The 119,134-nt window shown below is 47.7% G+C and overlaps 2 protein-coding genes across 3 annotated transcripts in view; both read left to right on the forward strand.

The window, feature by feature from the left end:
• METTL22 (methyltransferase 22, Kin17 lysine) overlaps positions 1–4,010 on the forward strand; it is a 20,183-nt gene extending 16,173 nt beyond the window's left edge. For both annotated transcript variants that reach the window (XM_080908080.1, XM_080908081.1), the window contains 2 exons: positions 1,977–2,145; positions 3,684–4,010. In XM_080908080.1, the coding sequence (XP_080764206.1) occupies positions 1,977–2,145; positions 3,684–3,719 (205 nt within the window). In that variant the 3' untranslated portion in view covers positions 3,720–4,010. The remainder of the gene's footprint in view (positions 1–1,976; positions 2,146–3,683) is intronic.
• Positions 4,011–23,789: 19,779 nt separating this feature from the next.
• On the forward strand, positions 23,790–112,121 carry ABAT (4-aminobutyrate aminotransferase). Its single transcript, XM_080942064.1, has 16 exons — positions 23,790–23,878; positions 70,461–70,575; positions 76,001–76,098; positions 78,225–78,254; positions 78,785–78,902; positions 84,617–84,666; positions 93,318–93,398; positions 94,570–94,662; positions 95,312–95,374; positions 95,989–96,052; positions 97,531–97,679; positions 100,310–100,447; positions 102,590–102,757; positions 104,863–105,009; positions 106,177–106,288; positions 108,996–112,121. Exons 2-16 carry the CDS (start codon positions 70,506–70,508, stop codon positions 109,115–109,117), a joined length of 1,503 nt encoding a protein of 500 aa, XP_080798190.1. The 5' UTR covers positions 23,790–23,878; positions 70,461–70,505; the 3' UTR covers positions 109,118–112,121.
• The last annotated feature ends 7,013 nt before the right edge of the window (positions 112,122–119,134 follow it).

A 119,134-nucleotide genomic window follows, 5' to 3' on the forward strand; every position in this document is an offset into this window, starting at 1 on the left:
TGCTGTCTCCCACGTGCTAAGGCTGTTGTCATTAAGGCCTGCCATTGTTAGCGTCACTTTTACTGCTTTTCTATGAGAAGGATGTTTTCTGTGTTCATGGGTCTTCAACAAAACTTAAAAATGAAAAATTGAAATGGTTAGTAATAAAAATCGGAAGGAAAGGTTCTCTTGTGAAACCACATATTCCCTCACACTGCCCTCATGCCGTGTTCTAAGCCCCCTCCCCCAGAATATTCCTCATACTGCCCTCCCCCTCCCCCAGAATACCCCTCACACTGCCCTCCCCCTCCCCCCAGAATACCCCTCACACTGCCCTCCCCCTCATAATATTCCTCACACTGCCCTCCCCCTCCTCCCAGAATATCCCTCACACTGCCCTCCCCCCCATAATATCCCTCACACTGCCCTCCCCCTCCCCCCAGAATATCCCTCACACTGCCCTCCCCCCAGAATACCCCTCACACTACCCTCTCCCTCCCCCCAGAATATCCCTCACACTGCCCTCCCCCTCCCCCAGAATACCTCTCACACTGCCCTCCCCTCCCCTCAGAATACCCCTCACACTACCCTCCCCCTCCCCCCAGAATATCCCTCTCACTGCCCTCCCCCTCCCCTTAGAATACCCCTCACACTGCCCTCCCCTTCCCCCAGAATATCCCTCACACTGCCCTCCCCCTTCCCCCAGAATACCCCTCACACTGCCCTTCCCCTCCCCCCAGAATATACCTCACACTGCCCTCCCCCTCCCCCAGAATATCCCTCACACTGCCCTCCCCCTTCCCCCAGAATACCCCTCACACTGCCCTTCCCCTCCCCCCAGAATATACCTCACACTGCCCTTGTGCCATGTGCTAGGACCTACACAGTATCTCTTGGCTTCAGCTTTGCTGTTTCCATACGAAATCTTCAGTGAAAACTAAACAGTCTTGGGCTCTCATCACAGCCTCTTTACCCCAGGCTTCTCCTTCAGACACACTGACCAGGAGAAGCAGAGGCCTTCATCTTGATCCCCACTCTACAGTTTGTAAACAAGAGACTTCGGGCAGACAGAAAAGGCTAAATTCCATAAATGATGTTTAAAGAGTTGTTATTTGGCTGGGCACAGTGTCCCCCAGCCCTTAGGAGTTGGCACCCAGGGGATCAGGAGCTCCAGGCCAGCCTCAGCTACACAGTGAAGCCGGCCATCAAGTCACCAACTATAAGACCCTGTCTCAAAAAACCAGCAACCAAACAAAAAGTTGTTAAGTTCATTTTAAAGGAAGAATCCTTATCTTTTCCAGACACGTGCAAACATTTGCCGGAGAAATGCTGGGGTATCTGACATTTGCTTGTTAATGGGGGAGATGGGAGGGACTCTGGGAAAATGGGGGACAGAGTGGCCCAGAATCAGCAATGGCTGAAGCTGGCCATAGCACCTAATTACACAGTTCTCAGTTACGTGAATGTTTGAGATTTTTCACAGTATAAGACTTGAAGAAGGAAGGAAGGAGGGAGGGAGGAGGGACATGGAGCTGGTTCAGCAGGAGACACATCAGACAGGATGAGCGTCCCATCACCCGTCAGAATGCCAGCAGGTGTGGTGGCCTCCACAAGCCTGGGTGCCAGTGCAGGCGGGCCTTGTGTCAGCATAGAAGACAGAGAATGCCAGCCTAGACAAAACATGAGCACACATAGAAATACACGTGTATGCTACATGTATACACATGTGAAGAGAAAAAGAGACAAATGAAGAGGGTGAATGTAAGGGAAATCATTTTACAGATTCTGGTGTCCAGGGTACAGATGGTGGTGTCAAAGAACTCGGTGCACACGCTCAGGGGGCCAGCTTCCTATAACCACATCTGCGAAGTAGAGCCAGTAGCCGTCTGGAAACGTCCAGGGAGGCTCAGGAAAGAATTTGCTCAAAGGCTGGGAGTAGATACTTAGAGGCCACCCCGAGACGTGCACGGAACATGATGCTGATGGTCAATCCACAGGTTCAACTTCACACTGAGACACTTGGACGTCACATGTGAAGCCTACGATCATTTCCGTGCCTCCCTGGACTCATTGGAGAAGCTGGCCGATGGCAGGCTGCGCTTCGTGGTGGAGCCTGTGGAGGCCTCCTTCCCGCAGCTGCTCGTCTATGAACGCATCCAGCAGCTGGTAGGTGCAACCCCTTGAGACCGGTGGGAAGCAAAGCAATGCGCCAGCCTACCGTTCCATTCCTGGTCTGCCCAGGAGAAGCTGCAGGCCTAACCCTGAGATCCCTGAGGGGCAGGGGTTCGGGTGTTAACCTGTCCTTAGCAGTCACGGGGCCACAGCAGCTCTGGCTACATCTCATGTTCTGTGGACAGTTAAGATGCCAGAGAAGTGGGGGTGGGGGGATCGGGAGAGTAAGGTGGTCTCCTCCTTACCGAAGTGACATGGTTAACCAAAGCAAAGCTCAGGAAGCAGCTTTATTCTGGCTCGGATATCCAGAGAGTGCAGGCATCATGGCAGGGAAGAGTAGGCCACAGGAGTGGGTGGCGGCTGGTTATATCGTGTTCACTCTCGGGAAGCAGGGAGTAGGAAGTGGGACTAGCCTGTGCACAGTGACCCATTTCCTCTCCCTCCTGAAGATCCTACCACCTTCCTAAACCAATGTGTCCAGATGGAAACCAAGGGTTCAGACACAGGAGCTTATGGGAGGCATTCCCAATTCAAGCCACCACAAGGCGGGGAGCAGGAAGTCAGTGGGGAGGATCTGGAAGTGCTGAGGATGGCAGGCAGGGCCTGCTGATGCCTGGTGAGAGCACCATGAGAAAGGGGGCTTTGATCCGGCTCACACTTGAGAACAGCCCCTTCCAGCAGAAAAGGACAGCAGGAGTGAGAAGCGCCGCTCACCTTGCGTCCAGTCAGAGCAGAGATGGGTGGGGGTGCTCAGCTTGTCTTCATTAAATCAAGAGCCAGCCCTCGGAACAGTGCCACCCACATACAGGATGAGCCTTCCCACCTTAATTTACTAACTAATTTACTAGCAACTCCACAGGCACAGAAGTTGTCTCTCGATGATTCTAGATCCTGTCAGACTGACGGTTTTAACCATGGTGCCAGCGGCCATGTTTGCTCTAAGGAACCTTGCCCCTCTGGCCAAACACCAGGCTTATACTAGGCCCTTGACAGTCCTGCTGCTGCTGTAGTCAGCTCGGGTCAGTGCCGCACACCTTTGGCCCACTGTCTTCGCCCACCCAGCCAGGAACTGGTAGATCTGGGACGGACAGCATCTTAGAGCTAAGGCACCTGCTATTACAGCTTCTAAAGCCAGCACTTAGAGTAAACTTGGAAACCCAAAATTACCCTGAAAATTACCAGGAGCTGGATTCACAGAAGTCCATCTGGCATCTTCTGTTCTCTTGCCCTATGGCTGCAGAGATGAAGCCTCGTCCTCAGGAGGGGGAAGACGGTGTCAGGAGGGCCAGCTTTCTCATGCTCCTTCCTGTGTTCCGTCCTCGGAACTGGGGGACTACGGGGTGCGGGGCTCCAGGCTGGCCACCTACTGCCATTCCTTCAGTCCTTTGTGACAGTGTGGCAAACCAGTATCCTATGGCTACTTCTAGACTTGGTCTACCCTGCCCCTGTGCCACCACAAAATAGCCAGAGTCTCGGAGAGAGGAAAGAGTGGCTCTGTTGTAAAATCTCAATCTTTCGTTTGTGTGTTACAGGAGCTGTGGAAGATTGTCGTAGAGCCGGCAGCATGAGTCACCTCTGCACCTCTTGACTACTAATGTATTTAAAATAAAGACTCGCCCTCAGCCATCTTGCCCCTGAGCTGCTGTCATCTTCAATACAGTGAGCGGCCCTTGCGTGACCCTAGCTGGTTTCCTGGGGCCGTCACTGCCGACAGCAATAGCCCAGAAGTGTAACTGCTCAGTGTGGTGGCTTAGCTGTCTACCACTTGTCACACAGCTCCTAAGTGCTCCGGAGCACTTGTTCAAAGTGAGCAAACACCGTCTGTCTACACTGGTTATTTCTGTGGAGCACGTCCCCGAGGTGGCACTGTGGCTCTGCCGTCGCTTTATGCTCCCTCTGCTCATAGGATTCGCCACTCACCCTGAGGTCCTGGGTTCCATTGAGAACCACATAGAAGTGGGCTGAGATGGCGCTCAGCTGGCGGGGTGCTTGTCTCAGATGCACTGCACCCCTGAATAAAACGTGGCAGTGCATAGCTGTGATGCTCGTGTCCTAAGGGGTGTGAGAGAAGACTGTTCACACAGCGTCCTGTCATCCCAGCTCTCAGGAGGCACAGGCAGACGGATCTCTGAATCTGAGGCCATCCAGAGAAACCCTGAGCAGTTGAAAAAGACATCTGATGTCAGCCTCTGCCCCCTACATATACTGAATCACTGGGGAAGACAGTCAGGCAGCCGACTCCGAGCTTCCGGTCCAGAGAAAGACTGTAAAGGCAGATCAACAGAGGAAAGACCCAGCATCAACCTGTGGCCTCCACAGACACTGGCATAGATGCACCCACATCTGTGTGCAGGCTGCATATATCCACACTAACTAGTACATATAACACAGTCTCTCCCTCTAAAATAAAATGCTCTTCAAGATGACCCTCACAAAGGGCCAGGCATGGTGGCACATGCTTTTAATCCCAGTACTTGGGAGACAGGGGCAAGTGGATCTATGTGAATTTGAGACTACCCTTCAGGGCTACATAGAGAAACCCCGTCTCAAAAAAACAAAGCAAAACAAAGGAATCAAGAGGAGGCCCAATGAGTGACAACTCCCTAGCCCCCATGTATGATTGTCCATAAGCAATAGAGTTGTCTCAGCTTCGTCACCTGGCTCATAAGGGCAGGCCACTTTTATCTCTAGGCCACTGTCCCAAGAGCTTCCTCCTGAGCAGCCCAGAGTTCATCTTGGCTGTAATTCATGGCGCTATCAGAACTTCCCATCCTAGGCCAGCCTCTGTTTTGCAGCCTCCGGAGAGCCTCTGCCAGAGCTTACTAGCAGTGATATTTCAAAATCATCAAACCACCGAGAGACATGCTAGGTAATTAACCCAGGTCATCGGACTCAATTTTTTCCTTGACACTTTCTAACGTTTTCTGAGAAATATATGGCCCAAGGAGATGATGTGGCTGTTCAACCATAGCCTGAGCATAAAAGGTTCAAATCAACAGAGCCCGGTGCTGTATCCCTTTGCTCTCCCACCAGCTTCTCAGATGAGAATCAGCAGGGGGCTAGACAGTCTTACTCTGGCAATTAGCTCTGCCCGTGAAGTCTGGTCCACAGCATATGGGTAACACCAAGACTATAGTGTGTCATTCCTAGTTACAGACACACTCAGCGCATGGGATTAGAGTCAGTTGCTAGAATGCTTGCCTATCATGCATAGAGCCTTGAGTTTAGTCTCCAGCACTGCATAAAACTGGGCACATGTCTTTAATCCAAGCACAGGGAGTTTCAGGCCAGTGAGAGACCATTTCAAAAAAACAAGGTTAGAGAGATGGCTCATCAGCTAAGACCACCGGCTGCTCCTGCAGAGGATCTGAATTAGATTCCCAAACATCACACAACCTTCCATAACCCTAGTTCTAGGGCATCTGATGCCCTCTCCCCCTTCTGGCTCCTTCAGGCAGTGTATACGTGTGTGTGTGTGTGTGTGTGTGTGTGTGTGTGTGCAGGCAAAGTGCTTGTATGTATAAAAATAAATATTAAAGTAAACATGGTAGGGACCAATGAGATGACGTAGCAGGTAAAGGTACCTAAGTTTGCTGAGTTTAATCCTCAAGGAACCACATGGTAGAAGGAGAGACCTAACTCCTGCAAGTTGTCCTCTTGACTTACACATACATGCCATGCATGACACATGTGCGCCTACATACATAAATATATACAGAAAGACGGAGAGAGTAAATTGATAATATGTAAAGGAAAAAACCATGCTAGGTACTGTCCTGTGGACTAACACCCAAGGCTGACCTCTGGCGTCAGCATGAACACATACACCACCAGCAACCACCCTAACACACACACATATAACCCTATCTTAATAATAATACATACCAACTCTAATAGGGTAGACTCAGGCCCAAGTCCTGGATCTGCTGCATAATACCCAGGTGGCCTCTGGCAAGTGCCCAGGCCTCTTTTAGCAACAAACTCATTAGTGAAGAAGTAAGAGTACTTTCTTCGCGGCACCATAAAGATCTTCATTGTGTGATGTGAGGTTCTGACACTGGAGACGCTTCAGTGGGTGACAGATACTGTGCTAGTGTAAAGTGTTCTTGGCTTGCACACATTGGCTTGTGTGATCTATGCGTTTCACTGTTCATTATCATGGCCTCCTGTTTGGAAGGCAAGCACTCACTAAATGAAATGGCTCGTGTTTAGTCCCCTGTTCCAAAAGAAACTCCAGAAGCCATGACACATACCTTCAATCCCAGCACTTGGGAGGCAAAGATGGGTGGATCTCTGAGTACTTGCAGGCAGCCTGGTCTACATAGTGAATTTCAGGACAACATAAAGACCCTGTCTAAAAAGGAAAAAAGACAAAAGCTGAAGAATCAAGGAAACTGTAGTACCAATGTCCTCTGTGACTCCTTTAGTTCTGACTGTGAAGTCACTGTGACCAGGGTCTCCCTGTGTATCTTTGGCTGTCCAGAAACTCTCTCTGTGTAGACCAGGATGCCCTTGAACTCATACAGATCTGCCTGCCTCTGCCTCCAGAGTGCTGGGATTGAAGGCATGGGCCACACACATATTTTGTTATAGTGGGTGTAATGTTGTTTCCCAAGTGGCTTGGTTTTAATGTGTCTGAGTGTTTTTCCTGCATCCCTGTCTAAGTACCATGTGCATGCAGTGCCCGCAGAGGCAAACAAGGTGTCCAGCACCTGGAACTGGATTTACAAACAGTTGTGAGACATCCCGTTTTATGCTGGGAACCCAACCTGGGTCCCCTGGAAGAGCAGCTAGCGTTCCTAACCACTGAGCCATCATTCCAGTCCCCCAGGTTGTTTTGCTTTGTTTTTAACTGATTAAAATGATAAAATATTGAGAGGGAGATCTCTGAATTCAAGGCAAAGATCTATATAGTGAGTTCCTAGAAAGCCAGAGCTCCACAGAGAAACCCTGTGCAGGGTGGGAAAGATGGATATAAAGGAACTTACTGTACAAACATCAAAGCAGCCCCCCATGCGACAAGTCTCAAGCACGTGGCTTAAACCAACCATTTTCTTTTGAATGATGACTCTGTTCCAATTTAGAAAAGCAAAAACAATTTTGTCCCATAGATTCTCGAAAGACTTGAAGAAAGGAGTTGGCAGAACAGCTCTCAGGTGCATTTGGGCCAGCAAGATCCTGTTCTCAACAACACTCTGAGTATTGTTGTACAATGAGTATGTACAATGATTCAACACTGAGCCTCCTCCGTTAGGGTATTCAAAGCCAGCCTGAGATAGAGACACACACCCCCAGGTGGCAGCTGGCTTTTGCATTTATCTCCTAGTGCGATGCTGTAATCATTCTACAAATGTCTATCAGAATCTCTGTATGTGCTGGGTATTTAACTAGAAACTGTATAGACATGAGGGAGGGACTTCCACCTCTTCCCAGGGAGCCACACCCAACAAAGTATCTGATGTCTTTGGTCCCAATGGGATTCCACCCCAGCTTCACCATGGGGCTATCGGTATGTAGCTACACTGTTAGGATATTGTGCAAACTGGGTGGTCCTAAGTGCTTTCTGTTGATCTATTTTCAACTTAACAGCAGGTCTGTGGAGACCGGACTTCACAGTTAACTAAGGAGCAGCTAACCATACATAATGTAAAGGAGCTTAAAGAAGGGTAACTCAATGCCCAGAGGTGAGGTGCAAGGTGACCTCAGACCAAGACCTTGATAAGAGTGTTTCTATACATTGTTGATTAGAATGTGTGATTTTACAACACCATAAAACTAAAGCCACAAGATGTTTTCTGCATCGGTTGATAGTTCCCATGGAAACCCTGACTTTGCCCTGTAGGACATTTGCTGGGTTTATGTCTCATAGTGTTTGTGTCTCATCGGTTTGCCCCAAACCCCAGTATCTATACAAACCCCTGGGTTCCCATGTCCCTTGGTGGTCATTTTGCTGTCCAGTCCTTCACTGGGAAAGTAAGTAAGACTTTGAGATGTTGTTACTCATTGTTTTTTTAAGACAGAGCCTCAGGCTGAGAGATGACTCAGTGGTTAGAGCACTGGCTACTCTTCCAGAGGACCTGAGTTCAAATCCCAGCAACCACATGGAGGCTCACAACCATCTGAAATGGAATCAGACGCCCTCTTCTAGTGTGTCTGAAAGCAGCTACAGTGTATTCATATAAATAAAATAAATAAATCTTTAAAAAAAGAAAAGAAAAATAGAGCCTCATGTAGCGTATGCCGGCCTGAAACTCACTAGATATAAGATGACCTTAAAGTTATAATCCCCCTGCCTCGACCTCCTGAGTGCTAGGATTATAGAGCCACCAGCACATCTAGGGATGGAGGTACTAGGAATGGAAGCCAAGGCGTCTTGGATTCTAGGCGATCCTTCGGGGAAACAACTACAAGTCAGGACTTTGTTCTTTAAGTCCACCTCCAAAATCACCTGGAAAAGACTCCTGAAAATGGTCCTGAAAATGACTCCTCCCACTATGGTCCAAGGCCGGAGAACAACTCCCTCATCCAGGATTTCCCCTGATGCCTGAAACAGTTCTTACCACGAGGTGGCATCCTAACTTCATGAATCGACAGTGGGGTGCATGTGAAAAGCATTTGGAGATTTCAACCTTGACAATCACTTCAAAGTGAGTCCCCAAGGACTCTTGAGAGACCTCCAAGGGCCTGATCATATCACACAATTGTTGGACACTAGTTCTGTGAACCTTAGCACTCAGCTACTCCTGTACCCAAATTCAAATCACACCCTCAAGTCTTAAGCATTTACTGACCGAGGGTCTCAGCTATCTGAGTATTATATAACTCATTACCCATTTTATTTCTGCCAGTGCTGGGAATGGCACCCAGGGCTTTATGCAGAGTAAACAACATACCACCTCTAAGCTACATCCTCAGACTCTATACCCATTTAAGACACTCATAAGCCAAGGCCCATACACTTACAGGGTTAACCAAGGTCATGGAGCTCAGAAATAGCAAGTATGTCATCTAAACCTGGGTCTATGGTCTTGAAAGCAAAAGTCCAGTGTTTTCCTCATTCTGGCTGCCTTGGGAGGAGGCAGGAGGTCAGGGGCCAAGCGGGTAGGAGATCAGGCTGTGCTATTGTCCTGGGATAAGTAGAAGGGCTGGTCCTACCAAGAATAAGATGCGGTCCCAGCCTTTTCCTTACTTCCTTGGAATTCAGGAAACAACTATGTGTCGAAAGGTAAGAGCCTTTGTGTGGGTCTCCCCCTTGTGTGGATCATCCACCTCTACAGTCCACAGTCCCTGAAGGCAGTGAAAGCAGAGATGATGAGGGGAAGAGGGGAGTTGGTAGTTCCGTGAGTGCGTACAGTGAACGCCCACACCGGGACCTGCTATCAGGCGGCAGATCAACTTTACTTAGGGCGATTCAAGGCTTATAAGGTTTCAGAGGACTGAGGGCAGGAACATCCAGAAATGGCAAAAGTCACTGGGTGGGGACTTAGGGCACCCAAATGCCTCATTGGCATGGGAAAGCATTTCTGGCAACTCAGGTGCTGGCTGAGCAGGTTCTTAACTGAAGGGACACTGCTCCTGTGATCTCACTGAGGCTCATTCCTCAGGTAGAGGCATATGTGGGGGCTTAGAATTTCCCAGGCATGGTCAGAGAAGGAGAAGCCCCACTAATGAGGAGAGTCCCCTGTTATGCGCCAAGCCCCAAAAGACGATCTAGTCAATGGTAGGCGTCAACATTAATTAGCAGTTTCCTCACACAGTCGTTTAAAGCTGCAGTGTCTCAAGGGAAGTCTCACAAGCAGATGGTAAAGTTTCCAGCTTCGGAGGCAACCTGGACAAGACTCTGCCATTGGCGCCTCGGATACAAGGGTAAAGACAAAGCTAGCTCTCTCCCCATGTCCTTGTCCTCTGGGGTTTCCTCTCGGTAACTAGAACATGGCTTCTACTCTCAAGCTCACCCCAACACACTCCCTCAGCTCTCAGTACCCTGGCCTCCGGGACTTCCTGGTCAAGGTTGCATTTGGTAATGTAGCCACAGTATCGAAGCATGCGAGCTGCAGCAGAAGGACTTAAGACATGGTAGCTTACTTACACCACCACCATCACCATCCTTATCACCACCATGGCCATCACTACTGTCACAACCATCATCAGGGCCATCATCGGTATTACCATAACAACAGTCACCATCACCACCACCCCCACCACCACCACCACCATCACCATCCTTATCACCACCAAGGCCATCACTAATTGTCACCATCACAACCATCATCATGGCCATCATCGGTATTACCATAACAACAGTCACCATTACCACCACCACCACCACCACCACCACCACCACCACCATCATTATGTTGGTTTGAATGAGAATAGAGCCATAGGTTCATAGTTTGAATATTGGTCCCCAGGTGGTGGACTACTTAGGAAGGACTAGGAGATATGGTCTTATTAGAGGAAATGTATCTCTGGGGACAAGCTTTGAGGTTTCACAATCCCACACCAGCATCCGTTCTCCCTTCCTCTCCCTCTCTCCCTGTCTCTCTTCCCCTCAACTCCCCTCTCTGTCTTCTGCTTGAGTGTCAGATGTGAGTTCTCAGCTACTGCCCCAGCACCATTCCTGCCTGCCCACTGCCATTCTCCCCATCATGATGGATGTGGACGCTAACCTCTGGATCCACGACTCCTCCAATTAAATGCTTTATTTTATAAGTCGCCTTGGTCCCGGCGTTTTGTCACACAAAAGAGAGAACCTAAGACACTCGTTGTCCTCACCGTTGCTTCATCTCTATTAGCTGCCTGTTTCCAGATGATGGAAATTCCCCAGGTAGGTGCTCACGCAGAAGTTAATGATGGTAAGACAATCTCGATTATCTAACCACTTTGCCTGAGCGTTACTTGATTGATGATGTGGGTTATTTTGGGGAGGAAAAAAAAAATATCTGCCACGTTCTTAAGAGCATCATCACTGAAAGGTTTCTATGACAACACACACCTAAATGTTCCAGGGGAAGGGCAAGCACTCGGGGAGGAGTTAGAAGAATCACAGGATGGGAATCCTCCCACTCCTCTGTTTCTGGCTGTGTTCTCCCGGCCCCAGGTGTTCCACCGCTGGGTAAGATGCTTCATTCAGAACTCTTTAAAACCTCGATACAGCCCTACGGAGCAATGCAATGATTCTGACTCCCATCCTACAGATGAAAAAAACAAGGCTCCGAGAGGTTAAAGCTTCATCGAAGTGAGTCAGCTTATCATGCACTGGTGTGCTAAGCCTTTGAGATTTTATTTGTCAAACTAGAGGGTGTGGCTGGAGCAGGTTTCTCAGGATCGTGCTGGGCTGCTATGGGGCCTTCCTGTGCACTGACCTATGTTTAGCATTTTCAGCTGTGGGAAGTAGCTCCCTTCCCCCAGCATCATAGTAGTGACATCCAGAGAGTCCCCAGGGCAGAGGCATTGTGTTTCTCAAAATTCATCCAGGGACTGGCAAGATCACTGAGTGGGTAAAGGTGTTTGCTGCCAAGCCTGATGACCTGAGTTCAAATCCTCCAGCACCCGTGCAAAAAGCCCACAGTGATGTTACTATAATGCCAGGCGTAGGAATGGAAACAGACCCATGGGCCTGACGGCCAATCAGAATGGTCAGATCAATAGGCTCCAGGTTCAGTGAAAAGCCCTGTGTCTTAGTTATTTTTCCATTGCTGTGAAAAGACACCATGGCTAAAGCTACTTACAGATGAAAGCTTGCTTACCGGTTAGGATTAGTCCATGACCATCATAGCGGGGAGCTTAGCAGCAGGGAGCCAGAAATGGTGCTGGAAAAGGAGCCGAGAGCTTCATCCTAAACAGCAGGTAGGAGGCAGAGAGAGAGAGAAAGAAACTGTTTCAAAAACTAAGGTAAAAGGTGATTAAGAAAGGCATCTAACATCAGTCTTTGAACTATGCAGGCTTATCTTCACACACACACATATATGCTCACATACATGCTTATCCTTACATACATGTATACCCTCACACATACATACATGTTCACAGATGCATATCCTCACACATGTATATGCTCACACACATGCTTATCCTCACACACATGTATATGCTCACACACATGTATATTATCACATACACACACATATGATCACACACATGTATATCATCACATATACACATATCTTCACATGCGCATATATTCTCACACACATGTATATCCTCACATATATGTATATCCTCACATATGTAGATATCTTCACACAAATATATCTTCATGCACATGTATAATCACACAAATATATATCCTCACATACATGTATATCCTCTCACACATGTATATCCTTATCACATATGTTAAAGTAATTTAAACAGTGGCAGTTTTTATTTATCCTGGCTATCTGCCAAACAAATGAGACAGAGACTATAAGATTTATTTGATAAGCATTACTATCTGGGCAGTTATTAATCTATTCTGATCTTTTAAACTAATCTGGCTACCTCCCAGCCAATACCCCTGAGATAAATGCATTGTTTTGTATTGGTTTAGCTCTCTCTGCTCCAGGTGTTTCCCCAAGGTGTCTCCAGGCCCTCCCCACGAGGCGAATCCTCTTTTCTCTCTCTTTCCCTCCTCTCCTGGCCAGCAGAAGTCCGGCCCTATTCTCTCCTCTACACAGTTATTGGCTGATCAGTTGTATTGACAAATAAGATAATAAATGGGAAGCCATGTTTACACAAACTTGAGACAGGAGAAACTCAGACTAAGCATTACAGGGAACAGAGAAATCAGCATTTGAATAATACAAGGGTAATCTTTACACAGTGCACAAAAACATTATGTCTACACACCTATATCCTCACACACACACGCACACACAGGAACATGTGCATACACCACACACACATATCAGTACTATGGAAAGACTACCCCCATAGGCCCAGGTATATGAACAGGTCTTCAGTTGTGACACGGTTATGTCACTGGGGCTTTAAGAATCAAAGGTCCCCTTACTTCCCTTTGTCCTCTCTGCTCCTTGCTCAGTTGAGGATGTACATCCTCAGCCTCCTGCTCCAGTTGCCATGCCAGCCGCGCACTGCCTTGCTTCCTTGAATGATGGACTCCTAGCCCTCTGAAACCCTAAACTGAAATAAACTCTTTCTTCTATAACTTGCCTTGGGCATGGCATTTTGTTTCAGCAATACAAAGTAACTCTCTCTCTCTCTCTCTCTCTCTCTCTCTCTCTCTCTCTCTCTCTCTCTCTCTCTCTCTCACACACACACACACACACACACACACACACACACCAAAACAAACAAAACCCAAGAAAGAGAGAGAGAGAAAGCCCCTGACTCTCAGCATTCTTTGTCTTGGCACGGCCACCCGTCCTCTGTCCCTGAGACTCAGCCTGGGGGCTCTTTTTGTGGAACCTGCTCAGTCTGAAGGATCAGTGGAAGTGCAGAGAAATGGTCAGCGAGTGGGTAGCCGAAGCCCTCCCTCCAGCTCCCTTCCTCCTTGATGGGCTGACCAGAATGAGTTTTCTGCACTACCCCAGCATTCCCAAGGGAGTGGAATCCCAGTCCCCCTCCAGTCATTAGCTAGGGAATCAAATAGAGCACTCAAGCGCTTGCCTCAAGATCATCGATTTTTGAGGAACACAAATTATAATCTGATGGCCATGGTAAGACTCGCAGTATTGGCTAGCCTCATTCAGAGCTTCCTGCCTGTCAGCCACTCCATTCCGTGCTACAAATTCTAAGGTGTTTCTCCCACATAACATTCACAACATCACACATGCATACATTAAAAACCATAATTCCAACTTTGTAGATGAAAACTCACTGATGGTTGGAGATCTTAGGTGACCAGTGTAAACTCACACAAGTATTTTTTAATTATTTATTTTTATTTTATGTACATTGGTGTTTTGCCTATATGTCTGTGTGAGGGTGTAATATTCTCTGGAACTGGAGTTGCAGACAGTTTTGGGCTGCCATGTGGGTGCTGGGAATTGAATCCAGGTCCTCTAGAAGAGCAGCCAGTGCTCTTAACCAGTGAGCTGTCTCTCTAGCTCTCTCCAACAAGTATTTTTTTAATATTTACTTTTAATTTTATATGCTTGTCTGTATATGGATATGTGCATATATATGGGTTTGGGTAACTGCAAGGACCAGAAGAGGGCATTTTATCTTCTGTAGACAGAATTAAAGGCAATTATGAGCTGCCAGATGTGAATATTAGAAACAGAACTCAGGTTCTTTCCAAGGGCTGGACCACTGAACCATCTCCCGAGCCCTTTATGGAAGTCTTAATACTTGCAGTTAGAATTATGAGCTCAGATGTGTTATGAGCTACAGTTTGAGGGCATATCCTTTGTGTCGTGGTGTTTCTGGGTGGGAGTTTGTTTGTGTTTTGTCTTTCCTTACCTGTTAAAAGGAAAAATGAAGAAGAGGAGAAAAAGGGATATTTGGGTTTTCTGATCCAGTGTAGTGAAAGCTCCAACCTGGTTTGAGTTTAGGGACTGTGAATTTCAGCAGGCGAGGTTTTGGACAGCTCCTTCAGGCAGCCGCTCCCCAGGGGCTGGGGAAGATGAGGCTGCAGACGGATTAGGAAGCATAAATAGACCATTCCGTATAGGACAAATGGCAGCCGAAACAAAGCCCTCCGGGAGCTCGCAGACACAGCAGGTTGTCAGTTCTCTCCAGCAGCGGAGATGGTTTTGCCGTGCTGAAGGTTGACAGATCTTCAAATGTCCAGCAGTGAAGGAGGGAATGGAAATCGCATCCCATCTGACCTCGAGACTCCCAGGGGATGTAAAGATGGCACCAGGTTTACAACGGGGTTTAAAGGACAACTCCCCCTCCCAACCCCCACCATCAGGGCCATGAAACAGGCCCAACGTGGAATCCTGAAGAACAGCCACACTAACAACACAAACCCTGGAACATGGAGACTGCCAAACCAGACAATCTGACTGACCTCCCAAATAGCAGTTTCTGGGCCTATCAAAGCCAGGCCCTCCCTCATCCCCTCTCACAAGAAAGAAAGTTTGCTGTATTTGTTTTAACGGTAAACCGAATATTTTATTTTCTTCCGCAGAGTTATTATTACAGGGTTACCTTGTGATAAACCCATCTTAAGTTGAAAATGTCAGTAAGTCCAAACTAACACATCTCAATCCTACCCAGTCTGAAAGCTAAACCCGGCCTGCCTTAAACATGCTCAGACTCACATCAGACCACAGTTGGGTAGTCATCTAACACAAAGTTTGTTTCATAATCAAGGCCCGCCTATCTCGAATCATCTGTTCAATATTGCACTGAATGTGAAAACCGTGGCTGTGCTGTGCTCGCCAACAGCACAATGGCTGAGGGTGAGCCTGGCCTGCAGGACGTCAAAGACACTAAAGTCATTGGCTGTGACTCAAGGATGCCACAGCTACAGAGCCATCAATTCTGTCTGGGAGCTGCTCAGCATCACCAGACCATGCTACCATGAAGAATAGGTCAACATTCAAGAACTAGGTACCCCTTCTATTGGATGCACATTTCTTTGACCCCATCATAAAGCAAAAAAAAACTACAAACCGAACTGTGGCAAGTTGCAGGCTGACTGCAGTGCAGGAATTTGTGGTAGGTGTGGGAAGCATCCCCAGCACAAGACAAAAGGACCTAGGATGTGTTCAGCATTTTCCATGTTCTTGCAAATCCATCCACATTGATGAATGCATCTTTCGGCAGCTTACTGACATCTCAGGACAGCCATGGCTGCCATGTGCATTGTCTGCCTGAAAGAAGCAGTGGGTGTGTCCCGACTGCGATTATTCCAGTGTGTTCTGTGCTGGCCTGAGGACAACACAGGTCTTCCCCATCCTGCCCTCCTCTCCCTCTTTCTTTTCAAGACAGAAACTCTCAATAGTCCAGAATGATCTTGCACTGATGGAAATCCTCCTGCTCCAGCCTCAGAGTTCTGGCATTATAGGCAGTTGTACCACCACACTCAACTTATAGAAGCTCTGGATGGAGGTCTGGGAGTAGAGAGGAAAAAGAAATTGATCAAGGTGTCATGTAGCTCGGGCTGGTCTCAAACTTAACAGTGACCCTTGCACTTCCTAAACCCACTCCCCAAGTAGCTGAATTGCAAGCATCCACCTGGTTTACAGAGTGCTGAGAATCAAACCCAGGACGTCACACAAGCCAGGCAAGGGCTCTGCCATCTGAATCTCCCCCAGCTCCCGGCCATGGTGTCTCTCTCTCAAGCTTGGAACTCTGAAAAGTCTCAGGCATCACGGGGACAGCAAAAGAAAGTTATGCCAGATTGGTGCCATGACAGATGCCCAGAAGTTCCTAATGTAATTGCTGTCAGGTTCTAATGGATCTCTCAAGTGAGGAAAGGGAGAGCCAGCCCAGGTCTCCTAGTACCGCAGCACAGAGGCAAGATGCATGGGAGTGAAGGGGAGCCCACCAAGGCTTTCTGTTTATGGTTATACCTTAGCTCAAATGTCACACGGCTCCAGTTTGCTGCCCAACCCAGAGTAAGACCTCCAATCATTCTCTCTCTCTCTCTCTCTCTCTCTCTCTCTCTCTCTCTCTCTCTCTAAATTGGGATTTAGTTTTCTCTTCAAGACAGAGTCTTATTCTATAGCCCAGACTGGCCTAGAACATACTACATAGCTCAAACTTGAGATAATCTTCCTGCCTCCTGAGTGCTAAGATTACAAGAACATACCACCATAGTCAGTTGTCCCTTAAAGTCACAAAATCCTAACATTTTATGTACTATATCCCAACTCCTGATGGAAGTTTCTGGGAGCAAGCCCTCAAATCCCCAGATTAGCACTTAGCACAGAATAGTATGAGATAATTATAAGGAAATGATGCTGTTTGAATAAGAATGGCCTCATAGTCTCATACACTTGAATACTTGGTCCCCCTTCCCCATTGGTGGAACTGTTTGGAAAGGATTAGGAGGTGTGGCCTTATAGGAGGAGGTGGGTGGATGGGTTTTGAGGTTTTAAAATCCATGCCATTTCCAGTAAACTTTCTCCCTCTCCCTCTCTTCCCACCCTTTCTCTCTGCTTTATGATTTCGTCTTAAGAGATAAACTCTCAGCTACTGCTCCAGCATCATGCCTGCCTGTCTACCTCCTGCCATGACAGTCATGGACTCTAACCTCCTGAAAGAGGAAGCTCTTCTCTATACATTATCTTCTATAAATTACCTTGGTCAAGGTGTCTTATCACAGCAATAGAAAAGTAATGAAGACAGTTAGTTAATTAATAAACTCTAATCTTCTTTCCTAATCAAAGAGACAATTTAGTAGAACTATGCAAACAAAAGGTGCACAGTGTGAAGCCAGACAGGGTGATCAATCCTTGTAATCCCAACATTCAGGAGGCAGAGGCAGAAGAACAAGCTCAAGGCCATCCTGGGGTACATAGTAGCCTTTAGACCAGCTCGGACTACATAAAGAGATTCTGTCTTTAAAAAAAAAGTTACAATATGTCTGCCCATTAGCCAGGAGATAGTTTTCTTTTATATCAGTGACCCACTGTGTTGGATACTTTTATTGCTACAAGCAACAATATTAACCATTTTAATCATTTTTAAGTATGCAATGGAGCTCTGTAAGCATAATCACAATGTTGTACACTGAGCAATAAATATTCATTTTGAGCTCACTCACACACACTCTAGAAAACAAAAAGGATGGGGAGGGAGGGAAGGAGGGAGGGAGGGAGGGAAGGAGGGAGGGAGGGAAGGAGGGAGGGAGGGAGGGAAGGAGGGAGGGAGGGAGGGAAGGAGGGAGGGAGGGAGGGAGGGAGGGAGGGAGGGAAGGAGGGAGGGAGGGAGGGAGGGAGGGAGAGCACGGTGTGGTCGCACACCTACAGACCCAGTTACTACAGGCAGAGGCAGGATTTTGAGTCCCATACCAACCTGGACTACATACCAAGACTGTTTAAAAAGGGTGCAGTGGTAAGGGTAAAAGGCTTGGCGAGATGGCTCATCAGTTAAGAGCACTGGCTACTCTTCCAGAGGACCTGGATTCAGTTCTCAGCACCTACATGGTGGCTCATAACCTAATCCCAGGGAATGCAACACCCTCTTCTAGCTTCCATGGGCACCAAGTGCACACACGGCACACAGACATACATGCAGAGGGCTTGCTTTGAATGCATGAAGCCCCTTGTCTTATACCCAGCACCACACTGAACCCATGAGCTGGTGCATGTTTGTAGCTCCAGCGCTTGCCAGAGGCATGAGAATCAGAAGTATGGGTTTTTATTTTGTTGTAGTTTTGTTTGACAACTTGACAAAAGCTTGAGTTTGCTGGGAAGAGAACCACGTAGGACCAGAGAAAATCCCTTTGTCACAAACTGATTGATTGGTACACAAGTGCCGGGAGCTGACAGAATGGAGAAATTCCCTTAGCCTGAGGAACGCCATTTTACACAGATCTCAGCCTAAGTTTCTGTTTCCCACAGTAAAGGCCTTTTCCTATAAATTAGGTGATCTCACTTTGGTAAGTTAGCTAGCTGAGTAGAACAGTCACCCAGACAATGGACCCTGCTTGGCAACCTAGGTCATCCTCCCCCCAAAGTAATTCTTCGCAAAGGGTATTGTGAAAATCCTTTAACTGGAAAGCTCCCTTAGTTCCATACCTTACCTTCCCATGCCTTATCTCCTTCTTCTACCTGTATAAAACTAGCATGTGAAAAAATGAAACTTTGTCAGCTTGATGAGACCACTTGACTTGCTGGCCTTCTTCGCGCCTCTTGTTCCCCCATTCTCTCCTTGACTGTGCTGCGGGTCGGGGCACACAAGTATATGGGGGCATTTTCTTGATGAATGGGGGCTGTGGGAGAGCCCTGCAGGGAGGCCCCTCTCTGAACACTCAGTGGTCCTAAGTGTTGTAAGAACGCAGGCTCAGCAAGCCACGGGCAACAAGCCTCTAAGAGTTCCTCCATGGCCTCTGCTTTTAGGTCCTGCCTCCGTTCCAGCTTGACTCTTTGGGATGGGCTACTCTGTAAACCGAAATAACCCCTTGCCTTCCCTGCTTGCTAATCACAGCAGCAGAAACCTAACTAAGACACAATCAAAGGCTTAGTGCTAGAGTGTCTGTCTGGTGCTCTCAGTGGAATGCTGACAGTTTGATTCGCTATCGGGAAGGAGACCAAGAAGTACAGAAAGGGAGGAGAAACCATTGCAGACTCAAATCTCAGTCATGTAGATTTGGCCCTACCTTTTTTGTTTGTTTGTTTCCCTGGTGAGTTTATAGTTTTAGATCCTAAATCAGTTTGCCCTTGCTTTCCCAGTACTGGAATTACAAGTATGCACGGCACGCCCGGGCTTCTGGGCTTCTATCGCTGGTGATTGTTTTGTTTCTGGAGTCATGATCTGACTATGGTGGCCCCCTGCCGTCCTGAACTCACAGTGTAAGACTGGGCTGGCTTTGTATACATAGAGATCTGCCTGCCTCTGCATCCCAAGTGCAAGGATTATGCCTGGATTTTTTTTTTTAACCTGGGTTTTAGGGATTGAACTCGGGGGACCCTTTTGTTTTTGAAGCAGGCACTTTACTGACGGAGTCTTCTCCCTGATCCCTTAGCCTCTGGAGCGAGTGCTGTGAAAAACAGATGTGCATTGTAACTTGACTCCAGACAAGTTGTTCTAGGTCTCTGGGCCTCAGTTTCTTCTTCCTTGGGGTAGAGGGGGCGGTTATCTCCTGATTGGAACCCACGTTCCCTTCACACTCTTCAGGCTCTTCACCTGCATCTCCACAGTGGTACCCCACCCCCACCCTGTCACCCCTACTCTCCATCCCCTACCCCACCCCCACAGCTAGAGTGGCCTTCCAGGAGAGACGCTCTACAGGCTCCGCATCCCCTCGCACCCCCCCAGACATCCACTTCCTGGGCGGTAGGAAACCTGCAGGCTGCAGACATCAGTGTGCAGGGCGGCCTCCGGCAGCTGGCAGCTTCCTTTACAGGAGGCAGAGTGAAGCTATTTGAGAATCAGCTTGCAAAGCGCAGGGCCCTGAACACCTCCTTCCTGCTGCTTATCCAGAGAGAAAGCAGCAGCTTCGCTCCCGAGGGATCCTGAGGTAGGGCCCACAGTGCCTTCCAGACCTGGCTGAGTGAAGGCAGAACGGATGAATGAGACGAGCCAGGAGCCCTTTCTTCTGAAGGCCTTGGCTCGGGATGAAGCAAACTTTTTCAGCCAAGAGCGCATGGCCGCTGCTCAGTTCTGCCATAACAGTGCCGCGGGCCACGCAGAAATGAATCTGGGGGGCCATACCCCAGCAAAGCTTTACTCACTGAAGGTTTTACTCCTGATTGATCTCTCGAGCCTTTTTTCAGATTTTTTTTTCCAGCCACTTAAAATGTAAAGCCTCGATTTCGTTCAGTTTCATTCAAAAAATAAACGGAATCCTGGGCCTTTAATCCCAGCAGTTTGAGGAAAGAGGACCAACTGGAACAACATATGAGACCCTGTGGAAAATAACTCTCAGCCAGGCATAGTGGTGCATGTCTTTAATCCCAGCAATCAAAAGACAGAGTCAGGCAGATCTCTGAGTTTGAGGCCAGCCTGGTCTACAAAGTGAGTCCAGGACACCCAGGACTGTCACACAAAGAAACCCTGTCTCAAAAATCACACACACATACAAAAAGTGTCTCTTGATGCATTTGGACCATGAGCTAGTTTGCCAATCTATGCTTAGATACTTGCTTTGGTGTTTTTGTTTTTTAATTTTAATTATTTTTTCTTAGCAAAGGAAGAAGTACATGTGTGTGCATACGTGTGCATGTGTGTGACTTTATAGCACATGCTCACAATCTTAGCATTCAACAAGTTGAATCAGGCTAGAGAAATGGCTCAGCGGTTAAGTGCAATGACTGCTCTTCCAGAGGTCATGAATTCAAATCCCAGCAACCACATGTTGGTTCACAACCATCTGTAATAGGATCTGATGCCCTCTTCTGGTGTGTCTGAAGACAGCTACAGTGTACTTATAACAAACACATCTTTTTTTTTTTTTTTTTTTTAAGTTGAATCAGCAGGATTTAGTCTGTTGTGGTGACACATACCTTTAATCCTAGGACTCAAGAGACACATGCAAGTGGATCTCTGAGTTCAAGACCAGCTTGGTCTACAGAGTGAATTTCAAGACAGCCAGAGCTCAATGGAGAGACCCTGCCTCAAAATAACATCAAAGAGATTGCCAGAAGCTTCAGGCCAGGTTGGGTTATGTGGCTAACAGTAATAAATAGAAACTTTAAAAAACAAAATAAAATTAGAGTATTTCATGATTTCAATATGCAGAGGCATCTATTTCTACTAATGATATTATTTACCCAACCTGCCTCTTTAGCTGGCTTCTTGTATCATTTCTGTCTAATATGATAGCTACTTGTTTTGTGTTTGTCTGTAGGCAACAGGAGTGATGCTTGAGATAGAAACTCAGGGTCCCGTATTGGGTTCACACTGACCTAGAATTTGATAAATAGCTCCGGCTGGCCTCATGCGCATGACAATCCTCCTGCCTCAGGCTTCGGAGAGCTAGGATTGTAGGCCTTAACTCATGTTACTGAGGGAACACATCTCATGTATTTCAGTCAGGTCTCAAACTCAAGTTTAGCCAGGGATGACCTTGAACTTCTGGTCCTGCTGCCTCTACCTCATGAATACTGAGATTATAGGCATGCACCATAAGATGTGTGTGTGTGTGTGTGTGTGTGTGTGTTTAGAGAAAGAGAGGGCCAGGGACGTGAGGAGAAATAGCAAGTACACAGGCCTAACGACTGAGCGTGACCACCAGAAACCACAGGACAAGAGAAGAGGTCCTCTGACCTCAGCAGGTATGCTTTATCTTCCTGTGTGCCTCTGGGAGGCATATCTCACTATGTAGCCTCAGTTGCTCTGGAACTCACTATGCAGATCATCTGATCTCCAACTCTGCCTCTACCTCCCCAGTGCTGGGATTAAAGGCAGGTGCCCCCACAGCTGTAAGTGTTTTTAAAGATGGAAATAGCCAGTTTCTCTCAAGAACAGCTGAGATGAGGCTGACCCAGCAGTTTCTCGAAAGCTCACAGATAGCAATGAGGCCAGAGCCATCTTGGGGCTGAAAAAAAACCAAATGTCCCCCTCCTCTTGCTTTTCTTTGCAAAGTATTTGTTGGTCATTTGCTCTCTTTGGGCAAGTCCCAAGCAACTAATGAATTATCAGCAGGCTGAAGTTTTAGGGAGAAATCTAGATTTACAACACAGCCTCCAGAAATTTCCTTGGGTTAGGTGACAGGGTTAACATGGTAAAGTCACTGGCAGGACTGTCTGGGTTCCCAAGGGACCGAGGATCTGGGCTTTCACCTGCTCCTTTCAGTTAGTCTAGTCATTGTCTCCTTGGGGTTCAGCTACAGATTACAGTAGGTTGCTTCCTCGGAGATATTTTATTTGTTTGTTTATTTCAGGCCTATCTTGATTATTTCTAGGTTTACAATTCGTAACTAGATATGAGACTGTTTGGATTCCTGGACTCAATAGGGGCCTCCAGGCTCTATAAGAGTTGACCAGACCATGATACAGTTGCCTGGGATAAGCTTAGAGATGGTCAAATGTTTGTGTCTTTGATTTCACCAATGAATGATTACACCTTCTGTCCAGATAACTTTAGAAAGTTGTAAGACCATTAGACATGAGCACGAAACTGAGCAACTATAGTCCCAACACACTTCATCCCATCAAATCAAAACAAATCTTCTATTTAAAAAATAAAAGAAAGAAGGAGAGAAGAGAGAGAGAGAGAGAGAGAGAGAGAGAGAGAGAGAGAGAGAGAGAGAGAGAAAGAAAGAAAGAAAGAAAGAAAGAAAGAAAGAAAGAAAGAAAGAAAGCCAGATATAGTGGTTCCTTTAATCCCAGCACTCCAGAGGTAGGACAGACAGATCTCAGTGACCTAGAGGCCAGAATGGTCTACACAGGATAGACAGGGCTATGCAGACAGACCCTCTCTAATAAACAAACAAACAAATAAAGGAATGAAACAAGAAAGAGGAAAGGAGGAAGGGCTGGGGAAGAGACCTGCCCTGGGTCCCAACTGACTCACAGTTTATCACTCTTACTGCCCTGCTGTGAACCACTGATGGACCAAAAGGTGAAATCGAGGGCCACTGCCCACAGGTGCTAAATTTAGCCTTTGTTTCAGGGCCCCCGGAATCTCAGGTTCCGGAGACCAGATCCGAAGCACAGGGCTCGGGGTTGGGGGTAACACACTCATCAGGTTCTTTAAATACCCAGGATCTTTAAACAGTGATGTGAAGTGGAGGTACAAAGAAGATTCGCGTTAGATTGTAAAGTCTCTCCCGCCTGTAAGGAGACGACTTTTAGCCCCCATCTGACTTGCTGGGGGATCCTCCGGCTGCCTCTCCCCCAGCCCCTAGCTCCGGCCCTCGCGGCCCTCCTCCAAGACCCCCGGGTGCATCCTATCCGCGGAGGTCGGACTCTGCCCCCGCCCCGCCCTCCCCCTCCCCCCGGGGGCGGTGGCCCATGGCGGGTGCTCTCATTGGCTGAGGCGCAAGCAAGGGCCAGAGGCTGTGGTGCTGATTGGCCAGGACAGCTCGGCGAAGCTTAGGAGCCAGGCGAGTCGCTGGGGGAAGCCGAGCAGACGCCAGGCGCAGCCGGGAGCATCGGAGGAAGGTGATCGCGCAAGTCGGACCCGCGGATCACAGCCTGTAGATCGCGGCCCGGGCCTGGAGGTAAGTGCGACGCATCTGGACGCGCGTGGCGGGTCCTTCTGAAGGAAGCGTTGCACCCGGGAAGCCAGAGACAGGCATCTTCCTCTAGAATCCGGGCCCTCCATCTAACCAGGACGCGGGCTCCTGCTCCGAAAGGAAAGGGTCTTCCACTTCCCAGGCCCCAGAAAGCAAAACAGCTTCCTGTAACCTTCAGGAATTGGGCCGTCCGTCCTGGCCGCTGGCTGGAGGGAGAAACCCATCCCTTGTTTAGCCCTTGGAATAGAATGCCACCCCCAACCCCCAAAGTCCTGCCTCCGCAAATTTCTAGACACCCCCCCCCCCCACATCTCATCCCTTTCTTAAAAATCCAAGTTAGGGTCTCTTGCTTCTCTCTCGTTTTTTGTCTCCTTGGAATGTTGAGGTTACAGCTCAGTATATAAGGATCCTATCCCTCCCCGACTGTGGAAGTCCTGGAGAGTAAGACCCTCCCTTCAACAAGGACATCCCAGGCCAAATCACCTGAATGTTCATCCCAGAAACTAGGTTCTGGATTCTGGGGACAGATGGCTTCTCTTCTATCCCTACAAAGACTCTTTCCCACCCAAAGGAAAGGCCATACCCCCGCCCCCCAAAAGGTTTTTAGAAGCCTCTCCTTCCCAGGCCTAGGGCTTCTCTCAGGAGCCTCCAAACTCTAAGAACACAGATGGCCTTGGCACTGCAGGGCCAGCAGGCACTCCCTTCCACCCCCACCCCCAACACAAATATAAAAGGCTGCTATTCGCTGTTACCCTACCGACACAGGTCTCCCTCCTCCTGGACAAAGGGCTACCAACATAGAGAAGAGCTGCTGGCCCACTTCCAAGGGTCCCTGTTTGTTTCTTGGGTCTGCCCTCATCACCTCCTGTGGGTATTGCCTGATGGAATCCCCTGGGCATTAGGCCAAGAGGAGAATGCTGCTGGGCTTGTCCACTGGTCTAGGGACACTGTTGGCTGAGCTGTGTGCCTCCCTCATACTAGCCCAAGGAGGTTTGGTGGGGGCAGATTAGGAGAGAGGGAAGCATTGAATTTTGGCCAGTGAGATGGGGAGAGATGTGTTTCCTGGAGGCCAGAGGACAGCTCTGGGAGAGACAAATGACCGTTTCTGCAATCCTACGATGTAAAAGAGCGTCTACATTAAAACTGACCATTTGTTTGGTACTTGAACAACCTGAAGCACAAAGAGAGAAAGGGACTGGCTCAAGGTCACCCAGCGAGTCACTGACAAAACCAGTGCAGTTCCTATAGGGTCACTGGGTCTCCGCAACACTAGGTCCAGTCTTCATGTGTTCAGTGGACAATTCTGGGCACCAAGTCCACCGATCATGGGACACAGCAACACTAGAAAGTCAGCCCAGAAGGAGCAGAGCTTGTAGAACGTCTTTCGACATGTCAAAGGCTCTGGTGGAAGCCATTCCTGGGGGCTTAAGGGTTTCTTTCTGCCTTGTGTCTGCTGCTGTGCAAAGCTTGCCAAAATCCAGAGCAGCCCAGGAGAGTGTATGCTATCAGTTACAGTCGGCTAGAACCACTGTGAGGAGCTCAGCTGCATGACTGTGTTTGCTCCAGGAAGGGGTGCCTGAGGAAGGAGCACCCCTTTCCTTTCTGCCTGTGCTCATCCTCTCTGGTTCCCATTCTCTGCTGCAATGGCTTGACCCTGTTAGATCCTGCACCCTTTCCTGGCACATGGGTGCTTTTCTGGGACCATTTAGTGATCCTCAAGCAGTAGTGACCAGACCCCCAGAGATGGGAGAATCTGGGGTACCAACTCTCCTCCCCACTTCTTCTGTCCAGCTCTCAGCTGGAGGGGAGCTGTGGTCTGTCAAGGGAGAGCCAAGAGCTGAGTTCAAGGTGAAAACGTAGAGAATAGAGTGATGGTTTCCATCTGCTTCTTGGTGTGTGATCCTGGGAAGATTTTCTTTTCTTTTCTTTCTTTCTTGGCAGTCGCTCGTAGGACAGGGTGGCCTCCACCTCACTGCATAGTAGAAGGTGACCTTGAACTTCTGATCCTTCTGCCTTCACCCCCTGAATGCTGGGATTGTGTGAGTTTACCACCTCATCACAGGCTGCTTCCATGCAGGGCTGAGGCCAGGGCAAAGGGCTCGCTCCGGGCTAGGCAGGCACCCTAACAGCAGTGTTATATCCCCCAACCTTTGGGGGAGTCCTTTTCTCTCTGTTATCCGCAGAGTGAAATAATTTGATCCTCAAAGTATAGCACAGCGAATAAGTAGAAACCGTGGTCACAATTTCAACTACAAAGTCAATTCAAGCTGGGTAGCAGTGCCACACGCCTGTAATCCCAGGTAGATCTCTGTGAGTCGAGGCCAGCCTGGTCTACAGGACAAGCTCTAGGATAGCCAGAGCTATACAGAGAAGCCCTATCTGGAAACCATGCCCTCCAAAGAGTCGTTTGAAATGGGCAGTATGTCGGCAGTGCTTCTGGGTGTAGCCAGGAGCCTGTGTTGCAGGTTGTCCACCAGGACAACGGCAACAGACAAACCCAGGCCGTGGGAGGAAAGTGAGAATTGCAGGCAAACCAGAGCAGTATGTGCAGTGGACCACAGACCTTACCTGCTTGGAACCTAGGGCCAGCTATCTATTGGCCACTTCTGCCTGGAGCAATGTCCACAATCACTGACTTGTCTGAGCCTTCGTCCCTTCTCTCGAGCCTGCAGGGTGAGTGGGCATCTGTAGGGGGAGGCATCAGTACGGAGGAACTTACATTGGGGGTTCTTATTCCTAACCCCACTGGCTTTGAGATGGGTGATTCTCGGCTGTGAGTTTTTTATCATCTTCGTTGCATTTCACACTAATATTACTTCAGGTGATAGACAAGAAAATACCTCCCATTAGGATAGGGAGATGGGCATAATGTCTGGTGTGTAAGCATGAGTCTGGGTCCCCAGCAGCCACCTAAAAGCCAGGCTAGGCAGCTGGGGAGTGGAGACATGGATATCCTTAGAGAGCCAGTCTTGCCGAAAGGATGAGCTCCAGGTTCAGTGAGAGACCCTGTCACGAAGAATAAGGTTAGTAGCAGTAAGACACCTAATGATGACGTCTGGCCTCCACACCCCACACACACACACACACACAACACCACACACACACACCACACACATACCACACACACACACACCACACACATACATACCACACCACAGTACACCACACATACACACTTCACAGACATACCCCACCACACATACCACACCACACATACACACATTTCAGACACACACCATACACATACACACCAGACCACAGTACACCATACATACACACACACCACACATACACCACACAAACACACACACACACACACACAATCTCCAGATGATTCAATATCTGGTAGAGGATAAAAATCTTCCTTCCTCATTGGGAACAGCTGGCCTAGTGTGGCTTCACACATGGCTGGTGTTTGAGCTAAGCACACCCCCATCGTACCAGCTCCTTGTTGTGGTTTCTCCCTGATGGGAAGGTGGGGGGTGCTCTGCAGGTAAGCCTCTCAACATCCGTCTCCCTTTAGTTCCTGTTCTGTCAGGAGAGCTCTGCGTTCACAGAGTACCATTAGGATTCCCACTTTATAGACCTTGGGGATGAGAAGTCTGGTCTGAGAGCATCACACCTGTCCCCACAGAGGCCTAAGAGACGCTCAAGGGGAAGGTGCTTGAAATTGATTGCATCTGTTTCTCTGCTTAGAAGGGGTTTGTGCACGCCATAATGTGCGTGTTCAGGTCAGAGAAAAACTCTTTTAGGGTTGATTCTTTCATAATCGGTGGGTCCACAGGATGGACCCACCTTCTTAGCACTTCAGACAGCTCATCGTTAGCAGGTGTCTTTACCTGCTTGCTGAGCCCCAGATGCAATTTTAAAGACTATCTTGTTTGAGAGACTTTCTCAGAAAGAGGTGAGTCTCTCTCATACAATTAACACTCCATGGAGACCCAGCAGCCCGGCTTCAGGGGATCTGCTCCGGCAATGTCTCCACATGTATGCAGATGACTGAGGAGCACCCACTTGGCATCCCAATGTGGGAAGGGGCAGCATCCTGGTGTGCTCCAGTGGAGAAAGGAAATGACTTTTTAGAATAAGGTAGATTTGGGCCCCAAGCCTAGAAAGGTCTCAGAGACGTATAAAATACAGTCACTGGAACAACACGGGGAGGGTGGTCTTATTTTAAAAACACAAATACACAAGAGACTGGGTAGTTAGGGGCCAGTAAGGTGACTGGGTGGAAGGACTCATCACCAATGACCTGAGTTCCATCCCCAGGGTCTATACGGCAAAGGGGAGAAACAACTCCTAAAAACTGGCCCTCCAGCTTCCACGAGAATACCATGGTGCATACACACAGATAAATAAATGTATTTAAAATTTTTAAGAAGATGAATCACCTTCTTAGCACTTCAGATGGCTCATCAGTCTTAACGAAAGTAGGGGGGGAAATCCGATAGAAGGAAGTCCTGAGAGGGGGCAGCCCCGTTCACATGTGTCCAGGAGGCCAGAAGAGGAACCCAGTCAGCGGCTCCTGCTGGAGCAAGGCAAAGCTCAGTGTGTATCCATTATTGATATGTCCCTGGAGTTGCCAATGGCAGAGGCTCAGACCTTCTGAGCTTCCAGAGGCTTCTGGGACCACAAAACAGGAGTGAGAGCTATCATCTGTACTGGCTGAGGGTGTGGAGGTGTGTCTTACGGAGACCTGTGACCTGCCACGTGGATATCAGCCACTCTGATCTCTCAGACCCTCCTTACCTGTCCTTAGTGAGGTGTTAGAAACAACAGTGGCCTCTGAGTTGGGAGGACAGTAGAAGTGACTTGACTTGCTTAGGGGGAGGATTCACTGGGACCTTGTGTTCCAATCCCTTATAAACAGTCGGGGCTTAATTTATGTAGCCACCATCTCTCTCATCTCCTTCCCCCTCTGCTTGCCTGTCCCCTGGCACAAAACCCTCATAAGTGACAGCTGGGCAGCCCAGGGCCTGCAAAAGCGCTCAGCAGAATGGATCGATAGCCCCACGCACCGCACCGCCGTGCCTGATGGGGTTCTCTGAGCTCCAGCTCCTCCTCCCGTGCCTGACTGTCCTCTTGTCCTCTAACACAACATGCTAAGCTCTTAAAGACTGGCCTCCAATTACACATTCCCTCAGTAATTCCAATTCCAAGGGCAAAATGTCCTTTAAAGGCTGCTTCAAGATCCATCTTGTTTTCTTTTCCTTTTCTTCTCCTCCCCTCCCATCTTCTCTTCTTCTCTCCTTCCATCCCCTCCCATGCCCTTCCCTCCCCTCCCCTCCTCTCACTTCCTTTCCCCCACCCATTAATATTTTGAGGCAAGGCTTTACTATTAGCTTTGGCTAGCCTGGACCTCTCTATGTAGCCCAGGCTAGCCTTGTATTTGATATGTAGCTCAGGCTGATCTCAAACTCATGACAGTCCTCCAGCCTCAGACTCCATGTGCTCAGTTATAGACTCTGGCACCTTTATGGAAATGTTCTTTTAACCCTTCTCTACTTCGAGCCAGAAACCCATTTTCCCCTCCTCCCCAATACCAGTCTCTCTTGGCTTCTTCACTGCTGCCTGGTTTTCTTCCCTTCATTAACTCCCTAACAAGCAGGGCTTACACCAGCCTTTCTTGTGCCCTCCTCCCAAATGCACTGCCCGGTTTCTAGCAGCAAGAGACACTGCTGAATGAATCTCTGCATTTATAAAAATTATCTATGGGGCTGGACAGATGGCGCATCAATTAAGAGCACTGTCTGCTTTTCCAGAGAACCTGGGTTCAACTCCTGTATCCACACGGTAGGTAACAGGTCTCTGTAACTCCAGCTTCAGGGGCTCCGACACCCTCACACCAACATACATGCAGGCAAAGCACCAATGCACGTAAAATAAAAATAAATAAGTCGTTTAAAGAAAAGGAGAATTATTTGTATCTTGTGTGTATGACTGCTTTTGCCTGCCTGTATATATGTATATAATATACGTGCCTGGTCCCTGAGCAGGTCAAAAGAAGGCACCAGGTACCCTGGATGGACAGTTGTAAGTAGACATGTGGGTGCTGAGAACCAAACCCAGGCCCTCTGCCAGAACAGCAAGTGCTCTTAACCACTGAGCCATCTCTCCAGGGCCAGCCAGCATCTAGTCCAACTCTGCATTTTCATTGTGAGAAAACAGACAAAGCACTAAACTGAGTGTTTAAACAACTTTATAGGATAACATTCCATGACATTAACCATATTCACAATGCTGCTGTAATGGAACCTAGCTCTAAGCCATCTCCATCACCCTGGGAGGAAGGTTAAGTGTCACTCCTCACGCTTTGGCTCCGGTCTCTGCAGATTTGCCTGTCCTGAGTACTTCCTACTGATAGACCCGAACTCTCTGTGACCTGTAGGGTTTAGCTTCTCCGTGACTACAGTACTTCTTCCTATTTGAGGAATTCCATTATATAGGTTGATCATGACTTGCTCCTGCATTTATCAGTCAACCAAACAGGTATGGGAAGGTGGTAGAAATCTTGCCTTCTGTGAACATACATGTGCGGGTCATGGCTTGAAGACCTGCTTTTGAGCCATGGATGCAGCTCATTTGGTACAGCGCTTGCCTAGCATGTACGATGCTCTGGCTTTAAAGTCATCCACAGCTACACATGAGCCTGAAGCCCACCTGGGGTATGTGGAGACCCTGTCTTTAAAAGGAGGGAAGGTCCCTGCTGGGGAGATGGCTTTTCAGGGAAAATGCTCTGCTTGCAAGCATGAGGACTGGAATTTGGATCCCCAGAGCCTTTCTAAGAAGCCAGGCAGAAATCCTTGCTGGCCACTGTCATTCTTGGACAAACACAGACGAGTGGAACAAACTGGCTGGCAAAAAGGCGCCCATCCATGTAAGGCTCATACACACACCAACGCCGCCGCCAATGCCGCCGCCACTGCCACACCATGCTAGACACGCACACTAGACATGCAGGGAAAAAAAAAGAAACCTGCTTCCAGTATAATATACCCAGGAGCCAGACTGACAGTCTGGGGCTGACTCCCTGTTGAACCTGAGGACTTGGGCAACACAGTTTACATTCCCACCTGCAGTGTGTGAGGGCCCCAGTGTCCACATGTCCTCAGTAAATTACTGTTTTCTGCTTTGTAACCCAAGCCTGTCTGGGCGTGCAACATTGCTACATTGTTGTTTTGACCTATATTTTGGTAACCGATGCTGAGTATCAGCTGCTCCTGTGCTTGCTGTTCATTAATGTTTCTTCAAGTCCCTTTTATACTTAAAATTTTTTTATAGACTCAGCATGGTGGGGTACCTGTTTAATCCCAGTTCTTGGGAGGTAGAGTCCTGAACTCAAACCCAGACTGGACTAATAGAGAGCTGAAGGCCAGCCTGGGCTAATCTGATTAAAGTTTCAATAAAACAAAAACAATTATTACATTAATTTATTATGGGTCGCATGTGTATTGCAGTGTGCTTGTGGAGGTCAGAAGACAAATTCCTCCATGTGGGTTCTGGAGATCAAGCTCTGGTCATCAGGCTTGGTGGCAAAAGCCCTTACCCACCAAGTCACCTTGATGCCCCTCATGTCCCCTTTGTCTGCTTTTCAACTGGGTTTGTCTTTCTAAATTGAAGTTGTGATTACTTTATTTATATTTAGGGTTGGTTGGTTGATCGTTGTGCGCATGCGTCTAGTTACAGGCCACATGCTTAGATGGGGTCAGAGGACAACTTGTGGGAGTTGGTTCTCTCCTCCATGTGTGTTCTGGGCCACCAAGGCTTGACAGAAAGCCTTTTCACCCTCCAAGCCATATTGCTGGCCCATGAAGTTGTGTTCTATGTCACTATTTCCTGGTCCTGCATAGGTCAGTAACTTGTCTGTGACCTTGGAATACAGGCGACTCCAGGACAGTTTCTGCCCACGAGGAAATCACTGTGTAAATCAGGTTTGCAGCCTCAACACTGCTAGCTTCATAGGAGGGAACAGTCATCTCCTTTAATGCTTCTCTCTGAGATGTCGGTAGCCATACCTCCACGCAAGCGGTGACAACCACAACCTCTCTGTCACCGAATGTTCTGCGGGGAACAAATCTATTCCTGGTTGAGATTCACCATTTTAAAGGTACCGTGTGACTGTTCCTTGGAGACACGTTGGAATACCCAACAAGAGACCAAAGAAAGCATTCGGCCCAGGTCAATCTTGGTGAACTAATTCGTTTTCTAGGATTGTCTACACAAGGTGAGTAGCTCAGAAGCAGCTAGTCCCACCCCAGCCTTGGTGACACTCATAGAAGCCCCACCCAGGAGCTCCCTGCCTGGATTGCAAGCAGCTTCACCACCATCTTCTCAGTAATTGTTTATTGCTTTTATAACCCTGGGGAGAGTCTTTATGAGTCTCCTTATTTTCATAGGCTTGTAAGTTTCCTTGGCTTCCTGGAGTCCTAAAAGTCTCCCTGTCCTTGCTCTGGGAGGGGAAACAACTATGTAAGATGCTGAACAAACCTAGAGAGAGCCATAATTTCTGTCTTGAGGCACATTGTTGGATGTTGGATGGTTGGGTGGGTAGATATATGGATGGATGGATGGATGGATGGATGGATGGATGGATGGATGGATGAATGGGTTCAACTTGCTGTTTTGTTGAAACAGATTGATGAATGTGTGGATGGATAGATGGATAACTGACTGTACTTTGTAATATTTGGATATGTTCTTGAGACTGTACTCTACTTTTCCTACTGGAACATGCTACTTTGACTCCTGAGCAAGGTCGTCCTCACACTTTTAACATGGGCACGCCCTGGAGAGCTTTGCAAAACAGACAAGTTTACCCATCAGAATTTGAGCTTTGATAGAACCACCAGCTGATAGACCACTCTCAAACCAGCTTTTTTGACCTCTGAAAATCCTGACCAATCCCTGCCTTACCAATCTGTCAATTCCCAGAAGTCCCATTGCCTTCTGCCAGCCCCTTCATTAGATGCTGACATCACAGAGGGGCAGCATGCTGACAGCAGAGTCCCTTGGCTACACAAAATCCTTCAAACCTGGGTCTACTGTGCTTTAGAACCTCTTTATTTGGACTGACATGACAAGTACTTGTATCCACTGATACAAGTACTTGTCATACAAGGTGAGGACCTGAGTTCAAATCCCTGTAACCCATGCAAAAGTCAGATGCATGACATGTGAAAATCAGAAGCATCCCAGTACTGTTGCTTGGAGGAGCTGGGAGATGAAGTCAGGATAATCCCAGAAGGCTGCCAGCCAGCTAGCCTGGTGAGCATGTAAACAACCACCACCAGCAGCAATAAACACCACCACCACCACCAGCAACAACCACCACCACCAGCAACAACAGCAACACAGTAACAACAAAGAGACTCTGACTCTAAAGAAGTTGGAAGTCAAGGACTGACACCTGAGGTTGTTCTTCTGATGCAAACACTAGCACCGACATTCACAGTGAGAGAGAGAGAGAGAGAGAGAAAGAGAGAGAGAGAGAGAGAGAGAGAGGGAGGGAGAGAGAGAGAGAGAGAGAGAGAGAGAGAGAGAGAGAGAGAGAGAGGGAGAGAGAGAGCTTGGTGTTGCTCTGGTGCCCCCTGCACTGGGGAGGTGTGGAGCCAGGAGGAACTCCAGTGTTCACCGGTCACCAGTGTAACCTGACTGGCAAGTTCCCATAAGAGACTGTATCTCTAAAACAAGGCCGAATGTTCCTAAGTAATCCCACTCAAAGTTGACCTTTGCCCCACCCTCCATGTATGTTACATGTGCATTCTCACAAGTGCGTATGCGCACAACAGAAAAATAAGTGGTGGGGGAAGGGTGGAAAAGTCACGGCTCTTGTGAAATGGGGAAAAAGCAAATACTTGTCATTGGGTTTAACAAGCAGATGTTACGAGTTCAAAGGAAAAGGCAAATACAGCACAGCCGTACACAAAAAGAAATGAAGGCGTGGATCACAAGTGGAGGCAGAAATGGTCCTGATGGGGCAGAACTTGCTTATCTATCAGTTTCCTGCAACTTGCAAGGAATTTTAAGAGAAAACAAACTGGCTCGAATGCAAGGAACAAGGCTGGACTCGGATGACCCAAAGGCAGGCGTTTATCTAGGCAGGGTGTAGTTTCCCACTGATGAACAATTTCTCCTTGTAAAACCAGAAATGGAGAGGCTCTTGGTGGGACAGAGGCAGGAGAGCTCAGGAAGGAACAGCCACCATTCAGGTGACCCCTTATGAGTTTGAACTGGACCCGGAGATCCACTGGGGACCACAGTGGGGCTCTGGTTAAGGTGATGAGGTGATTCATTAGCGCTGCACAGTGCGTGGCAACCCATCTTCTTCCACCGTTGAGCCCAGGTTCCATGCGGGAACCAGCCAGTCCTGGCCTTGTACCAAGAGCTTTTAAGACCTTAAAGTGCCTTGGGGACAATATTGGCGGAATGCCAGCCAAAAGAGCAAGGCACCACGGCACAGGCAGGCCTGTTCCCAAGCAGGAACAAAGGCAGCCTCCCCTCTCCTAGTCCACAGCTGTAAATAGCTCTCCGCTGGCTCTGCAGTCCGAGCTCCTTTGTGGGGACAGGCTGGAAATGAACATACTGAGAAGTGTTTGTGCAAATTACTGCCTGAACGCACAACGTACACCTGGCAGCCTGCCCCGGCCCTGCGTACATCAGTCTCCCAGGGGCTGCGAGCCAGGCTCAAAGAACAGACACAAGAGCGTGGACATTGTGACCTGGGGACAAGCTCGAGGAAGGCTTCCAAGCTGAGCTAGTAGCCAGAGAAGCAAACCTTCAAAGGGCCCAGACCCAGCCTCATTACGTGGCAGTAACTCATGAACAACAAAGGGGCAGACATCCTAAGAGCTCACCCAAACTTATGCATCCCACAAAGGCAGCACCGAGAAGATTTCAAGCATGGGAAACAGACTCAGTGAGTAGACCCCACACGGTGCTGTTCATATGAGCAGCAGCCACTGTCTGCTAGCCTCATGGATGCCTCTGGGCAAATCTTGTAGCACCCTGGTTTTCAGGGGCCTCATCTGTCAGTTTAAGCAAGAATGTTTCTAGTCACTGAGAACTGGGGTGAGGGGGCCCAGCTCCCACAACAAATAGAAAAGTAGAGTCAAAATATTGAAGGAGAAAAACAAAAAAAAAAAAAAAACCAAAAAAAAAAAAAAAAAACAGGGCTGGTGAGATGGCTCAGCAAGTGGAAGGGTGGAATCCGATCCCCAGGCCCTACATAGTGGGAGAACTGACTCCAGCAAGTTACCCTCTGCCTTCCACACATTTGCCACGATGCTGTGTGCAGTCCCCGAGTAAATCAAGTAATTTAAAAACTGTAATTAAAAATTCTGCTGTGTGGGATGGTGAATGGCTGTAATCTCAGTATTCCCGAAGCGGAGGCAGGAGAATTATAAGTTGGAAGTCAGCATGGAGTATGGTTCTATCCGGCCTGGACTGTATAGTAAGATAGGGAGGGTCAGGGTGGTGCACGTGCTGAGGGTACAACTCCGTCAGAAGAGAGTGTGCACAGCACACACACATCATTAGCATCTCATAAACCAGACGTGGTGGTGCACGTACACCTGTGATCCTAGCACCAAGGAGTAGAGGCAGGGGGATAAGAAGTTCAAGGTTGTCCTCAACTACAACTGTTTAGCAAATTTGAGATTAACTCGAGAGGGGTGAGACCCTATGGGGGGGTGAGTGGGATGCTTAGTTGCTCACATCTATAATCTCAGCATTCAAGATGCTGAGGCAGGAGGATCACTTTTAGTCTGAGACCAGTCTGGGTCGCAGACTGACACTACTTAAAACAAATAAACAGCCAAGCTTGGTGGCCCATCCCCTTAAATATCAGCACTCAGGAGGCAAAGGCAGGCAGATTTTTGTGAGTTCAAGGCCATCCTGGTCTATAGAGTGAGTTCCAGGACAGCCAGAACTATAGAGTGAGACTGTATCTCAAACAAAACCCGCACACAAACACTTGGGAGGAAGCTGGTGGGGCTTGGCTCCTGCACACTGCTTCCTGAGACCTTTCCACTACTGCAGATTCAGAGGTGGGTTGGTTGGCTGTTGAGAGGAACATCTTCCCCACAGAGACTAGAAACTAGCAGCCTTCAGGATCTTGGAGTGGAGTGGGCTCAGCGGTTTGCACGCTTGCTTCTTGTCATGGCTCAGGAGGTCACTGCTGTTATCGGGGTTAGCGCCCTGTTTGGAGTCTACTTTTCTATTTGTTGTGGTAACTGGTCCCCCTCACCCCAATTCTTAGTGACTATTTAATTAGAGTTGTGCCAAGGTGGGGGAGGGGAGCAATCAAGCGCACACATCTTGGCTTTTATATTATACTTTTCTGATTAGCGTTTTGCTGCCTGGTCTGTGGGTGAGCACCTTCCTCCGATGAATGGGATTGCACAGGATCCAAAGGATGTTTCACCCCAGGCCAAAAATCCTTTATCTTAAGTAATTATAGATTACACCTGGGGTTCACCAAGATTGCTAATCTTTAACTTGGGAAAGCATACAATGGGGGTACAGTCCTTTGCCCCTGAACTGACAGTCAAGTCCCTACAGAGAGTCAGCAAGGAACTGCAGCTGCCCCCACACCCTACCCCTCCTCCAATTTAGGGGATCAAGAACAACTGCAGGAGTCAGAGGCCCTTCCCATGGGAACTTGTCCCATAATAGGCTGACTCTGGGAGCCACACCCAGGATCTGGAGGGAGCTGTGCTTTTAATAGGGAGCCAAAGGTCATTTGAAGCCTTGTACCTATTAATCATTGAACCCTGCGGCAATGTCCAAAGTACTCGCTGATATTTTACAACCAAGGAAAGTGAGGCACAGAGAAAAGAAGAAACCAAAGCCCGAGTTATAAGTATCTGAGATTCCCAACTATTTGGTTAAAGAAGAACCCAGGGCAGGGCTGGCCCTGTAGCTCAGTAATAGAGTGTTTAGCTACCACACTTAAGGCTCTGGGTCTTTGGGGAAGTTAATTTCCCCAGTCCTTAAAGTGAGTTCAGCACTCTAAGCCTTAGCTGATCTCCCTCTCCCTAGCAGGAGACCACACATCTCTTAGCCCTTTCTATGTCTCTCGCATTGTCCTAGGATCAGCTTCAAAGGAAACACGTCACAGATAGAGTAGGAGGCGTTGTTGTTTAATGCTTCTGGGATGTTTGGTCCTGATTTGCTTGGACGGGCTTGTTTTCTTTTACCTTGCCTGCCTTTTTCTCCTCTTTCTTGTTGTTTTGAGACAGTCTCAGGTACACGGTGGCCTTAAGCTTGCTACTTAGGCAAGGCTGGCTTTGGATTCCTGCTCCTGCTGCCTCCGCTTCCCGGGGATCAGATGGGATCACGGGCAGGAATCATTGCATTCGGGTACTTACCTTTCTTATAAACATCTTACACTAAGATGACCATCAGAGTGTTGGAGGCATAAAGACCCCGTGTTCCCCCTTCACCAAATATTATTCGGGTACTTGCTTTTCTTATAAACATTTTACCCTAAGATGGCTGTGTAAGAAATAAAGGCCCCCTGTGCCTTCGTCAGCTGTTTCCCCATGACCCCCATCTTACTAACCCAGAGATGACACACTAGTTGGGCTAGTGTGTTACAACAGCTATTTACACATATGTGCTGTGCATAGTCAGGTTTGTTTATTTTATTTTATTTTATTTTATTTTTTTTTTTTGGTTTTGAGTTTATTTTTTTGATGATATTTTTTTTTCTTTTTTCTCATTTTGAGTGGTGCCGGAATCAAACTCAAGACACTGCACACAGTCTCCTACCCTCTCAGCCCCCACCCGGTGTATTTTTAAGCGGTTATCAATCTCACTGGGAAGCAATGAAAATCAGAGGGCAGCACCGTCTCAGGACCACCCAAAGTTCCAGTCTATGATAATACAGCAAGAGAGGCCGTGGCCAGTGGGGTGGAACTGTGAGGCAAGGATGTGAGACATCCTAAAATCTACCTCCAAGGGACAGGGAAGGACCGCATGGAGGTTACGCAGTGCAGCTTGCTGTTTCTGCAGCCCCTCCCCCCTCCTCACCAGTTTAAAGGTTTGAATCCCAGCTCAGCCGCTTCCCAAGCAGAGAAGTCTTGAGCAGGTTGTCAAGCCTCTCCAGACCTCCTTTGTAAAACGGGCCAACGGTCATGTGGCTGCAGGAGCAGTGAGGGGGTTAAAGGAGGGATTTTCCGGAAGCTTGGTAACAATCAGTAAACATGACTGCTATTTTCTCTACCCATTGTTTCTTCTAATTAAGTTGCTCTGCTTGCTTAGGAGTTTCAGCTCAGGTGAGTGGTCACAGGTCCCTTGGTTTGTTTGCCTGCTTTCTTTTCTTTCTTAGAGACAGAGTCTGTGCAGTTTTGGCTATCCTTGAACTCTCGGTCAAGTTAGTATGTATATGTGAGAGAGAGAGTATGTGAGTGTACGTGTGTTTGTGTGTGTGTGAGTGTGTATGTCTGTGTGTATGTCTGTGTGTATGTGTATGTATGTGTGTATGTATGTGTGTTTGTGTGTGTGTGAGTGTGTATGTCTGTGTATGTGTATGTGTATGTGAGTGTGTATGTCTGTGTGTATGTCTGTGTGTATGTGTGTGTATGTGAGTGTGTATGTCTGTGTGTATGTCTGTGTGTATGTGTGTGTATGTATGTGTGTTTGTGTGTGTGTGAGTGTGTATGTCTGTGTGTATGTCTGTGTGTGTGTGTGTGTGTGTGTGTGTGTGTGTGGAAGTGAGAGGATGATGTAGGGTGTCTGCGTCAATCAGGCTCCGACTTGCTTTTTGAGACAGGGTCTCTCACTGGGCCCGGCACTCACTGGTTCAGCTAGACTGTCTGATCAATGACTTCCAGCGATCCTCCTGCCGTAGCCTCCCCTACCCTTAGATTGCTGGTGCAGGCTACTGGGCCTGGCTTTTTCAGGGGATACTAGAGATCCAGACTCAACTCCTCTTGTGTGTGCACAGGAAGCACTTTACCAGCTGAGGCATCTGCCAGCATCCACCTCCTGTCTTTTCTTAATGCACATTTAAAGCAAAAATGTTGCCATTGAGATAAATGCCATCAAGCTGAATGGTGGTGGCTCGTGCCTTTAATCCCAGCACTCAGGAGGCAGAGGCAGGCAGGTCTTTGAGTTGGAATCACACAGAGTGAGTTCTATACAAGGCTAAACAGAGAAACGGTCTCAATAAGTAAATAAATAAATACATACATAAATGTTATCTATTGTCTTTGAAAAGTGGAAAATGCATTTCAGGACTCTGGGATCCTGAAGGATGCTCTCTAGCAAGTGTCAGTCAAGTCTCGTGACTCTGAGCCTCAGTTTCTTCATATAGAGAACATGATTTACCTTGCAAATGTGTCAGGAGATTTAGGTTGTTGAGCACATAATAGGCCCTTCAGAAATGTCCCTTCTTTTTGGCACATGCATCCTGTGGCACATGTACCACATCGCCTTCTTTGGGCCTGGGAAACAGAAAAGTTAAACATGATCTCATTGAGGTTTTCAAATGACATTATTTAGTACTCACACAACCTTCTGTGTTCATGCATGTACATGTGTGTGTCTGTGTGTGTGTGTGAGTGTGTGTGTGTGTCTGTGTGAGTGTGTGTGTTCACTCCATGGCATATATGTGGAGGTCAGAGAACAACTTGTGGGGGTCAGTTCAAACTCAGGCTGTCAAGCTTGTCCGTAAAAACCTGACTGAGGTTTTTATCCAGCTCTGAAAGGGCTTGGCTCAAAGTCATCAGCTCCTACAACCACTTGGTTAGGAAGGGCTTGCACCCAAGGTCCATTGATAGTGTGGTTTTGACAGGCACATTTGTAAAGCAGAGACATCCCTGAGGTAAGTTTCAGTTTCCGTCCTGAGTCAGGTTAGGCCAGGAGTGCCTGGACAAGGAAAGAAATGCAAAATAAAAAAGAAAAGAAAAGAAAAGAAAAGAAAAGAAAACCCAGCAGACTGTCAGATCGCATTAACTCCATTCCAGCATGGAGTCCCTGAGGTCCCGGTGTTTAAGACATGGAGTCTGTCCTTGTCCGACCAGTGCCCGAATCTGTGTAAAAGCGATTTTTTCTGGGTCTCTTTGAGTCTGAAATGGCAAGTTCCAGCCTTGTCTTGAGATGTCCTCTGGGAACAAGGGTGTCATGCTGACACCACACGGCATTGAGGGAAAGTTGCTGAGTCAACAGGACATCTCCCCGGTAGAGCGGGCGTTGTGACAGAGAAGAGAGCTCCTCAGAGGCTTCTGTTTAAAGATGGGATGAGAAGCAGATGGCTTCTGGGTTCTTCGATAAGAGTCTGGTGCTAGCTGTGGTTTTAATTTCCTGTGAAGATTACCTTTCCCAGCCTCATGCACAGAGCCCCAGAGCGCCGGCTTATGACTCTGCAGAAAAATAAACAAAAATGTCCCTCAAGAACAGGTTCCCTGAGAGTCAGTTCCTCCCTTTACAAAATAGCACAACCCTGTGTCACAAGACACATGGCAATGACTGCCTATCATTGGGGCTGGGGATATGGCTCATGTGTTCATGCATGTAGATGTGTGTGTATGTGTGTGCATGTGTGTGTGTATGTGTGTGTGTGTGTATGTGTGTGTGTTCATTCATTCCATGGCACATATGTGGAGGTCAGAGAACAACTTGGGGTCAGGGGTATAGTGCTTGGTGTGCAAGCCTGAAGAGTTCAGATCCTCACACCCATGTAAAAAGCCAGGCAAGGCAGCATGCACTGTAACCCTGATGCTAAGGAGCAGAAAGACAGATCCAAGAGCTTGCTGGTCAGTCAGTCTAGTCAGCCTGTGGTTCAGTAAGAGACTCTGTCCATCTCTGAATTAACTAGAATAAGGAGGAGGATTCCAGTGTCAGCCTCTGCCCACATGTGTTGCCTACCCGTGTTCCCACATACACTACACACAAAGACGTCATAAATAGTACAGAGTTAGCCGTGTCTGAAAATGAGTTTCCGTAGGGTGAGCACCGGAGAAGCCTGGCCCATGGAAGGGCCCTGCAGCTCTCTCCTCGTTTCTTCCCATCTGCCAAGAGGGAGAAAAGACTCCCTGTGGTGGAGAGATGCTGAGTCTAGTCCAAACACAAACAGGACTCGTGGTTCAGGGAGTCTCAGCACAGCTTCAGGTGGAGATTGAAGAGTGGTTCGCTCCCGGACACCCGAGCATGGACCTGCCGTTCCTTGGAGCAGAGGGTTTGCCCTGGAGAGTGAACAGCCAGCAAGGAACAGAAGCTCAACGTGGTAATGCAAGCCTTTCACCCAGCTACTATGGAAGCCAATGGAGAATCACAAGTTCATGAACAACTGAGCAAGACTTGTGTGTGTGTGTGTGTGTGTGTGTGTGTGTGTGTGTGTGTGTGTGTTTGGAGGTGCTTGTGCCAGAATGTGCTCATACAGAGGAAAGATAACAATGCTGGGTGTCTTCCTCTGCTGCTTATCCACCTTTTTTTGAGACTGAGCCCGGAGCTTGCCAACAGGCTAGACTAGGGGATCTTCCTGTCTCCACCTCCCAGCCCACCATGGGATTACTGATACACACCAACGTGCCAGAGGTATACGTCACAGCTAGGGATCAATGCAATGCCACACAAGCACTTTACCCATGGTCTCCTCAGCCCTGTGTTTTCTGCACAGGTTCTTACGGCACAGGCCTGGCAGCCTGGAGCGCAGGATGTAGCACTGGGTGGACTTGAACTGGCTGTAGCACTTAGGCCTCTGCCAGTTGTGTGTGATTTCAGGTATGTGCCACCATACCCGAGTTTTCAAAGAATTTAAACGTCTTGGGAAATTAATAAAACAAAGTAAAACGGGCCGGGGTGGTGTAGCTCAGACGTGGAGTGGTGCTTGGCGCATTGCCAGACCCTGGGTTCAATCTCCAACAGCAAAAGATGGATGGATTTATGAACAGTACACAGAATCTCAGAATGTGGGACATGGGGACCAATCTAAACCGCACAAGGAGCTTCTAGTTCTTTCTTTCCCGTTTTGCAGCGTATAGAGTGTTGCGGGTGTGATATCAGGAAAGCTAGGACTTGAATCCAGATCAGAGTACACAAGTCACACCTGTGACCCCTGAACCCTGTGTCCTCTACAACCAAACTTTCTCCTGCTGCATGACGTTCTACGAGCTCGGCACAGCAAGACTAAGGAGCCTACTTCCCATGAGGACTCACAGTGAAAGGCAGGTCCCTGTACCCAGGAGTTCTCTGGAAGTTTGGGGATCAGCAATCTGTGTCGCTAGAGCAGTAGTCAATTCCTCTCTGTGGGTGCTTATGGGATTATGGAAACATTACAGGAAGCTATGGGAGCATTCATGGCAGCCAGGTGTTTCCGGGGACATGCTGTCTCGGCTGACCAACAGTGGTCTATGTTCCTTGTGGAGAAAGCTATCATTCGTTGATTTTAAATTGTCCTGTTGGACTTGCTGTGCTGTGGTAGCAGAGGGAAGCAGGGGAGATGTGGAGCCAGGGATTAGTGCACCAATCACAGGTCAACGTGAATAAAATACGGTGCCCTAAGATGACGGGGCTGCTTCGATCACAGTCACAGCTCGAGCAAGGTCTCACTGATGTTTCGCATGAGGAAGGAGCCACCAGCATCAGGTGGAGGCCAGCCAGTGTCCAGAACAGCAGCCTCTGGTTAGAACGCTGTCCTTCGGCGTCTGCCGTCAGCGCTTGGCAGACGCGCCATTTCCTGTGAATTGCCAGGACAAAATACCTACAACAAAAGGCAAAGGAGGAAACAAGGGCTTGTTTTTCGTGCATGGTTTCTGATGACTCAGTCTGGTCACGTGGCCCCATGTAGAGGGGAAAACGTAACAGGAGCAGAGCATGTGGGGAGGAAAACTGTTTGCCTCCTAGTGGACAGGAAACAGCAAGGAAGAGACAGGGACGGGTGGAGCCTTAAAGGCATACTCCCTGTGGTGGTATAATAGTATTTGTGTGTGTGTGTGTGTGTGTGTGTGTGTGTGTGTGTGTGTGTGTGTGTGCACGCGCGCGCGCAAGAGTGTGTGGAGGGGTGATTGGAAGTACGCAGGAGAGCATGCACAGGTCCTGTGAAAGCGCTACCCTGCTTTATTATGCATGAGGTTTAAACATACACAGCCTTTTAACATCACAGGGGCCCTGGAACAAATCCCCACAGATGATGCTATGAGCTGACAAACTGGTTTCCTAGGATTGCTGCAAGACATGAGCATTAACTGGGTTACTTAAAGCGGCAAGGATAGAGCCTCCTACAAAGCCAAGTGTTAGCGGGACCCCACTCTGAAGGCCGGAACACTTCCCCGTTAACTACTGCCTGAGAGAGCAGCGCAGGTTCTGGAGCTTTTCTGAAGATGGTGCCTAATCCCAGGCACTGGCGTTGAGAAACAGTCTTGTTGAATAGTTTTTACAGGAGAGCTGTTTATCTATATGAAATTATATGGGCTTTCTAGATTCAATAGCGATAAAGCCGTCCTCTTAAATTTATTGCTGTTGAATGTTAAGATGCAGGGCTGGAGAGGTGAATCAGCAGTTAAGAACACTGGCTGCTTAGAGAGAACTAAGTTTGATTCCTCGCACCCACTTGGTGGCTCACAACTGTCTGTAACTCTAGTTCCAGGGGGCAGGAATGACTGACACCCTCTGCTGGCTTCCACAGGCACCTGACATGCATGAGATTCACCACATACACGCAGGCAAAACACTCATATACATACAATAAAAATAAAAGAGTTTAAAGTTATCTACTCTGTGAAAAAACTTAGGACGAATTCAAGAAACCCCCCTCTCTGCTTTATTTTGTTTTTGTTTTTTAAACAAGGTTTCTCTGTGTAGTTCTGACTGTCTTAGAACTAGCTCCATAGACCAGGCTGGTCTTGAACTAACAAAGATCCACCTGCCTCTGCCTCCCAAGTGCCCGGATTAAAGGCGTGAGCCGCCACCACCACTTCTCATTGTAATTTGGATTCCCACGTTTTCTTTTGTGTGCATGTGGTGAGGGTAGCACCTCTGTACATGGGAAGGCTGGAGGACAGACAGCTTATTGCAGCCAGTTTCCTCCTTCCACCATGTGGGGTTCAGGGCTCAAACTCAGGTCCTTGGTCTTAGTAGCAGGCCCTTATGATCTGAACCATCTCTCCAACCTTCTGTTCTCGTTCTTATTCTGTGTGTGTGTGTGTGTGTGTGTGTGTGTGTGTGTCTGTGTGTGTGTGTGTATGTCTGTCTGTCTGTCTGTCTCTCTATGTGTGTATCTCTCTGTGTCTATCTCTCCTGATCTCTCTCCCCCCCACTCCACCCCCTCTCTCTGACCTACATTCCCAGTCCAAGGAGAAATGCTATAAACATCGGTAGACACACTAACGTGGACTTGGGAAGAGAGGTGCTTCATGCCTTGCTGACATCCGCGGGAGAACAGGAGATGGTTTCTGAAAGCAAAGGGACTCAGAGTCTGGGAGCGTTCTCTAAACTTGAACTCCTGGTGACCAAGGGCGAAGCATCACCATTTCTTACAGACCATTTGCGGTTGTATAGCTAAGCCTGCAATACCCAGGTTAGGGGCCATCTGCCCAGCTACTAAAGTCGGCTCCATGGTGCAAAGGCTCCTAGTCCAAAACTGAATAGGCCGTAGTAACCTGATCCCAGGAATACCTTCACACCTGACCTTCTAGGAACTGTGGGTATCGCCCTCCAAGCCCGCTGATGTGAGATGATAAAGTTTCACTTTATGCTGTGAATCTGCTAAACTCCCTGAGCGTGCTGACCTACTTTCAGCCTTTAAGTGTTTCCCCCTGGGGACTGGAAGCCATTTTGACCTGGTTCAATGCCAGAACACTAATGTCCTTTTATACGCGTTTGGAAGCGCATCTCTTTTGCACTGCTCAAAACCAAACTGAATACAGATCAATGTCCAAGTGCCTTGAGCTCTCTGATAGCACCCTGACTTGTCACTCGATAGTGTTTTCCCATAATTAAATACCTAGAGACATTCAGCTGCTATGCCCCCATGCCTCCCTCCCACCCCCGACAGTTCCCCTGTCTTTTACCCACTTGGTGAAATTAACTTGGTATCATTAACAAGCAATCAGAATGTAGGCTGGAAATATGGCCGTTGTCTCAGTGCTTGCCTAGTGTGCCCAAGGTCCACAGGCAGAGTGGCACAAGCCTATAGCCCTAGCTCTTAAGAGTTAGAAACAAGATCAGAAGTTCAAAGTCACCCTCAGCTACACAGCAGGCCACAGTCTAGGTCATAGACAGCACTGTCTCAAAAACAAAGCTGAGCAAACTGGAAACAAAGATGAGGAGGGGAAGGAAGGAGAAAGGGTAGGAGAAAGTAGCTTCCACCCCAGGGCCTTATATCCTAGACCATGGGGGTTAAACAGGTTCTGCTCTTCCGCCAGCCTTCCTTCACTGTGGGCTTGATTTTGTGTCAAAATCTTTCCGACTTTGTGTCAAATTCTCTGGGTTTCTATGGCCAGGTGTCAATGACACATCCCTTTAATCCCAGAACTCAGGGGGCAGAGGCAGGTGGATTTCTGAGTTTGAGGCCAGTCTCTGGTCTGCAGCATGCATTTGGAGCCAGCCAGAGTTACACAGTGAGATCCCATCTCCAAAAAATAATAATAATAAGATTTCTGTTCTCTCTCATTACACGGCTTCAGAAATCATATTTTCACCTTTTTGCAGTATCTGACAACTGTCAGGATTACGGAGCCTTTCCACTGGTGCCTTCTCGGGACACACCTCAGTGTGAGTGGCTTCCATTCCTACGCTGTCCATTCTTGAGACACATAGCTGTGCTGGAGAACTCTCCCTTCCCTGGGGACTGCCTGAATTAACTACATTCCTGGCGTAGAGATTATTTAAGGGCAAAGTATTTAAGATCTTGGACTGGAGAGAGGGCTCGGTAGCAGAGAGTGCTTGCTTTGCAAGCTGAAGGACCTGAGTTCTGATCCCGGCACCCACATAAAACCAAACAGCAGAAGTAGGGGAGCAACAGAGTCTCTGCGGCTCAGTGACCAGAGGGGCTAATTGGAAGAGCTGGGAATATGATCTCTGAAGCCGTGAATGAGACATACCAATGGAGTAAAGGTTAACTACTGAACCATCACTTAAACCTTCTTAGAGAGGGAAAACCAGTACTTTCCAACATAGTGACACAGGTGTATCAGCCACTCCGGGGCAGGAGTAGTTGACTGATGCATAACTGACTCATACAACACACACACACACACACACACAGTGGTAGTATAAACTGTAAGATAAAACAAAAAATTGGACAAAACAAACCAACAGAAGGAAAAGAGCCCAAGAGAAGGCAAAAGAATCAGGGACCCATGTGCACTTTCAGGAATCCCACTTGAAACACTAAACTGGAAGGCACGGTGCATACATAGAGGACCTGGTGCCGACCGGGGTGTGCCCTGTGTTGCTTCCGTCTCTGTGGTGGTATGAGCGACAAGGGCTCTTACACACTGAGCCATCTCTCCAGCCTCCATTGTAGACTTTTTAAATGAATGTGTAAACTGTGTTATGTATTGACCAGTCAGTTTTCTCTATACATGTGTAATTGGCAGTGATGAAATGTTTGTCATTGATTACCAATAGCAGGAGAAGTCAAGTATTTGGTGAACTCTGCTTTATTCAGCAGCTCCTCAGATTACTGTTGATATGCTGAGCAGATTTCTAACCTCCCTGGGATTCTTTCCCTGTGGCTCATAGCAGTACTTACCTCACAGGCTCATGAGGATAGATAGTAGGTGTTCCGTGAAAGCCAGTAAGCATCCTCACGTAAAGGTGGGGCTAGGTCTGGATATACTATTAGTTCCACCTAAAATACGTTTTCCAGTGAGATACCTGGCCCTGAGCACCTAGAATATGTCTGACCCAAACTGAGACACCATAGCATAAAATGCATACCTAATCCAGAAAGTAAGGAAAGTGAAAGTCTTATTGATTAGCTTTAGTGCTGATTGCTTGTTGGTATGGTGAGGTTAAATAGAATATACTTCTCACATTAACATCAATTTATTGACTTTGTATCATGAACTGGTAGAAAAGTTTAAATCACAGATATGACTTACATCTGTCTGTCTGTCTGTCTGTCTCTCTGTGTGTGTGTCTGTCTCTCTGTGTATGTGTCTGTCTGTCTGTCTCTGTCTGTGTGTCTGTCTGTGTGTCTGTCTGTCTGTCTCTCTCTCTCTCTCTCTCTCTCTCTCTCTCTGTGTGTGTGTGTGTGTGTGTGTGTGTGTGTGTGTGTGTGTTAGGCAAACACTCTACCACTGAGTCACATCTCCATTTCCTATATTTCTCTTCAATAGCACTTTCTCAAACATATCATTTAAGAAGCAGAGAAGATTCCACAATGTGTAAAGTGTAAACTTTGTAATCTGAAAGATTTAGGAGCTGCTAAGATGGACGGATAAATGGGGTGCCTGGAAAATAGAGGTTAAAAGGGCAGATGGGTGAACAAACAGCAAAACTTACAGACTTTATTCTGTTTGTGTGGAACCTCAAGTAATTGCTTCTGTCCCTTTAGGATGACCGAACACGTCACGTTATACAGACTGGAGCATTTTGGTAGCAGGAACAATATCTGCAGTTTAGTTTAAAATGCATTAAAAACATCAGCCAGGGGAAGGAAGCCCTCAGAGTGACACTTACTGGAGTGTGTGGTGGACACACATGTATTCATTTAAAATTTGTTTCAGCTTTGCTGTGCACCGGAAATTCCCAAGCTAAATTCATAGGAAACGTTTCAATGACAATTAATTGGCAATTACATGTAGCTTCTCCTAACATTTATTTGTCCCTTGGCTAAGCAATCCTTCCAGGTTTGCTCTCTGTAACATCGATGTTTCTACCTCATGGCCTATTCTCCGCAGATCTGGGGACCAGCGGTCGGCATTTCTCCTTCCTGGGGTTCAGGTTGAATTACCCTGACATGCTGATTACTGTGCTGAACACACCAGTATCTGGCTTGTAATAATTATAGATTTCCTCTGTGATTTGATCCCATTGGTTGTCCCGGCAACGGCGTAATAGCTCAACTGAAGTGCTGTCACCATGATTTAGAACCAACGAATCTCAGCCTCCTCCCGTCTGGGTGCCCCCACTTTCTTGCTGCCGTTGTCATGGCAGCTGATGAGCAGCACATGACCAAATGCTCTGTATTACACCCCTCACTGCTCCCCTCATCCTGTGGCTATCCCCTCTTCCTCTTCGAAACCCCAAAGACAATGAATGACCCTGGTTTGGGCTACAGGAGGAAGTATTGATTCCCAAGGTCACCGCCTCACCCTGAGAAGGGAGGGCAGGTGGACCACAGAGCCAGAGGAGTCCCCGGTTCCCAGAGGTCTTGGGGTGATTACATATACTCCCGCATAGCAGGGGCTGCATCTGCGTCAGCAGCACGCATACCTGAGTCCAGGGGAGCCATTTAGGGATCGGAGGCTTGCCTGTCAGCACATCTCTCAGGGACGCCTCTGCCTTCCAAGGAAATGTCTGAGGAGAGGCTCCTGGAATGAGAAAGAGGGGAAGAAGCCAGTTTCAAGAGGTCCCAGGTGCTCTGTTTCCTCTTTTGGGCTTGAACCAAACTGGGCTAAACACCTCTTTTTGAAGCAGCTGTGTTCTGTCGCCCCTCACTGCCTTTCTTTTCCTCTGCTCATTTTCTTTCTTTGTTCATTTGTTTGTTTGTTTTTCTCTGGTTACTTCACCTTCTTGCCATCTCTTTCCCTCATGCATGACCTGGGTACCGACTCATCAGTAAATCATTTCCCCAGGACTACTTTCCTTCCAGAGGGCCCTTCTCACCCTGAGTCTGTGCTTTGAGGACCCCCTGAACACCTAGAGCCCCTTATATTCAGAGGATGAGCCCAACGACTTCTCTGGCTTCTAAAGAACAACATAGAGGAAATGTTTTAAGACAGGAGAGCTGAGCTGGTTTCGGAAGGCTGACCAGCAAGCACGTGAGTGTATGTGTGAGTGTGTGTGTGTGTGTGTGTGTGTGTGTTTGCATTGCATTTATACTTTTTTTATGGTATATATGGAGGTGTCTCTCAGTGTGATGTCAGGCTATGTAATAGTGTGCTCCCAGCTCTATACAGTTGTGCGTGTGACCTGTGTGTGGCCTTGTGTGTGAAGAACACAAAAATGTACATAAGAAATCTGAAGGATGCTTTAAGAAAAGAGCAGGTTAAGCCGCTTTAAAGAGGGAACAAAATAGAGACAGTTGTAAAAATAATAGATCGGGAATGCCTTTTCACGGAGAAGATGGAGAAATTCCGGACGTTTGTTCTCGGCAAGTGGTGTAGGGGTCACCTTGCAAAGGCTTCTTGCTCCAGCCCCAGAATACGTCTTTCCCTCCCCTGTTCAGGGCCGACATTGTGCCGGCATCTCTTTGTGTTTGAAGCCACTGAACAGGGTGCCCAGAGACACAACCTGCATCACGATTACTTGCTCCCACAGGACAGAAGTCTTCCATTAAGATTTGCAGGTACAGGGGATGGAGGAGATATAGGGTATGGAACAGTCGGAGGGTGGGTCGGGAGGGAGTAAAATCTGGAGCGTAAAATAAATAAATGGAAAAAATGAAGGAGATTGCATTGACCATGCACACACACACACACACACACACACACACACACACACACACTCACACAAGAGTCACAGGTGCAACATGGAAAGCCAGTGCCGAGAACGATCATGGGGCAGCTTTTGAGTCCAGCCTCTTGCACGTTTTGGGCTTGATTAAAGTTCCTTTTTAATTTTTTTTTTTCTCTGGGAAGCAGCCCGTGCCCCAAGAGGCAGCCAGAGGAAGCGATTTCAGAAAATGAAATTTCATTTGCAGGGTGAGATGCGGGAGTCCTGGCAGCCTGCCTGTTAAGATCCTGCGGCCAGTGTCTGCGAGCTGGCAGCCAAGTCACCCTGGCAGGGAATCCTTTGTGCTTAGTCTGGCCCTGGATACTTGGGAGTCTTGGCAAGCGGCTGCCAGACAGCAGGCTGTGTGGAAGCTGACTGTAGCATGGAACATGTCCCAGGTACCCTGAGAGAGTGGGGACAGCCAGACTTCAACCTCTGGGAAATTCTCCTCCAGGTCAGAACAGATCAGATGGCTCTAGGCTCGCGTGGAGCCCCCACTCAGAGTTTTGTGGCCATTTTCCTTCTCTCCACGGCCCATTCATTTCTGCACTCCACTTTGCTTCTTAGTTGAGTCTCTCCAGCCTCCGTCATGGTCACTTCTGTCATCTTGTGGAGACACAGCCATCCATAAACTTCCCTATTCACTGCTTGCAGAGAAGTGTCGGTCCGTGACAGGGCTTCATGTAACCCAGGCTATCCTTAAGCTGCTGCAGTCTAGCCTTGAATTCTTCTTTCCCAATGTAAATGAGGATTTTATTTTGCCAAGGATGTCATCTATTAATTGCTCATCGACTTTAAAGGATATTTAACAATTTCATACATATATAATGCATTTTATCATATTTATCCTCGTTTTCATCTTATTTTATCATATTTATCCCTCTTGCTCCCCTGCCATTTTGTCAAGTCCCTTACTCCTCTCTGCATATCTTTCAGGGGGCCTGTGACCCATTGAGTTAGTTTAGGGGCACTTGAATGAATGGACAAGGAGTTCTTTGGAGGAACACAAGCAACTTGCTAGTGGCTATACCACCGAAGAAAATGGCTCCCTCTTTAATCATGATCCTCCAGTAACTCCTCCAATGGGGTTTCCCGAGCCCCACCATTGGCCTTGAACCTATGATTTTCCTATGTCCATTTCCCAAATAGTGGTCACAGGCAGTCACTACCCCACGCCACTTCCGGAAAGCCTTCAGCTCCTGCCCACACTGGCCTCTCAGATCGCCTGTCCTGACCTCTTTCTTCACTATCGCCTCTAACTCCAGTCTATTTTGCAGAGAATTAAAGAAAAATATTGATTGACTAAGAAAGAGTATGAGTAAAGTAAATCTTCAGCTTTTAAATGTCAGTGTCTCCAAAGGCAAAATGGCCAAGGATTGCTTCCAGGTTAAATGATAAAAAGCTGCAGATTGGAATGCAGTATGTGACCTGGGGTGGAGCTGAACCAGGAGAACCTAAAAGAGCCTCAGGGACATTCCGGAGACAAACGGAGAAGTTTGGGGGAGAATAAACTGTGTACTGGATAATAATGCTATCTCCGTGGTACATTTCACCCGCTTTGCTCTGGAGGGATTCTGGGCGTCCATAGGAAAATGTCTGGTTCTTGGAAGGTACAGGCTGGGGATGAAGGGATGAACTATTACACAATGGTGGTGACTCAGCTCAGAAGGCAGATTTAATGGCTGGGGGCAGTGTGTGAGCAGGGGAAGGTTGGACACAGCTCAGTGAATTCTACAGCATTCTGTCAAATGTAAAATATAAGAAGCCGACTTCAGATCCCAGCACCCATGTGGAAAGCTAGGCGTGATACCCACAGACCTGTGACTCCCGAGGGTAGGGACGAGAGAATCGCTGGGTGTGCTGGCTTCTGGTCTAGGTTCAGTTTCAGTGGGAGACCCTGGTAGAACAGGATATCCAAAGTCCTTCCCTGGCCTCTGTGTACATGTTCTGGACATGAAAGAAGAAATAAACAGTATGTAAAGAGTGTGTGGTATTTACCTGAGGGTTCTGTGGTCACTAGTGGTCAGTTTTGGGTTTTGTTTGGCTAAGTTTCTGTTCTCTAGGTTTACTGGAGGTGGGACTCAGGGTCTTGTGTATGCTGCAAAGCAAGAATTCTTTCACTGACCCGCATGCCTAGCCCTTGTATTTATTAATGTTTATTTTGAGACAAGATCTCATCAAGTTACTCCGACTTGACTGGCCCTTGAGTCATTCATTCTGTAGCTCAGGCTGGCCTTGAACATGTAATCCCCTTGCCTCAACCTCCCCAGTGCGAGAATTATTACCAGTGTGTTGTCACGATAGGCTACCAGTCACTGCTGCACTGTGTTCATAACATTTCTATAGGCATGAAGATCTGTGCTTTATCTGAACTCAGGTTGTCGTCTCCTTTCACCCTCAGAACAGCCTGGGGATCAGAGAGCCCTTCACGCCATTTTCTAGTTGAGGAATGAAAGGCAGACCCATGCCTGCTGACTACTGTGGAATTACTGAGGTCAACCCAACAGGATGCGCACTACGAGAAGCGCTTTGCTTTGGAGCCTGAGGGGCATTTGCCCCTTCCTGTACCGCAGAGTGGGGTGCGACGCTAACACCCATAGTCCCGGCCCAAAGAACACCGGATAGAAAGCCAGCCTGGGCTCGTGTCCTGGCTAAGCAACCTAGCTGTTTCGTGACGCTAACCACTGACATTCTCTGCCATCCTTCTTTTAGTGAGTGGATAAATAGTATCTACTTCAGGGACTGTTATGAAATTTGAAAGTGTTTTTCTATGTCCAACACTTAGGACAAGGCCCCGTCCAGAAATAGTATTAGAAAGTGAGAGCACTGCCACCATTTCCGCTGTTACTACTACCACGTGATCACGCCATCCTCTGATTGGCCAGTGATGAATAAGCCCAGAGAAACTTCTCCCGTGTACGGGACCAGCTCTGTGGTTTCCAACCACCATAGCTCTGCGGCACAGTGCCCAGTTTCAACACAAGTGGTTGCTGTATGGTTCTGATGTCATTAGCTTACAACCTTTAGAATATTTATTTATTTATTTATTTATTTATTTATTTATTTTTACCTCATAATTTGACCATTGGCTTTGACGCTGGGTCTCTCGTGTCATGGACTCTGGCTTGCCTGTCCCATTTCATCTGCAGTCGGGAAGCAGGAAGAGATACATGCTGGCACCTTGTTCTTACGCCTATTTATTCAGTCTAGGATGCCAATCCAGGGGGTGGGGCTGTCCGCGCTGAGGGTGGGCCATCCCTCTCTAGTTAAACCTCTCTGAACACATCTTTACAGACCTGTCCAGAGGTGTGTCTTCTAAGTGATCTAAATGCAGTCAAGTTTGACATACCACAGGGGGCAAGTCACGATCGGTGGCTCTTGGAGTCTCATTTACAGTACAGTGTTGTCAATCTTTCGTGTACTTAGACTGAAAAGCAGAGCAAAACTCTAGGACTTACCTGTAAAACAGATGTTCAGCCTCTGGGTTGCAGTCCTGGGACTCTGTCCGGAGTTCTATGAAGAACTCCGGGTATACATACCTGCTCAGGAAGAGTTTCAAAGGACAACCTCACCAACGCCTCCGAGGTTGGGCCATACAGAGCTGGAATGAGGCTCCTGTAGTGTATTTGTTTTGTGGTATTTCCATTCCTCAATATGATCTCTCCTTAGAGGAATCAGAAACTGGAGTATTTGGAATTGTACTCCTGGGTCTTCAGGCTCTTTGGAGAAGAGATGAAGGAGGAGGAGTAGCCATTTTGAGCAGGTGTGGGTAGAGTCCTGTCAGTCATCTGGGCCCCTCCAAGGATCTGGAGAGCAAAGAATGTCACTCTATGAAGTTAGATATGTGTCTCCTTGTTTCTGGTCTGCTTTTTCTGATTGAACAGATGTAGGGGTTTTCCTACCTGCTTCCACACCACACACTCAGGTCCTTAAAACTTAATATTGTATCTCGTGGCACTAGGTAGCCAGGAAACACCAGAATCTGACAATGGATGGATGGATGGATGGATGGATGGATGGATGGATGGATGGATGAATGGGTAGATGGATGGATGGATGGATGATGAGTGGATGAATAGATGGGTGGATGGATGGGTGGGTGGATGGATAATGGATGGATGGATGAATGGGTGGATGGATGGATGGATGGATGGATGGATGGATGAATGGATGGATGGATGATGAGTGGATGAATAGATGGGTGGATGGCCTAAAGGGAAAGACTAATACAAAAATATTGCAGGTAAACAGTGAACTAGCCCGTGCTGTACTGGGCTGAGGTGAACTCAGGGGTAGAGTGCTTGCCTAGCATGTACAAAGCTCTGGGTTTGATCCTCAGTACCACATAAACCACATGTAGTGATATATGTCTGAAATTCTAGGATGTAGGAGGTAGAGGTAAGAAGATCAGAGATTCAAGATCATACCCACTGACATCACCTCCAGGCCAAGTGCCTCAAAACATAAGATCATGGCATTTAGGTTTGTAGATAACCTGAGCATGTATAGTAGATATTAGCAGCTGTTAATACTGGAGGGTGAAGGATGAGCATGGTCCAGGCTTTGCAGACACCCATGTGCCTGAAATCTTTTATGACAAAGCCAGGCATGCTGGTCCATGCCTATCCTTACAGCACTTGAGAGGCTGAGGCTGGAGGATCACCATGAGCTTAAATGTACACAGTACTTATATGTGCATGCCCACAGGACAAGTTCGTCTGCCTGACACACACACAGAGAAAGAGAGGGAAAGAGAGAGAGAGGGAGAGAGAGAGAGAGAAGGAGAGAGAGAGAGAGAGAGATGCAAAAAGAAAAGAGGAAGAAGATTCCTAAGACTCTAGAGAATGTCAGCAGAGACTGGGGTTGAACAGCAGAAGCAGAAGGACACAGTTCAGGTGAGGCAGACAAGGGAGTTGGGAGCATATTGTGTCCCAACAAAACTATAGCTTTATCCTCAGGGTACCTGGGAGCCAGGTCATGTTCAAGCAAGAGTGTGACTATGTTAGTTTTGCTATGGAAGAAAATAAAGGGGTTTGATGAAAGCCCTGAAGCTGACCATTGTTACCCTCCTCCCTCCCTCTAGGGATTTCCACCCTTTCCCCACGATTGATTTTAAGGTCTGCTTTATTTACTTCAACTGGCAAGATGCTTTTTCCCATAGAAGTGTTCATCAGAAACAAGAAAGGGGAACTTTTCTCAAAACCAAGTTGGTAACTCAGTAGCTGTGGGCACGGTAATGGCTTCCCCAATCCTGGAAAGGATGCCACACAGCAAAAAACCAAATTGTCCCAGTTTTACTTGTCTAGATACATAGCTCGGTGTTGCAGAAACGTTGATTCATTTTGAGGAAGGCAACAGTAACAGTTGCTGACCTTGAGCACCCATGGTGAGCCTCCCCACCATGATGAACCTTCTGCAGAGACAGCTTTCCCCTTCCAGGCTCAGCCCCCATCCCATTCCTTTCACTAACCAAACCCGAGCTAAACAACTGGAAAGACTGGGTGGCCCAGCTAAGTCTTTAATGGCTCCAGCCAACTGCTTTCTGCTAGCCTCTGTGAAAAGGCTCCACACACCCTCTAAGTGGATGGATTGACTTTTATATCTCATGCAGACAAGCCACAGGGAGGTGGATCCAGGCATGAAGATCTTCTAAAATAAAGACCCGAGTGCCATCCAGGTGGCCTGAGACTTTGGTGGGTGTCAGGTGGCTGTTCTAGCCACACCGAAGGCAATGAGTAAGCCCAGACACAGCTGCAGAATCCAACCCTCCAGCTATCATTCTGGGGCCGGAAATGAAGCTCAGTTGGTAAGAGAGCTTAACTAAAATGCACAAAGTCCTGGGCTTGATCCCCAACATGACATAAACCCAGGCATGTTGGTCCACATCTGTATTTCCCAGACAAGGGAAATAAAGACGGATGTTAAGGGTCATCCTTGGATATATAGTGAGTTCATAGTGAGCTAGCCTGGGGTAAATGTCCAAAATTTTTAAATTTGAAAAATATTGTGGAACATCTGATCGGTTTTTCACACATGGAGCTACCTTTACAAGAGCTAAGGAAAGCCAGGCATGGTGGCATACACTTTTAATCCCAGCACTTGAGCTACAGAGGCAGGTGGATCTCTGTGAGTTTGAGGCCAGCCTGATCTACAAAGTGAGTCCAGGACAGTCAGGGCTGGTTACACTGAGAAACCCTGTCTCCAAAACAGCAACAAAAACAGCTAAGAAAATCATTGTAGTAAGAAAAGATGTGCCTAGGGGAAAAATGGTAAAATTCCATATGAGCATGAGGACCAGGCTTGACTCTCCAGAGCTTGGGAAGGGGGACTAGGCTCAGTCCCTTGTGCCTGCAGTCCCAACACTTGACAGAATCTCTGGGCTTTGCTGGCCAGTGGAGAATTGGTGATCTCCAGGCTCAAGGAGAGACTGTTTCAAAAAATAAGGCAGAAAGCGGTTGAAAACCTGATGTGGACCCCTGACAGGCAAGATGTTCTCATTCGTGTGCATATGTGTGCAAGAGTGCACGCACGCATGCAAGCACACACAGGCACGCGCACACACACACACACACACACACACACACACACACACACACACATACTACAGAAGACAAGAGGAAAGAGCCACTTCCAACGATCCTCCCCAGCTCTGAGGCACACATCATGGAGGTATTCTCTCACTTTAGAGGGAAGGGGACTAAATCTAGGTCTTAGGCTTCAGAAGCAAAGGCTAGTAGTAGAAAATCTCAGTATTGAATAGAACCCCACAGACCAATTTGCCAGGCCAGTGGCACAGACTGAGCCTGTATCAGCCAGATAGATAACAGGCTGTGGGTACTCTCTCTTCCCCGGCCTGCAGCAACACAGATTATCAATTCCCAGATGTGGGGCTTCCTGATGGCCTACCTTCAATTTCCAGAACCCACACAGGAAAGGAGAAAACCAACTCCCCAAAGTTGTCCTTTGACCTCTGCCCACCCCACAAATCAACAGTGGTTGGTAATCAGTGAAAGAAGTGGGGCACATAAAGTCTACCATAGAGGTTCTATGTGTCTGGATTCTCAGAGAGAGGATTTTATTCATTGATTTGTTTTGCTGCCTGTTGTCATTTTAATTTCTTTCTACAAAGCAGAGAGAATTTTAAACATTTGTTTTAAGATCTTCCACTATGGGATGTCACTGCCTAGAATCATAGAACTTGGGAGGTGGTGGTAGACCAAGGTCATCATCTTCGCTATCGTGAGTTTGAGGCTACCTTAGACCACATGAGACCCTGCTTTAAAAGAAAAGAAGAGGAAGGAGAAGAAGAAAGAAGAAGGAAGAAGAGGAGGTTGTGGTGGTGCTTGGTTTTTGTCTTACTTAGGGTTTTGTTGCTGTGAAGAGAAGCCATGACCAAAGCAACTCTTATAAAGAAAATCATTTAACTGGGGCTGGCTTACAGGTTCAGAGGTCCACTATCATCATGGCAGGAAGCATGGCAGCTATAGGCATACATGGTGCCTGAGAAGCCGAGAGCTCTACATCTTGATCTGAAGGCAGCAGAAGAAACTGTCTTCCACAGGCAGCCAGAAGGAGACTGGAATTTCACACTGGGTATAACTTTGAGCACAGGAAACCTCAAAGCTCACACCCACGGTGACACACTTCATCCAACAAGGCCACACTTCCTAATAGTGCCTCTGCCTATGGGCCAAGCATTCAACCACATGAGCCTGTGGTGGCCGAATCTATTCAAACAGCCAGTTTTCTTTGGATTTTTCCTCTTCTCACTCAGTGTCAAGGTCGAGCATGGCATCTCGCTGCAGCGGAGCAGAACTCAGCAAACACGGTGACTGCCTTCATGGAGCTTGTAGTGTGAGTCGCTTGCCCTGAGACAACACAGTGCAAATGGAGAAGATGCCAGGGGTCGGAACCTCTGCGTTCTCTCTACTTGAATATTTTCTAATTTTTTTTTTTTGAAACATCTGTAGACATAAGTAAAACCAAGCTACAGCGTGTGAGAGGGATGGATGACGTGGAATTTAAGGGTCGGAAAGTCAGTTGTGTGGGATGGTGTTTTGCTGGGGCAAACACGTGAAGGAGTCTTTTCTGAAATGGTCACAGGTAAAAAAACTAAGGCAGACTCGTGAAGGAACGTGTAGCTGAACCAGACACTGGCTAAAGCAAGCATGTGAAAGGACATGTAACGACGGATTCTTTGCTAACGACACATGTGTTGGTCTGCTTTACATTACGTAGTTGAGCTGCATTTGTCGGGACTCCATAAAGAGACACTTGCCAAAAAGCTTCTGGTGGTGTGCTGCGGCTTCTTGCTGCTCCCTTGGACTCAGGCTGACGAGCTGAGTGATGTCAGCTGAGACAGACGCATGTGCTGAGACAGGGGACAGACTCACATGCTGAGGCAAGGCCCCTGGAGGACATGTGATGTTTGGAGAGAGTATAAGCAGGACTCAGTGGACAGTGGTGGAGGCTGCTGACAGAGGTATTGATTTTTTTTCTTAGACAAAAGTGGACATGACCACAAGTCCTGTCATTCAAGAAATGCTAGAGAGTCTTTCAGATTTAAAGAAGTGAAAATCAGTATGAAGAAAAGATGCAGAGCTGAGGGTGGGGGTGGCGCAGTGGTTACGGCCACCTGCTGCTCTTGCAGAGGACTTGAGTTTGGTTTCTAGCACTCAGACCTGTCTGTAACTCTAGCTCCAGGGATCCAGTGCTCTTCCTTAATTTGGGGGGTGGGGGAGGGGCATTTGGTCACAGCAATAAGAAAAGCAATTAAGACGACAAACTAATAGAAAAGGACCAACATGTGCATATACACTTTGCAGGAACTGGTTCATAAAGAAATAGAAAACCTGAAGTGGTGGCTCACACCTTTAATCCCAGCACTCATGAGGCAAAGGCAGGCAGGTCTATGAGTTCGAGGCCAGCCTGGTCTACAGAGTGAATTTCAGGACAGCCAGGACTACACAGGAAAACCCTGTCTTTTAAAAAACAAAAACAAAAATAAAGAAACAAAGAAAAAGCTCAAACATACCAATAGTGAATAATGAGATTAAACCCATAATGAAATGTCTCCTTTCAGAGAAAAGCCTGGGATCAAAGAGCTTCATTCTAGAATTCTACCAAACTAGCTGAGGACACAACAGAAATTAAAGAAGTCACGGGCCACCCTGCCAAAAGTCTTCAACAAAACACTGCCAAACAGAGTCCCATAGTATGCGAGAAGCATGTTTACCTTAATCAAGTATGTAGGAGGCATTCCAGGGATGCAAGAATGGTTCAACATTTACAACTTAGAAAACATGGTTTCCAAGTAGAACAAGAAAGAAAAGCCTGTATGTTTTTCCCAGGAGACACAGGGAGAAACTATTGAAATTCAGCATCCCTTAATTTTGAAATCTGAGTAAATTAGGCATGACAAGGAACATACGGTAACAGACTATGTGTAGCAAGCCAAAGCCATTGTGCAGAATGAGGGAAAGACCAAAGCTTTCTCTGGGAAATCTGGAACAAGACAAAGGTGGCTGTGTAGGAATACCGAAAATATTAGAACCAATAAATCAATTCCTCAAAGCTGCTTATTTCATACTGTACATTAGCATGTCTTTTATCACTTTAAAATATCTGCATTATTTTTGAAGTTACATTTTTATTTATTTGTGTGCCTATATGAATGTGGGCACACATGTGAAGGTCAGAGGACAACTTTCAGGAGGTGGCTCTCGCCTGCCATGTAAGTCCTTGTAAAAGTAACTTTGATTCATCTGATATAATTGTCTCTGACCTAATATTATATCTAATTGTTTTGCCAACTTTGGCCTAGTCCTGGAAGCTTCTAGACTCCATACAATCTAATCTAAGCCTCAAATGTTTTCACCCTTTGAGACTTGAACAAGCTCACCCTTTCTCGTTCTTTCTGAACTCTGGCTGGCTGGTTCAACTCAGCTGTTCTGGCCCAAACTCCTCTCCCAGCTTTTGACTCATCTGGCTTTTCTCTTGGCCTCAGACTGACTCTAGCAATCTTTCCTAATCTTCTGGCTCCTTCTCATTTTCTTGCTTGCTCTGTCTGTGCCTGTGTCTAGTTAGTTCTCTCTTCAGTCTGTCTCTGTAAAACTGTGCTGGTAACACCGCCTCCTCCTCCCTCTCTGCTGCTCCCCATCCCCCCCTAACTCTACTGCACTATCTCCACAATCTCTACTATATTCCTGCACTGTCCTCTCTTCCTACCTGTGCTGTCTGTCTGTCTCTCCCTTAAGTAGCTTCCCTTTCCTGTCCTCTTGAGAGTTGGACAGATCCTATTCTGTCAAATCTTCCTCTGATTCATCACTTTTTCTGCCACTCAATTAGATACCACTTTCAAACACTGGTGCTTCTACAAACTACCCTTACCTTCACTGTTTGTGACTAAAGGTGTGTAGTATAGGTATTTCTGCATCCCAGCCAGAGGGATTAACATCACAACTAGAAACAGGTCCAAATATCCTAGAACAGGTTCTAGGGACCAAACTCAGGTCATCAGGCTTGGTACAAGTGCCTTCACTCACTGAGCCACTCACGGGCCCCAGTTTTATATAAACCTTTGTATTGGTATGTATTAAGTGTAACTGGAGATGGGTTTTATGAAAACATTATTTCAAGCATATGTGCCTTCCCACATTTGGATGGAGATTGCATTGAACTCACACGAATATGTGCATACCTATACCTGCATTTGTATGTATTTGTGTATCTCCGTAAAATCTAGGATTCACAGATAAGAGAAAATAAGTGTCATCTTTCTAAGTCTGTCTTATTTAGTATGACGCTCGCCACTTCCTTCGGCTTTCCTGCAAATGACATCATTTGGAGCTGAATGAAACTCCACTGTGCCTGGGAGCCAGACTTCCTTCATCCATCCCTCTCTTGACAGGCGAATCTTGGCCATTGTGAATGGTGCTGCAGTCACCATGATGTCTAAGTGTTTCTGTGATGTGCTAACTTAGACCCCCTCAGGTAACCCAGGAGTCATGGTGTCCTGAGCCTCCACTGACTCCCACAGTACCTGGCCAGTTTTATATTCCTGACAGCAGGTTGTTCTACCCCCATCTTTCCTGACTTGTTGCTGTTTGATTTCTCAATAGTAGCCTTTCTGATCAGAGTGAGGTGACATTGGCATTTCTGTGCCAAGATTGTTGACAGTTCTTTGCCTCTCCCCCTCATTAATACTCAGGTTCTTGGAACACCCCCCTCTGTGAGACGTGGAACCAGCAGGTCGCTCCCACCTGGGTGCCTTCCTCACTCAGCCTCCTTTGCTGAGATTTGCTGCTCTCTCACTGTCGTTCTTGCTTTTGGTTCTTGTGCTCTGGGAGACCTTTGGGAAAGACCTTTTCTGGGCCTGTGTCTGGAAGTTTCTCAGTACTTTTCTTTCTAGCTTCAGAGTTCCAGGTGTTTAGCAGGGAACAGGTTGGTCTGTTTTGGATTCATTTTCATCCGGGCTGAGAGGGAACAATCTGGCTTCATTCTCGTCTGTGGGGATGTTCACTAGTCCTAGCGCTGTGTGTGGAAGAGGCTGTCTTTTCTCCAGTGCATTCCTTTTGCCCTTTTGTAAACTCAGGCAGCTGTGTGGGCTTGGTTGTAGAGCTGAGTTCAATTCTCTGTCCTGTGTTCTGTTCCAGTGCCCCGAGTTTATTTTTTGTGGCGGTAACAGTGTTTGTTACCTTGTTAGGCATCTTTGTAGCATAGCTAAAATCCAGTATTGTAATGCCTCCAGCAATTTCCTTTGTGCTCAGGATTGTGTTGCTAACTGGGGTCTTTTGTGCTTTGGTGTACATTTTAGGATTTTTTTAAAATTCAGTGTGAATGTCATTGGGATAGATAAAGAATGGATTACATTGACTCAGCAGATCCTTTTTGTTAATCTAGCCATTTTCAGTGTATCATTTCCTGGAGGGATGCCTCTCTAACCCAGTAGCTAATGATCTGGAAAAACAAATCAAATTTGATAAGTTTGATCAAAAGTCAGATGATCTCTAATGCACACTATAAAACACTGATAAAGGAAACCAAAGAGGGCGTACAAGTGGAAAGAGCCCATGTTTGTGGGGAAGATAAAAACAGCATTGTAAAATAATCAGAGTACCTGATTAACTATAATCCCTAACAAAATCTGAATGGTGTTTCCGCAAAAATAGAAACAAACACAAGCCTGAAATTTATATGCACACACCACACACAGACAGACAGACAGACAGACAGACACACACACACACACACACACACACACACACAAGTAGGAATCTGCTTGCTTGTTGTTCTTTTATAGAGGGCAAGACATCACTACTTGGAGTATTTTTCTTTATGGGGCTCCCCTTCACTATCTCTCTGTACGTAGATAACTAAATGTTTAAAGGGTTAATGAGAACAATAAAGGAGAAAAGTGAGAAATCACACATTACCTTGAGACATGATATCACCAAGCAACTCTGGTTGCCCTAGAACTAACTGTGTAGACAAAGCTGACCTTGAACCTATAAACTTCTGCCTGCCTCTGCCTCACGAGTGCTAGGATTAAAGGTATGCACCACCATACCTGGCTCTTTTCTTCCTTCCATCCTTCCTCCCTTCCTCCCTTCCTTCCTTCGTTCCTTCAAGATCCATGAAATATTTTGTTACCTGGAATTGCTTAGTAGTTTGGAGCTATAAATGTCATGCCAGTCAAAGGACTGACAAAGGAACAAGTACAACATCACACCCTTCAAATCCTAGTACTCTGGAGGCAAAAGGCAGAGGAGTGCTGTGGTTTAGAGGCTAGTTTGCTATACCTAGTGTGCTTTAGACCAGCTAGAGCTACACAGGAAGAAACAGGAAGGAGAGTGGGAAAGGGAGGGAGAGAGGGAGAGAGAGAGAGGGAGGGAGAGAGGGAGAGAGAGAGGGAGGGAGAGAGGGAAGGAAGGAGGGAGATGGAGAGAGAGAGAGGAAGGGAGAGAGGGAAGGAGGGAGAGAGGGAGGGAAGGAGGGAGATGGAGGGAGAGAGATAGAGAGGGAGAGAGAGAGAGAGAGAGAGAGAGAGAGGAAGGGAGAGAGGGAAGGAGGGAGAGAGGGAGGGAAGGAGGGAGATGGAGAGAGAGAGAGAGAGGAAGGGAGAGAGGGAGAGAAGAAGAGAGGGAGGGATGGAGAGAGAGAGAGAGAGAGGAAGGGAGAGAGGGAGAGAGGGAGGGAAGGAGGGAGATGGAGGGAGAGAGAGAGAGAGAGAGAGAGAGGAAGGGAGAGAGGGAAGGAGGGAGAGAGGGAGGGAAGGAGGGAGATGGAGAGAGAGAGAGAGAGAGGAAGGGAGAGAGGGAGAGAAGAAGAGAGGGAGGGATGGAGAGAGAGAGAGAGAGAGAGAGAGAGAGAGAGAGAGAGAGAGAGAGAGAGAGAGAGAGAGGAAGGGAGAGAGGGAGAGAGGGAGGGAAGGAGGGAGATGGAGAGGCAGGGGGATAAGGAGAGAGAGTCTTAGCCCTTTGTGATGGCTATTCCTGGTTTTCCAGTTGTCAGCTTGACTATATCTGGAATGAACTACAATCCAGAAATGGAGGACATGCATGTGATGCAAATCTTGAGTCTGGAAAACACATGTTTTTGATCCAGATCTTGAGGCATAGTAGCCACAAAAAGTTTAGTTCCAGGCAACGTGATACATGCCTCTTAATCCCAGGAGACAGAGGCCAGCAGATCTCTGAGTTCAAGGCCAGCCAAGGACAAAGCAAGTTCCAATAAAGAACAGCTTAGGCCCAGCATGATGGTATATACCTTTAATCTGGGCCATACCTTCTGCTGGAGGCCTGTGTAAAGATGATGAGAGAAGGAAAGCTTCCTCCTTCTCTGCCTGCTCACACTTACCTGCCTGGACGTCGATTGAAGCCTCCTTCAGGATTCCAGCTGAAACACCCAGCCTCATGGGACTGAGCAACTACTAGATTCTTCCCATTCACAGCTGCCCATTGTTGGGTTAGCTGGACTGCCGACTCTAAGTCATCACATTAAATCCCCTTACTATAGAGAGACATTCTGTAAGTCCTATATAACTCTAGAAAGCCCTGACTAACACACCCTTTCGAGTTGCTATAACAAAATGCCGTTGACTTGGAGGATTCATGGACAACAGAAAGTTCCTTGTGGTGTTGAAGGTTAGAGTTCCGAACTTTGGACTGAGGTGCTCATAGATCTGGTGTCTCTAGAAGGCCCACTTTCTGATTCATGAACAACTTTTTCCCCAGTGTCCTTGCCTGGAGAAAGGGTTGAGGGATCTCTCTGGGGTATCTTGATGAGGGTACTGATCTCATTTGTGTGACGGATTTACCCTTGTGACCTAATGCACTCCCAGAGCCTTCACCTCCAAATAAGATCTGCAGGTATAGCCTGAAACAAGTGAATTTCAAGGGTGGGGGATGGGACAGACTATTGATGTGTTTAGATCATTATATTCACAGCCAACCTGCCCCCTTCTGCCCTAACTCCACTGTCTACAGCTGAGTGGTCTTGTGTGGAAAGCAAAACGGTTTTCCCCCTGGTAAACAAGGATGGGAGCATCTGGCTTCCAGGATCAGAAGGAAGTGTGTGCAGCCCTAGTGCCAAGGCCAGGCTGCAGTCTCCCTTCTGTCGCTGCTGTAAAACACTTGTCTGGAGTCACCAAGCTCAGCTGTACTTTATTGCTCAACTCCTGGCTCCTCTCTCTGCACCCCTTGGTTTTTCTTAGGTTCCCACCCTTGCTCATTTCCAGAAAACTGTCCCTCTGTCTTTACACAGGTCACCATGAGGCAGGCTAAGGAAGAGCACTCTGGTAAAGAGGGAGGGAGTATCCCTGCTACAATGAATGCAAGCTGGCACCTCCAGACCTCTTCTGGGGGAAGGAAGGTGATCTGAACTAAAACCTGTGTTGCAAAACCACCCATCACTACTCTGTGAATGAGGCCCTGCTAACCATCTGCAAAGACCCAGCCAGGGCTGGCTTTATTGGTTCCCATGGAGACCCCTGGCCTTGAGGGACAGTTGGTTATTGTGTGCCATTGTATCCCATTGAGTCTGCAGGAAAAATGCCAGCTGCAAATCAAGAAAGGAATGTCCTGAGACCCTGCCAGTACTTTGGTTTAGGCCAAGTGAAATAGGGGAATAAAGACCATTCTGAAGCCCCGAGGGGCTACGGGGAGGTGCGTTGCTCTCTAGCCGGGAGTTCTGCGGAGGTTCCCTGTGTCAAGGGCCTGAGCAGTGCACTGAAGACATGTCGGATGCCATCTTCAAGGCTTCGTGAAGCCTTTAGTGTTTACTCAATGATTGTGTAAGCAGGCATTGCTCCTGCACCAGGCAGATAGCAGGGGCCAAGGTCCCAGTTCTCAGTTCACGCCCCACCCAATCACAAAGTAGGAATATTTGATATGACCCCCATTTTATAGATGAGGAGACTTAACATGCCTGAAGTCACAGCCCAGAAAAATGAAGAATTAGAATCAGAGATGAAAAGTGTGTGTGTGTGTGTTTCTGTGTGTATGTCATGCTTCTGACTCCCAAGTACTAGGATTAAAGGCACATTTACCAGCCTGGCTCCACCTAGGTTTTGGAACTGTCTCTCTCTTGGATTTTGTAGCTCTCTGGCTGAGATAGGCTAGCTAACCAGTGTTCCCCAGGGATCCTTCCAGTGCTGAAATTACAGATGTGCTCAGATGTGCTCAAAAGAGCATAACTTTTAATGTGTGTACTGTGGCTTAATGGCATATCCTCTACCTTATGGTACAAGCACTTTATAAAGTGACCCATCTCCCCAGACCCTGAGGTGTCATCTTCTGAAGGATGTAAAGAATTGGGTGATGTGCAAAGAATGGGAAAGAATCTGGTTTTCTTTGAAATACCACAAATCTCTGCAGGTGGCCACCACAGGCTTTGTTCTCTCGTATCTCCGAGATGCTTGGTCTTCGGAGTCGGAATCTCGGTGCCCAGTTCCTGCAGTCTGCCCCATGGTAGATAGCAGGAACTGTGAGCTTCCGTCTGAGGAGGGGAGAAGGGAGAAGAGAAGGAAGGGTACAGATGAGATGCTTGGTTTGAGTGATTGATTGGTTTGAGTGATTGATTGGTTTGGGGACCTTGACACAATCTGGTACAACCAAGGCTACCAGTCTCTGGCTAGCACCGTTTTTGTTTTGTTTTGTTTTGTTTTAATTTTATGTATGTGAGTCACTGTAGCTGTCCTCAGACACACCACAAGAGAACATCAGATCCCATTACAGATGGTTGTGAGCCACCATGTGGATGCTTGGAATTGAACTGAGGACCTCTAGAAAACAATCAGTGCTCTTAACGGCTGAGCCATCTCTCCAGCCGATGGCTTGGCATCTCTAGGAACTTAGATAAAAGCAATGAGCTTCTGACCCTGTGAGCCAAGGCAGACCCTACTGACAAATTAAGTTAGATATAAAAATACACCATGTGGCCTAGTGGGGCCTGAAGCCTTGGGTTGGAGTTACAGCACAAAACAAGGCATGGTGGTGCATGCCTGCAACCCTAGTACTAGAAGGTGGAAGCAGGAGGGTCGGAAGTTCAAGGTTATCCTTAGCCACATGGTACCCTGTCTTAAAAGGGGAGATGGGTGAAATGTCTAGGTAAGTAGTAAACGTGACAAAAAGCCTTGTCTGTCGCTGTCTCTCCAGAATAATTGCCCTGGGAGGGTTGTGTTTCGGTCGCTTGTTTTTATATAATGCAGGACACTGTGCTTACCAGCCAAGCACTGCATGGCTTGGTGACCTCTCCCAGAACAGATAAAAGGATTTACTCACAAGAAGTGGCTTTGGCTTCCTTCCCTGCCATTTTACCTGAATTCTTGGTCTCTTTGCTGCCCCCTGCTCTATCTCACCTCTCCCATCGCACAAGGCAGATAAGACGCACAGGAACCAATTAGAGTTTTAATTAAGGTGGGCAGGACTGAGGCGTCAGCTATCTGGATAGACCAGAATTACCGCAGAGCCGCGGCTCAGCTGGCGTAAAGGTTCTCTTGGTTTGCCATGCACTCGGCTGTTTAATTGATTTTTGGATCAGTTAAATCTTTCCTTCCCGACCACACCTAAGGAAAAGGTTCCACCGGGGTTTAGGCCACCTTTTAAACTGTCTGTTCTCAGCTACTTTCTCATCTACCATTTTGCTTAGTTGGTTGCTTGGGGGAGGGGGAGGGGTGGGAATAGGAGGACTTTGGGGGGAGGGGTGTTGTTTTGAGACAAGGCCCCATATAGAACAGGCTAGAACTCAGTATCTATCTAAGAATACCCTTGAGCTACTTCTTTCTACTTTCCCCGGAGTGCCGGGAGAGCCAGCGCCACAGTGCCTACTTTATACAGCACTGGAAATCGAACCCATGGCCGGGCGCATGCTGCTGAGCACTCTACCAACTGAACTACCTCGACGGCCCGGGTCTTCCTGCTCTTCAAGTGTCACATCAATGGAACGTCTAACACGGGGCTTCGTCTCAGACATATCAGTGTCTGTCTGTCCTTTGTTCCTTCCTGTGCTTATCTATTCGTCCGCTGTTGGACACTCAGATCACACCAGCCTCTTGGCTAATTTGGACAATGGTGCAGTGAGTGAATGAACGGGGTGTTTAAGTCCTGTCTTCAGTTTTCTTTCAGTTTTTTACGTGGTGACTGAGTGGAATCTGTGCCACAGCAGTTCCGTATACCTGCTTGAGGAACTCATAGACCCTTGTTTTTGGTTAGAGTCTCTGTATGTAGGCTCGACCGAGTCTCCCTGGGTGGTCGGCCTACAGGGGTGTAGCGCGGCACCCTGTTTAGGAACTGTTAATCCCACCAGTTGAGAATGACACCACTCCCACAGTTTTTTGAGCCAAATCTGAAGCAAGCCTTAATTAAATACTGACCAAGGTGATGGACTTTGCCAAGGTCCATTGTGGGGTTCCCCAAATGTGCTGACAGGTCACGTTTCCCACAGGCTGATGAAGATAAACCCATAAGGCTTGGTATTTCCCACCAGGTCAAGTCGGGCGGGCATACATCCTGACGCACCTCCTGCCTGTACGGGATCAAGCACATTCTGTGCAGTTGGGTCAGACAGACTTGACTAGAGGCATGAAAACACGTGGCTTGTTGTCTCCCCTAAACAGCAGTCTCTAGCATTTCAGGAACTGTCTGTCCCTGGGCAAGGGGTTGACAGGTTAGAGGCCTTTTTCTTTTATGGATCTCTTAGGCATGATACACATGGTGGGGGGAGAAGTCATTTTTTTAAGAGAACCCAGTAGCCCTTGCTAGCCCCAAACCCCATAATCCTGCCATAGTGTATTAATCACTTTTCTATTGCTATAATAAAGCATCATGACCAAGCTTGCAGAGGGAGGGTTATTTGCACCTACAATTCCAGAGGGGTAAGGGTCCATCCGCGTCATGGGTTCTTATCTCAGGCTTGGCAGCATGCAGGCATGGTGACTGGAACAGCAAACTGAGGGCTCATATTTGGAAGCACAGCATGAAAGAGACTGGAAATGGGGTGGGCGTTTAGCTTGTCAAAGCCTGCCTCTAGTGATGTACTTCTCCCACAAACCACACCTCCTAAACCTCCCCATACAGAGCCACCAACTGGGAACTGAGTGTTCAAAGCCTGAGCCTCTGGGGAATATTCTCATTTAAAGTATCACACAGGGGCTCTTTCCAGTTCTGGAATTACAGATGTGTGCTGTCCTACAAGCACAGAACCCAGTCTCTGAGCTGCTATGGCAACATCAAGGTTGAGGGTATGGAGTTATCCTCTGACCTGTTCTACCCTCTCTTCCCCATCAGTGTCCCACAGCCTACACTTCCTGCTCCCCTCAGAAAACCCCTTAGACAATGTGGCTCGGTAGCTTCATTTCTGGAAGATGTCTCTCTGCCACTTTATCTCAACTCCTCTTCGCCAGCATTTGGAACCTAACTTTGCAGCTCAGGAGACACCCCTTTGGCCTAGCGGGGGAGGAAGCCCCCCCCCCCCATCTTCCCATAGCACCTTGCATACACCAGTCAGGCAGTCATGATTCTTTTCTGGAGTTGTTTGGTTGCGAGGCTTTTCAGTGTATCTCCGGCTGACCTTGACCTTGCTATGCAGCCTAGGGTGGCCTTGAACCCAAGTCCTCCCACATCAGCCTCCAGATGCTGGGGTTGCAGGTGCAACACCATGTCTGGTCTTCTCTCTTATGTTATGTAAAATTCATTGTTGACAGTGACCTGGAACCTTCTATGAGAACCTTACCGAGTTATTTTCAGAAGTTAACGACAGAGTGAACAAGGCACCTTGTACACTGGATTCTCCCACCCTTCTCTGGTCATAGTCCTGGGCCAAGGAATTATGAGTGTGTTTTGCCCATTTTTTTTCCTTCCTCCTAAGTGATTCAGGGCCTTGCCTGTAACAGCTGCCTAATTAACCTTGGTTGACTGAATCAGTGGGCAGGAACGTGAATGAACGTGGACTCTTCTGATTATTTGAAAAGTGCCGTTGAGAGTGGGTGACTGATGAAGATTGTTTTGTTAAGAGGTGAGCGTCAGCCACAGGGCACTGAGTGTCACATGTCTCTAGGGTAGGTTTTCCCAAGTGGCTTGTCATTGAGAGTGGGGCTCTCGCTTTTATGGGCTATTCAAACACTAAGGCTCAAGTCCTTCAAGACACTTCTAAAACCTGAGTTGTGTGACAGCACTCCAAGACAAATGGCCTTAAGTAAGAAGTGCTGGCTGCTTTTTCTGCATAGTTACTCTACTGCTGAATTAATGGTCCTGCCTTGAGTTGGATATTAGAATCAACTTTCAAAAAAAAACTCATTAAATTGTCAAGAGAAGAATATGGTTTCTACATTAATTTATGTTCACAGTTTTCAAGCCTACTTTTTTCTCCTAACTTCTCATCTTATGAAAAGAAATAAGATGGAGTCTGAATTGCTTCCTTTTTGAGAGAGGCTTTCAAAAAGGAAGCCTCTAGCGTGTGTAGCCTCTAGCTGGCCAGGAATTCACTAAGGAGAGTAAGCTATAATAAAGTTATGGCCTGCCTGCCTCTTCCTCCTAAGTGCTGGGGTTAAAGTCATGAACGGTCATGCCCAGCCTTCAACTACATCTTTATTATTATTATTATTATTATTATTATTATTATTACTCAAACCTATCTACTGTCGCTAGGTTAACTGAATGAATTAGTCTCTTTCAAGTAAAGAAAGATTTGGGGGTCAGGCAATCACTCCTGAAAAAGCCCATCCTCAAATCTGAAATGGGGGAGCTCTGTCTATTGAACAGTGGAGCAGATCTCTGGAGCCGGACAGTGTGCTCTGGAGCATTTCAACCAACACTCACATGACAGACTTTCTGCCCAGGAAGAGTTAAGATTTCCAAATCTCAGAACAGCTAGCTCTGGGGTGGATTCTCCCAGAGATAAAAGATAAGGTTGCACAGGAACTCTCTGTCCACAAACAACAGATACTACTCCTGCTCGCTCTGGCAAGCAAAGCAAAGGTAGTCAGGCTACAAAGAAACTTCCACACTTGCTTACAAAGGTATTGCTCAGGTAGGAACCCTTTTCTCTTATTCTTCATGTTTCCTTTTGCATAAGGGGACATCTGTGGAGGCAACACCATCTTTTCAGCTGCAGGAGGAGGGACTTGGTGTGCCACTACACCCAGCCTTTTCCCAAGGTCTCTAGGGATCCAACTCAGGTCCTTGTGCTTCTTTAGCAGTTGAACCATCTCTCTGGGCCTCTGTTTTTCTGTCTAGAAAGTGGGTATGCTCGTCCTATCCGGAGTGTAGAACATGGAAAGAAAATGAATGTAAATTGAGGTGTGTATATTCTATCCGGCACACAATGTGCTTGAGTAAAGAGAGTTCTGGGCATATACCAAGGGGAGTTGTATCCTAAGAGCCTTTTCCGCAAAGTGGGCAATGGTGGGTTAGACGGCAGGGTGTGGTTCCTGTGGGTCTAAGTCTGTGCTTTTGTACCCTTTCAGGACAACAGCAAGTGAAGGGGGTTCCTCTTCCTGAAGGAGGGGGTCATGGCCTTCTTGTTGATTACCCGACGGCTGGCCTGCAGTTCCCAGAAAAAGCTCCACCTCTTCACACCTGGTAAGCCTCACCAAAGCCCTGGCATGACCTGTTTCTTAAGAGACACGGTGGAAATGAGGGGTCTGTGGTCAGGATCCTTAAGGATAGAAGGATCTTCCCTAGCTTCCTCAGTGAGACTGTCACCATGGCTACCCACTTTGTCACCCCCACCTGCCCACACATGGTCACCTCTCATGTAGGAAGGAAGTTAATGCAGCCGAGAGCCACACTGCTCAGGAGGGGTGGCCTCTAAGCCAGAAGGAACTGGAAAAAAAAAAAGACACAGTGCTGTGGTTAGTGCCAAGGGGTATAGAATGTCACAAGAGTGAAGCTGAAGGTGTGTGTACCACCGGAGCAGAGTGTGTTTCTAGCACACACAAGGTTTACTCCCCAGCGTTGTATAAAGTGGGACAGCTGAGCTGAGGAGGCGGCTCAACAGAAAGCGGATTTACTATAGGAACTGGAATTAATATCTCAACACAAAAAGTGGTTGGGGGCAGCCTGCTTATGTTTCCAGCCTTTGGGATTTAGAGAGAGGAGATCCGGTACATGAAACATGAAAAAAGAAAAAAAAAAAAGCTGAAGTTATAAGCATGATGCTGGTGGTCGTGTGGTTTTGGCATCCAAGGTTAAGGAAGGAGAGTTGGGAGTTCAAGGACAGCCTTGCCTATGTAGTGAACCTTGTCTTAAAGGAAAGAAGGGAGGGAGTGTGAAAAGGAGAAGTGAAGGGAACAGTAACAGGAGGAGATACACACCGCCTCCAGCTGCTACCTGTCTGACTTGGGTGTTTGGGCGCTGAGCTCCAGCTGTGAGCTCCAGCTGTGAGCTCCAGCTGTGAGCACCAGCTGTGAGCTCCAGCTGTGAGCACCAGCTGTGAACTCTGACCTACTCCATCTGATCACGTACAGCATGGGGCATCTGGCAGTGCTGACCTGCAGCGAGTCAGGAGTTTGTCAGCGAGTCACTGATCTTACCTATTTCTGTTTGAGACAAGGTCTCCTGTAGCCGATTAGCTATGTGGTCCCAGCAGCCAGGATGCTAAGGCAGAAGTACCCTTTAAGTCCAGTCTGGAGAGCTACATAAGGATTTCTAAGCCAACATCATAAGATCTTGTCTCAAAAACAAACGAACTGGGCCAGGGGAGACTGGGCTAGGCTCGGCGTTTTTAACCTGCATTGTGGGAACAGAGCTCAGGTTGTCTGGCTTGAGTGGCAAGCGCTTTTACCAGCAGAGTCAACTCTCTTGTCTTAATAAGAAGGACTTGCCACACAAGTATGAGGATCAGCAGCCACTTAAAAGCTGGTTGTGTAAAAGCTGGGTGCAAAGCACACGCCTGTAATCCCAGCCTTGTAAAAGGAGGCAGGAGAGTCCTTGAGGTTTCTGGCAAGATAGTCTACCCAAATCACTGAGTTCTAAGTTCACTGAGAGACCCTAGCTCCAAAAATGAGTGAGAACAATGGAAGAATTCACCACCCTACCTCAACATCTGACCTCTACACAAGTACTTTACACACACACACACACACACACACACACAATGAATAAATGAATGAATGAATGAATGAATGAGAAGCAGGGCAGGGTAGAGCTCCCAGTAGACTAAATAAAGAGCAGTTGTTTTCTGGGTCTGATGTTTTATTAAGACAAGAGAGTTGGCACAGCCAGTAAAAGCATTTGCTGCTTGTGCTGGCTAGTTTTATGTCAACTTGACACAAGCTACAGTCATCCGAGAGAAGGGAACCTCCCGAAGATCTGACTGTGAGGCATTAATGGGGGAGGGCCCAGCCCACTGTGGGTGGGGCCATCCCTGGCCCAGCCCACTGTGGGTGGGGCCATCCCTGGGCTGGTGTCCTGAGTTCTATAAGAAAAGAGGCTGAGCAAGCCATGGGGAGCAAGCCTATAAGCAGCACTCCTCCATGGCCTCTGCATCAGCTCCTGCCTCCAGGTTCCTGCCCTGCTTGAGTTCCTCACTTCCTTCAGCGATAGGATGTTGAACTGTAAGCCAAATGAGCCTTTTTCTTCCCGACTTGCTTTTGGTCACACTAACCTAAGATGCCACTCAGGCCTGACACCCTGAATTAAATTCCCAAAACCCAAGTGAAAAGGCCAGATAGAGGAAGAGGAACACAGAGTAATGTCCTCAGCACTCCTTATGATGAAGATAAGAGAAGTGGCCAGAAGCTCAAAGGCCAGCTAGCCCAGGTGTACATAGTGCATTTGCGTGCTTGCACACCCAGTCTGAACAAACAGTCGTTTCTTTAAAGATCAGTTGGACATTAAGGACTTTTAATGACTGTTCTCTATTCCCCTTGAACAGTGCTGTCCCTGAGGCCATGTGTTGCAGCAAATATCAAGGGGTGGGGGGGTTCTACCTGCCTTAGATCATGTAGTTCCCCCAAGAGAGACTCAAGCCTTTATATGTATTGTAATCCTTAAAGCGCTAGAGCTTTGCCATTTTGTCTGCTTCTCTGTCAATAACTTTGAGATATAAGTTGCCAAGTTCTACCTGGGCTGCTTCTACTCCAAATGGCTGGCCCTGTGGCCATTTGCTCAAGATCCAGCTAACCCATGGGAACTTCTTCCTTCCTCCTCTCTCTCTTCTTTCTCTGGTCCTCATCTCAGACCCCAAGCCCAGGAACCGATGCCCAGCCTACCTGTCTTCTGCCCAGTGATAGACCATGGGCGTCTTTATTAGCTGATCAGGGATAACCTGGGGAACAAGGCTCACACAACAGTATAACTCCTCAGCTGTTATACGGGAAGATCCGCTTGCCTTGGAGCAACCAGGTCTTGGGGTACAGAGTTTAGCATTTGAATACAAGCAGCACCGAACCAGCCCCTTGCAGGGATAAATATCACTGTCAGCCACAGAGGCTGGACTAGTGAAGTTTCATCCACTGCGTCCAGATTTGTGGGCCCCCAACACACGCCTGCTTTCTACACACCTGTGGTTCCAATAAGAATTGGAATCTGGGAGAAGTCTGTTTTTACTGAGGCACCAGATGCGGCAGCAGGGTATCCACAGGCCTAAGGAGGAGTCAGAAAGTCAGATTTTTAGGTCAATCAGCAGTGAGCTCTGTGAGCTTGGGGGAATTCACTAACCTCTCTGACCTTCTGTCCTCAAGAACGCAAGCATAACATTCACCCTGTGCCTGGCTGCTGAATGGGATTTTTTTTTTCACTTATTTTTTTCTGTGGAAAAATAAAGCCTTTTATGTCCTCATTGGGGAGAGGCTAGCAAACTTCTCATTTTTCAGTTCGCTCCTTGGCTGGAAATTGAACAAGGCTGACTTGGTGAGAAGCCTTTTTTATCAGAATTCACATTCATACTCTATTGGGATCTCATCAGAATCGGTGTGTGGCTGAGCACACGCTGAACAGGAGTGCCTGTGGGACTCGTCTGGGAACTTGGCTCTTCAGTAAATTTATTACTCTGCAAAATGCCAAATGGGATTCGAACCCAATGACTTGAGGCCAGAACTTCTTAACAACAACAGAAGAATCTGTTAAGTGAGGCCCACTTTCATTTGTAAATTTACTTTCTCCTAGAGGATTCTCTTCTCCCCTCCCTTGCTCCTCCTTCTCGAAATAGTATGATAGTTGGAGTGTCTTGTGTATAACATGTGTGTGTGTTGTTATATATCATGTGGAGGCCAAAGGTCAATATCAGGCATCCTCCTCAGTCCCTGGCCTCTTTAGTTTTTGAGTCGGGGTCTCTCTGTAGACCTGGACCTCACCTCTCAGCTAGACTGGCCGGCTAGCATGCCCTGAGGAGCCTTAGACTTCTACCTCCCCAACACTGGAACTACTCTGCCCATTTGGTTTGTCTTTAATGTGGGTACTAGGGATGGAACTAAGATCCTTATGCCTGCATGACAAGCATTTAAACACCTGAGCCCTCTCCTGAGGCCTCATGATGGTTAGTACTGACTGCCAGCTTGACAGGGTCTAGAATCACATAGGAGACAGACCTAAGACATGCCTGTGATGGCGTTTCAAGATTAGGCTGAGGTAGGTCTTCCAAAAGACCCACTTTGCCTGTGGGCAGGACCATTGTAAGCGCTGGGATCCTGGACTGAAGAAGTAGAAATCTACCTGAGCAGCAACATCCATCTCTTCCTGACTGTGGGCAGTGTGAACCCACCAGCTTGGCTCCCAAACCTCCCCCATCATGATGACCGCAACCCCTCCTCCTGTGAGCCAGAAGAAACCTGTTCTTCCTTCTCCAGGAATTTCATCACAGCAATGGAAATTGTAGCTGATATAGACAGGGATCTCATGGTAATTCCCAAACTGGCCTTGAATCCCTGGGGCTCAAGGGATCTCCTGCCTCAGCTTCCCTAAGGTCCTTAACTAACACATGACTTTGCACCCAGCTCCCTCTTGGAGCACTCCCTGGAATGGGTGCAACTGTATCTTGTGCTCAGATGTAAGATTTCCCCTGAGCATCCTTCAGTGTTTAAACAGCAAAAGATCACCAGCCAATATGATAGAGGTGCCAGAGTGAGAGATTCCACTCTCTATATATACATCTGAAGTTATTTGGACTGGCTTTGTTTTGCTTTTATGTATTTTTTTTGTATTTGGGTGCTTTGTCTGCACACCAGAAAAGGGCATCAGATCCTATTATAAAGCATGTGGGTGCTAGAAATTTAACTCAAGACTTCTGGAAGATCAACCTTTGGCCTTAATCACTAAGCCATCCCTGCAGCCCTTAAATTTCTTTTCTAAGGTGCGTGTGTGTGTGTGTGTGTGTGTGTGTGTGTGTGTATGCATGTATGCATGTGTGTGAGAGAGAGGAGGGAGAGGGAGTGGGAGAGGAAGAGGGGCGGGAGGGAGAGAGAGAGACCCAGAGGTCAGAAGAGGGCATCAGATCTCTAGAGCTAGAATTACAGACTGTTGTGGTCTGCCTAATGTGGGATCTAGGAGCCAAAACTTGGTCCTCTGCAAGAGCAGCAAGTGCTCTTAGCAACTGAGCCATCTCTCCAACCCCTAGAAAGCTCTGGGCTGGTAGGATAGCTCAGCAGGTGAAAGCACTTGCCATTCAAAAGTAAAAACCTAAGTTCAATTCCTGAACCTACAATGGAAAGAAAGAACCAACCCCCAAAAGTTGTCCTCTGACCTACACACACGCACACACACACACACACACACACACACACACCTTGGCTCATTCTGCTGCCTTAGGACGGGAGCCTGCCTGCTTTCCTACAACTTCAAAAAAAAAAAAAAAAAAAAAAAAAAAAACTGGCCCTGGTTTTTCTGTTTTGGAATCTTTGCTGTTCTCAGTGTCTAGGTGTCTAGATTTGTTCAGACAGTGTACTAAGGTGATCTTGTCAGAGCAAAGCTCAGGTCTGGTACCCCCGTTAAGGACTGGGGACACATGTTGGGGCTGCTTCTCCTTGCATCTTGTCATCAAGGGTCTCGTTTGTCTTCTGTATTACAGGATCCAGATACATCAGCCAAGCCGCTGCCAAAGTTGACTTTGAATATGACTTTGATGGGCCACTCATGAAGACGAACGTCCCGGGGCCTAGATCTCAGGTGAGTCAACTCCCTGAAACAAAGACCCAAGGGGCAGGCGCACAGGCCTCTGAGTTTATGTCTGAAGTGGCTTGCCTCTGCTCCTCTGTCTGCCACACTGGGCTTATTCTGGTTTTGCTATAAGTCTATTCAGACTGAAGCTCCACACTGGCTTTCAAATGTCCCCACCTTTTCTGTTGGCCGAAGCCAGTTGCATGGCTGTCAGCCCAGAGTTAAGGACTGGAGCCGAACTCACAGGTAACACTGGAAGACACAGCATAGGGCCCGGGCATCAAAGACCTCTGACTGACCTTGATCTTGAAGGACAAAGAGAAATGTAACAGAAAGAGGGTCTGTCCAAGCGATAACAGGGCAGGATGGGGGACTAACTTGGTGAAGGAGAGAAAGGAGCCAGAGGCAGGCAGAGGACATGGGCAGGGAGTGAGGGAGAGAGACCGAAAAGCAAAGGTGCCATGATGAATTCATTCCTTTGTATTCTAACCCAATTTAAAAAAAAAAACAAAAACAAAACAAAACAAAACAAAAAAAACAATAATAAGATGTGATCTTCAAGCCTGGCTCGAACAAACCTGACACGAATCTGCTCAAGCCAGACTCATCAGCTCACAGGCTGTATACAGCGTATCAGAGCTCTTTGATGAATGGGAGGAGCCTGTGGTGCCTTTCCCTCCCGCCCACTTCTTCCTCCAACACATTTATCCCCACACCCCGCCCCCACATGTACTGCATCTGTTTTATGAGTTCAGAAATATTTGTATTGTAAGCGTTTATATTTCTTTTGGATGGTTTTTGTTGAACAGGAGAGTGCTTTTCCATGCATATTTCCATTGGGGTGGATTCTAATTTAATGGAGAAGTGCCTAAAATAACTTCATATTTTTGTTGTTAATTTTATTTTACAATTTTGTGTGGAAATGTGTAATGTCAAAATGCTAACTGCTGAAATCTTTATTTTGGAGGCTGAAATCTTATTTATATCAAGCAACTAGCTTTCTATTCCTAGTTTCTATATGAAACTGGGGAAAGTGAATTTTAATCAGAGGTGGTTCTTCGATGAGAAAATTAATATTGTCAGTCGATTTTACCCCCAGCTCCTGATAAGGGGGTTACATCTTTCTTCTTTTTCTACCCTAGTGCTGGAGGGCAAACTTCAAATGCAGGGCCTTGTGCACACTTGCAAATGCTTTATCACTGAGCTCTGAATTAATAATTTTATGTGGATGTAAGTTTATATGCCATGTACGCGTCATGCCCATAGTGATTGCATCCTTGGAACTGGAGTTTCAGACAGTTAGGAGCTGCCACATGGATTCTGGGAATTGAACCTGCTTCAGAGCTCTTAACTTCTGAGCCATCTCTCCAGGCTGACTGGGCTATTTTAAAAGGAGAACAGGGGATGGAAGATGGCTCAGTGGTTAAGAGCACTGGCTGCTTTTCCAGAGGTCCTGAGTTCAATTCTCAGCAACCACATGGTGGCTCACAACCATGTGTAATGGGATCCGATGCCCTCTTCTGGTCTGAGGATGTATATGCATCAGAGCACTCATGCATTAAATAAAGTTTAAATATAAATACAATGTGTGTAGTCTGGAGTACTTCCCCCAGGTGGGGGGGTGGGGGGGAAGAGAGAATACCCTTTATTTTGGGATATTAAGTGCCTTCAGCATAAAATTTTTGTTACATATGTACTTCCAGAGTGGGTATTGTGGAACAAAGCCCTTAACCCCAGAACTCTAAAGTAGAAGCAGTTTATCTTTGTAAGTTCAAGGACAACCTAGCCTATTTACTGAGCTCTAGTGCAGCTTGAGCAACACAATTAGGCCTTATCTCTAAGAGAATAAGATAATATAAAATAAAATAAATTATATTTCCTTTCCAGGTACTAAAATCTGAATTTCTATGTGTCTATTGTAATTGCTGCCTGCTGTGCTGAGAAGCAGATTTTATCAGTTATTTATGTTAAGTAATTTTAAAATATTTACTTATTACAATATTGACTAATAGTCTGTCAAGTTCTTGGCATCAGAGTGGAAACCACAGCCTCGGGGAACTGGGGAAACAGGGGAGACATTTGAGCTTTGGCGGGACAGTGCCGCCTGTGGCTGACACTTTTGTTCTTGACTGCAGGAGCTAATGAAACAGCTGAACACGATCCAGGTAAGTGGGTGCAAGGCGATTCTTTTTACTCTTCTTTAAATGATTTTATTTATGTGTAGTTGCCCATGGAGGCCAGAAGAGGGAGACAGATCCCCCTAGAGCTGGAGTTGCAGGCCATTTCCTGTGGGCACTCAGAACCACACTCTAGCCCTCTGCATGAGCAATACAAGCTCTTAACCACTGAGCCATCTCTCCAGCCATGCTTTGATTTCTTAATTTCTATCCATTTTGAGTCTTCTTAGTGGCTTCCCTGAGGCTTACCACATATTCTTTAATTTGTCAGAACTGGCTTCTGAGTTTCTTCTCAACCATAAAATTTGGCAAAATACAATACCATGGCTTCATGAGCCAATTTAAAGCGAGCTGCCTGTTTCATTTCTCCCAGAGGAAGACAGAAGCTTGCCAGCACCCACAGGTTCCCATGTGGTGTAGAACGAACAGGATACAGACAGTCTGTCCCCATAGTTCAAGCTTATTCCTACGAGTCTGGGGAATGGTAACCAGCCTGAACCAGTTCCCTCTTTCCCAAGAATGCAGAGGCCGTGCACTTTTTCTGCAACTATGAAGAAAGCCGAGGCAACTACCTAGTGGACGTGGATGGCAACCGCATGTTGGACCTGTATTCTCAGATCTCCTCCGTGCCCATAGGTGAGAGTTTGATACCCACCTCTCGTTCCTTCTTTGTTATGACCTTTGTTATGGACAGACTTCAGATGTCTGTCCCCAGTGTTTTATCAGCCTCTCCCCCAAGGGTAAATGAATGAACAAGTAATGGTAGAGAGAACATGATTAGACATTGTTGCTGCTAGGAGGAGTTTTTCTTTTCATTTTAAGTGTGTGCGTGTTTTGCTTCTATGGATGCATGTGTACCACCTGTGTGCAGTACCTGCAGAGGCCTGAAGAGGGCATTGCATCCCCTGAGACTCAAATTAAAATGCTTGTGCGATTCCATGTAGATGCTGGAAATAAACCTGGGGGCCTCTAGAAGAGAAGCCAATGCCCTTAACTGCTGAGCCAATTTTCTACTCCCAAGACATTATTTGTGTTGGGGTTTTTTTAAGATTTATTTTTAATTCATATATGTATATATGTACACACATGTATGTGAGTGCAGGTGCCCATGGAATTCCTGGAGATGGGACCTCAGATGTGAACTGCCTAATATGGGTGTTGAAAACTGAACTTGGCTCTTTTGCAAGAGCAGGAAGTGCTCTTAACCACTGAGCCCCAGCCCCAGCCCATTAGACATTACTGGAAACAATAAAGATGCTTTCCAGCTTTGATAGACAGATTGTGATGCAATCAGTTTCAGGAGATCAGATCCTTTAAGGCCCCCAAACCCCACAACGTGAGGGAAGCTGAGATCTGAGAGCCAACAGTAACTCAGAGCGGAGGACATCCTTCCATTTGTAGACGTTAGGGGTAGGCAGGTGTCACTGAGCTTGAGAAGAAAATGGTCTCTGAGTGCATCAGGTTAATGAAGGAAGCACATATTGCACATAAGGTTGTGATTCGGGAAGCTGGTCCTCTTTCCCCACCAACCTTGCTTGGCTGTTAGATGCTGGTTGCTAAAGCGCTCAGTAGGTGCAGCCGCTGAGCTCTAACACATACATAGTGGGGCCTTCTGTCCTTTCCTCCTCCAAACATCATCAGGTGAGTGTGCACTCCTTTTCCCTATTTTGCAGCTAGGTGAAGAAAGCTTGAAGAGGTAAATCCGCAGAGCTGTCTAGGTTGGGTTTCCTAGCCGAGCCTGAGGTGAGGATTCTTCAAATAGTCTATGCGGGGAACACCCTTAGTTGAAAGGGAAGGCCGGGAAACAGCATCCAACAAGAGATCACAAGGACTCTGCTAGAAAGACAGCCGGCTCGCACAGGGGACTCTGCAAGCCAGACTGGCACAGACCACTGGTCTTTTTGCGTCCCTGATCTGGCCGCCTGCCTCCTGCCAGGAGAAGGCCCAGCAAATCGAGCCATCTGTGCATGGAAGACAATTTCCAGAGGAGGAGGCAGCTGAAGCCATTACCAGCCAACACAGATAACAGCTGGAACATGGGATGATCTGCCCAGAAAACATGGCCTCAGTGGATGCTAGCAGCCCCTGCCTCACCTGGGCTCACCTCCCAGCCACATAGAGTGTGACACAGACAATGGGACAGATAGGGTTAATTTGGAAATGAGGTAGTGGTTATTTGCAGCTCGGATGGTTATTGTCCCTTAGATTGACAGATGCCCAGCTGTGCCCAGTGGCCTGTGGGCTGTGCCTGTCCCTTCATAGATAACGCTGCTTGTCTGGTGCAGAGGAGACAGGCATGGGGGAGTTGGTTGTCGTACTGTACGTTAGCAGCTACTCACCCCCACCTCCTGGCACCCAAGATGTCCTCTAAACCCCAGCCTTGGGTACCCATTCCTCCTCTACCTCCCCAGCATCTATCCTCAGATCCACTAATATCCTGTTGAGATATGACCAGATAGCAGCAATGGCTTATCCTTCTGGGGTGCCTCAGCCTCTGAAGGCATCAAGGATTTCAAGATGTACAAACCCTTTCTCCCCTTAGTTTTCATTATTTATTTATTTGTGTGTGTGTGTGTGTGTGTGTGCATGCACCCGTGTTTGCAGACATCCAGGACTATCATAGTCATGTACTACCAACCTGACTTCCAGGTTTTAAGCTCATGCTCACTGAGAATTTACCAGACATCTGGCCGTTGCCAAGGGCTTCACAATACATGGTTGTAACTGGTCTATTGCAGGGTCTTTAGCTATTACCTCCAACTGCCCTCATTCCAGATTCCAAGAATCAATCATAGGTTCTGCCTGGTGGTACAGAGCCGGGGGTCCTGCCGGGATATGGAGCAGTAAGTCCACCCCTTTTGTCCCTGCCGCGCTTCCGGAGGTCTTACCACTCAAATCCAGGTTGAAAGTTCCCTGGTCGGAGTTCCCTTTTCATCTGTCTCCTTCAGGAGCCAGTGAGTCAGGCCGCCTCTGCGCTTATCTGCCGAGGCAGAAAAGTCATAAACACCCAGGCAGCGCGATAAGCCAGAACTCTGGCCAGAAAACGTTTGGAAAAACCCAGAGAATGTTCTGTCCCTGAATGATGAGCGGTGTCTAGTCCAGGGCCTTTGCAAGCATCGTGGGGGCTGGGGAAGAGATGGGGCTATGTTAACTGTCTCTGGGCCCCTGGGTCTGAGATCCCTTTGAGATCTTTTTCACTCTCTGGAGAAAGTCTCCCCCTAGGTGATACTTAGTGTTTTATACTTGTCTAAACCTAAGTCTTGTAGGGAGACAGCAGGCTTGGGGCCCAGAGCCTGAGGCAGACAATGGGAAGATTGTTTCCACTGCACCCGGCCTCTAGCCTCCGCAATACAAAGTCTCCTTTCAAAGTAAATGGATTTCAATTAAAAAGCACAGTCTCCCTCCCGTGAAGCTGCTAAGACATAATACTGGAGACTTAAGTAGCTTGCAAAAAACAAAAGTCTCTTCCAGGTTTCAGAGCTGGGGGTGCAAGATCCAAGGCCTCACTGGCTTCTTGCCCCAAGAGTGCTTTCTTTCTAGAACAAGGTGTGGCTTTCCACGGTGTCCTCACAAGACTGGAGGCTGAAAACCCCCTCAGGCCCAACTCCCTGGTGTGGATTCCACTCCCACGACCTAATCAAAGGCCTGGGCAAACAGGCTCTGCATACCGGCACCTCAGGGGCCAGGGTCTCAGCAAGAAGAACTGCAATTATGTGTAGTAAAGCATTCCTGCTCTAAGCTCCTCTTCTTGCTCTTTCCTCATAAGGCCTGCAAGCTTCTGTATTCTTGCCTGAATACTATGCTGTTAGCTCATTCAATTCCAGTGCATTGAGCGGAGTGAGCTTTGGTGGGGTGGAGCGGGCAGAGGCATCTCCTGCTGGTCTCTAGATGCCAGTGCCTACGGCTTCCTCTGGCCTTCCTGCCAGAGTTACTGACAGGCAGGTCCATTACCGTCCCTGTTGCTGTCTTAAAATACCCTGACAAAAGCAATTCAAGAGAGCAAAGGTTTGTTCTGGCTCACAGTTTAAAGGTACAGTTCATCAAGTCAGGGAAAGAATTATGTTGGGACAGTAAAATGTCAAGTCACACTGTATCCACAGACAAGCATAAAGGTATGAACGCCGGTGCTCAGCTCATTCATTCAGTCTATCTGCCACCTATCTATCATCTATCTACCATCCATCTATCTATCATCTATCTACCATCCATCTATCTATCATCTATCTATCATCTATCTACCATCCATCTATCTATCATCTATCTATCATCCATCTATCTATCCATTTATCTATCATCTATCTGTCATCCATCTATCATTTATCTATCTATCCATCTATCAATTTATCTATCATCTATCATCCATCATCTATCTATCATCCATCCATCATCTATCTATCTATCCATCTATCAATTTATCTATCATCTATCTATCTACCATCTATTATCTATCTATCCATCTATCTACCATTATCTATCATCCATCCATCCATCTATATATCATCTATTTATCTATTTATCATCTATCTATCTGCCACCTATCTATCATTTATCTATCTATCTATCTATCTATCTATCTATCTATCTATCTATCATGGAGACTGGGTCTCATTGCACAGTCCTGGCTGGCCTAGAATTCAATATAGTGCCACCCACTTTCAGAATGAGCCTTCCTACCTCAGTTAACCTAATCAAGAAAATCCTGCCAAGGCACACATAAAGTCTAGTTCCCAGATACTAAATACTATAAAGTTGACAGTCAGTGACATAACCTTGACAACACAACAGGACTAGCAGTGACTAATAGAAAGCTCCCTACACATGGTCGATGTTCAATAAATACAAATTGTCATAAAAGAGAGGAGGGTGGTTCTAAGCACACTTGCAGGGTCCAAGGCCTGCCTTAGTATAAAGGAGACTGAGATGTTCTCTAATTTCTCAGAGTCATACTTTTGTGTTTGGTTTTTGTTTTTGGTGGAGAGTGGGGAGGATCTCATGTAGCCCAGGCTGACCTCAAATTCACTATAGCACAAACTGGCCTTGAATTCCTGATCCAAAGTGCACGATGTACCCTGGTGTGCACATGGACATCGGAGGACAATTATGGGAGTCGATTCTCTCCTTTCACTATATAGGTCCCAGGTCTTCAGGCTTGTGACAAGTACCTTTACCAGCTCATCTACCTATTGTGTGTGTGTGTGTGTGTGTGTGTGTGTGTGTGCGTGCCCCAACCACCCCACCCACACATGCATGCTTATGTATGTTGTGTGTGTGTTCTTATATATGTTGTGTATGTGTTTTAGAAATTTATAGATAAGCCTATGTTTCTATGGATGTTTCTAAGGCTAGTGAATCAGATCAAACTATTTCTACTTGCTTTTACCCATCCACAGAGCAGCAGGCATCCAGTGTTCAGGGACAGCTGTTGGAGAGGGGGTGTTAGTAACAGTACCATTTAGCACACTTTTCTTAGACTCAGTTTTGGGTCATTTATTGCAAGTGAATAGAAATACTGTTCGGGTTTTTTTTTTTTTTTTTTGAATTTGTTTGTCTTGTTTTGTTATTCCTCTTTTCAAGACAGGGTTTCTCTGGGTGTAGCCCTGGCTGTCCTGGAACTCCCTCTGTAGACCAGGCTGGCCTTGAACAGAGATCTGACTACCTCTGTCTTCTGAGGGCTGGAATTAAAGGCCTGCACAACCCCCACCCCCAATGCACACAGAGTGGTTTTCATGATACTGTATGTGCACGTGAGTGCAGTTAGAGTCCATGGGCAAGGTAACACTGCAAGAAGTTTATGTGTGCCTCAGTCATTGCTGATGGACGTAAGATGCTTTCAGATCTGGAGAGTTGAATGTTTCAGTCAAGGCCCTATAGATAGGATAACTTCATGGGAGCGCTATTGCTAAGTCTCAGGGTATCCTGAGCTGAAGTGTGTGATGTCAGTCACAGTGGGACTCTGGAACATGCATGTGTATGTGAAGGCAGGATGTGGCAGGATGTGGCACATGACATGGTGGTCACTTTGCAGGTGGTGTCCCTTGGTCCTTGAGAAGACATTTACTGGGCACTGGGGAATGAACAGGACCACACGCAGTCCACCGCATTGACCTCTTGATGTCCTTGTATCTATGTGTGTCCGGTCCAGCAGGTCTCAAACCTGAACAAACATCTGAGCGACCCCAGGGAGCTTGGAGCTCTCCAGGCTGCCCTGAGACATCTAATCAGGGGTCAGAGCCTTTGACATGTACAGAGCGCTTCAGAGATGAAAGCCAAGGAGCGGGGAAAGAGCTAGTGCAGAGGAAAACCTCAGATGCAGGAGCACCCTCTAACCCCCTGTACCTTCCTCTCCCCAGGTTACAACCATCCAGCTCTGATGAAACTCATTCAACAGCCTCAGAACGCGGTATGTCTCCCTGATTTGCTGATGTCCAGAACTAAGGGCAGACTGCGCTCATGGCCAGACCTGATAGGCATCTTTAGGCTTGTTTCTTTTCCAACACCCGGATGTTTGCTGAGCTTGAACCCTGGTCAGGCACTCAGATGCCTTGGAGAAGTGTTGGTGACTTTTGCTCAACTTGACACTAACTAAGTCACCTGGGAAAAGGAGAACCTGGGTGGAGGAAACGCCTCCCCCATCAGATTGTTCTGTGGGCGTGTCGGGAACATTTCCTCCATTAGTGATAGATGTGAGAAGGCTGTGTTCGCTGTGAGCAGTAGTGCTCCTGGGCAAGCGTTGCTGGGTTGTATAGGAAAGCAAGCTGAGGGGCTGGAGAGACGGCGTGATAGTTAAGAACATTTGTTGCTCTCTCAGAGGAGTTAGACTGAGTTCCAGCGTCCACACGGTGGCTCCCCACTGTCTGTAACTCCAGTTCCGGGGGAGCCAATACTTCTTCTGACCTCTACATGCTCCTGGATGTATGTGGTATACATACTAAGGCACACCCATAAAATAAGATACATTTTATTGGGGAAAAAAAATGAGCAACACACTGGAGAGGGGCACTCCTCTATGGCCTCTGCGTCAGTTCCTCCTGCCAGGTTCCTGCTCTGGCTTCTCTCGGTGATGAGTGTAACCTGGAAGCCAATTAAGCCTTTCTCCCCCGAGCCGCTTTAGTTGCGGTATTTATCACAGTGATAGACCATAAATATGACTGTGAGGAAAGCTCGGCATTCCCATGAAGACAGTGACTTCACCCCATACATCAGGTGAGAATGGTAGCCACATTTAGGCTACAGAACAAAAGATACACAGTAGGCATAAGGCAGTGATAACGGCTAACATACATGAACAATGTTCTATGTCCGGAGTCTTCTGTTCCGTGTTTTTATTTGCATGTTCGAGTGTGCACTGTATGTATGCACCACTCTCAGAGGCCTGAAGAGGGCATCAGTTCCCAGGAAACAGGAGTTCCAGGCTGCTGTGAGCAGCCTGATATGGGTGCTGGGACCTAACACCAGGTCTTCTGCAAGAGCAACAAGTATGGGCTGGAGAGATGGCTCAGTGGTTAAGAGCACTGACTCTTCTTCCAGAGGTCCTGAGTTCAATTCCCAGCAACCCCATGGCGGCTCACAACCATCTGTAAGGGGTCTGATGCCCTCTTCTGGTGTGTCTGAGAACAGCTACAGTGTACTCATATAAATAAAAAAAATAAGTACTTTTTAAAAAAGAGCGGCAAGTACTCTTAACCCTGAGCCATCCCTGTAGCTCTTCTTTGTAAATGTACTGCTATCAAACTTTGATACATGTGTAGGTTGCATGTTGAGCCTACTCCCCCCCCCCATAGCCATCTATATGGTCTATACATTATAGCATTCTATGGTTAAAGAATGTTTGATGGATAAAGAAGCTGAAGAGCAGAAAGGTTGCATATCTGCCTGTATTATTACTTGTCTCGTTTGCTATAACATAAGCAGCTTAGGGGAAAGGGAGGTTTGTTTTGGCTCATAACTTGAGGTTACACCGTCATAGGGGGGTTGTGGCAGGGAAGGGGGCACAGTGGGAGGCAAGAGCAGCTCCCCACAGCACACCTGCACTCAGGGAACAGAGCCATGGAAGCTGCTACTTAGCTCACTTGCTGTGTTGTGTTCAGTACAGAACTCCAGCCCGAGGGGTGGTACCACACACACTGAGAGTGGGTCTTCCCAGGGCAGTGCGGTCTGGAAGGTGTCTCACGGACACCCTCAGAGGTGACTCTAGATCCTGCCTGGTCGACAGTCATGCTGTCTGAAGCTACGTGGACCAGTGGAGGTGCTTGAAATAAATCCAAAGGACCAAGTCCATCTGTGATGGAGCAGTCGGAGGTCAGGAGAAACTTCCCAGGGAAGTGACTTTAAACAGAGATCTGGAGGAGAGGCTATGAGGTGGCAGGCCGGTGACAGTGAGGCATGCCTGAGAAACAAAGGACAGGATGGCTTGAGCAGAGACAGCAGCAGGCAGTGTTCTTGTAGGACCGGAACAGCCACAGAGTTCCCACCACCTTTGTCATCGTTTGGCTCCTGTGGCGGTGAATAAAGACTAACCAAAAACAGCCTGGAGGTAGAAAGTGTTTATTTGGCTTAAAGTTAAGATTCATCGCTAACAGAGGTCGGGGCAGAGGCGTGGAGGCAGAAGCTGAAGCAGAGGCAGTGAAGAGCGTTGCTTATTAGCTTGTCCCTCATAGCTCGGTCAGCCCAGGACCACCCACGCAGGGAGGGCACCGCCCCCTCACATCAATCTTTAATCAAGATGACGTCCCACAGGCTAGTCTGACAGAGGCAAGGCCCCAGCTGAGGTCCCCCTCTTCCCAGGTAAGTACAGGCTTGTGTCAAGCTCACAGAAACAACCCAGTTCAACCTCCAGTAGGCTCTCTCAGTCTTGGTACTGATGGTGTTTAGATCCAGATCACTCCATGCTATGGGGACCTCTTGTGATGGCGAAAAGGAACTGTCTTAGAAGTGCCTATATTTTCTATGGTGGGGATAGTAACCTTGGTGGAGAAGCCCTGTGATGGAAGAGCTATCCTGAGCATGGAAGGACAATGGAAAGGGCCCATGTCTGTCCTCGGTGTCCCTCCATGAATCTGTCCACGAAGCCTATTGCTTCCCACAACTGTCCTTTCAAGCACCCGTTTTAGATGTCATTTTCCTGAGGACTGGGTGTCACGCACTTGTCCAAGTGCCCACTATGTATGAAGCCTGAGTTTTAGCCACACGGCTTAGTGAAAGCAGTGATGGTGGTGAATGTCGGTAATACCAGAACTCGAGGGGTGGAGGCAGGGAGATCAGAAGTTCAAGGGCACCCTCGGCCATATAATGAATTTGAGACCAGGATGAATTACATGAGATCCTATCTTTAAAATTAAATAATAAGAATAATAAGAACAATAAAATAATAGACATTTTACTTTCCTGTTTGTTTTACCACCATGCAATTTGGATCCTGTTATATATTCATTTTCAGTTACTATACAAATGGCCACAAATTTAATTAAAGTAATACCTAAAAACTACACATAGGGACACATGCTTATAATCCAAGCACTCTGGGAGCTGAGGCAGGAGAGAATCAGGAGTTTAAGTTTGTCCTCAGCTGTGTAACAGGTTTGAAGCCAGCCTAGGTTACATGAGACCCTGTCTCAAAATAACAATAAATTCAGAGCAGTGCCTGTAGGTGGCCTTTGCTTCAGGCCAGGGGTCTGTTGAACCCAGCTGTGGATTCTGCTTCTAGGGACAAGCCTCCCCGGCTCCCATCTGGAAGCTCTCTATGTGCCTGAGGCTCAGTCAGCCTGCTGGTAGATTCCTTTCTTCTTGGTCCTTAAAGCCTACGGTCCAGCTGGTAATAAAAGTCTCCTCCTCTGCTCATTGGTTCACACTGGGCCCAAAGGAAATAGAGAACCATCCCCCAAGTGAGCCCATTAGGAGCCTTTGTGGCAGCTTCCTGGTGACATAGGCATTGTCCTGTGGGTGGCAGGCAGGCCTGGGGTCTAGCATCCTGCGGTTGTTCTTGCAATGTGGACGTGCTGAACAGACACCACGATAAATCTGCACTAGATGACAGAATATGACTTGGTTCACTTCCCACTGAGAAAATACAAATAGTAACAGGGATCAGAACAGGTCACCCTCAGCTATATGACCTTATGGGGGCTATGATTTCTCCATCCAAATGAGACAGGCACTGCTGCCATCTCCTAAAGACACCTGGGTCACCCCTCTTCCCTGTCCCATGTACTCTTTATTCGTGTCTGATTACTTTTCTCAAAGTATCATGAGGACTTTCATCCTTATTCATCCTTTTGTGGACAGGAGACTGTCCCTTCTGGTGGCTTCATGGCATTACCTATGTGAATATGCGGCATCGAGCTGGTCTACCTCCTGAGGCTAGTTCCACTTAGGGACTCTCAGGAAGATGCTCTCCGTCAGGAAGATGGAGCCCATATCCAGTGGGGACTCCACCCGCCAGCAGCAGAATTGTTTCTGCAGATCCTGCCACTTGGCAAACTTACTGATTTCCCTTCCTCTCAACATCGGGGTTGGGGTGGGATTTTCATCTCTTTAGGTCCTATCTGACACTTAGTGTGTGTGAGTTTCTGCGTGACTCAGAGGAGGACATCTTGTCTACTCATGCTGGGAAACTTGATCCTTAATGGAAATCAGGGGACCAACAAAAGCCCTGATCTGGTCCAGAACCGAACTCCACTTGTGCCTGTGCTGGGGGTGTGGCTCTTGGAAGAGTGTTTGCCTAGCCTGCTCAAAGCCCTACGTCTGAGTCCCTAGCGCTGTGGAAACTGGGCGTGGCTGTGCATGACTAATTCCATCCCTCTGAGGTAGACACAATGATTTCAGAAGTTTCAAGCCATCCTTAGCTAGATAACAAGTTCAAGGCTGGCCTGGGCCACAGAAGAGCCTGTTATTAAAAAAAAAAAAAAAAAAAAAAAAAAAAAAAAAAACACATACATATGTATACATATACATACATACATTTTTTTTTAACTCAGACTTGAGGATCTCCTGAATGAGCCATGATCAGTGGGCGTGAGAGGAGCTGCCTGTCTAGGAGAGACTAGAGGACAGCCTTGTGCCCAGTTAATTAAGCAGGGTACAAAGGGCATCCTGAGAAGGTGGCCAATAAAGCCAAAGGCACAGGGGATGTGTTTACGCTCGAAGCTGCTTTGTTTCAAAACTTGTGCGGATCCCAGATGCCTCGGCAGCTGGTGCTGAGCAAATGTGTCAACAAACTTGTCACACATATTTGCAGTGTCAGCTGCCTGCGGAGGCAGTCCTCCCAACGCTTGACGTCAAGGCCTGAGGACTCTGATTCTCCCTGTTCTTAGAAGAACACTGCCTGTCTCCCCACATACCCGCCACACCTCACCCAGGCAAGGCTGGTCCTCACCTTACCTCCCCACTAGGAGATATGAAAAGTCTTGCTAGCCAGCTTGCTATGGGACCCTGTCTTCCATATAGTCTTTTGCAGCTAGAATTGCAGGTGGGCCACCAAACCCACCAAGCATTTGCTTGGGTTCTGGTCTTCATGTTTGCCCAAGAAGATCTTTACCCACCATCTACCCCCAGCCCACTCCTGGCTTCTCGTCAACCCTCTTGGGCCACAACAGCACCACTGTGAATCACAGTCTGGTGATTTCGTGTCAGCGAAGACATGGATACTGTCGCATTGACTCTGTCTGAGTCCCAGTTCTAATGTCTCTAAGGCCATCCCAATACAGTTCCCCTCACTGTGCACTGTGTATCAGGCCTTGCCTGTGCATGGTCACACTGAGAAATGGCTGTGGCTGACTTCCCTACTCCTGGGATGGATTCAAACAGTGGGCCTAGTAAGGCACTCCCCAGCTGAGACTTACCTCAAGGGTCCTGTACTCGACCAATGCCTTCCCTCCTGAAGGTTCTCTATCAGTACCTGGCAAGCGGTGCCCACATTGGCAGATGAAGACCCTGAAGTTCAGAGATGTTAAGTAATTGGCCCAAGGCTACACAGCCAAGAACAGTTCTCCCTTTACTGCACCCCAAGACGGCAAACCTTCTAGAAACCTAACCTCATTTGTTTCTGTGGCCACATGTCCCAGATATCTTCTGTTCTTAATGTCACGCTTTGTCGAGCAAGAACACCACCCCCACATCTTTTCTGGGCCCAGATAGGCAATCAAGCTGCCTGCCTGCCTGCCGGTCTCTCTCTGGAGGCCTTCCCACCCCCACCCCCCAGCCCATGGCAGCAGTTTGCTCCCAGCCTGGTCTCGTCACGTTCCTGATTTCTCACAGGCCTCGTGAGCAGGCCAGACCCAGAAGGAAATGTTTCTTAAGGTCCCTGTCTACAGAGCAAGGTCTTCAGCTGTGTCAAGCAAATGTGTACCCAGCATTAGCATTTCTGAGCAGAGGTCGGTGGAATGCCTGACCCAGAATGCTATCAGAAGCTAGCAAACCCACACTGGAGGCGGTTCTGTGTGTCCTGGGACAAACTGCCTGACCTCTCTGGTCCTTAGCAGTGGGAAAAAAAGTACTCATCTTTCCTGCCCCCCTCCATGTCTCCTAGACACACCAGGGAGAAGTCACAAAGCAGGGAAAGAAACAGAAGTATGAATCTGCCCCTCCCCCCTTTCTACTGGCCCAAGCCACATTCCCTGTCCCACAGTGTAGCAGTAGCACTGTTTAGATGTGCCTTGAGCTTTCCATCCATTTTATCATGTTCAAAAGAAGCAAGTGTCCAAGATGTCCCCATGTTCCAGGAAGTACTTGTTTGCTTTGGTTCATCCGTCTGTTTTTGAGAAAGGGTCTCCTATGATCTAGACCGGCCTCAACTTCCCTCCGTCACTAAAGATAGCCTTAAATTTCTGAGATTCCTGCCTCTGCTTCCCAAGTGTTTGCAATTGCTAGCCACCATAACTAGGCTTCTGCAGTGCTGGAAATGGAACCCAGCACTTTGTGCATGGCCAGTAAGGAATCTACCAACAGAGATATCCTCAGCTTAGAACTCTGTGTACACCAGGCTGGCTTTGAACTTAAACTTGGTAGGAAGCTACCCCCACACCCTGACAGATTCCTCCTTTTTATAGTGAATGTTCCTAGTCATAGCAAGAGAACACTTTGTTGATTTACAGACTGCAAAGCTAGTCCCTGTCTCCTTTCTCCAGCTGCTGCTGAAGTTAAGGCCATTTCCCAAATGATTCAAGTTAACTCACAGCAGGGCCATGCCACAGGCCTCACTTGGAACTCCCCAGTCTTCCTCTCCTTTCGTGGTGTGCCCTAGAATCCAAGCCAAGGTGCCACGTTGCGTTTGGTGTGAACCCTTTCGTAGTCCACTTCCACGTCACGTTCCCCTGACCAGCCCCTGTGACCTCCCCCATCTCTGCTGGTGCAGGGGACTCTCTAGGACTGCTGTGTTCTCGGACCACTGCACCTGTGTTTGGTCATTAGCATGAGGGACAACTCCAGCACCAGGACGAGGAAGGGATCTGGGCTCCAGGTCAACCCCCAGCTGTGTCCTTGGCTTCCCTGTGGTATTATGGGACCCACAGGTTGAGAACCACTGCTCTAGTTGTTCATCTACCAGTCACAAGCTGTCCTAAGGTCCTGTCCAGTGCCTACCAGGGAGGAGGTGACCAGATACGCCATGCTTCCACCCTGGTCTCTCTGTTGCATGCTGTCTGGGATCATCTCCTCCTGGTGGGGTGGGGCAAAGAGGAAGGTCATGGGTAGGAAGTCGCCACCTCTCGGAGTGTTTCTAGAATCCCTGTGAGCAAAGACAGGAAAAACTTGTTCCCTCGGTTTTAAAGATAAAATCGTAGAGGCTTCATTTTAAGTGGTTATATATGCTGAATAACTTTAAACTTTGTTTTGCTTGGGGATTTTTGAGACAGGGTCTCATGTAGCCAGTCTTTGGATTCCATTTGTAGGTGGGGATCACCTTGAACTCCTGATCTTCCTGCCTCTACCTCCCCAGTTCTAGGGTTACAAATGTGTGCAAGCACACCTGATCTATGTGGTGCTGCGGATGGAGCCCAGAGCTTCCTCCACATAGGCAAACTCTACCACCTGAGCTTTGGCCCCAGACCCTGGAGGCATATTAATATGGGATTTTACTTTTAGAGGCACCTGCCTCTCTAGGGGCTTGCACTTCCGTCTCCCAGCCAGAGGCCATTTGCAGCTACAGTTTTATTAGAACCAGAAAGTCAATGCACTTGTCCTGTTTCTTTGCAAATGGGTTCGTTCTACCTCCCCAGCCTGTGGTCCAGCCCAGAAGCCACAGGGCAGGGCAGACTCCTCCTTGAGCCGACTGATCCCTTCCCAGAACCCCTCACTTCTCACCTATGAGGAGTGAATAGCATCAGTTCAGCATTGACTCACACTGTCAATTTCCTTGCAGAGGAAATTAATTCTCTGGACTCATATCTAGCAAAATGGAATCATGGGGGATAGATGGCTTATGGTGTTCTGGCTTTTTTTCTCTAGTTAATTAGCCAGCTCCACCAACATACCTCTACATTCTAGTTAGAAGTCCCACAAGTGTAGTGCATGTGTGGGTATGTGTAAGCACTCATGCACACGCACACTTGTGCATACACATGCACCCATATGTACTCCAGCACGTGTGAAGATCAGAGGGCAACCTCAGATGTCAGTTCCTGTCTTCTGTCTTGTTTGTGACACAGACTCTTGTCCCCCTCTGTGCACTCTAGACTGGCTAGCCTGCTCTTCTAAGGATTCTCCTGTCTCTGCCTCCCGTCTTGACATAGGATCACTGGGGTTATAGATACTCATTATCACATCTGGCTTTATACAACACCACACACTTTACATGAGATCTGGTGATCTGAACCTAGGTCCTCACATTTACACAGTTCTTTACCTGACATGACAGCTCTCCAGCCCCTGACTTTAAAAAAAAAAATTAAAGTAAACTATCGAATTGCAGCAGGCCAGCTGTGCTGTGTGAGAACTTAAACCACTAAAATAACACCGATGAGCCTGCAGTGCATTGTAGAGCCCGTTTGATGCCTCCACTGTGTAAAGGTACCATGTGGAAGAGGGCTTGGGTCATGTCTGCCGCCTGTTCTTTTACAGAGCACTTTCATCAACAGACCCGCCCTGGGCATCCTGCCTCCAGAGAACTTTGTGAACAAGCTCAGGGAGTCCTTGATGTCGGTGAGTTTGGGGGATGACTCCTCCCATGTTTGTAGTCCCACCACCACCAGTTTCCAGCCTGTCTGTCTGTCCTCAGAGGTGGCCCAGGCAGGCAAGAAAGGATGAGATTCATAGCCATCTAGGATGGGTGGGCAGGTGGCAGCTGCTGCTGTAGCTGTCTGGCTATATGAAGCAGTCTCAAAAGGAAGGAAGGAAGGAAGGAAGGAAGGATGGAAGGAAGAAAGGAAGAATGGAAGGATGGAAGGATGGAAGGAAGGAAAATGGAAAATGTTAAATGTTTTGAATGAAAGATATAAAAGATAGCCTTGTCAAAATGGCCACTTTATTACTTGGTTCTTTCATAATTTGTGTGTGTGTGTGTGTGTGTGTGTGTGTGTGTGTGTGTGTGTAAACAGGGTCTCATGTAGCCCAGAATGGCCTCAAATGCAAGGCCTATGTAGCCCAGGATAGCCTCACACTTACTATAGGAACAGCTTTGAACTTCTGATCTTTTTATTGCAGGAGTGTGCCACCACACCCCCACTTGTGCAGGGCTGGGAACTGAACCCAGGCCTTGTGCCTGCTAGGGGAGTGTTCTACCAACCAAGCCTCATTGCCAGTCCTCAAGATTTTTCATTTGTCTTTTGAAGAAAAGCAGGGGTTTTGTGTGCAGGACAAAGGACATCCTGGGGAAATGTGTACCTGCCCTGAGATGAGAATGGGGTGGGGGGTCCTCCTTGCACCTCCCTTCAGTTCTTGCCATAGGAAATAAAGTCACTGAGGACCTCAGCCCACAATGCTGGAAGTACAGGTGTCTCAGGAGACACAGAAGCACAGAAGGGACTGCTGTTTTTACACACACACACACACACACACACACACACACACTTTATTTGAATTTAGGAGAGTCCCACCGTGTGGTCCCAGCAAGTGCTGAGAAGGACAGGCTTAACATCACACTGGCCTGGGCTCCGCTGACCTTTGTTTCTCTTTGCCTTCCTTCCTATTGGCTGACCTCAAAGCTCTTCCTGGGCTTCTCCACCCCGGAACATTCTGAGCCCACTCTTCCAACCTGCTGTTTCTGGTGCATTCTGGTTCCCTCCTTTCCTCCCTCAGCCCTCCCACCAGTGCTGGAAGATTCTGCTCCAGGATAGAAACAGTCCAAATTACTCATAGTGGACTCCCTCTGCAGGTGGCGCCCAAAGGCATGTCCCAGCTCATCACAATGGCCTGCGGTTCCTGCTCCAATGAGAACGCATTCAAGACCATCTTCATGTGGTACCGGGTGAGCTATGGCGCAGGAGCACCCACACTCACACTGGGAAGAGGGACAAATGAAAAGTTCTAGTCACACCTCAGTCTGTCTCCCAGGTCCGGAAGTGAGACTTTGGTTTAACTAGAAGGGTAGAGATCTCTATGACTAGGCAATCCTGGTCAGGGTGTGGTTCCACCCTGCCATTGTCTCAGCTCCAAGCTCTCCTGTATGGTGCTGACGATTTGTAAATCCATTTCAAGGAGACATGTTTCCCTTCCAGTTGTCCTTAGGGCTTCAGTCGTCTTTCTCACAATTTGAGACCCTGGGTTGGGGGAATTTCAGTTTCTGGGGAATCAATTATTTTAATAGCCTGGCAGCCAAGTCTTTTCATTCCTGCCGGAAGGACTATAGTCTCAACTTTTCCTGCCATAAGTTGTCCCATCTCAACAACCCCTGAGTATGGCTGACAAATATTAATGCACCCTATAGCACCACTTGCCTTTATTTGATGGCAAGCTCGATTAGCGTCATGTGTCCACCTAGACTTGTCAGGATAGAACATTAAGTCAACTCTTAAGAAAATACTTTAGATGTCTGGATTAAGCATCACCTTGGTGGAGGAGGGCGGGGCCTCTTTTAGCCCAGCCTGTCTCTGATCTACTGTGTTCTGTTTCGGCAGAGTAAGGAGCGAGGGCAGAGAGGTTTCTCCAAAGAGGAGCTGGAAACCTGCATGCTTAACCAGGTAGGTACAGAGCTGGAGAGGTGGCTCGGAAAAACTGCTTACTTCCAAGCTTTATAGACTGAGTTTAATACTGGGAATACACACACACACATATATACACACTCACACACACATACACACACTCACACACACATACACTCACACACACACATACACTCACATACACACTCACACACACACATACACTCACATACACACTCAAACACACACACTCACACACATATACACACACTCACACACATGCACACACATGCACACTCACACACAAACGCAATCAAACATATACACATATACACATATATACACTCAAACATACACACATACACACACATACTTAAACAAACACCAAACACACATACACACACACACATACACTCACACACACACTCACACACACATACATACACATACACAAATATACACAAATACACACATACATACTCACACACATTCACACACACAAATATATACACATACACACACATACATACATACTCACACACTTATATACACATACACACACACTCACACACACAAACATATACACACACATTCACACACGCACTCCCCTGTGCTCATCATGGTGACTAATATCTACCTTTTTTTCATTCCAGAGTCCTGGATGCCCAGACTACAGCATCCTCTCCTTCATGGGTGCTTTCCACGGGAGGACCATGGGTAAGAAAAGACCAGTGTGCACGTGCATAGTTGCATGTGTGTGCACATGTGTGCATGCATGCATTAGCATGTCTTACAGGGAGTAAGAACGGAGGCATCAATCATTCTGAAGTTCAGCATTGCCCTCTGGTCAGGAGTCAGCCTCCTCTCTGAGATGCTGGTATTTGTCCAAACCTTATCTCCCGAAATTTCCCTTCATTGTTAGCTCTCCCTGCACAGCAGCGTTCATATTTCTCAAGCCTGCTGAGCCTCACAGTCCTCCCAGTGCACCACCCAGGCCAAAGGTTAACTCAGAGCAAACTGTTAGCAGTGTACACAGCAGGCTATTGCAGTGTGCACACTTGGGGCAAATGACTCAGTGGGTAAAGTGCCTGTCACTAAACTTGCCCTGAATTTGATCCCCAGAACCTACATGATGTATTGGACTCCCATTAGTTGTCATATTACCCTCATATGCACACTCTGGCACATCCCCACACCTAGACAGACAGATAGACAGATAGATAGATAGATACATACATATATACATACATACATAAAAGATTGATAGATGATAGTTAGGTACACAATAGATAGATATGATAAATGGATGGATGGATAGATAGATAGACAGACAGACAGACAGGCAGGCAGGCAGGCAGGCAGGCAGACAGACAGACAGATAGCTGGCTCAGTGGTTAAGAGCACTTGTTGCTCTTGCAGAGGACCTGAGTTCAGTTCCCAGCACCCAGATGGTAGCTCACACCATTCATGACTCCAGGTCCAGGGAATCTGATGACCTCCTACAGCACGCAGTACATGCAAAACACTCGAGTGTGTAAAATAAAATATTTTTTAAAGTTTTGAAGAAAAAGTGTGGCTGTAGATTCCCTTCTACGACACAAAACACAAATGTACTCTTACGACATAGAGTACAAAGGGCTAGAGAGAGAACTCGGGGGTCGAGAGTGCTTGATAATCTCAGGGGACCTAAGCTTTGATCCCCAACACCTATTTCAGGGGGCTCACAACCACCTGCAAGCTCAAGTCCAGGAGGTGGCATGTCCTCTCCTGGGCTCCTCAGACATTACACTCACATGACATAGAGTCCCACAGACGTGTACACACATCGGTAAAATAACGACAGTAGCATAGAATATTAAAATGTCCCCTCTGCCCTTCCTACAGGGAAGACATGTGTCTAGACTTGTAACCCAGCTCCCTCCAGAGAGAGATGAGTATGCCCATACGCAAATGTGGATTGTGGCTCGGCAATGAGAGAAACTTTACAAGTCCATTTGATGACAGAGCAGGGATTCGAACCATTGTCTCTCCTCTTCGGGGGCTAATTTGTAATAAATCATAAAACAAATGTACATAGGCACACTATCGAAGGGTTCTACATGCACAGGGCTGAAAAGCTCACCATACCCTGTTTAGGGACACTGTATGTTACTGACCCAAGCCAAGTATCTGCTTTTCTGTTTTGCTGGGCTCAGGTTGCTTAGCGACCACACACTCCAAAGCAATTCACAAGATTGACATCCCTTCCTTTGACTGGCCCATTGCTCCATTCCCACGGCTGAAATACCCCCTGGAGGAGTTCGTGACAGACAACCAGCAAGAGGAGGCTCGCTGCTTAGAAGAGGTAACCTGGGTCCCCCACAGCCTCCTTCCAGTATCTCTGTTTCAGCATCCAGAATCTGAGCCCAGAAGACAAATGCAGGAGAAGGGTGATGCTCCCCCTGGAGACCTGTAAGGGAAGAGGCGAGAGGCATTGTTCTGTTGCTTGGTTGGGTTTTTAGATTTATGTATGTTTATATGTATATGAGTACAGTGTAGCTTTCTTCAGACACATCTGAAGAGGGCATCAGATCCCATCACAGATAGATGGTCGTGAGCCTCCACATGGGCGCTAGGAATTGAACTCAGGACCTCTGGAAGAGCACCTAGTGCTCTTAACCAATGAGCCATCTCTCCAGCCCCCAAGAGGCATTGTTTTACTACCTAGCATTTATTCCCCCATGCCTGGTACCAGTTTCTCGCCATTTCTTTGGGAACGTCTTTAAGTGACTTCAAAATAAGGGATAACAGCTTTATTTTAAATAATATGGTGTCTGGTTAAAAAAAAAGAAAAGAAAAGAAAAGAAAGGCTCTGTGGTCCAGTTCTGCAGTTGGCACTCTTCCCCCAAGTTCTAGGGCTTCTTTATGTTTCCTGGGTTGTCCCTGTAGAAGGAATGAGGACTTGCAGTCCTTTGCCTCCCCATCTCTATTTCTCCAGAAACAGCCCCTTTAATCTGTCTCATACAGGAAATGGACTAGTACAGGAAGTGTTTTGTGGCTGGACCCACAGTGACTGTATTTTCTGTACTGGATTATTATTGGATGGATACTCAAGTGACTCTGTTGGCTTTCCTCCTGAGCATTCACCATTTCAGTCAATAATAAATAACTAAATTAAACACCTACCAGGTACTAAGCATCATGCTGAGTGGTGGGCATTTAGTAGTGAATGAAAGATACAAGACCGTGGCTCAGGGTCACATCAGTAACTGTAGATTTCTTAGTTACCACAGCTTTAAAGGTAAACAGAGGACTAGGGTGGAGCAAGGTTAGAAGAGTGCTTTCCCGGCACTCACAGAGTCCTGGGCACCACATAAAATCAGGCGTGGTGGGACATGCCCATAATCCCAGCACTTAGGGGGGTCAGAAATTTAAGCTCATTCTCAGCTACATAGTGAATTCAAGGCCAACCCGGAATATATGAGATCCTGTCTTAATAAATAAATAGAAATCGATAAAAATTTATTTCAACAGCACCTTTTATTTGTTTCTTGAGATACAGAGTCTCAGATTCTAGCCTAAGCTGCCCTGAAACTTATTATTTCAAACAGGCTGGCTTTAGACAGAAATTCTCCTGCCTCGAGCTCTCCAGTTCTGGGACTCCAGGGGTGAGAACAGAGCATTTTATTGAACTTACTATATTCAAAATATGATCTCAACATGAAATTAATATTTTCTAAAGTAGTAGTGAGATTGTTCTTCATACTAAACCCTCGAAACACTGTGTTAGTTCTGCATAAAGACCACTTGAGTGTGGGGTTTGGCTTTTTTTTTCTTTTGAATACTTAAACAACTAGTAACCTATAATGGTACCATTTGGTCATCATCTATAAGATAATACCCAAGTCAGAACAAGACTTCCAGAAACAGAATCACTTGGGGACTGAATACCATATCGTATCGTATCATATCATATCATATTATATCATATCATATCATATCATATCATAGTTTGTTGATTCAAATGCTTAGTTCAGTGGTTTATGACCCAGTACACCATTTCCGAGCCAGGGATGATTTATCACCCTGGGCCATCTTCCCCAGTCAGCACCAGTGTTCTGCCCACACGGTCCTCATGCCCACAACACAGCCACCATGGGGCTGCTTTCCCTGCAGATAGGTTTTGCGACAGCCTCTCAGATGAGACTCTATCTCTGTCTGCCCGAGAGCCCCACACACCAGCAGGACTAGCACAGCAAGGGAAATAGCAGTGACAAGCTTAGAGAGGTGGCTCTGCCCACCTTTTCAGTGGCTTGTTCTAATATGTCCATGTGGAAAACCTAGCATGATAGCACACGCTTGTAAATCCCAGAATTTGGAGGCAGAGACAGGAGAATCTAGAGTACATGTCTACGGTTGGTTTCATAGCACACCCCTTTAATCCCAGCACTGGGGAGGCAGAGGCAGGTGGATCTCTGTGAGTTCATAGCCAAGCCTGGTCTACATAGTGAGTTCCAGCACAGCCAGGGCTATTTAATAAAAAGGTTTACACTATAGTGTAAACTCTATCAGATATATCAGTATAGCTCTATCAGATCAATAACTCTGTAGTCCACTCAGTCCTTGAACTCAGTTTCACCCACCTCTGCCTCCTGAGTGCTGGGATTAAAGGGGCGCACCACCAGCTCAGGCACTATACAACAAATTTGAGGCCAGGCTGAGCTATATGTTTATCCACTTACAGATCAATAAACGGAGGCTTCAGGAAGCTAAATTCCTCATTCCGTATGTATTAGTCCCAATAACAAAGGATCGCATTCTCATACATAGTGTGGCTCCTAATAGGTCCCACGCTTGTCATGGGAAATGCCACGGACACACTTTCAATATGATCTCAAGGGGTTCATAGACACCTCCCCCCATCCCAGTGCCCCCATGGAATCTACTCCTGTTCCAAAGGCTCTGCAAGCGACCTGTTCCCCTTCCCCGTTCTAGGTGGAGGATCTGATTGTTAAATATCGGAAAAAGAAGAGAACAGTGGCTGGAATCATCGTGGAGCCCATCCAGTCTGAGGGTGGAGACAACCACGCATCAGATGACTTTTTCCGGAAGCTGAGAGACATAGCCAGGAAGGTGAGTGTGTGTGGAATGCGGCTGGACAGGACCACAGGGTTTCTGGGTTCCCTGGGGCAGAAAGTTGTCTCCACTTCTTCCTCGGGCTCCACAAAAACGTACACATGCGCAGGAACTGACTGGCTTTAGTGAGGGCAGAGAAGCTGGTATTGGAACTTGGAGTGTAGTTCAATGGTTGGGTTTGCCTAGCTTGTACAGGGGCCTGGGTTCCACTTAAGGTGGGGAACACGATTGAATTGGGAGGCATGAGTAATTTCTATGTAAAGTAATTTTTGCTGCATCAGCCTCTGGGGCTGGAGCTGTGTTCAGTGGTAAAGCATTGGTCTAGCATGCACAAGGTTCTGACTTCAGTTCTCAGCACTGAAGGAACAGAAAAGTTGTATGGAATATGATGGCTCATGGCTACAATCCTGGCTTTCGGAGGCTGAGGCAGAAAGGTTGCTACAGGTTCAAGGCTAGCCTAGGTATGTAGAGTTTAAGACCAGATTGGGCTATAGAGTGAGAAACAACTGAGAAACAAACGAAACCAGCCTCCAAACTAATGGAGTTTTGTTTCGTTTTTATTTACTTATTTTATTCCATGTGTACGGGTATTTGCATATACGTCTGTGCATGTGCCTGTAGTATTTTCAGAATCCAGAAGAGGGCAGCAGAGCCCCTGGAACTGGAGTCAGTTGTGAGCTGCCATGTGGGTTTCTAGGAATCAAACCAGGGTCCTATGGAAGAGCAAGTGGTGCCCTTAACCACTGAGCCATCTCTCCAGCCCCAAACTACTGTTTTAATCAGGTGTCTTCTTTGGGATTTCTGTTGCTACAATGAAACACCAGAACTAAAAAGCAGGTGGGAATGGAAAGACTTATCTGGCTTACACTTCCATGTTGCTGTTCATCATTAAAGAAGCCAGAACAGGAGCTCACACAGAGCAGCAGGAACCTGGAGGCAGGAGCTGAAGTAGAGGCCACGGAGGGATGTTGCTTCCTGGATTGCTCCTCATGCCTCACTCAGCCTGGCTTCTATAGATCCCAGGACATCCAGTATAGGGCTGGCACTACCCACAGTAGGCTGGGCCCCCTCCCACCGATTACTGATTAAGAGAATTGCCAACAGTCAGATCTTATAAAAGCATTTTCTCAGTTAAGATTCCCTCCTTTCAGATAAGTTAAGTTTGTGTGTCAGGTTGACGTAAGACCCACCAGTGGGACTTGTCCAGTTAGGAGACCCCTGACACAGCCTCGGCCTTTCTTCTCTTTCTGGAACTTGCCTTGCCCTTCAGTCCTCTGTGGTATAGTCAGCAGGTATAAAATGGGCAGTGCCGACATCAATTCATTAGTCTAGTGGATTGGGCATTTGTAAGTACTAGCTTTTTATCATTGCAACCAAATACCTAACTTAAACAGAGCAAGCCCCCAGAGGAAAGAATGACTTTATTCTATTTCTGAGGGTTCAGGGCATTTGGCCCCATGTGCTTGGGTATATCACTGTGGCAGCAGAATCATGTGACAGAGAAGAACCATTACATCATCGCTGACAGGGAATGATGAGACAGGAAGTGAGCGAGAGATGCTCTAACTCTCCAGAGACCCACCTCCCAATGGCCTACTTCCTCTGGCTACATCCTCCTTCCTAGAGCTTCCTAGAGCACCCTGGCAGGAGACAGCACTCAACACGTGAGCCTGTGGGAGAATTTATATTCACATGGTAACAGGTGTATGTACAATGGACACACAAAACTAGCCAGTGCAAAGATAAGAACGGTGGGACACTAGTGGATCTAGGTAATGCAGAGGAGGTGGCATCTGTCTCAGAGAGGGTGACTTCTCAGCTTCAAGCTTGCACATATTGCTCCCGATGCAGTCATTCCCAGGACTGCATCCACATGCAGCAGAGCTCTGAGAGGGTGTGGGGCATGTTAGATGTTCTGGTTTTGTTCCATCTGGACAGTTCAGAGCATATTCGGATCCAGCTATGATCCAAACTCTTCTGGTTTGCTCTGCATAGCTGAGGAATGGAGCTCGACCTTAACAGTTTAGAACGCAAGAGTGAGGTGCACAGCTGGGCTCCAGCTTGCAGGGGTTGGGGGTAATGGGGGAGTCCCTGGAGGCTTACAACTGTTTGTTTCTCCCTCCCCTGTTCTCGGAACAGCATGGCTGTGCCTTCTTGGTGGACGAGGTTCAGACTGGAGGAGGCTGTACAGGCAAGTTCTGGGCCCATGAACATTGGGGTTTGGATGACCCAGCCGATGTGATGTCATTCAGCAAGAAGATGATGACTGGGGGCTTCTTCCACAAGGAGGAGTTTCGACCAAGTGCTGTGAGTGTCCCCAGCTTTGTTACGAGCACATGACTGGTCCCTTTTCATACCTAAGGGACCCAGGGACATTCTTGGGTGGCATAGGTTTCCTTTGCTGTCACATACAATAATAATGACAGTAGCTAATGATGCAGAGTGGCTACTCTGTGCCTGTCTGTCTCTGATGGTCCCTTCAGTCACACAATCTAACCAAGGAGCCTGTATGATCTGTGTAATGCTTTACTAAGGGCAGAACCGATATAGAAGTTAAGTTTCTACCATAGTTACTTTTCCTTTCGCTGTGGCCCAGTACCTGACAAGGGTGTCTTAGGGAAGAGTTTGTTCAAGGTTACAATTTGAAGGGATGTAATTCACTGTGACGGGAGGCATGGTGACAGGAGGCATGGGGACAGGAGCAGGAGATGGCTAGTCACACTGTACCCATACTCAGAGATTGAAGGGAAATGGAGTTGGAGGATAAAAACATTACAATGGGTACCCAGTGCCCACCTCCTCCAGCAAGAATCCAGTCCTTAAAGGCCCACCAGCTTCTAGGAACTACATTTTCAAACTTGTGTGCCTGTGAGGGACAATTTTAGATTCAAACCACAGCACTCTCCAAGGTCACTGAGCCTGTTAGTGACAGAGTCTCTTCAGCCAGGTTGACCTCTGACCTCCACACACATATGCACAGATAGGCATGTTTACCCATAGGAACATGCACATGCCCATACATACATATACAAAAAAGGGGGGGCAGGGCTTGATGTGAGGTTGCTCAGCCTGGGGACTACCTGACTGAGGTACAGTGTTGTTCCTTAGGAGCTGTCCATCTTCTTTTTTGAGACGGGGTCTTTCCCTAAAGCTGAAGCTTACTGATTGGCTCTGGCTAGGCCCAGAGGATCACAGCCTTGCCCTAGCCCCATTGAGCCAGGCACCTCCAAGGAGGAAGCACCATCAGTGCAGGCCAAACTATGACGACTTCCAATTGGGCGTCACGCAGCTCTGGCTGGGTGGTGGGAAGACCATATATGCACTGGTAGATAAGTAAGACATCCCGCTAGAGGCAAGCTGCGCCTGTGAGGGTCAAATGTAGGTAGATTCTGATGGAAACTGTGCCTTCCTTCGCCAAAAAACAGATGGGACGTGAAGGGGCTTCTCCGTGAGCTCCTGTGGGAACCACACAGGGGAGGCGTGGCTCACTGGTTTCAGGTGGAGCATCTCACTACTGTGACGGAGGACGTTTGCCTGGACAACCTGCAGTTGGTGCTGTGGGACCAGTAACAAAGGAAGCAAAGCCTATTCTGCCTGGCAATCCAGCAGTCCCTCAAAGACCCAGAGGAGAGCAGTCCCCTATCCCGGATGCCACCCAGCACTATAATGCCAGTGGGGTATGGAGGAGGGGAATTCCTGTGGCTATTCTGAGTGTCATGCACAGTGACTGAGAAGCAGCTTCCAAAGTTCAGTGTCTGTGGATGCTGTCAGGTGGCCTGGGGCTGCGGGTCCCAGGTGCCAGCAGTAGGACTGGCTTGGCCACATGAAGGACTGTCAGGAGAGGAAGCATCTCCCTAGCACAAGCCAGAGAAATGATGGGCCAGGATGGCCATTGCCAGAAGTTCACAGCTTCTAGCTCTCCGTGGACACAGTGCAAGACGGATTGCCGGTTGAACCTGGAGGTGCCAAAGAAGCCAGTGACAGGTTCAGACCCTAACAGTGCAAGCAGCCTGTGGGAACAAGGTCTCCCCAGTGCTCATGTTCAGCAGAGACAACAGGGACACTCCCAGGACCGTTCTCACTGTTGATTAACACAGAGACAGGTTTTGGGTTTTATTTTTTGCAGGGGAGGCAAGGGGACAGTTAGGAACTTCAAGAATCACTCATTGAATTCATCAAATTGAAAACAAAGAAAGAAAGAAAAACAAACCACCTCTCAGCTAAAGGCTATCCTGTAACGGAGTTTCTCTCCTGGGCAGTTGGGGGCCTCATAGAGACCTGCAGAATCCTGTCTGAACAAGCAGAATGAAGGGGTAGAATCAAAACTGAGAGGCAGGGAAAGCCGTGCCTAGGGGTGGGGACAGACCCTGTGAAGTTCTGATGTGTGAGCTCTTCCCCGGGTCTCGTTCTAGCCTTACCGGATCTTCAATACCTGGCTGGGGGACCCATCCAAGAACTTGCTGCTGGCTGAGGTCATCAACATCATCAAGCGGGAAGACCTGCTCAACAACGTGGCCCATGCCGGGAAGACCCTACTCACAGGGCTGCTGGACCTCCAGGTATCTGTCCCAATTTGGTGGCACGTTAAGAAAGGAGGGGGTGCCTTAGTAGGCCCATGCTGAGGCATCTCTGCAAGGTATCAGCCATATGATGGGTCTAATGTAAAACGAAGCTTGTTTGGGACATGAGAAGGGGGTCTGGGAAAGGAAGTAGAGGCAGAGAAAGAAAGGGGACAGAGAATGACAGAAAGAAAGGACAGAGAAAGAAGGGAAGAGGCCACCTGGAAACATATGGAAAAAGAGAGGGGGAGAGGGGAGGGGGAGAGAGAAGGAGGAGAGGGGAGGGGGAGAGGGAGATAGAGAGAGGGAAGGAGGAAAGGAGGGAGGGAGGGAGAGAGACAGGGAAAGAAAGAGAGGAAGAGAGAAAAGCCCCCAACAGTCTTTTTTATATGTGAGCCTGGGTTGTACCTGGCTGTTGCTAGGTAACTGTTGGGCAGAGCCTAGAGGAAATGCTAACACACTGACCTCACTGCCCAGCCATTCAGAGCTAGTTATGTTGCTCTTAAGTCCCCGGGCCTCTGCAGGTACAAAACTAGGCAGCCCCATTCTTCCATCTCAACCCCATTCCTCGTCCCTCGTTATCTCTTGACATCAAATTCAAATGTTCTTTTGAGAAGATTCCCCGATAATGCTTTTATGGCCATAATTCCCTCCTCTGTACTGTCCAGTGGAATCTGTTGCAAGACACACGTGCAATTTTTCTTTTACTGTATTGAAAAAAAAAAAGGTATCGTGTAGCACAGGCTGGCCTTGAAGTTTATATGTATCAAGTATGACCTTGAACTCCCCATCCTCCTGCCTCTGCCTCCAAGTCCAGGGATTACAGATGTATGGTACTGTGCCTGGCTCACAGCTATCATTTTAAATGATAACTTAGAAGCCAGATAAAGAGCAAATTGGACTAGGTAAAGTTACCTTTAGTGATGTGTTTTACTTAGGTCATCAACTTAGCGAGTAGGTGATATGCCAGGACTGTCTCTCTCCAGCGATGTCAGCACTGAAGAGATGGAGGGAAAAGCAGGTCACTGCATGTTGGACAGTCTGGTCCACATAACAAGTTCTAGGCCAGCAAGGGCTTTAGACTGAGACTTGATTCCCAGCACTCTCATAAAAATTATGTGGGCGTGGCAGCACCAACTTCAACCTCACTTTGTCTTCCTGCTGCAGGCCCAGTACCCCCAGTTCATCAGCCGAGTGAGAGGACGGGGCACCTTCTGTTCCTTCGACACGCCCGATGAAGCCATACGGAATAAACTCATCCTAATTGCCAGGAACAAAGGTAAGGGGCGGGGTGGGGGAACTAGAGATACAGAGGGTAAACAGACTCCGTTTTCTTTCTCGGAAGAAAACCTGCCGTGGGGTTCGTTTTCCCTCTCTCCTCATCTATTTCTTTTTCCTGTATTTCTGAGGCTGCGTGCCATGTATCCCAGGCGTGTTTCAAACCTGCTATGTAGCTGACAGAGGATGGCTTTGAACTTCTGGTCTTGCTGCCTCCACTTCCCCAGTGTTAGGCTTACAGGCATATACTACCACACCCACCTTATTCAGTGCCGAGCATCGAACCCAGGGCCTCATACAGGCTTGGCAAGCCCCTACCACTGAGCTACACCCCACCAGCCCAGGAGAGATTTCTCCATCCACTCTTCTGTCGCAGGCGTCCACTGAGAAGCCAAGCTGTGCTACCGGTGAAAACGGGCACATTGAAACCAGCAGCCCTTCCTCCAGGATGCAGGGGTTTATCAGGAAAGCAGATAGGAAACAGTGCATCTGCCTCGGTCCAGGGAACAAGGAAAGAGCTTCCTTTAAGGCATGAGGGATGAGCAACTCGAGGAAAGGAACAGTACCCTGGGCAGTGGGCAGGGTAGTGTATGATGCCCTGGGGGGAGGAGACTTGGGGGTGATGACCTGGACAGGAGGAGGGGCATGTGACATCCTGAGGCAAAGTGGAGAAGTAAGTTGGGACAGACAGACAGGCAGAAGGAGTGGTGCTGGGTAACAGCTCAGGCTACCTCACACTGGCCTGTGGGACAATTCCAGTGCTCTGGAGTTTTCTAAAGAGCTATGGGAAACCATTAAGAATTTCTTGGTTGTTTTGGTTTTAGATTTATTTTATGTATACGAGTGTCTATCTGCATACCTAAAGAGCATGGTTGAGAGCCACCGTATGGTTGCTGGGATTTGAACTCAGGACGTCTAGGAGAGCAGTCAGTGCTCTTAACCGCTGAGCCATCTCTCCAGCCCCCCGTTGAGATCTTTTTAAGTGGGAGGATATTGTACTGAGATCTGAGTACCCACTCTGGGTCATGCACCCAGTCAGACCTTTCTCTTCTATTGTGTGTGTGTGTATGTGTGTGTGTGTGTGTGTGTGTGTGTGTGTGTGTGTTTCTGTTAGTTCTGGGGGACTGAACCAAGGGCCTTGTGGCAAGCCTTAACCCTGAAGTCCAATCCCAATCCTTTCTTCGATCTCCTTTATTTATTTTATGGATATGAGTACACTGTAGCTGTCCTCAGACACACCAAAAGAGGGCATCAGATCCCATTAAAGATGGTTGTGAGCCACCATGTAGTTGCTGGGATTTGAACTCAGGACCTCTGGAAGAGCAGTCAGTGCTCTTAACCACTGAGCCATCTCTCCAGCCCCTCTTCTGCCTTCTTACAAAGTCCTTGCAGCAGCCCCATAGGACAGGGACAATTAGCAGGTTTGGGATATTTTTGTTTGTATTTATTGTAATACTAGAGAGCAGACCTCAGCTTTACATATTGTAATAGACAAAAACTGTGCCACATACCTAGCTATCACTACAGACTGCCCACCACCCCCACTTCCCTTTTAAAGTTTCTGGATATATATATGTGTGTGTGTATGTGTGTGTGTGTGTGTGTGTGTGTGTATGATATGTGTTATGCGCCACGGTGAATAAGTAGAGGTCTGATGACAACTTCAGGGGGCAGTTCTCGCCTACCTTTATGTAGGTTCCAGGGATTGAATCCAGGCTGTTTGGTGTGCAGTTTTAGGCCACCCCATCCCCACTCCCTTTTTAATTTGGAGACAAGAGTCCCATTAAATTGGCCAGAGTGGCCTTGAACTTGCAGTCCTCCTTCACAAGCCTCTGGAGCAACTAGCATACAGGCAAGTTTCACTACGCCTAGCTTTCACATTTTTATTTACAGTCTGAGATAGGGCCTTATCTAGAACTTGGAATCATTCTGCCCCCGCCTCTCACGGAGCTGCAATTACAGACATGTGTTACCATGCCTGGTCCTTTTTTAAATGTGAAAAGCAGTCTCAAAGACTGTTTTTTAAATGTGAAAATCCAGACAAGGATTCCCAGTAGGAATGATGAAATCCTCCTGAAAGTCAACAGAGCACTCCCTTCTTTGTAATGGCTTGGCCCCTTCTGTGTGAGCTTTTCTATTGCCTTTGCCTGTTTCCTTACTCCAGAGATTTCTCTACCATCCAACCCAGCAGGAGGAGGAGAGCAGACCTTCAAAATTAGGAGGGCTGGGCCTGGTGGCTCACGCCTTAATCCCAGGCAGGCAGGCCTCTGTGAGTTCAGGGCCAGCCTGGTCTGCATAAGAAGTGCTAGGCTAGCCAGGGCTACACAGTGAGACCCTCTCATAGGAGGAAAAAAGAAAACAAAAAACAGAAATCAGAATTGGAAGTGAAGAAAAGAAGAGGGTGGGTGAGGGAAAAGAAAAGGATGAGGATGGATAGGGAAGGGGAGAGGAGGGGAGGGGAGGGGAGAGGAGGGGAGGAGAGAGGAGAGGAGGGAAGGAGAGGGGAGGGGAGGAGAGGGGAGGGGAGGGGAGGGGAGAGGAGGGGAGGAAAGGAGAGGGGAGGGGAGGAGAGGGGAGAGGAGGGGAGGGGAGGGGCCTCCCGGGGAGAGTGTTACTGAGGCTGGATGACAGTGGCCACTCACCCACCACGCCTCCCAAATGTGGCTCTAGAACCGCACACTCCTGATCCATTCCTGTTCTTCTTCCAGGTGTGGTATTGGGGGGCTGCGGCGACAAGTCCATTCGTTTCCGTCCCACGCTGGTCTTCAGGGACCACCACGCCCATCTGTTTCTCAACATTTTCAGTGGCATCTTAGCAGACTTCAAGTAAAGAAGCCACCTCCATGACATTCAGAGAAAGCGCTGTCTCAGCGGTGTCAACTTGATTAGTTTGCCTAACTCATATTTTCACTTCCAAGTTTATCAGAGGCGAAAGCATAAACTAAAGGGTCATTTGTGGGGCAGGCTCATTGGTTAGTGCGTGTGGAGGAGTGGGTGGGAGGACCGTGGTGTGAGAAACGCCCCCCTGCAGAGCTAATGGTGACTATTGGTGAAAGCCCAGAAGTCCTGTGTAAGCCTTGAACACTGTCTTAGAAAAGGCCATGTGGCCATATTTTCTACCCTGGACCAGCTAATCTCTTAGAAGCCACTCGAGAGTTGTACACATGATCTGAGGTGGGTGGTTCTCTGCCCATCTCAAGTACCCTGTCTTGGGATCAGAGATAATGGCACCCTCTTGTCCCTCATAAACAAAACTCCTGTCACTTCTCACCAAATCCCTAGCTCCATGCCCCACTCGTGACTTCCGATGGCTGTCAGGAAGATGACAAGGCGGGGGGGATAAGGACCATGCTTGGAGGCGTAGAGAGCCTTCTGGTATCCACTCAGCCCTGTGTCTGATGATGTCCCGGGCCTGTGAATTCTATCCTTGACTGACCTGTGTTCCTGGAGGATCTCCAAGTGGTGTCAGTGACAAACAGTTTAGTCACTGCTCCCCACCCTGTGCTGAGCTTGACTCGTGGGAAAGAGATGACATCCTGAGTATCCAGGAGACTCACGAGACCTGAAATTGCCTCTGGAGCCTCCGATGAGGAACACGGGTAGCAGAGCTCCTACATCCCATCTCCTGGGCCTCTGACTTGTGTGACCCCTCATCCTGGGAGCACCACAGTTCATCTTTCACCCACCCACCTTCCCTCCATTCCTGAGCAGGGCTAGTCCATCCCAGAGGGCCACTGTTAGACTTCCTATTAGGGGCAATGTGTTCATTATAAAGGCACAAGGACACCACCATGCAAAAGCAGCTTGCTGGTCCTGATGGTTTTCTTGGGTTTGCCCCTTCCCCCCAGACTGGACTTCTGAGCATAGGGCTTTCCCACAGCCAACAGCTTATGCAGGATTCAGCAACTCAGCCAGAGCTGACGCTCTTAGAACAGACCTGACTTGAGAGGCTCCTAAGCCTCACCCTTCAGAGAGGCAGTGTTTATCTAACATGTAGACTGCAGGGGGCTGCTTTATCCAGAAGCCTCTTTGCATCCTGGTGCCCGCGTTGACTGTCTGGGGGGATGAGTATACCAGGGTTTCCAATTCAGCCCTATTAATGATGAACCATCCAAGGACCTGGCTTTCATGATTCCTCGGACACAGCCCTCAGTTTACTTGCCTCGAAGAAGAAAGGCGCTGACACGCCTAACGCAGACAGGTCCACGTATACCAGTTCACATCGCAGCCCTGCAGTCCGAGGTTCAGCCCCTCTTCAGAGCCATGTTAGAGGTCATTGCCATCAGTGGTGAGATCTGCTCCCTCCCTCTCCCCCGTGAGCTCTCACTCACCAGCCCGTTTACTTCCACATCCATTATTTATTCAGTCATCAAACCGTCATGAAATATTTGTGCTGTTCCAGATCCTGTGCTAAGCACCAGGCACCAAACACGAAATAAGAGAAAGTCCCTGATCCTGGGGACTCCCACTCTCTCGGGAACCACAGACCCCTAATGTTGAAGTCAGAATGGCAGGTGTGCCAGCAAGGATTTCTGAATACCAAGTCCAACAAGCTTCCACAGGGAAAGGATGTTTGAGCAGAAGTCTCCAGAATGAATAGGAGTCAGCCAGGCAGAAAAGGCAAGGAAGGGTGAAGGAAGCAGAAAGCATCTGCAGAGCCATATCTGTCCATGTGCAGAGGCACACCTGTGCATGTGCAGAGGCACACCTGTCCATGTGCAGAGGCACACCTGTGCATGTGCAGAGGCACACCTGTGCATGTGCAGAGGCACACCTGTGCATGTGCAGAGGCACACCTGTGCATGTGCAGAGGCACACCTGTGCATGTGCAGAGGCACACCTGTGCATGTGCAGAGAGGCACACCTGTATATAGTCTCAGTCCTTGCCCTGGGGAGCCAAACCCTACCCAGAAATCCCAAGGTTCAAGGTCTTATTTAACAAACCAGAAAAGTGCAAACCAAACCCTATTTCATCATATTGGTTTAAGCATGTTGACTCCTGGGAACCACAGTATCATGTGCAAATACTCCAGCAGGTCCTTGAAGTTCAAAGGGTTTTCATCTAAGACATAAGCAGAAATGGTTCTTTAGTGAAGGGAGCAGCTGGTATTTCATCCTCTTGCCACAGGGCATGTTGGACAGAAGAATGAAAATCTCTGTGGAAAGTCATCTCCAGATGTATTGTCCACCCCTTGTCCGGAGACAGTTCTTCCCATGTAAAAGAAAAAAACAAAAAGTAAGGCATTTATCCGCACGTTCTTGACTTGGGTATAGTTCATTCCTGAGATGACCTCTTCAGGAGTACGGAGGTTAGCTGGGAAAAGTCCGAGGAAAAGAATTTCCCATAAAACTCAAGATTGTAGAAACTTAGAGAAGGGTGTTGGAAACCCAGGAAGCCTAGTGGGCAGTGCAGAACCCACAAACAAGTGCGTCTGTGTGGAAGGTCTGGACGAACCCATCATGCATTAGTGCAGTAGAGTTTAGTAACCGGCTCTTACCAGTCTTGCCCGTTGTGCAGAAAACGAGGCCCGGTACTGGCAAGTCTTAGCATCTCCTCCCTTTTTATTATAAATGGATTTTTTTTTATAATTTTTACTGACGCTCAGTAACCATGCAAAACTGTGCACACTCATGTACTAACAGACCTGTGCCTATGTATCTCTGTACGCATAAGTATTCGCTCACTGTAGGAACCCACAGCTATTGCGCATCGCAGCCTCGTGCAAACCAAGTGATCTTGTTTACAGTAACCGTCGACAGTGCCAATAACTGGCGAGGACACTGACAACATTGCCCTGTAACTGGTGACCACGTGCACAGTTCCACGAGTTAAATGTTTCCTGTGCTAATCAGTATTCTTAAATTAAAAGATGTGTTTATAATGCAGTATCAGAGGGAATGTGGGCTTTCTCTGGAGGTTGCATTAATTCTCAGATGTGTCAGTTTACCCCAGTTGGTGCAACAGCAGAGTAAGAATTCTAAGTCCAGACTGGTGAGCCAGTGAACTTACTGGTTCCTTGGGAGAGCGCGGGGGACTCACGCAGCTGCATCCCTTGAAGGGCACACTCAAGCATGGGCGACAATCAGAAAGCTGTATATTCCAAGCTCCCTGAACAAGGGTTTATGTAACAAGGGTGCTGCGAGTCTTCCTTACCCTCCTCTTATGACCCAGTATCTGACAAGATGAAAGTTAAGGAGAAAAGGTCTGTTTCAGCTTCAAGTTTAAGAAAGGATACACAGGTAGGCTCAGCAGTTGAGAGCACTGACTGCTCTTCCAGAGGTCCTGAGTTCAAATCCCACAAGCCACATGGTGGCTCACAACCATCTGTGATCAAACCCAGTGCCCTCTTCTGGTGTGTCTGGAGAGAAAAATGTACTCATATACATAAAACAAATAAATAAATCTTTTTTTAAAAAAAGGGCACAAGGTCCATCACAGTGTACAAGGCGTGGTCACAGGAGTACAGGTCACACTGGTTCTTCAGTTGAGAAGCAGAGAGCAGACAGAAGAGCGTTAGACTAGAGAACCTCAAGGCCCATCCCAAAGATTCACTTCCTCTTACAAATTTCACAGCTTTCCAAAGCAGTGCCACCAGCTGGGAAACGAGCACCATGAATTCAGGGGAATGGGGGCCACATTCATAGGTCTCCAACCCAGTAAGTTTCTGTGTGAGATTCCTGGGCCTCCAAGCCTGCCATCCATTGACAAGGGGCTGCGTCAAGCCATCAGAAAAGCCACATGATATGTGGGACCAGGCAGCGGGAAGTCAACCCCCCCACTGCCACACACACTGAGTTCCATTTTCAAGACTTTGTAGGAGCTGCTGCAGTGACTGAGCAGAAAGAGGGCAGAGGCGAGCAAGGTACCGGCAGGGGAGGGCTGATGTCTCTGAGGTTGGTACTGCTGGATCATAAGGACGCAGCCCAGCTTGCATCCTGGAGGGCCCTGTGCACTACACTGAGGGCAGGGGAGCCGCTGAGAGTGTGGGACAATAGAATCAACCAGGATGCACTTGGAAAAAACCGAGGGATTTGGGGTTAAAGAAATGGCTCAGCAGTTAAGAATGCTTGCTGCTTGTGCAGAGGACCCAAGTTCAGTTTCTAGCAGCCATGCTGGGCAGCTCAGAATGACCTGTAACTCCAGCTACAAGGGATCTGATGTCCTTTGTGGTCTCCATGGGCACCTACACTCACATGTACATACTCATATTTAGATGTCCATGTATACGCCTAATTTTAAATAACTCTTGAGAAAGAATTCCTGGGGCTGGAGCAATGGCTCAGGTGTTTACAAGCACTTGATATTCTTGCAGAGAACTGGACCCACGTGGCATCTCACAACCACCTGAAACTCAACTGGCCTCCAAGGACACCATGTATGTAGATGGTGCACAGACATCCATGAGGCAAAACACACTCTTAAAAAACAGAAATAACTCTTCTTTTAAAATTTGTGAACACACGAAGAACAGAGATTCATGATCGTGGTGTCGAAAACGTAACATCCAGCACACAAGAGAAGCAACTGGCTCAGAGGGCAGCATTTTATTTATTTTTTACTTATTCTGAGACAGTGTCTCACTGTGCAGCCCCGGCTGGACTGTAACTTAAGTGGCTGCCCTCAGATTCACACCTGCCTGCCTCTGTCTCCCAAATCATAAGCTGACAGCGTGTGCCACTGCACCTGGCCCAATAGGCAATTTTTACTTCAATAGTAACTTTTTTTTCATTTTTATTTATATGTGTAGGTGTTTAACCTGCATATATTCTGTGCGGTGCCAGAAGAGGGTGCCTTGTCCCTTGGAACTGGAGTTACCAGTGAGAGTCGCCATGTGGGTAGTGGAATTTGAGCCTGGGTTCTCTGGAAAAGCAACCAGTGCTCCTAACTGCTGAGCCCGTTTGCCTCTATAACGAATGTGTTTTTAAAACAGTCTTATATATTAGTAATGATAGTAGTAGTCTAATGGTTGTTCTGACTGTCTGGTATGACAAGAATACGCTGGTGCTCTGGAAATTCCCTCCTAACAACTTAAATGGTGTATGTTCTGTGTGCCTAGTTTTGACACGTGAGGGTCGAGGCATGGTATCATTGAGTAGACCAGGCTGGCCCTGTCTAACCATGTATCCCAGGCTGGTACGGACCTGCTGATGGTTCTGCCTCCATCTCGTAAGTGATGGGATTATAGGTATATTCACCATGCCCAGCCTGGGTGCCTAGATTTGAGGATAATCTGTCTGGCAACCAGCCTTGGAAAGTTAGTGTGAACTTGGCACCATTGGTGTAAACACTGGCCTGAGGCACCTGGGTTAAAGAAGCCACAGTTTCAAAGTCAGATGCCATCACCTTCATCATCACCACCACCTCCTCTTCCTTCTCCTCTTCTTCTTCCTCCATCTTCCTCCTCCTTCAGAATTTCGTGAATCCCGGACTGGTCTCAAATCTGCTGCATAGCTGAGATAACCTTGAACTTTAATCCACCTGCCCTTACACCCCAAGTGTTGGGATTACAGGTGTGCGCCACCATGGTTGGCTTGATGCTGTGCTAGAGACATAACCTAAGACTCGGCATGCCAGATGAGGACTCTGCCAGCTAAGTCCCAGTCCCAGCCCCCAGATTCTCTCTAAAAATTCACTGCTCCTCACATTCCATCCATCCTTACTGGTAAGACAGACAGCTCAGCAGAATGACCAGTGAGGCTGCTTCCTGGCTGGTGACCGTGAGGAGCCACTTCTCAGCCCACTGTCAACACTACCATTAACACTTGCACTTTCCAAGCTCTTTCCTAAGAGTCACTATCCTAAGCATTGTCCATGTAAGCTGGTCATTAGTTGACCTAACAGAAGACGTGGTTGTTATCTTCACAAGTGAAGAAACCAAGGCTTGGGTTGTTCAAATGGCCCAAGTTTCCAGGTAGGTCGTGACAAGGAACAGAGTGAAGATTCAGCCCTGTTTTCTGGGGTTCACCATGGAGAGTGGCTAGCTGTAATAGCTAGCTTAAACTTTTAAATTTTTCTTATTTTATGCTTTAATTATGTCTGTGCGCCGTGTGTATATTACCCACAGAGGCCACAAGAGGGCTGTCATGTGGATGCTAGGAATCCTCCAGATCCTCTGGAAGGACACAACCACTGCCTGGCCCTTGAAAATTAGGTATAAAAACTAAAGTCATGTACTAAGTGCCTGTCAAGTGGGAGCTGTCTGGTATGTGATGCTTTCTTTCAGTACTGCTTTGCTCTTTGCTGAGCTTGGTAGTATAGTCCTATACTATACCTTGGTAGTATAGCTTGAGCTGCAGAGGCAGGAGGATCACCTCAGGTTTGGGGGCACCTTGGTCTATAGAGCAAGTTCCAAGCCAGCAGTTGCTATACAGAGAGACTCTGTCTCTAGAAACTTAAAACAACAAAGCACTACTTCTGTGTGACAAGCCAAGTGTCTTGTAAGCCCAACATTACCAAACAGTTTATTTCCATAACAACCATGTTCTCACAAATAAACATTGCCCATTTTCCAGTGCAAGGCAGGCCTGGCTATTGCTGGAGAATTTCAACCATCAATCAGTGAAACCATATTTTGTCTCTGGTGCAGGCACAAACAAGGCCAGATGGTATCAGGTCTGCCTGATTAGGTCTAATCAGGCAAAATTTTATAGTTGAATGCTACAGGATCAAAACAAGACCATAAAACATGGCCTCTGCCTGAGGTTCAGAGGGACCCTGTTGCTTTCCAAGAGAGAACCCAGGAGTCTGGAAGTCATAGGACAGCAATGAAATGAAAGCCCCAGCCGGCTTGTCAGTGTGACTTGTACCAGGATGTGGGCAGGGGATAGACCCCTGGGCTGGAAGATAAGGTAAGTTTGCTTAGGAAAAATGGGAAGGACAGCAGCTAGCAAGGGGCTGTGCAGTACAGGTGCTGCTCATTAGCCAAGCTGGAGCCTTGTCAGAGCAGACCTCACGTGGTTAGTGTCAGCTTAACAGAACCTGACAAGCCACAGACCACTCTGCCCCTGAGCACACAGGATTCAGAGCCATGCGTGAGACAGTTCTTAGCAGACAGGAAGGAAAGCCGTGCTGTGCGAAGCAAACAGGACACCATCCAAAATGTTTTTCAGCACCGAGCATGGGTCCAGAATGGAAACACAGAGACGGCGAGCTTTTCTCTGCCTAGAAAACCAGGCTGAAGGCAAGTGTGGAGATTGTTCAGTCAGTGGAATATTTGCCGAGCAAGCAGGAGGATCGAGTTCAATCCCCAATACCTACATAAAAGTGGGGTGACAGGGGACAGGAGGATCCCAGCTAGCCTGGCCTACTTGGTGAACAATCTTCTCCAACTCCAAGGTTAAAGTAAGTGATCACAAGGGAATGTGGTGACACCTACCTGTAATTCCAGCACCTGGGAGGCAGGAGAATCCGAAGTTCGGGTCATTCTTGACTACATAATAAATCTGAGGCTACCCTGGGCTATACAAAACTCTATCTCAAAAAAAAAAAAAAAATTTCATCATCAACAAGAAAAGATGGTGGGGATAGGCATCCGAGGAGAGCAGGTGGCTCTTGATATCCTGGGGAGACACAGGGAGCCTGTGCTTCCACTCAGGGGATGTGGACCAGACACCTCAGCAACGTGTCATTCGGCCTCCAAAATCAGCCTGTGTCAGACTCTGGGACAGGTACGAGTTTCTGTATCTTATCATTTTGAGACAGAGTCTCACGTAGCCCCAGCTATCCTCAAACAAGATTTTTCGGCCTCGGTCTTGGGAGTGCTGAAATTACGGGAGTGCACCACCATGCCCAGCCTCACCAAAACATTTTTATTTACTCTTTTCTTTTTTAAGTATATTTTTGAGTCTCAGTGTGAGTGTATCCCACACACAGCATGTGGAGGTCACAGGACAACTTGTGGGGACCAGTGAAGTGGAAGATAGCCTTGGATTAGCATTAGTGGTCGAGGCAAACAGGAGGTAGTCTAGCCTAGGGTCTTGTGGTTTGGGTTATACTCACATGCCTCCTCTTGTCATAGCGCACTTGGCAGTGCAGAGCCTTCAGTTCCATGTACTGTGCACACACCCCTCCAAATAATGCAGCTAGCCACCTCAGAAGCCACCCAAGTCCCAACGTACCTTAGGATTTACTCCCATCTCTGACTAACAATACACATTTCTTAGCCCCTGGTAATAATCAGATTTGGGCAGTTTCTATTCAAGTGTATTCCCAATGCATTCTTATGAGGAATAGAAGACCCAATCCATCTTGAACTTGTTTTCGGTGTGCAATGCACTAGGACAAACTATTCCTGAAGTGAACTTACACAGAGAACCACTACTTCCCACCTTATAACTATGCACAAATGAATATGCCCATGACCAAAATCAGATGCACTATGGGTATGCATATGATTAAAACCAGATGCACTATGGGAAGGGACAAGCACAATAGAAAAGAGAATGTAGGGAACCTTGGAGTCGGCTCAGGACACCCCAAGACCAAGTTCTCAACACAAAGGAGATGAACTTGCCCCACAGGGACCAAGGGCAGGGATAAGGACAAAGGCAGGAGATAAGAAAGCAGAAGGGAAAGGAAACAAGGCAGAGAGAAGGAAGGGCACAGAGAGAAGGGGTAATTTTTCTGGGGTTGGGTGGCAACAAAGGACAGCCTCTGGATAGAAAAGAGGCAGGTGTGGCCCATAGGCAAATGGCAGTTTATAGAGGTAAAAGGGGAAACCCCATGTTAGGACGAGGTGTTTAATTCTTATTGGGCATGTTAATTAGGTGAGCCAAAGGGGGCTTTTGATTGCTGGACTTCAATACTTTGATAGCTGGACCTTGGTAGTCAGCCTCGAGAGGGGGAAGAGGCCAAATAAGGAAATAAACCTTGGCGGCTAGCATTAGGCATGTGATCTAACCATTTTATCACAGCAGAGGGAGTGGGGAGAAGGGCAAAGCCTGCCAGAGCCATGCTTTGGCTTAACCGGCTGTAGCCTCACTTTTGTGCCCTGTTGTCAATCTTAACTGTGTATATAATCTGCACTATTGCTTCACCCCAAAGTGAGCCTACACCTTTTGCATTTCTGTGTGAGCAAATCCTTATTTTCAACTCTTTGGATAAGAGGTCAAGAGCCTGGAAACACTAGGCTCAGAACGCCTCACCAGCAACAGAAAGGCTCTTCTTAGCCTTCCCAACCTCCAGAACTTTATGAACGCTGTTACCCTGTCGGCAACGTTGGGGGTGGGTGGCTCTTCTTTGGTTCATTGTTCTGAGATAGGATCTCGGGTGGCCCAGGTTGGCCTAGAACTTTGTACCTGAGATGATCCTCCTGCTTTAGCTTCCCAAATAATGGGATCGCAGTCATCTGAACCCCACCATGCTTGGTTGAGAGGCAGGGCTTGAGCCTCATTCTGTATGTAACCTAGGCTGGCCTCACACCTATGACGATCCTCCTGCTTGAGCTTTTCCAGTGCTGGGATTTTAGGCAGGAACTACAATGTTGGACTAAAGAGATGGGCTTATGGCTGGGTGGTAGAGTGCTTGCCTAAAGTCCACAGAGCCATGGGTTGGGTCCCATCATCACACACACCAATTTCTGTGGTCCTCACTAAACCAGAACCCAGCACTCACTGAGCTGCATCTCCAGTGCCTTAAACTCGAACTGCTAAACGCACCGGAGGCCCTTGGGCTGCAATCAGGACATTCCTGTAACATCCCAGTAGAACCAAACTCTTAAGTCATTCTCAGCTGCACAAGCTTGAGGCTAGCCTGGGCTATAAAATTCAAAAAGCCCCCTCTCCCTCAAACAAAACCAAATCATATAGGACTTCTCACCTTTTGTCTATTATGTGGAGAGATGGCTGT

Source organism: Micromys minutus (assembly GCF_963924665.1).
Source record: "Micromys minutus genome assembly, chromosome: 31".
Taxonomy (NCBI): Eukaryota; Metazoa; Chordata; class Mammalia; order Rodentia; family Muridae; genus Micromys; species Micromys minutus.

Coding starts and splice junctions, on each gene's coding strand:
- ABAT (XM_080942064.1), top strand. CDS start 70,506: ATGGCCTTCTTGTTGATTACCCGACGGCTGGCCTGCAGTTCCCAGAAA. Junction 96,053..97,530: donor TTTCCACGGGAGGACCATGG/GTAAGAAAAGAC, acceptor TGCTGGGCTCAG/GTTGCTTAGCGACCACACAC. Junction 97,680..100,309: donor AGGCTCGCTGCTTAGAAGAG/GTAACCTGGGTC, acceptor TCCCCGTTCTAG/GTGGAGGATCTGATTGTTAA.